The 109,961-nt window shown below is 38.3% G+C and overlaps 2 protein-coding genes and 1 long non-coding RNA gene across 4 annotated transcripts; all 3 read right to left on the reverse strand.

Annotated features, from left to right (window-relative positions):
• Positions 1 to 26,555: 26,555 nt before the first annotated feature.
• On the reverse strand, positions 26,556 to 31,772 carry LOC131990159 (uncharacterized). Its single transcript, XR_009396030.1, has 2 exons — positions 31,649 to 31,772; positions 26,556 to 27,859 (listed from the first exon to the last, which is right to left on the reverse strand). It is a non-coding gene; the product is annotated as an uncharacterized LOC131990159 (long non-coding RNA).
• Positions 31,773 to 48,628: 16,856 nt separating this feature from the next.
• Positions 48,629 to 79,023, reverse strand: LOC131989204 (protein Dok-7-like). The gene is made up of 10 exons (XM_059354402.1): positions 78,841 to 79,023; positions 78,690 to 78,735; positions 76,611 to 76,841; positions 69,686 to 69,886; positions 63,195 to 63,314; positions 53,665 to 53,763; positions 52,541 to 53,313; positions 49,060 to 49,108; positions 48,753 to 48,883; positions 48,629 to 48,661 (listed from the first exon to the last, which is right to left on the reverse strand). The coding sequence occupies exons 1-10, from the start codon at positions 78,892 to 78,894 to the stop codon at positions 48,629 to 48,631; spliced, it is 1,737 nt and encodes a 578-aa protein (XP_059210385.1). The 5' UTR covers positions 78,895 to 79,023.
• Positions 79,024 to 81,590: 2,567 nt separating this feature from the next.
• On the reverse strand, positions 81,591 to 98,264 carry LOC131989724 (hepatocyte growth factor activator). Of its 2 annotated transcripts, XM_059355028.1 has the most exons (15): positions 96,928 to 98,264; positions 96,755 to 96,818; positions 96,305 to 96,398; positions 94,084 to 94,157; positions 93,538 to 93,681; positions 92,198 to 92,329; positions 89,621 to 89,731; positions 89,119 to 89,293; positions 88,320 to 88,417; positions 86,943 to 86,978; positions 86,537 to 86,804; positions 85,202 to 85,341; positions 84,703 to 84,843; positions 83,726 to 83,868; positions 81,591 to 81,915 (listed from the first exon to the last, which is right to left on the reverse strand). In XM_059355028.1, the coding sequence occupies exons 1-15, from the start codon at positions 96,991 to 96,993 to the stop codon at positions 81,742 to 81,744; spliced, it is 1,860 nt and encodes a 619-aa protein (XP_059211011.1). In that variant the 5' UTR covers positions 96,994 to 98,264; the 3' UTR covers positions 81,591 to 81,741. The 2 variants fall into 2 exon arrangements, with proteins under 2 accessions (XP_059211011.1, XP_059211012.1); XM_059355029.1 differs by lacking the exon at positions 86,943 to 86,978.
• Positions 98,265 to 109,961: the final 11,697 nt, after the last annotated feature.

A 109,961-nucleotide genomic window follows, 5' to 3' on the forward strand; every position in this document is an offset into this window, starting at 1 on the left:
AGTCCAACCAAACACTGAACAAGACATTTTGTCATTTAGTGAGAATACAGTGAAAGGGTCAAAGTTATGAGACCAAACTGATAAACATCCTTTTTAATATTTTTATAAAGTTTTATATAACTTTATTGACACGTTGCCGTGGATACGCATTGTTCTGCTTCTCTTCTAATGACAGCTCACCTTGTCAGTGACCTGTCAATCAAAAGTAGCCCCGCCCCAAATCATACAACTCTTTATCTTCTATTTTCTTCTAAAATGGGGCCATTATTAGAACTATTAACATCAAATTGTCTTGAAGAAGAATTTTTACTAGCGATTGAGAACATCGAGTTGTCCTTTTTTATTGAAACCAATGGACAGAAACGTTTTTGCAGCCACACTTAGCGCCTCCTGTTGGAATTTTCAGTAGAATGCAGCTCAAGGCACTTCCTGGTTTTCCTCCCTGCTCAGACCAGGAGCTTGCCGCCTGTTTAGTACAAATTTCTTATGTGTTCCTTCATGGTTTTGATATCTTTAATATTAATCTACAATGTTGAATATTTTGACTGGTACTATACATACGAAAATGATTGCTCTTAAATTTGTAGATTGTGAGCCACAGGCTTATAATAACCAATATAGACGTGTGTTGTTAGGTGATGAGCTCTAGTGGCTGATGTAGCAGGAAGTCATTCAGTAAGGGGATGTCGTATAAAGACACAAACGGTCCATTAATGTCAGTCACAGTGTTTGATTCCTCTGTAAAACTAAAAGGCAATGTTATTTTACCTGAACATGTAAAATAACTTATCTTAATTAAAGTGACTTATCCGTATGTATATTTTTATTTTAACCCAAATTCTGTTCCGTTTTTTGCTAACCTTAACCAAGGAGTTCTGTTTCATAAGGTTAATGTTTTAATGAATATTTGGTACGTAAACATTGTGTTTTAAGATGTTATTTGGTGGGTTTGGCCTTTGCTAAGGTTGAGCTGCTGCCTGGCTCTTTGGATTGGTTTGAAGAGGAAAGGTATGGTCCTAGTGTCTTAGTGCATGCAGTTTCTCCTGTTTTTTTTGTTTTCGGACTTGTGGGGCTTCAATACTTTCCTTTGAAAAAGTTGGGGAGACATCAAATGTGCCTAGAGGTTGTTGCTCTGCCTCAGAGCGCCAAACTAAGTTGAAAAATATACTGTGTTTGGGATGCAGTAACTAAAATGGATATAAAACTAAATGGGATTTAGTTCTGGGTCAATATGGTAATTAACTCTTAAAAAACTCTTAAACCCCTTCACAGTCCTGCAAGCAGAGCTCTGTAATTGTTCAAGAACATTACTTTTTAACTTCTCACACCTCGTTCATCGCCAACCTGCGGACTTTAACATCACCGAAGGTTTCAGCATCAAACCGCTTCATTTCAATCCACTGGGCATGAAATGGGATCTCAAGAGAACAAGCTCATATTATCATCCTCTGATTATCTACGAGTGAAGCAAAGCAGAAAGATGGGATAGAGATGGTGCGAGTGCAGTTCAGCTTGTGGTCAGATGCTTTTCACGTGCCTCATTGGATAACATCCGTTATCTGAAAACAGCAACAGGTGAGAAAGATGGAAATACATTTCATCCAATACATGTTTAGGTGTTTGGTGGACACAGACATGTAGTTGTTGTATTTGCACCGAATCCTTGATTGTCTTTTTAATTTGAAGTATGCTATATTGTCACATTTAGCTTGAGATATGGATAAAGGATTCTTATGGTGTTTTAATGTAATTGGTATGTATAATTTACCATTTGCAAAACCCTTCCACAAACAGCTTTTTTTTTATTTTTTTCAAATACCAAAACCACTTAAACCAGCATTCTCTCCATTGGCCAGCAGGGGTCGACGCCACTGGTTGCAAAAAGAAGTCTGATTGTATGGAGGACAATGAGAAAATATATGGTGTCGATTTTGGAGGGAAGGACCATAATGTGACACATGAGAATAAAGCATTTGACATGTGTAACTAGGGGCGGGGTTCAGCTGTCAGTTAATAGAAGCAGAAATTCAACAGCTTTAGAATACATAAATAACTCGATATAGCTGTTGTAGCTATATAGTGCATGTAGTAATTAGGAAATAAGAGGAAATAGACTTACAGACAATCATTCATTTGTTGAAAAGAACTTTGCATGTCTCTTCCTGAAATGAAGCGTCTTTAATGTGATGAGGTCCAGGAGTAGATTCTGGCGCTGCAGGGCTAAAGATGAAGACAGTGACAGGACTCCGGGTTGTCCCTCAGCCCACAACATCACAGCATATACCAGGTCCAGGTTCATATTAATGCACTTGTTGCTGATGTTAACGGGCTGACTGTGCTGGCTGCTTCACTTCAGAGGATGAGTTTTGTCAGCAGTTTAAAAGTCGCCCCGTGTCCCCAAAAACAGACTTTAAAAAACACAATTTCAGAAAGATGGTTAATGAATATTTTCTCAAAGTTCAAAATTCAAGGTACTTTTTCAAGTCTCCTGAAAGATAAAAGGTTTATTAAATGCATTTTTGCATAAACGTCACTTGTCACAACCTCTATATCATAGCCATCAAGTACATATTTCCATAAAATACATTTAGATTAGAAGAATCCCAACAAAAGAACTGTAGAGAAATGTCACAATGGTTTTAAATGACACTTGTGTTTCAATACTGCTGTCCCATTCAAGCAACATCCTTTGTAAGAATTATGTCTTTATCAAAGCATTAAATGTAATTATTCTCTCCTTCAAAGCTACTGTTGGAATCATGTTTTCCTGAGAAGAAACAAGATGATTTCCATAATATAATGAAAGATTTGGGGCAGGGCGGAGCGGTCAGTGTGCTAGCCTGACATTATTCTCCCACTGTGGGCAGAAACAGAAGCTAAAGCAAACAAGGGTGACTGCAGCGCCACTTATCAGTTCATTGAGCTGTGAGCGGCTCAGCAATGCCACACATCAGTGGATCAGCTGAACATCTGTGCAAATAATGTGTGACGCTGCGTGAAAAATGAAATAATGAATCACTGCGATCCCTCTGATGTCTCAACAACTCTATCTGTTCTCTTGCAGTAAGCCGATGGCTCGAATCACTTCAGCAAGCAGAGAAAAGAGCGCGGACGTGCTCTCCATCGCCATTCCTGAAAGGCGTCAGCATCGCTCCACAAATTGAATTCCACTTACAACAATAGCTCATTCTGATAACAATAAAACACCCAGAAAGTGAAGGTTAATAGATCTCTGACTCCGTTGCCTGGCGCCTGCTCATTGCAGCAGCCTTGAGCTAAATTACAGTTTGATTGCTGTTGCGTCACTGAAAATTTACCACAGTATATTGGGTTTAAAGGTCTCTTAATTGATTTCAAGAGGCAAATAAATTTATGATTAGGGCCGTTGAGACCTCTCATGAATCATATTTATTAATAATCACATCAACAACCATTAAGGGATGAGATACATCACCTCATTCTGCCCTTTGGATTAAACTTAGTAATGTAAAGCAAGGAATTATTTTGTTTGGTCAAAGTTTTCTTATCAGATACTTTCCTGAGTCATGGTGTCATGCCCAACAAATGAAAGAGAAAAAGCACAAAGTCTGATGACCTGGATGTAGATGACATTTGATTGGTCTACCCAATGGAACTGGCAGGAATATACAGAATTTCGAATTTAATAAAATTAAAACTCTGTGTGTAATGAACAAAAACTTTGCTCTGAGCTGCTCTGACTTTCACCAAACACACAAAGACAATGCTTTTATTTTTCGGCAGGTCGAATATTTACCACTCAGATTGGGAATATGTCCCAATCTGAGTTTAGCGTGTTAGCATATTCCATTCATCTTCATCCATCCACAAACATTTTTCTAATGAGTTCATGGTCTCCATCAGTAGTTTCAAGTCTTCTTAGATACAGCTTGATGTCCATCCGTTCATCCATCCATCCATCCATTTTTATCCGCTTATCCCTTCCTGGGGGACCCAGGGCGTTGCAAGGCCAGACGAGATACATAATCTCTGCTGCATGTTCTGGGTTTACCCCGGGGCCTCTTATCAGTTGGACGTGTGCAGTAAACCTCTAACGGGAGGCATCTCGATCAGATGTGGGAACCAGCTGGCCACTTCTGATGCAAAGGATCAGCGGCTCCACCACTCCCTCTGAATGTCTGAGACCCTCACCATATCTCAGGGCTGAGCTCAGCCATCCTTCAGAGGAAATTCATTTTGGCCGCTTGTCCGTGATCTGATCTTTTCAGTCACTATCTGAAGCTGACGACCATAGGTAAGAGCTGCAATGTACTGTAGATGGACTGGTAAATACAGAGTTTTACCTTCCAGCTCATCTCCATTACTGATGCTACACCAAAGCCACCTGTCCATCTCACGCTACATTTTACCCCAAGCCATGACCAAAACCCAGAGCTACTAGGGGCTGTTAGCATGCTAACACCAGCTAATTAGAACTGGACCATAGACTGTAAAAAAAACAGTGGACGTAGTCACCATGACATCACCCATTGGTTTGTGAACTCTGGTGCTTAAGCCTTGTTAATGGTCATTGCCAAATTGTTTTTTTTGCAACTGATACATGTGCAAAAAGGATCAGGACCAAGAGATATGTCATCTGCTAACAATAGCTTGATCAGCAAGGGGCTATCATTCAAAATGAACAGCCGACTCCTTAGAGTTTTGTCTGTCATAAGTTAACCACGCCTTAAAGCATACGGTCTTATCATCTATATACTCTAAATGGGACCATAATTTACAAAATGAACATCATGTTGAAGACTTGACAGTAGCAATTGTGACCATAAACCCATTATGACAATGTTTACTGGAGTAATGAATCAAATGAAATGGCATTTTTCTCAAAGATTTCTGTAGAAACAGACTCCTTTTTTTCAACCAGTAGAGTCTCCCCCTGCTGGCCATTAGAAAGAATGCAGTTTTAAGGCATTTCCACCTTGGACTTCACTTTTCAGGCCCGGAGATTACTGCATATACTAGATTCAAAGTAAAGCTGACACTTCTGGGAATGTCATTAGTTTTGCAAGAATCTGAACAGTTGCCCCAGAAAAAGCCCCAATAATAATGTATCCTAAGTAGGACATGCAGGCCTGTACCAAATTATGTCTATATCTGTCTATGTTACGTCCCAAATTGAGGTTCGGGAGTAACCATTGATGTGATATTTTAAAAAAAAACAAGGGAAAACCCAAACACAACACACCTCCAACCGTAACAGTCTAGTATATGTCGAGATATTTCACAAGATAAGTAAAAACTTTGACCTCATCATGGTGCAAGAGAAAACATCAGGTGGTCACTCAAGTCAGTAGGGTTCATCTTCTGGGGAGCATAAATATCTTTACCAAATATAATGTCAATCAATCCAATAGTTGTTGAGATATTTCCATCTGGAACAAAGTGGAGCCACCAACAGTCGCCGAGCTGTATTTTAGATGGTTCCCTCTGTGTACTGGAGCCACATGATTATGTGGGCATATTTATCATTATATGTGTTCATGTTCATTGGATGAAAAGTTAATTGTGTTAGTGGGTACAGTCTGTTCTAACCATGTTGGTGAACATCATCCTCTATTATTAGACCGATACTTAATCCAGAAGTACTTTTGAGGGCGCTGACCTTTTTGGTGTTTGACATTTTAGATAAAGCAGCATTTACCTTCACAGCCAAATATTAAATATTCTGAATTGACATAGAAGAAAATAACCTACAATAGCATTAATAAGGCTGGACGTGAGACTGTTTTAAAACTTCTCCCGACTTTCAGTGGTTTTGTGTTAAGATATGAGAAATATGCTCATTTCTTTTCTAACTCCATCTTGTCGGGAAAACTCCTTGATATCAAATTTATTCCACATGCCTCGGGCCTGATAAGAGAGACACACTCAGTTGATTATTAGTTGATTAGGCCTGTTATGAATCATAGGGCACATTGTGCACAGAATGCATTTCCTCTTCTCTGGATTTAATTAAAACAGAACATTGCAGTGATGATGAGCCTGAAAAGTTTGAAGATGAAATTCTCTTTACATTATTTTCTGTTCAAACAACTTTGTGTGAGTCCACGTCTCTGCCTGATTTGCCCAAACAACATGTAATTGTGTGCTGAGGCTCTTTCATGCGGCCAGAAATGCCATGAATTCTAAATGTGTCTCCTTTGTGAGCGCACCAAGATGCTTGAAAGCCTTGGAGCATTTTACAGGCAGCCCTAAGGCCAGAGTCCTTAATTGAAAGAGACAAGGAGGACAAGGGATAGGTAGGGAGTGCATAAGAGGTTAGAGTACTTCCTCTCCGCTGACCAATCAACTGCCGGATAAATGTCAAGCCATGGAAAGGCCAGTCTCACAATGAGAGCTGTTGACTCCCTGAAATGTCGGCTAATATTCAGCAAATTTAGAATTACAACTGTGCATAACCTTAGCAGTTCCTCAATGGAAAACTTTCCTAAAAACATACATAATCTTAAGATCTCAGTGCATGATAAAATGGTAATTGACTCACCGCTAAGAAATGAAAAGTTTTGCTGAAGCCTGTTAGACATTAGTTAAGATGATTTCTGTAGGATCACTAGCTTTCTCCTCAGTTTCATAGAGAGATGTTCGTCTCGCTTCAGTGCCACAGCTTGTTAATAGTTATTGACTACTTTTTTTTTTTCCTCAGGCATTTTATCATATTTTTCTTGTCTAGTCGGGTCAAGTGCTCTCTGGTAGTAGATGTGCTGTGATTGCCAATGAGGATGCAAATAAAACACGAGTAAATAATTTACTACCATTTCTCACCACTTATTAACCTCTGAACATGAGCACTCCCAGCTGTTTCTCCTAACTGGCAGACAATAAATGAGTTCCCTCTTGTATTTAATGTTTTAATGTCAGTTAAAAATGGAATTTGCTGTTAACTAGTTAAAAGCATGTGCTGTCACACTGAACAGACACACTTTAGGCACTCTTTTCGACTATATTACAGTTTGCCACTTAATTTATTTAATTCAAGTAAGTGCTTACCTCCCTCGCAGTCATCATAATGTTTGTATTAAACAATGACAAAGAAGTGCAGATGGCGTACAAAATAGCTATTGTCTTGTTAAAAAAAAAAAAAAACAGAAACCTCTGTAAAATATGTTTGTGTTTCTTCTTCACAATAAAAGCCCCCTTGTGTTCCACTAGTAGAATACTTTTAATGTGAAGCAGCAGTAGGAAGATCAGTTTGATACACCAATTTATTGGTTTATTGTATAAAGGTGATTAGCCTGAAATAAGAAAAAGTTCTAGCAGTTCTGTGCAAATGTCTAATATTTATGTGGAGTTGCCTACTGATGAAGAGTTATTGTGATGGGAACAACATGAGGTTTGGACCCAGCAATTTATTTTATACAATAGAAAAATATAACAAAAACACCCAACCCTTTTCTATCAAAATCAATCAGCTTCCCAATACCTCAAAGTCTGTTTTCAGCCTCTGAGAGCTACAGTATAGATTGAGGTTCATGTGCTTTTTACCTTCACGATTCTCTCTAAACCCTCTCTGGTATAAACAGCAGTTCAACTTAAGTGCTAACCCATGTCTGAGCAAAGATCAGTCACACCACCAAGCCTGAGGATCACCACTCAAAAGATTTTTCTTTTTTTTTGCTCTCTTGTAGAAGGGACAAATGTCCATCTGCTCTTTGGTCGCCTCTTTCTTTCTTTCTTTCTTTCTTTCTTTCTTTCTCTGAAGATTAAAAACATCAGAAGTTTTTGAGCCACAATAGTTTCCAAAAACTTTTTATTACTGTAAGCTTTCTTTAAGCTGTATTTCTGGTGTAAGTTTACCAAAGCTGCATATGTCAGTTTCTCTCAATAATTAAATATTTATGTCGGGTTCAGTGTATTCCTTCAAAAATGTAAATATTAAAGTGATAGTTTGGATTTCTTTAAGTTGGGTTGGTATTGTGAATAGTCAGTATATTATCTACAGTAGATGGCGCTCAGCAGGCAGGAGTTCTAGCACAGAAAACAAAAAGTTCTACTTCTAGTTTTTGTTCTGGGGTTTGTGACTTTTATTTTGGTGGTTTGGGGTTTTGGTTTCCTCCAGAGACTCTGTGGGTGTGAAAGCCTTTATACCCCTCCTCTTCCCTCGACAAAATGCCTGATTGTCTTCATATTTCCAGCGGTATAGATCAGCCTATAAGTATCTCTCCTGAATATCACGTTTGGTCTGCTGGTTGTCTCTCGTGCTAGCTGATGGTGGTCTCACTACCCTTCACCCCCTCAAATCCCTACGCACAAAAAACCTCTTTCAATAAACCCTGTTAACTACTTCCTTTACCCAGTCTCTGTGTTTGGGTTCATTACATGTCACAGTTACAAAACTATTATTTAAAGTGTTCAGATGAACCAAAGTCACACAAACACCCAAACAGACGAACTGATGGAGGCAGCAGTTCATCAACAACTCCCATGTTCTGCACAGTAAAATTACTGTTTTTGTCAATGGAGTCTGGTAGCTTTGAGTAATGCACGGATAAAAGCTTCAATTCCAACCATAATAACTAAGACAGGTCTGTCTGACAGAAAGGTAAAACTGTGAAAGTATTAATATAGCATAGGCTACATTTAAACTGATATTGAGGGTTTTTTTTCCTGGTACATACTATAATACACTAATACACGGTCTATGTACAAGTACCGCATACAACCCCATCAATTAATCTGAACTATCCCTTTAAGTTTTGAATTCATCCATCTATAAATGTTTAGATATTCTTTTGATTTGAATACCGCAAATTGTGCAAAATACCCCCCTAAAATCAACATCTTTTTCTTCCAGCAGCACGTTGTGAATCCTAACCAGCTGCAGCATCAATAATCAGAGTCAGTGTTTCCCCTGATGCCCTTCGCCTCGCTGCTTTTATCTTTGCCTCCAGGACTGAGAGATGGGTTGGGTTAAAAGAGGGTCGGAGGTCGCTCTTTGAAGAGTTGCTGCATCTGTGCCTGTCCCCGGACGCTCCTCCAAGCTGCCACGCTGATTGTCGTCTTGAAAGCTCTCCTGCTGTTTCGCGGTTCTCCCTACCTGCTAAACAAAGGACAAGCAAAGGATGCATCCTCTGCAACCTGCACACTGAAGTACAGCTCATTTATGCTGAAAACAAGTTGTTTTTTACCTTTATCTTTCACCTTCCAGAGTAGTTTTAGTTGGATCAACTTTAACAACCAATCAGAAGTTACACATCATGCATAGTTGTTATAATACTGAAGGAAGGTGCTGACTGGATTAATTCACCCTGAATACTAAAATGAGACGTTGGTGCTGATGTTTCTGCTCTGTTGATCTGCTGCGTCTCCTTCATTGGCCTTGAGTTGTGGCTCAAAGGAGAAAAACATTTAGTATGAAATCACCATTTAATAATAGTTGTTTTTTTCTGTACTGGAACAGCAGAGCAGATAAAGACAGCAAACTTTTGACTCTAATTTAATGAGACTACATGCACATTTATTCTTCAGTAATTAACTCAATTAGAAATGAACATCACTTTGAGATAAAAGTCTGACTTGACCCAAAGTTCCAATTACTCTTAGGGAGGTATTAACAGATAATTAGTTTGAAACTTGTGTTGCCAAAAGATAAACAGCAACAAGTTCTTCAGATGATTGAACACTGACTCAGATTAACTAACTTCATCATTAAAATAGCAACTCAAGAGTTTATTTTGAAATATTTCAGTGTGCAGTACAATTGTTTTTGTCCTTATGTAATGCACAACTAATGATGACTACAAATCATCAAATCAGTGCATCCAGAGAGAAGCACTGCAATTCATTTATCTTTCTTTCTGCAAAACAATTTACCTGATGTTTCAACAAGTTCTCCAACATAAATGGCAGAAGAGGTTGTGTGTCAGAACCACAAATTACAGCACATATGTATGTATCGTGGTATAACGCTGCGTTCTAAAAATAGCAAACATGTACCGTCTGTGGTTGTAAAGAAAGGCTGCAGTTTCTGTGGATTTATGTTGTAGAACCACTGAGCTAGGTTTAGGGCAAGAAAAACTTCTGATAAGGCGTTATAAAAGACAGTTTAAACAGTAAAGAAATGAAGGTAAATGCCGGAAGTGAAGTAGTTACAAGGGTCATGTGACTACTGCAAGTTATGTAAAAAATGTGATTCGCGTTTTTAAGTTAAAAATGGTTACTTTTGTACGGGAAACCGCCCATTTAAACTTGGCTTTGCTGTCAATCACGACTACGTCAGCAAGATGGCGGCGGACGCACCAAAGCAAACGGTGAAATACGGAGACAAAGCTTGTTTTCTGCTGCCTGTACACACAAGCTATATTTAATAATATGGATCAAAAACAGAATATGGATATTTTGTTTTTGACTTAATATTTGATTGACTTGTGATGCAACTGTTTCTCCTGGATCTTGTGTTTGTATGACTTTTTGCATTTCATGGTGCACATGTACAGTATATACATATCTAGCAATGTATCTTTTTTTTCCCCATGTATATGAATGTCTATATAAACTGTCTTTCATGGACTGATGAATGAATGAATAATTCAGATTCTATATGTTTGACTCTGTAAGAGAATCATATCTTTAATAGATGCTGAGGCAACAAAACAAACAAAAAAAGGAAGAGATGAAACAAAACTGAGCAAAAAAATACAATTTCCAGCAATCCATTTCATCTATTCTAGTCTTTGGTCTCCGGTTACAAAGTAGTGCAGACTTCGATGCATCTCAACATTTTTGCAAAAATAGAAAAACAATAACAGCCCACGTGCAAGTGGCTCCTGATTGCTGCTGACAGATTGCTTTATTAGTCTGTCAGTTTCTTCATTAGTCTGTCAGCATTAGGGTTAGTGAGAGGCGGGTCATCCCTTGTAGATTAGAGAAGTATAGGCTGCTCTCTGCTGATGGTTTCCTGGCTCAGAGAGGACAGCCGCATCGATTCTGTCCCCCTTTTCAATCCATTATCAGCCTCTAGCAGGACAGCCAGGAAGCCTGCGGTTATCTCATTTCACATTTTATAAGCAGATTGAAAAAAAGCCACCAAACTTTGCAATTATTGTAGGGTGGTCTTTATGTCGGGAATTCCCTCGTGACCCCTGCAAAGCAACATAATCCCCCCCCCCCCACATACACATGCATTCATAAAGACGATACAGACACATACCTGCTGATGGTTTTGTTTGATGCAGGGCAGTAAGTGACTCCTGAACAGTCCTGCAGCCTGGTGTCTTAATTACACTGCTCACTCTGCTAATTGCTTTATAATGACTTTCCCTTTCCTTTTCTCTCCTTTGTCGTTATATTTTGTTTGACGAGGCACTTTTCATCGCTCAGTGGATTCCCCGGGAGAGCGTAACCAAACCAAAAAATCAAATCGTCTCAGTCTGACCGAGCCTCCTCATTTCCTAGAAAAGCTTTTTTATTTAATTGGACCTGCTTTATTCCCACAAGAAAGTGTATAAAAATAGGCACTTACATACGTACAGTTAAAAAATTTATTCAACATTGCTTCTTTCCAAGAGTATTATTGAAAATATTTATAAAACTCTTGTGTATGTGTGAACGATTGGCGATACCTCTCTAAAGTTCAAAAACCTGCCAACCAGAAAACACAGCACAACACAGGAAAAAATGTAGCAAAGCTAGCAAGAATGCTATCACAGAAGTATTGGGTGGGTGGACAAACTGTTGCAGACAACTCTACCTTAAACAACCACCATATATCTTTATTAAGTAGGTGTGTGTCTGGTTTGTTTATTTATTAACTTTATAAAGAGCTCAGCAAGTTTTCTAATTCCTGTCTTAAGGCGCTTTCACAACCCAAAAGTTTAGATTGTTTTAATCAAACTCTGGTGTGGTTAATTCCTTGTTACGGTTTGTTTGGTTGCTTGTTAACACTCCAATCTGACTCTGGTGTGCACCAAAACAACTGGTCCGTCTCCAAACAGACCCTAATGCGGTTCGATTGCACTGTGAACAAAATCTGACCAGAATCCAACACAATTAAAGGAAATGAACCAAAACACAGTGGATTGTGGGCAATGCGCGATGAGATGTACACAGATAATATTATAAAGATGACATTCGTTCCTTCAGTTTCACTCTGTAGGCTACCACTGAGCTAAAGCTAATTTGTCCTTGCAGAATTATCAACATATTGCTCAAAATAGCAGATCATGGTTTCTCTGATCATACAGCTGTCTGATCGCAGCACACTGTATGTGGAAATAATGGATCAACACATTAATGACGCCTCAACAGGAGCTCCTTCTATGCGTTTCTCTCCAAATTATTTTGGTCGGAACATCAAAGCAGATTACGGTCACTTAAATTAAGCATACTCAGTTTGTGATCAATTCCACGTTTCTTTGTTTATTTCTGAGTTTACATTCTTCATCGCCAACTTTTCAACCAATAAGAAATAATAGTGCAATTATATTTCCAGCCCTCCACCTCTTAAAATCTTTTTTAAAATTTGGTCCGCTTACATTTCTGCACAGCTCTAGCTGTATACTTGATGCATTGATAGTCTATGAGAATGGTATTGATCTTCCTCATGTAATTCTCAGGGAAAAAAACTCCTAGTGCCCTTTGTTAACAATGACATATATCACGGGTTAGAATAAAGAAAAAAACACATACTCACTCTCTTGTACCACAATCTATAAGCTTTGTAATGTTGCCATTACAAATCCGTCTTGGAGCTGCTATGACATAAAAATCAATACTGCTGATGTCCACTGCTGCTCATTACAGTTTCATTGCAAGAGACATATTTACTATATCTCTCATGGATCAACAGCTGGGTGATTCTGCAATGAAAGCTAATCAATGTGGAATATGCCTGTGGTTTGTCTCCTTCTTTTACTATCACCACGTCAATATGCCTACTGTAAGTGAACACCCATTATCTTTAATCAACATGCCATGTCAATATCCTTTTGTGAAACCCAGCATCAAAATATATTCATTCCAATTATTCATGAGTGTGTTCATTACAAACTGTTAAGAGGTGCCATCTCGTTGCGTAGGTCCATCATTCAAATCTGTTTGTTTGAGCTGGCATGCTGTGACAACTCCCACTCATCCTCTCTCGTGTGCAGATGAAGAGAAAATGGAGAAAAGACGAGAGAGATAAGTGGCTTTTAAAACACTGCAGTTTGAATAAAATTGTCATTGAAATAAAAGCAGCACTGCTGCAACTAGGGATGCACCGTGTTCGTCTTTAAACAGTTTGTTTTTCAGCTGAAGACACTTTGTGTTTATTTGCTCCAAGCTTCAAAGACATAAAAGAAAACAACAATTCTTTCAAAAGAAAATGTTAAATATCCACCTTCCACTCCATTAACTTGTCCATTATTTCCCACTCTGATGGGTAATGACGCACTTTCCTAATGCATCAACGTTTGAACTACAGAAATAGATCCAATGTCATACTGAAGCAACGACGAAGACACAGACTGACGAAAAGGCTTCACCTTGAGTATACAGTAGTATTCTTGTTGTTTTAATACTGTTACTAAAAGTCTGTTTGATGTCAAGGGAAAGCCATTCATCTCCTACAAGTGATCGTACAATAATAAAGCGCCGGACTTGTCAGTTTCTGCCCGTTACCTGCACAGTGGCCTTTTTTTAACGTAACTTATGCTGTTAACGTAACTTAAGTTGTTAATGTAACTTATGTTGTTAATGTAACTTATGTGGTTGATGTAACTTATGTTGTTAACGTAACTTATGTTGCTGATGTAACTTATGTTGTTGACGTAACTTATGTTGTTGACGTAACTTATGTTGTTAACGTAACTTATGTCGTTAACGCAACTTAAGTTGTTCATGTAACTTATGTTGTATATGTAACTTATGTTGTTAACGCAACTTATGTTGTTAACGTAACTTATGTTGTTAACGTAACTTAAGTTGTTAACGTAACTTAAGTTGTTAACGTAACTTATGTTGTTGATGTAACTTATGTTGTATATGTAACTTATGTTGTTAATGTAACTTATGTTGTTAACGTAACTTATGTTGTTAACGTAACTTATGTTGTTAACGTAACTTAAGTTGTTGATGTAACTTATGTTGTTGATGTAACTTATGTTGTATATGTAACTTATGTTGTTAATGTAACTTATGTTGTATATGTAACTTATGTTGTTAATGTAACTTATGTTGTTAATGTAACTTATGTTGTATATGTAACTTATGTTGTATATGTAACTTATGTTGTTAATGTAACTTATGTTGTTTACGTGGCTCACGGTGAGTCACATTTTTTATTGGTGTGAATCAAGTTTTTTACCTAACTTCTGTGGCTTACGGTGTGTAAGTCACGTTTTTTTTTAAACATATTTCATGTTGTTTACGTAACTTAAGTTGTTTACGTAATAAGTAACTTTTGTTATTTACGTGGCTCAGGATTTGTGAATCACATTTTTTACTTAACTTCCGTGGCTAACGTCACACTGGTAACTACTTCACTTACTACTTTGTACATTTATTTACTGTTTATACTGTCTCCTGTAACACCTAACCAGAAAGGGTTTTTTGCCCTAAACCTAGGTCAATGGGTTTGTAGCCTAAATTCACAGAAACTGCGAACTTTTTCACAACCACGAACCCCATGTATGTATAATTACGTGTGTGCTATTTTTAGAACACTCCACTGTTTCACAAAATGATGTGAAATGACCATGACTTCTGAACACTTGATGTTAAGAAGGCCTGGTCAGAAGAAGTCCTGTGAGATCATGTTGGGAAGAACATGACATAGAACACATCTACATACTGTAGATGATTTATATCTTAACTTAAAATAACATTGTTGACTTTTGGCTTCCCACAGAACACAAACTCTATATATCACACATGCTACAATGACTTCTACCACCAGCACATAGTGAAATGTCAGGAAGGTATGAACAAACGGATACTGCCCAACTCTGGTGGTAGCTTCATATTTACCATGCAGACATGAGATTCCTGCTGAGACAGGCAATCAATATACAGTACTGTGCAAAAGTCTTAGGCAGGTGTGAAAACATGCCTAGAAGAATGATGCTGGTTTGAAGTCACACCAAATATTGATTTGATCTGGATTTTTCTTCTGTTCACTCAGTTTTCATTTCATTAATTGATAAAATAAATAAATAAATGATTAACATTTCTAATTTTGATAGTATTCTTATTTTATAGCAGGTTTTTTGTACAGTCCTGTATGTAGCATCCCTGGCTGAATGACAACATGTCAACTCTTTAACTGATGGTTCACAAGATTTATTCACAACCGTAGCTCCAAGAAAACAAAAATAAGACATTTCTTCACCACCTTGTGAATCAACCATAATAGCTACGAGATAGGAAAACCATAGCAAACATTAGTATGAGCGATTTAGCGAATAAACACTTTTACAATAGTTAAGGCAACAAAAATAGCAACTAATATGTATGACAGCAGATAATAAACTTTAACACACCTTGTGCCCCTGTCAGCCAGCCACTATTAAAGCTTTTTTGATACTTTAAATGTATTACAAAGCACTCATTATTTACTGTTTGTTTTTCATTTAAGTTTCAATCTTTTATTTCCTACCACTACCTTTCAAAATAAAAGCACCAGTTTCTCATTGGACGGCACCTTTTCAAAATAAAAGTATCACAACATTGTAAAAGACCTTAAAAAAATATACAAACGTGAAAAACAAGCTATATAATATGAATAAACCACAAAGAACCTTGCTAAAGGTCATTTACACGGTATATGGCAAAATGTAAAGCTATTATTTTAAAATAGACATAAAAATGCTTTAGAGATTTAAAAAACAACAACTATAATGATAAAGAGCAGCACAGCAGAGGAACGAGAAAAGTAAGAGTGAATGATCTACAGTAACTTTGGGAAGTCAGTAGAGCAGCTAAATCAGAAGAGTGAACCTGTCTTGCATATTAAACAATATTAAAGCCTACCTGCTGGATTAGCGCTATCCTCGTAATGCTGTCGGATTTGTACAGGAGTATTAGAGTATCTGCACATGAGGCACTGACTACACACAGATAATCTGACCAACATTTTGCTGAGCAATGGTTATCACTTTTCACAGCCTACACTAGTGAAAGCGTGTGACTCATCTCCAAAATGCCAAGTCTTTTGGGGTGTGATGAGTGTTACAATCGATTGTGTCTTGAAGAGCTAATCGAAGGCCATGTGTTGGGATCTCCTTCAGTTTACTGAGACGGACAACAGGGACGCTGAAAATGTCAACGTGGAGAAGTCCCACGACAAAGGTAGCTGATTCTACACTCTAGAGTGGCATTAATGAAATAAATATCTTTGATGACTCTATAATGAAAAATCAACCATGGAAAGAGAAAGCTCATACCGTTGTGGGGCTTTGATGCCCTCTCGCAGCAAAACAGGAAAATACCGAAACCACATAGAGATCATTCATTTATAGCATTCCTAAAAAGTCTGTAAAAGTCTGTCCAGTGTCCCTGGACAGAGAGAAAACACTGTGTTATCACTCTACGTCACTATGTGTCAGACTTAATGTAACAGAGCAGGAGGCCTCTGCTGTGCTCCTGTCTGTTGATGCTTCATCCTGCCCTCTCTCCTCATCACGTCTCTGGATGATGACACCTATCAGGTCTGCTCATTTCAGGATGTCAGGGTGTTGCTCTGGGGGGCGCTAAGTGCTACATGCCCCACTTTGTGGCACAAAATACGTCATGCATGGGGTGAGTCTCAGGGTGCTATGTGTCACTCTTGATGTGATAAATTGGATTTCATGCCAGTAAAGGACGAACATGAATGAAGAATAATAAAGCCACCATAGAAGCTAAACAATGCAGCAACAAAACATATTATAGTCCACAGACACACAAAAAACAGTTTTAGGGTACTTTATATTTAGAAAAATCTTCCCCATTAACGTGCCATCAGACAGCCCTGTTGAAATTTACACAGGTAACTAAAGCTCTCTTCAAAGCCACCAGGCTGCATCGAAACAACAGTAATTTAACCCACAGAACACAGCAGTACCTGTTATATCCATTAATCACTTGTTCTGTTAGTTTGTTGTTGTGTGACTTTGTTGTTTTCAAGGTTAGTTTGGATTCACGAAAGACACACAGTAGAAGTACATACAAACAAGGTAAAATGTTTTTGTCAATGGAGTCTGGTGACTTTGATGCTTCACTTCCCCCTGCCTGAACTCAACATGGCTGTCTGACAGCAAGCTAAAGTGTTGAAAGTATTTTTAAAATAGCATGATTTTTCTGAGGTGTTTTAAATATATTTTGCTGCTGCTCCCAGCCTTATCACTACTTATAGTTTGCAGGTGCATGCTTCTCCAAACTGGGGTTGTGCCGACCGCCATCTACTGAAAGTAATACACTGACTACAGATAATTACCTCACACAACCCCCACAGGAAATTGACCAGAATTTCCTGTGAAAATGAATGCTGAATGTGTGGCTCAGTTTCTATGAGGAACATATACAGTGTACAAAGTCCAATTGGGAATTAGAAAAAGCAGTAAAGAGGAAAGTTGCCAAATGTTTTGCTTAGCGATCAAACTTTGAACCAAGTTTTTTAATTCCAGTATCAAAACATCTTGACATGGTTTTAATCCTGTTAAAATTACTGTTTATCCCAATGAGGGGGAAGCAACTGAAATGAAATAAAAACATCCTAGGATGGCAATCAGCTCCTTCTATTGAAAAAGCAGTAAGGCATCAGATGTCACTAAAAATCTTCATCACTTTTCCGATTTGTCGTCAGGCTCCAGCTCACATCCTTATTGAAAAAAAGTTATCACTTATTTCCCGAAAATCAGGAAGTCATTTAAAGGATCGTTTGTGTCGTGCTGAGTTGAGTCATGCTGTGTCACGCAGCTCTCACTGTGATAACTGGTCTGCATTTTAAAGCAACTTTGCTGCAAAACACAGAAAAACAGAAAGTTAACTGAGGGTAAAAGACAAAAACAACAAGGAGTTTTAATTAAAGTGAAGTGAAATACACTCATGGTGAAGCATGGACAGGTAAAAGGAGCAGTTTAGCTATCGAGTGCTCCCTTTGTCTCAACTAAGGACAACTGGGAATCGATAGATGTGCCAGATAAGACGGAGGTGAACAGAAAACTAGAGCTGTGATCAGTGCCGAGCTACTAGATGGATCATTGTTGCTGCACTTGTTCTCCGAGCCGCCACACAGTTTCTGTTCTGTAACAGTCAGCAGAGGAGCATCAAATTATCAAGCTGAAGTGTTTGTGTTTGGCTGGACATTCATTGTTGGTAGCTGCTAACATAAAAAAAAGAAAGTGGACCCCATTTGGTGCATTACATAACTCACACCCAAACAAGGCCGACTGCAGCGATAGAGCTCCCTCCATGTGTCACAGAAAGAGAAGGAGGTCAGAAAACTGTTCCCTAATGTTTAACACACAGCAGCTGTTGGTCCGTTTCACATGTCCCTCCCAGAGATATGATGCATTTTAAAAGATCAAATATGTCACTTGCCCGAGCTCGATCGATATTTAACACCACGATCATTTCTCCCAAAGCTGAAAGTGAGTGAATCATAACTGCAGATTAGGAGTGCAGCCTGCAGCAGCTCAACAGTTAATGAGAAATGAGAATGAGAAATGAGAGGGCGGTCTAGTTGGCTGCAGCGATCACATCCAACATGTCCTTTAGGTTGTGGTGTTATTCATACCAATACACAACAATTAGCTTCATCATGATACTGTCTCCATATCCACTTACACACTGTTTTTATATCATGTCCTCCGATGCACAGCATGGAGTTCAAACCGTTTGGGATTGTGCAATACAGGCCTTGTTGCTCGGGTCAGTGCAATAAAGTTGTTTTTTAACAATTATAATATATTTATGCAATATCTAAATTAAATATCTGTTTCTCTGATACTGCTACTGTGCTCCCTGGTGATGATGGTGATGATGATGATGGTGATGATGATGATGATGATGATGATGATGATATCTGAGGCTTCAACTTGTTGATGTTTTTAGTTTTTAGTTTTAGTATGCTGTATTTTATCGTCATGTGTTGTGATTGCATGTACTTCATTGTTTTTAGGAGTTGCACATATAAATCTCTTTGTACTGCTGCTATAATGAAATTAAAGATTCTATTCTATTCTAATGAATACTAATGAAATTATTTTAACATTATAATGAAACACTATACTATAACTGTTTATACTTTTGATGGTATTTTTATGGCATATGACATTTTTTGACTGTTTTATTGTGTACTGCGACATCTCTATGATATGTTATGCTATTGCATTATATTTTGTGAATTCTAGTTTTTTTCTTATTTTTGTAAACATTTTTATGGCATACTGTACTATGATATGTTTATGGCATTTTGTTTTATTGCTTTTGCAGATTATAATACATTCATGACATTTTACATAACATCTTTATAACAAACTATGCTCTTACATTTCTATAACATACTACACTAAAATTACATTCTTCTGGTATACTCTACTAGGGCATTAGGATTTTTTATTACTGATAAATTCTTATACTTAAGTATTTTTTTGTGACATTTATCATGACACAATATATCATAGTCTTGTTTCCATCAACTTATTTCTCTGCAGATTTCAAAGATTCACATGAGAAAACTTTGGTGGAAATACAAATATTTGATAAAACTTTTTAAAATGCGCATACAAGTTTATACTCTTGCTTGATATGGTTTTTGTTTTTTCCGAAAAAATAGTCAATGCACTAAACGAGAGATAGAAATGCTTTTTCCAAATAAGTAAGCGAACATCTAACTCACATGTCTGATCAGCTGTTTCTGACACAAAATAACAATTATAAGTTGCATCGTTGAATCACATTCCTGAAGACTTTCCATTTTCTCTCATTGGTGGCCAAAGTTGTCCGATTATTAGCAACCTCTTTTTTGTTGTTCTTTCTCTTTTGCTCAATCTCTTCTTCTTCTACTGTTTACTGACGGATTAGCCTACAGTAATACATTATACTGCCACCTTCTGACCAAAGTATGTTCATGCAGCTTCGTTTATTTGCGCCTAAACCAGTTCATGGAAACGTCCCTAATTTGCATTTTCTATAATGAAACATTTCAAAACTTGCTTTAATGGAAACACGACTAGTGACTTTGATATTATACTAATGCTTTTTACATGAGTTTTTTTAATGCCATAGTATACTGTAAAAAAAAAGTTTGACACAGTCTTCATTGAAATAAGGTAAAGTTGCTGCTGTGTAGCTTGGACATTTAAATTAACTTTGCCATTATCAAGATTTATAGAGCCATTACTCTTTAGGCCCATTCATATTGTTAGTACAACAGGAATCTCTGAACACTCAGTCCTCCGTGAGAAGACAAACACTCATCAGGGCATGTCAGCGGACATATTGAGAGAGTTAATGTTGCGTTGCTGATGTACGGTTAAGTGTGTGTGTGTGTGTGTGTGTGTGTGTGTGTGTGTGTGTGTGTGTGTGTGTGTGTATTCAGCAGTGTGGAGATAATGATGATGTTTGTATCCTTAGCTCTCCTTTTTACTGCCAACTTTAATGTAATTAGCAAATCATAACAGACTATTATCAGCATATGAGCACATTTGAACGTGGAAGAAAAACACAAATAAAGACACCATGAGAGCACCAGAACAGCTGCAGCCCAAAGAGAATAAAAGCTGCATCGGGGGGCAAAAAACAAGATCAAGGCGTTTCCTCTTGAGATGCCTGGAGGCACCGACTGCAAGAGGCTCTTTGTGTGTTTGTGTGAGACATTAGGGGTCCTAATCGAGTTGGGCTGAACAAGGCCAACGACCGAGGCCCAATGACCAGAGCAAAAAAGGTCAGCGGCTCCAGTTTATTGGGTTGGTTTGGAAATGCTACAAAAGCCTGCAGGCTTTGACCATTTGCAACAAATCACTTCCGACAGATAAACCGATCAGCTGCTATTTGTGGAAGCATAACATTTACTTAGAAGCCACGAGGTTGTAGGTTCAAGCTTCAGTGGGCCAGTTAAGAGATTGTTGTTCAACACTTAGTGAAGCCGGACTCAACACTTGATGTTACGTACTTGTGTTGTGACCCAGTGTAACCTTGGTTTTATTAAGATTAATATTAACATACTGTAACATACACAGTCTGCTATGACCTTTATGCTGTTTAACTCAAGGGAAGCAGAGACATTTACCCTACAAATGACTCATTTCCGTGTCCTTTATGTTCTCTGTTGCTCTGCCAGATATCACCTGAAGAACACGAGCTACTGGAATCTCATTTATTGCTCTTCACTGCACAGAATGAGATTGATTGAAACATGAGGAAAAGACTGGCATGAATAACAATATGATGTAGTGAGGACAACAAGGACGATTAACCGATCGATAGTCAGTGGGAATATGAATGGTTCTGTGTTAACATGTTGGATGAATGAATGAACCCCTTGGAGTCTCATCACAATCTCACCTACAGGTGAATCTCAATACATTAGAAGTAGTAGTTAAAAAATAGTTTATTTATGTCAGTAATTCAATTTTAAAAAAGTGGAAATAACACATTATATAGATCCATTACACACACAGAATGAAACATTTCATGTCTATGAATATGGCTTACATTTAACACCAAAGACCAAAAAGTTTAATATTACAAAAGACCAATTTTAAAAAGTCTGTTTAATATGTAAATGTTGGCCTCTGAAAGTATGTCCATCTATATGACTCAATACTTTGTTGGGGCTATTTGACTTGAACTACTGGAAATTGACTTTTCTATGATATTCCAATTTATTGAGAGTCACCTGTATTTGATCTGGTAATTACTTTTTCACTTTGACTTACTGGATCAACATTTTTAACCCAAAAGAAACAAACAAAACCAATTTAAACTAGGACTGCAAGCAGTACTGAACGGGCCCTCGCAGTACACGCGTGTCGGGGCATGCTGTCGTCGGGGTGTGTGTGTTACAGGGGCCAGTCTATACCACCCCTATGAATTTCATTGCCTTAAGTGTTAAAGTGTGGACACGGTACCAAATATGAAATTAGACTGCCACCACAGTGCCACCGAGGGGCCGATCAATAAAACCTTAAAGGGTTATCCTCAGGAGGGCATTGACAATAATTGTACCAAGTTTTGTATACTAATGCACAAACTATCCCTTTAATCCTCATACAGTGTCTGAAGGAGGACTCTTAACTGATATGTATAAGTTAGAAGAGGCAGGTAGCAATGGTGGAAAGTAACTATGTACATTTACTCAAGTACTGGACTTAAAGTACAATTTTGAGGTACTTTTATGTACATTTTATGTAACTTTATACTTCTACTCCACTACATTTTGAGGCAAATATTGTACTTTTTACTCCTCTACATTTAGCTTACAGCTTTAATTACTTTTCAGGTCAATATTTAAAATGAAAACATGATACATTTAAAATGATTACCTATTTTTATAAATTAAACCACTTAAAAGTTTATTAGGTAGTTAAAATGAGCGGAGTGGAGTCATTTCACAGTGTGGTATTAGTACTTTTACTGAAGTAAAGGATCAGAATTCTTCTTCTTCTACTTCTTTTTCTTTTTTATTGATTTTTTTTTCATAATTTTTTAAAAACATTTTATTTTATTTTATTTATTTTATTTATTTTTTCTGCGCATGCGCGGCCCCGTCGCGTTACTGCGCATGTGCGGCCCCGTTGCGCTACTGCGCATGTGCGGCCCTGTCGCGTTACTGCGCATGTGCGGCCTCGTCGCGCTACTGCGCATGTGCGGCCCCGTCGCGTTACTGCGCATGTGCGGCCTCGTCGCGCTACTGCGCATGTGCGGCCTCGTCGCGTTACTGCGCATGTGCGGCCCTGTCGCGTTACTGCGCATGTGGGGCCGCGTCGCGCTACTGCGCATGTGCGGCCTCGTCGCGTTACTGCGCATGTGCGGCCCCGTTTCGCTACTGCGCATGCGTAACAAAGCCGCACATGCGCAGTAACGCGACAGGGCCGCACATGCGCAGTAACGCGACGGGGCCGCACATGCGCAGTAGCGCGACGAGGCCGCACATGCGCAGTAACGCGACGGGGCCGCACATGCGCAGTAGCGCAACGGGGCCGCACATGCGCAGTAACGCGACGGGGCCGCGCATGCGCAGAAAAATAAATAAAATAAAATAAAATGTTTTAAAAAAATTATGAAAAAAAAATCAATAAAAAAAAGAATAAAAGAATAAAAAAAGAAAAAGAAGTAGAAGAATTCTGATCCTTTACTTCAGTAAAAGTACTAATAAAAATAATTAAATTAAATTAAATTTTAAAAAAATTATAAAAAAATAAATTAAAAAAAGAATAAAAGAATAAAAAAGTAGTTACTTTTTAATTGTTTTTATACAAGACTGACAAAGCAAATTTGACAGTTTGATTTGTAAGTACCAATTACTTATTCAGTAGATGTAATTTTCTTTTTGTGGTTGTTTTGTTGTTATTTATATCTCTTTGTAGTCATTTTGAGTCTTTTGGTGGTTACTTTGTGTCTCATTGTAGTCGTTATGTGTCTTTATGATTTGACTTGAAATGTGGAAAACTTCAAAATGTTCATACATTTAGAGTCACTTATAGTCATAGTATCATTTGATCTATTGTTATTATAACAATATTTATCATTGCAGCTATGAAAACTCTTTTAATCAAGTGCCCACTGTAAACTAAACTAATCATTTTCCCTTTGCTTCAGTTGGAGGTTATTGTTCTTATGAATTGTGCCTATAGACTCACCTGTGGCTCAGAAACATGACTCCAGGAGCTTTCCTCTATCATTCTATAGAAACCTTGTTTAGTCTAAATGAATAGGAGACTGCAGGAGTGCAGTAAATGCTCACGTTATGGTTGTTGGAAATCAGATACATCACACTAAGGCTGAAAAAACAATAATGTGCTGAATGTTCTTGCAGAATTATTAATGTACTCAAGACAGGAACCTGCCACAGAGCTGTTGCTTGAAAATAATGCTCTCTCCTGGTTCCTGCATATTTTATGAAATTTAGTCTTTATTTCTGCTGAGTCCAATAAAAGAAGCAACGGGATCGGTGATAAAGTACCAAAAAGCAGAGGGCAAAATTACCTTGCATGAATAATAAAACAGTTTGAGTTGTTTGAATTTGTTTTCTGACATATACAAGACTGACAAAGCAAATTTGACAGTTTGATTTGTAAGTACCAATTGCTTATTCAGTAGATGTAATTTTCTGAGAGGCGAAAGGCAGAAGGAGATTTCAGATAATTGAACCAGTACAAAGAACAGAACGTGTCGGGATCTTTATTCACTGCCTCTGTTGCCATTGTTCTTTGAACCCGATGTACCCGTGAAAGACTCGTACAGTTATATAATGGAAGTAGAGCAGCATTTCTATGCTTCCTGTACAGTACGTTCTTTCATAAAGTGACAGGGTAGAAGAAGAAAAGGCTGATCTCAATTCAGGAGAAATATTAAGTCCAACTCCTGTCAAGTCTCAAGTCTCAAGTCTCGTGGAAGCCACAGACTGTATAAAAGAACTTTTAGTTCAACCACACACTGAACAAGACATTGTTAGGTGATGTCAGGTTATGTTTTCAACTTTCATAAACTGAAAAAAACACTGTGAAATGGCCAAAGTTGTTAGACACAGTGCATCATGGGAGTGAAATGTAAATCACAAGGCAGCCGCACCTTAAAACATACCGATTTATGATCTATTTACAAAATGATCATACTGTAATGAGAAAGACTTTAAATTAGCGATTGAGACCTTACACTCATTAGCAAAATGTTTACTGAAGTAATAAATCAGGTGAGAAGTAGGGCAATATTCCTATTGACTGTTATGGATTTGAACTTCTTTTTGCAACCAGTGGAGTCGCCCCCTGCTGGCCGATAGATAGAATGCACATATGCATTGGCTTCACTTTGTTTTTTGACGCAGAGGTTTGGTCAAAGCAAGTCTCAAGTCAGTTAAAACACGTCCTAATCAAGTCTGAAGGCTTATCAGGCTCCCTCCCACTCTCCGGATCGGACTGTCTGTCATCACCGTCAGATACTGTCCCGGTCCACTTCCAGACTTTTCTCTGTCCTGGATCACAAATGGTGGAAGGAGCTCCCCACAGACATCAGGACCTCAGACAGCCTGGACATCTTCCACCAGGCTGAAGACCTATCTCTTCCAACAATACCTCGGCTAAGTCATGGTCACCTAACATATATTTTTTGTAAAAATGCTCTTCTTTTCCTCTTCTTCAGCATATAGCACTCCTGTAGCGATGACAGTTAGCTCTTAAAGTTATGTACTTTCTTGATTCCTGTGGTCTAAGTCTAGTACCTTCAGGTTGAATGCACTTATTGTAAGTCGCTTTGGACTAAAGCATCAGCTAAATGACATGTAATGTAATGTAATATCAAGCTATCCTATCTACCTGTATGATTTTGTTCCAGGTCAGTGTTAATGTCCACAGTCACCCATATTCAAAATATGTGCAATCTCTATTAATAATCCCTTTGTGTGAAAGCTCTTAATTTGGACCTTTTACAGGTCTGATCTGTAGCACACTGTGAAAAAAATAAATGTGTAGTGTATTTCTCTTCCAAAGCATTCACACTGCCAAGACTGGGGATACCAGATTCTTTCCTGCAGAGATGTTTCTGCTGTGGATACAAGCTGGTTCTCTGCTCCCATCAACCATCCATAGAAGCTATGCAGCTTAGAAGCTCTAAGCCAGGGGTTCTCAAAGCATTGATGACTAATAAATCATCATTTCAGTGATCCAGCATATGAATCAGGGCCTTACTATAATATGCCATTTTTAAACACATCACTTTTTTTAAAATCACACACTGTAATGACATTTTTTCATCGCATTCTATTCTATTACCATACACTACTTTTCCTTTTCTTTCACTGTTTAAGATAATTTATTATTGTGTGATTTCTTTGAAAATCATGTCGTTTCTAGGGCGTATGACAGATTTTTGACTATCTTCAAGGTACTATAATAATGGTGTTTTTTAAATATATTTTTACTTTACTATTAAAATTTGCTAGTCTAAATCATTTCTTGGCAAAATGCATCAGCAGACAATACTTTGGGCATTTCAATCATTTTTAGGCATTTTAAAATTTGACCAATTTCGACAGAAATCGACATGCTACAGCATGACTTTTAGACATCCCACAATATGGTGTTTTTCTGTCATCTCTGGTACAATTATACCATAACACGCATCAACAGACTCTAATAAGGCAATTTTATGAATTTTGGGCACTTAAAATTTTAAGACCTGTCTAGTAGACCTAGAGAACACTAAACGGGCACATCCAAACTTTATTTAATGCCATAAATAATTTACAAGAAAAATAATTATTACAAGAAGCAAAATTAGCGCCTGAGGAAACAGGCACTGTCCTTGAACACTTTCCATACATCTTTTCTGTACATACATTGTGTCTTTACATGTTTATATTATTATTACAATCCACATCACCTAAATATAAAGAAAATGTATTTACAGATATCAAAATAAAAATTCAAGGAGGGGACGATTGAAATATCTCTACAAAACACCTACCAAATATCTATTTTTTTGTTTTTTTTAATTGCAGTTTTGGGAAAATGCCTATGTGCACACACACAATTTGGAATAATAATAATAAAAAAAGATTTTAACCACTTCAGTGAGTAAAACATGAAAACTTCAAACTTGTTTTTAACATACATCATTTTCACAAATGATGGCCATGAGAGCCAGCAGTCAGTTCTGGGAGACATGTGTTGTTGCACAGTGATAAAATACATAGTTCATAGTTTCCACTTAGCTGGAGTGCTACTCATCAATCCAGATTGTTTCAGAGGAATTGTACTAGAAAGCAGTGTTGAACAGAGTACCAACTCATCCTAAAACTATCTAGAATGATAAAAAGCTCTACAGGTAACTGTGGGGGAACTCTCTAAGAAAATCCAATAATTTTCACCATCTTCTCTGCTTTGTATTATTTATGACAACTTTTGCAGAGTAAATCCTATTCCATATTAACTTTGAAGAACAGAAAAAACAATAGCAGCATTGAGATTTTGTTCATGATAAACACCGATCCATTAGTTACCCCCAGGAAAAATCATTATGCAGAAGTATTAATTATCCCGTTCTCAGTTCTCAGTGAGCGTTCTGAGTAAGACTGGATGAAAAGTTTCCCCAAATATGAATCTATTATAAAAGTGAGTTTGGTGAATCCACTGATAGAATAACTGCGTGTGAACTCCTGGTGAGAATAAAGACCGTTCCTGCTTCCCTCTCCTGCCTCATCCTTCCAAACAAGGACAAAAAGAGCATACTGCGTGTTCAGAGTGTGAGATAACTCTGCTGTGGTTTATCAGTGACTCAGCTCAGCTCTGGCACATCTTCCTCATAGTTAGCCCGGGGCTCCGGTCTGACATAATGCCATTTAATGAGATGCCCCAGTCCACAAAGATCACCAAGACTGAAATGTTGCTCCTGATCCTGTGCCAAACCTTTGTGAGACGGTTGAATCTGGATCTAAGAATGTCTTGAGTGGATCTAGTGGATCCTCAGAGGATCTTTTGGAAACAGTGTTAACTGTTTAACTTTACAGTTTGATGCAGTATGCTGGTCTTAAAACACATCCCGCTGAGATCAATAGTTCAGAGATGGAGAACTCAGTGTGGCGTCCCCTTCCTCCTCAGCTCCAGAGTGTGCAGGCCCTCCTGCCGGCCCAGGGCGTGCTGCGTCCCCACTTTGTGGGCCGTCTCTGTGGCGGTGATGTCTATCTGGGCGTACTTGGTGGAGCTTTTTCCTGTCAACATACAAAAACAGACCTTCAAGTAAGTCAGAGAAAGTGTAATCATTTGGTAGCAAATAGAGCTGAAATGATAGTGGACCTGACAGTGAAATTAAAGTTTTAAAATGAAAGCTTTTAATTTAGACCTTTCATAGCCTGCTTTGTAGCACACTGAAATTAATGTTTCTCTTCCAAAAGCTCTCAGTGCCAACTGGGCTCCCACATGCTTCCTGAAAACATGTTTTGACTGTAGATACAAAGAGAGTCTCTCTGCAGCCAAGGCCCAAAGACTGTCAGCATCACAGGGTGAAATTAAAAAAGGATTTATAATGTTTCCTAACACAATACATTTTTGTGTTCCTGTTATTATGTCCACCTCCTGCATGTATGTATGTAACATAGGAGTAAGAAAACATCTGCATCATGGTGAATATTGTCATGTGTGGCTGTGTTGGAGGTCTTTAAGGTAAACTGATATTGATTTGATTTCAGTTTTAAGTTAATGTTAAATCACGCAGCTGTTTAAGTTGAAGGAATAACAATGAGTAAAATATGAACGCTTTTAAACTAATTAAACATTTTATTAATTTTGTATCCAAAGAAATAATAATGAAGCAGCATTATTGATTGGCTAATTAAATAATTTCCAATTATTAGTTCAGTTTTGGGTTTGGATGTGATATTACTCATGTGCCTGTCTGTTAGATATGAAGCTACAGTCAGTAGCCGCTTAGCTTAGCTTAGCTTAGTTTAGCATAACGACTGAAATCTGCTAGAACACCAAAAGTTGGACAAACTTTATTTAAGATAAAAATAAAAAAAACAGTAAAGTGGACATATTTGGGATTTGGACTATTGGTCAAACAAAAAAACACTTTTCAAGACAAGGAATTTGGAACGGGCATTTTTCACTATAAAAATAATCATTAGTTGCAACAAACTAACACCTGATCCTTTATGACGACACAGCAGAAGAACATGCAGAAGATTCACATGAAGACTGTGTGCCGTCTTTCAGCATGTGGTGCCTTCCTTGTGTGAACAGATAATAATGGAGGCGTCAGGGTCTAATGGCTGAAGCAGTGATCGCCCTGCATTAGCATGAATATCATTGTCGTCTCCTGCTTCAGTTTTGTGTTTTACAGGCTCATAAATTTGAGGAAATCTCAACCAGCTCCTAACAACACGTCCATAGTCCCTGGAGGAGGATCCATTAGAGCAGTGAGTTGAATGGCCTGTGACCCTCTTTCATGGGACGCTCCTCCTCCCTGGTGACAGATTAATGATATAAACTCTACTGCTGACATCAGATATTAACCTCTCATGACGTATTCCTGAGAGCAGTGAACGCTAATAGCCGACTTGTCTGTCAATTACGGCTCACTACCGCGTCTCCGATGGCGAGGACTCAGCTGTCTGTTAGTGGGACCAGAGGAAACCAGATTCCTGTAACGCTGCTCCAGTGAAATAGAATTACAGAACAATCGTGTATGGAGAGCCACTTTTCATCCTGACATCGATCTCCTGGCTTGTTTTAAGATGGCTCTCTTATATCTGTCGGCAAGATTTGAAATATTGTTTTTCCACGAAGCTGCACCGATCAGAAACCTGAGCAGGACGAGAAAAGCCTCGTAGACTGTGAACAGTCATAAGGAGGACATTAGGGCACGACTGGGGTCATTTTACTTTAACTTTAATCAAATCAGGATGTGGATTTTTCTTTCAGACCTTTGCATTAGAAAATCTGCTTACATTTAATCTATTAAAGACGCTCATTTAGTGATTCTCATGAATCTTTCATGGTTTTCTGATGAGGATCTGAATATGCATTTAAAGGCGTTCATGATGACAGGGTGTCCATTTGGGCATTGCTCTGCCACAGATTTATGCACTTATTAACATTCATACAGGGAACCAGTGCATTAATAGCAGGATTTAATAACGCTGTCTAAAAATAGCAGTGGGGTTTAATGTCTGTATGAGTGTGTCTCATTCTGGTAGAAGAGGCTGAAGAAACGTACAGGAGAAGGTTTGACTACTTCACAAAGCATTCTCAAGTAAAAAATGCTTCTTAAGGAACACTTTTTTCTTAAACTTTGCTCTTCAGACAAAGTTTAAGAAGATTTGGTATTCATGAAGAAATTCTTATCTGTTCTTTAGTTTTTTTTCTAAGTTAGAACTTGAGAACAAATGAGATTCTTGAAAACAAAGTTGTCACATTTCTTCTCATATTTCTTCACAACTTCAGGAGAAGTCTTAAACAGCTACAGTGAAAAGGTTAGTCTTGATATGGATTTACTTGAACACATTTGACATTTATTTGATTTCTTTAATATTTAGTTTAGCCTACAACAATGTGTTAACAAAGTTTGTTCATTGAAGTTGGTCAGAGTAGTTTTTGTGTGAATGTATCACATCAAGCTTATTCTGCTTATTATTCAGCTTATTCAGTTGACATATATAATAATATAAATATAATAATGTAAATGTCTTCCAGTCTGTGTGACATGTAGGCCTGTTCCTAGATTACACTACAATGTTCTCTTAGTAAATCACTGAGGCAGTTGCTGTATTTGATACTACTTCATTCATCACTATGAACATATTATTTTAGCAGGCCGAGTTACTGAAAACCATCAAAAGTATTACTTTTAGATGGAAGTTCTTTGGGTGGCAGCTAGGGAGCAAAATGCACCAATAGGCCTCTGAGAGACAGAATCGATCACGTCTTCATTAGACAACAGAGGCTCTCTAGGCCCACAGTTGTTTTTCTGGCAAGTGATCTTAAGTGAAAAATCTAAGAACTTCCTAAGTGAGAAAACTAAGAAGTTCATTCTTATGGACAATTTTAGGAGCATCTTTTTTTTTGTTGTGTTATCTGAGGAAGACTTTAGTAAATCCGGCCCCTGGTGTTTATATGTCTTATGTATATTTTATATGTCTCTCTGTTTGTGGACAGAGTTCATCATTGGTGCAAGTTGCAGTTGCCAAACTTTACAGTTCTGTAGTTGAGATCACAATGAAGGCCAAGTCTGAAGATGGACGGGTCGGAGCTGAAGTAGGATGCTCTCACTTTAAACCACTGTGGACTTAAAACAGGGTCAAAGTGATTAAAGGAAGGGCCATGTGGGGTTTGTTCCAGCCAAGCAGGAGGACACCTGATCCAACTATTCAACTGGACCCAGTCATGGTGGAAAACTCACCCAAAAAGATCTGTTTCTGTATTGCTTTCAAATGTTTTCAACCCTGACTCTGTCAACTTGCTTGCTGAGTGAAAAGGTAAAAGCATTACCGCTTTAGAAAGAAACCGTTTGTATATCAGCACTAATTAACCTTCTGAACCCCACAGAACACCAGAGGGTTTGAAAGGCATGTTTATTGCCAAAATCACACCATTTTTAACGCTAGAAACTGTAAAAACTGAAATTACTGATGGACTTTTACATTTCCTAAAGTCCTTGAACAATTCATGTCTAATGAAAGCTTCAGTCAGGAAGTTTAAAAAATGTTTTCTCAAATGAAATTCTTCCAAAAATAAACCAGTGGCTCTAAGCAGATCCTGTAAAAACATGAAACTCTGTGTTGCTCTGCTGGGAAGCCAACAGTCACATCACAGAAAGGCTCTTTACACTGAGCTGTTTTCTATGTCATACCTATTTAAGGCATTGTAACTGTTATACTGCACAAAATATATTTTAATGTATCCCTACTTGTAGCCATGATTGTGCTGTTTCCATAGAGGTGCTGCAGTAAAAAGCGTTAAGAAGCTGCTGGGGTTCAGAGGTCATGCATCATGCTTCTTACTCTGAGAGGGCAGGTTGGGGACGGTCCCTCGGGGGCCCGGCTCCTGCAGCTCCAGCTCCATGTAGTTGAGCTGCTTCTTGGATGTGGGACTAACAGGAATATTGACGTAGGTCACACAGTCGGAGCGAGGCCTTTCTGCTGGCGTTGCCTCCGGGGGGAAGAGGAACACTGGGCCTGTCGGTCCAACAGGAACAACGTGTTAATTGAGCTCAGGAGGAGCTTTGTTCATTTCTCTCATTTGCTTCTTTTAAGAAGTGCTAACTTATTTTTATCAACAAAATCTCAGAGGAGACCGAAACTCATTCTGCTAACAAGATGTTTCTTTGTAGCCACAGCCGGAAAGCTAATACTGCCAAATAACTCATCCAAAACCATTCAGACACATAAAGAGGCCTGCGGCTGCGTCTGGATGACTGTTTCTTTATTACAATCAACACAGACACTTATTTCACAGCATTTTGAATAACCAAGTGTTTTGCTTTGGGATTGCTTTCCATCTTTCTCCACAGGCTGTGTTCATTGTAATAAAAATATGTCGCTTTATTGCCACAGAACGGCTCTTTTTATGTGTTTTAATAGTTTTTGGACAACAATGGAGTTCTCTGGCTCTGAGGAATACGCTCCAACACGCTGTGGCTGCAGAGACAATACAGAGTCAGATACATTTGTCTTTTTGTGGGATTTTTTTATAATAGTAAAAAGATAAAATAACACCAGGCACTTATTTGAAAGGAGGGGGGTTTGTTTTTCTCATTGTGACCTTAATTAAAAGATAATAATGAAGAAATCAAGGATATTATTTTACCACTTTGTCACTATAACCTTCATGTAGAAGCTGGAAGAGTTGCTCCTCCAGGGTTAGTAACTCTTGAGGTCCTTATCAACAGCTCCGTGCTAATTAAAGTGGTTCAGATAGAGATATCTGCATTAGAGTCACTGCTGGGATCAGCAGCTACACTGGCACACATAACAGTCTATTTCACTCATTTGCTCTTTCCTCCCAGAGGGTAATTGAACATAATTAACTGAAAGGCCCAAAGGATAAATTATGAGATGCATTATGGTCATTTTGTGTTATGAGGCAGTAGAACTTATTGCCCTTTTAATTCTGCCACCAGCAGATCCACATGTGAAAACATTCTGGAGCGTTTACTGACCAAAATTCATCATCCCTTAAATACAATTTATTATTTTCCAGGTAAAACCCAAAAAAGAGCACCCACAAAACTAATGCTATGCTGTAGATGAACAGCATTAATTATTTTTCAGATGCAATAAAGTATAAATACCACACCATCGAAGGGAAAACTGTCAAACTTCAGCTCCAGAGGCTCTATTCAAATGAGGCACTGAGAAATAAAATGAAGCATGCCAAATAGACAGCAAAAGAACTACGGTAAATAAATTATGTCTTGGTTGCAGCCAATATCTGGTATGAACACAATGAATCATGGAATATACAGTCATGGAAAAAATGATTAGACCACCATTGTTTTCTTCAACTTCTGTTTCATTTTAATGTCTGATACAACTAAAGATACATTTGTTTGGACAAATATAATGATAACAACAAAAATAGCTCATGAGAGTTTAATTTAAGAGCTGATAGAGACATTTTCCATGGTTTTCTTGATAATAACCAAAATCATTCATCATTCATCAATCATCATCAAGAAAACCATGGGAAATGGCTCGATATCAGCTCTAAAATTAAACTCTTAACTCTCTAAACAAAAAGCTATTTTTGTTATTAAAAAGAACAAGAAATAAATACATGGTTAATACAGCAGTATGTAGAAGCTCTTTAACTGAAATTATAGTTTTAATGCTAAAATATAATTCTTATTGTTAAGGATTAATTTTCCAATTGACTGTTTTACAAAAAGTAAAAATAGTAAAGCACATTATTTTTTCTTGATTAAGATGTCACATTATAGTTATTTATTTGCATTCCTGAACAGAAAAATTTGTTTTAGTGGTTGAATGTTCTTCTTGATTAATTTCTGCCCAGTGGGTATAAAAAGGTGAATTCAGTTTGTTATTTGCCAAATAAATAACAATAACATTTTAGTTTTAAACAAGCCTTTGAAAGATTTCTAAAATATTTATGTTTTCTCATTTTTATGACAGGTGGTCTAATACATTTGTTAAGCACTGATGACATCATGTCCAGTGATTCAATACTGTAATATTTCACCGAGAATAGTGTACCATTCACATCCTGCCGTTCTATATTATTTATAAATATTTATCTTTATTGTTATCTTAATATATTATTTTAATTATAATTATTAAATTATTATTTTACATATAAAAATGTATAAATATTAAGTTAGTCTAATTACGATTTTAATATATTATTTCAATTATAATTATTATTTTAAATATATTCATTTATAAATAATAAGTTAGTCTAATTAGGATTTTAATATATTATTTTTATTATAATTATTTATAAATGTTAAGTTAGTGTATTTACTATTTTAATATATTATCTTAAGAATTATTATTTTAATTATGATTATTTATGAATATTTATTTATACTATTAAGCATACTAAATGGCATGTTAGTATGGAATTTCAATCACAGCCTAAGATTATTAATTGATTCACATAAAAAAATATTTTCAAAATAATAACTTTGGATAAACAGATAAAGATGATTTTCCTATATATGCGTAATCACCAACACGGGTACAAATTCATTGCCAGAATTCTCTATTTAAAATGACTAAATCACTGTTAAAGAATAAGCATTTTTTTTGCAAATGCACAAAAAAAAGAGCTTTTAATAGCAACCTGACGACAGTTTGACTTTGCACAACACAACTTGTTTGGTATTTTTTCAGCTACTTCTTCAAGAACAACTGATCAAACAGAGCAGTCAGCAGAAAACAAGGTGAAGCTAACAAGACGTGTCGCCTCAACACATTTCAGCTGGATGGATTTCCTGTCAAACACACAAATCATAGCCACAGTGGTGCCTAAAGTGTGTAATCTATTGTGCCTGATGGATGGCTCTTACGTTTGCTTTTCCTGTCATAAACCTAAAAGCCAGCCGGGATAAAGAGGTGCAGAGTAAATGCTGTGTTATTGATACAGTTTCAGAACAACTACATCAAATATGTGCATATTTTAGCTCAGTGACACTGATCATCCAGTGTTTTTTGTATCTACAACACCAACAGAGATAGCTGCAACCTTCAGACACTCAAGGATATCTGGAAAATTAACATAACCTGAATACTTCTGTTCTCCCCTGTGGAGAGAGAAATACGCTATTTATCCTGAAATGTGATATTAACACTTGTTAGTGATGCTGCTTTGGTGCTTACATAACTGAAAGAAAACAAAGTCTAATTAACTGATACATTTCTTTTTATGTGTGCATTTGTGTTTTTTATTTATGTATTTATTGATTTTTTTGTGAGAGGCAGCACTGGACTACTTTAGTTATTGTATTTATCCTCATATAGACTCTGTCTTTCTTTTATTATTTCAATTACTTCATGTAACAATGTCAGGTGCCGTATACCCACCTTGTATGTAGTTTTTTCTTTTGTAAAAATAAATAAATAAAAAAAACAGTTGAAACAGTGATACACTGCTGAAATTATCTCACCTACTTCAGAACACATTGAAAATCATCATTGTTTTAAAGCAGCTCCTCCTGCTATGGACACAAATCATCATCACAACTATTTTTGGTCAAAATTTAGATTTTTAACATTTTTTTATTTGTTTTCTTGGACTTTAAAACTAATTTATAAAATAAAAAAACACATCAACTAATAAAACACATATATAAATATTAGTATATACATTTCAATAAATAATATAAAAATAATATATAAAAATTGATCAAAATAATAACATCAACTAGACTATCTCAGAGGCCAGGCCCTAGTTGACAATGCAATCAACCAATCAGGGACTTGTGTAGACATTAGTATAGATGAAACAGCCATAACTGATTTATTGCTGATATAGACGCAGTAACAAGCGTTAACCCTTAATAGGGCACTCATTGAAATACTTGCAAATTCCAAATTTCAACCCTAGAGAATATTGGAGGATATTACATACAGCCAGAATGTGTAAAAAAAAAAAAACATACGGACCCGGGGGAGGGGAGTAATATTTTGAGAAAAAAAGATACAAATTTATGAAAAAAAACCTCTGATTAATGGTAAAAAAGTTACAGATTTATGAGAAAAAAATCTCAAATTAATGGTAAAAAAGTTGACAAGATTAAAGTGGCAAATCTACGAGAAAAAAATGCGCAGATTAATGAGATTTAAAGTGGTGAATCTGCAAGAAAAAAAGTTGTTTTTTCCCACTTTTTTCTCGTAAATCTGCGACTTTTTTTCACGCAGATTTGCCACTTTAATCTACCGTAGTAACGTAGCCTGATCTTTGCCGATTAGCTGGAAGAAATCCATGTGGTTCTACGACCTCACAGAGAGACATGGGGACCCCATTGATATCCACTGAAGTTACCAAATATAGTTCTTCGCCCGATAAAGGGTTAAAGAGTTCTTCGGAGGCAGAGACGTCTTCTCAGTTCTACCAAATGGGTTTGGCAGAGCTTGAGTAATTCTAAAATGCTAACATTTATCCATGGTTTTTATTCCTAGGTGGGTGAAGGCATGGTCCACCCTGCAGTCTCCGCCTTCACCCACCTAGGAATAAAACAATCACATGTTTTGGTAAACTCATTGGCTGAAGAGGTTTTTCTGTCAAGGCAAGTACTCCGAACCAGCTCCCGCATACTGAAAGTCTTTGAACTGGGGAAAGGCCAGACTAATATGTAGAGCAAACAGAAATGTGGGTTTACCAAGACAAATATCAACTGTGTTATAATGTTAGCCACAAGCTACGGAAAAATCTTAAAATATATATTCAAGATATTGGTAAACTATGTTCAACATATTACAATCAGTAACTCAGTAAGAACAGGCCAATGCTGTAAAGGATTTATAACAAAAGACAGAACAGAGGACACGATAATAGTTTCTTGTTTATAGAACTAATAAGAAAATAAATGAAGCTCAGTTCATTGCCCAGCCAAAATAAAACCCATCAGTCAGTGTTTCACTGCCAGGCTTCAACAATTACTTGTATTATCAATTAATCTGCTTATTTCTCATACACTGTTTAGTTCAGTCTATAAAATGTTTAAAAGTTGTAGAGAAAAAAAAAAGACCAAACAAACCAAAACATATAAGCAGCTAATCCTCAAATTTGTTTTGGGCATCATTGCTTGATAAATGACTTAAACATTCTCAAAACAGTTCTCAAGTTAATTGCATGCCAATTCATTTCCTAATTAAGTGACTGGTCATTTCAGCTGAACTCAATCACTACGCTCCTTCTTGACCCATTTATGGATGTACAAACTAGAACCTTACCAATAAATCAGCCAAGATGAAACAGAGAAATAATATCTTCTTTTAAACCTTTTTATTCATATGTAATTCAAGCACTGCAAATCAGCTAAAACTATTCCACATTAACCAATAAACTTAGATTCTCCCCTCTAGCACCACTACTTTTTTGCAAAACATGTCCGTTATGTTTGAAGATTAAAGAGAATATCTAGATCACAGAAAACGGATCCTTTAACTCCATTTAAAATAATCCCATCAGCAGCCGGAGAACAACAGCAGAACATTTACTACTAAAAATAATATGCAGGTGTCCAAACTTTTGAGTGGTACTTTATATCATGTCGTTGAACTATAATCTGCTGCATCAGATACAGTGACCCAGTGGTTTAATATGCATCAGCTGTGGTGATTACACCATCATGTGGATACAGTGCAGTGAATTTTAATACGCAACATTAGTGGATAAAAAGATTCCACCTGCTATCGAGTGTCTAAATGGCAGCAGGCTGCCACCATTAGCAGCTGAGAGGCCCCGGCCCCCAGGGGCCCCTCACACAATCAGTCAGGAGCCATTAGACGCCAGCAGAGTGTCGGTGGGGGCCGCCTGCAGCAACGTCTAGCAGGCCTGGTCCTGATCGATCAGACACCAGAGCAGCCTGCTGCTGATAATGGCTGCCACCACAACAGAGGGTCGCCTCAGCTGGGAGGCTGAGGGACTCTCCAGTAGACTCTCTGCTGAGCCTCCAGGGGAGCTAGAGGCAACACCTGACTGAGCTCACTGACCCAAACTCTCAGAGTCAACTGCTGCTGAGGGAAACACGCTGCTGATGACAGCCTGTCCTCAGGGTGAGAGGGACAGGGCAGAGGACACAAAGCTAAACATGCACTGCTGTGAAAGCGGCTGCACCAAAACATAATCTTGCACCTAAAAATCAACCTGGTCTCACAGGAATCCATGGAATAGCCACGGAATCACTCAAATTTCCGTGAAGCTGACACGGATTTGGCTACAATGCAAGTTAATGACAGTCATATCCCGTGGCTATTCCAACATACAAAGTGATTATGTACATTCACTGAGTGGATATTTAGAAAATAAAACATATATTTCTCGCTAGAAATGTCAAAATATTGATTTTTTCACTAAAAATGAGAGAACTGTCCGCCATGTTTTTTGTTCTGACCGCCGGGACCTTGAAAGTCACGTGACTTGGAACAAACCAATAGGAAAAAATATCCATGGAATAGCCTATAGAGAACAGACTGTCAATAGATAGATAGATAGATAGATAAATAGATAGATTACTTTATTCATCCCCGAAGGGAAATTCGGTTGTCACAGCAGTCCGGTATTCAAGTACAATAAAATACAATAGAATAAAATACTGAGGTAGCATAAATAAAAACAACAATAGAAAAAAACACAGAATAGAACAAGGACACTTAAGAAGTTAAAGAAAGAACATCAGTTGGTAGGATGGTTGGCAAGATGATGGTAATAATTAAACTGGTGATATGATGGCAACAATGCTATAGTGACTAGGCGGTATATAATAATAATAATAGTACAGTATATAATATATATAATATATAATAATAGTAGTAGTAATAATACTAATAATAAATAAGGCCGGTATAATAATAGTATATTACAGTATATAGTAATAATAGTAATGGCAGCAACAGTATATATAATAATAATAATAATAGTAATAATATTAACATAGGAAAGTGTCGTGTGTATATTTAGTGCATAGATTTAGTGCAATAACTTGCATTGTAGCGAAATCCGTGTCAGTTTCACGGAAATTTGAGTGATTCCTGTGAGACCAGGTTCTAAAAATGTGTTTGAGTATAATATTTCCTCCCCATTACCTTCTACAACATCAAACAGCCCTTTGTGACAGGGAACTTAAGCTGTTTTCTCTGCTCTCTTCAAAGCTGCCAGACTCCACGAACAAAGAGGAAACATTTTAACCTTGCACCATACTAATACAATAATACTAATACACTGACAATGCATTCCTCATACAACCACACTTCAAAAAAACAGAATTATCCCTGTAAAGGTGAAAACATGTTGGACCGAACCAAAAGGACGTGAGACATTTCCAAGATTCCGTATAAAACCCCAAAACTTCTTTGTCATGAGTCGTGTTTCCATCAATTCATTTCTATGTGCATTTTGAAGATTTGCTTTAAAAAAGCTTGATGGAAACACCCAAATCTTATTGTACATAAAAGTTTTTATGCTCGCTTTTTTGTCTTTTTCGAAAAATAGTTAATGCGCTAAATGGGAGAACTAGAAGAAGAAACTCTTTCTCTGAATAAGTTCTGATGTAGAGAACAAAGAACTCACATGACTGATCAGCTGCTTCCGCTTTGCTGGTCGAGGTGAGATAACTTGAAAGTACAATTAGAAATTGCCCAATTTAATTTATTTAATTGTCAGATTAGCAACCTCTTTTTTTGTTTTTTTCTCTCTTTCTCAATCTCTTCTTCTACCGTTTCCTGGCGGATTACATTACTCCGCCATCTTCTGGCCAAAGTTCATTTATGCAGCTTTGTTTATTCACTCTAAACCAGTTGATGGAAACGTCTCAAATTAACATTTTCTTTAATGCGATTTCAAAATTTTGCTTAAAAAGTTGCTTCGACTTTAATGGAAATATGGCTATTGATACAGAGTGAACAAAATGGCCACAAACTTGAACAAACAGCACTCTAAAACAGTTTTTTTTTAAACTAAACATTATAACCTGAATTAGAAACACATCAAAACTGATTGTGTACACAAAATGGGACCAATTAAATCTAGATCACACACTATCAATGTCAAAGTGACATACAGTAGTTCCTGCAGAACTGTTGTTATTTCACAGTGAACAGTGGTCCAAGTGTAGCAGCAGCACAGGAGAAAGTCTCATCAAAAGTCTCAATGCCATTGGATGAAGAATGACCTCCCCATGATCACTCAGTGGTTACAGAAAGTAAAACATGTCTACATGATGGAATATATGACTGCCCAATTACAGCTAAAAGACCTGTTTTTATGAGAAGGTGGGCCCCAGTTACAGACTATATTGCTTAAGACTCGTATACACTATTATTATGTAATTATTTTTATTTTTTTGGAATACAGAACCAGATGAAATATGTGTAATACCCTCTACAGTGCCATTTGTGTGACAGATGAGACCCAATCTCAAGATGTTTTGATTTGTTTTCCTTTGTGATGTTAATTGTCTGTAAATGTGCATAAAGGAAATAACGTTAAAAAAATAATAACCTCAATGCCAAAATATGTCAATAAAAAATGATCTGGGCGGCTGCTAACTGCACCGTTTCATTTCAAATGTTAACACTGCAGCATCACAAAGCGATCTGTTACTCGTCCTCACATGAACCGAGGCCCCTGCATGTCCCCGTCCATTAAGTGCTCTCTGAGGCAGGTGATGGAGGGATGACATGGGAGCCCAGCCGTGTGTGTGCAGGTACGTGAACATGACTGATGGCCTCGGTGCCTCAGTGTGACAGCTGCTGGGACTCCTACAGCAGCACAGCATTAGACTGAGGGCTGGTTGGTCGGCGTGGGAGGTCTAAGTGGCTCAACGTCCCCTGACAATGTCCTCTCACCTCAGCATCAGGCCAGGTATCCAGTCATGCTCTCTGTTTGCTCTGACAATCTGTTGCTTTTCTCTTGACACGATCCGTTCTTATGTAACTCCAGTTTGTGGCGATTATATAAAACGCATAAATAAAAGTTAACGCCGCACTGAGCCCTCCACTACACAATGGAGAGGAGAGGCCACTGAACCAAGTCCTTTATTAGAAATTACATAAATGGCGTCACAAATTATGTGTGTGACTCATACCTCAAATCACAAACATTTACACAATTTAAACTGACGGCCAGTTTGTCTCTCTGATGTACTATCATTAGAGATGGATGGATGGATGGATGGATGGATGGATGGATGGATGGATGGATGGATGGATAGATTACTTTATTCATCCCCGAAGGAAAATTCGGTTGTCACAGCAGTCTGGTATTCAAGTACAATAAAATACAATAGAATAAAATACTATATAATATTAGATCATTAGATCAGAGTCACAGACCGAAGATTTACTATTTCTATTGACATTTAACTTTTCATGTAATCACATACAGGCCAGTGTTTCACTGCAGATGCCATGTAAATATGAAAAAAGAAAATCAATCCATTACAACAAGAAAGATTACAAGCCCAGAAACTATGGGAATGTACATTTTCAATGAGTCAATTACTTCCTGATCATTTTTTAATCATTCCTTGAAAGTATCCAGAAAAGAGCCATACAGTGCTGCAATTAGTAATTCATTTCATTATTAATTAATCTGCGGAATATTTTCTGCATTAACTGATCATGTCATCAGGTCTATAAGATGTCAGAAAATACTGAAAAAAATGTCCATCTCAGTGTTTTTTGTCCAAGGTGACGTGTTTAAATATTTTGTGTTATCAGTGCTGAACACGAAAATATTCTATAGATATTTAATATGATCTAAAACACAGAAAAGTGGGAAATCTCTATATTTAGGAGGCTCAGCATTTTCTCAGGAAAAATGAGTTTAACAATGCATTGTCGATAGATCGATAGAATAGGCTATTGATCGTTGCAGCACCAATACATTTTCTATGATCATTATTTCATCACTGGAAACTGTAGGTTTAAGTGGAATTAATAAAACAGAAATGTCTCAATTTTAACCTTAATTAGTGCCAAATACACATTGTTTTAGAAATTAATTATTATGGACTATAAAATTAAGTGATACTAAGAATAAGGGTTTTAATTTTTTGAAACATTGCCAGGTATTTTTTTTGATAATTTTGATATTTCCAGATAAGATTTTTCTGCCCAATGGGATCAAAAAAAATTCAGCTGAAGATTATTTTGTCAAACTTCCATTTTCAAGATCAATTATCAACTTTCACACTCATTCTTTAACCTTGTTGTGACTTCAGCAGCTGAGAGTGATATGTCTCCTTGCTTATTCATATGTACTGTAAAACATTTTAAATGTATTTTACAGGAAGTATTTCAATGACGTCTTGCATCATAGAAGTCAAGCTAAGCAGCTGAGTCACTTTTAGCGAGCTACAGTCCAATCTGGTAACGCCGTTTTTTCATCCAGACTCTCAAATTAAACAGCCGTGTGGTTTTAAAGACTGCCAGGATTTTTGTTAAGTATTACTTAATATAAATTAATTATGTGGCACCATAAACAATTTTTAATCCTGACAAAGATTATTTAGTCCAAATTCTGTTTTTAAGATCAGTAATCAACTTAAACATTAATTCTTTAACCTCGTTCTTGAATCATAATAAATGAGCTAAGCAGAGCAAAGAAAGCTCAGAAAAATATTACATTGCTTTACACGGTTCAATATGTGTGTTCTTTGTGAAAGTGCTCCGACAAAAACAACAGTTTGAATCTGCTTTCATTTATTACCGTTAAATCTCCACTTATACTTTGATCAGTTTGAGCTTGTGAAGGTGAAGGTAGCTCGGTCTGTTTACACTGCACACTGCACGCCATGTGATGAAAACAACTTCCTGTCAATGTCAGAGTCCATTAGCCTGAATAAAGTCATGTCAACAACATGTGTTTCTAACGTCATGTTGCATACATGTCTGCTATTTTTAGAAACTAAATTAGCCTCATATTGTTGATTTATTCATTCAAACTAAGCGACAGGTGATGACAGCCTTGTTCTTTCAGGTGCAGGACTCATGAATTTAATTCACTTTTTGTAAATGGGTCCTGGGTAATGCATGGCTGAAAACGTTCAGGCCATTCTATTTACTCCAGAACCAACCAGCTGCATGTGTTTGAGCAGCTTGTTAGAGAAAAACAACGTGGTTATGTTCACTCACCTTCCGTCTCCTGCAGGAACCTCTGCTGACCACAGCTGCCCATCAGCTCGTACTTGCTTTTTTCTTCTGTTGCCTGCTGGACACACAAACAGTAAGCACCGAACCCACCAGGTTATTACATAAGAAGTGTGACGATGACTCTCTCCTCAACAGCTCTGTGGACACTTGAGGAGTATTTATAGAGCGAGGCCGATATTCAGATTTAGTGAGAGCTCAGGGCTACGTCTTAAATGTGAAAACACTGTGCTGCAGAGTCTCATCATTATGGATGGATAGCCATGCCTTTTAAATTGCAGCCATGTAATCTCTTACTCCAGGCAGCCAGTGTGCACACAGCTATTGTGGTGTGCAAATTGGTGGTGGAGTGCAGCCATATTGCTTTCAGTCCGAGTGAGAGAGACATTCCTTGATGGGACCATCGTCATGCTGAGAATGAACGACATGAGGGGAAATCTGTAATTGGCGTCAGCGGATTGCTTCATAATGGTTCATTTTCTAGCACATGACAATTCGAGCTTTATTTCAATATCTATGTTCCATATCAGGATGCTGCAGGGGTTTGAAATGATCTGTATTCCACATAATGTCGTTATTCTTTTGGAAAAATACATTTATTCACTTTCTTCCCAGAAGTTAGATAAGGACACTGACGCCAGTGCTATGTCAGTTCATTTAGTGCTGATTAGCTTAGCTTAGCTTAGCATAAAGACTGGGAGGAAACTACAAACATGGCTACCAAATTTAAACCTCACCTCTAATTAAGGTTTGATTTTGTTTGTTTAATGCGTACGCAAACAGCAAAAGCAACTATTTTAATGGTTTAGAGGAAGTTATGTGCATGAGAATGGTATCAATCTTCTTCTCGAACTCTTGGAAACAAATGGAAAATTATATACAGGGGGCTGCAAAAGTATGTATACAGTAAGGATTATTTTAGCGTTACCAGAATTATAATCGTGGTGCTAGGACGTGTGAATGCTGGGGGTAAACAGTTTGAACATTTGAGGGATTAATATGTCTCAATATTGACATGTTTGCATAATCAATAAAATACATTTTGTTTTTCATTACTGTATACCTATTTTTGCAGCCCCCTGTGTGTGTCTGTATATATATATATATATATATATATATATATATATATATATATATATATGAATAATTCTACTTCCAGTTTATGTTTTGACAATTTTTTATTGCATTTAAAAATTTGAAGTTTTATTCCAGTTAATTTGAAGATCTTTTTACAGAGTTGCTGTTGCATGATTTATTATGTTATTAATAAACAAGTATTTATCTATAATTTATAATCTCTGTATTTATTTGCGACATTATGTTTTAAAAAGTCAAGCCTGATGTTGCTGATGATCATCACTTCCACACATTGAGGCATACAGCTTAATAATTAAACATTGCTAACGGATCAGTTCTCTGTATCAGGACTAAACAGTGAATCCTACCTTCACCATCAAGTTGACCAACAGAAAAGGGCAACTGACAGAGGTTTGCAAACTAAACCTTCACCAATAAGACAAAAAGAAACCCTGAAATTCTCCAAGTACCTGGAAAGGGGGAACACACCCCTAACTGTGGTGCACATGTGCAATTTACACATATTTAAATTGGTTAATGTGAATGCATTTTGCACAACAGTGGCCCCTTTCTTTGCAAATGAGCCACATTGCAAAAAACAGTCTAATTCACAAAGACCGGCGCGAATAGGCACAAACAGTTGAAGTGAAATTCTTAGCGTCTTCAGAGAGTTTGTAGAAACTGCAGCATACTAACAGAACTTATAGATTCAGAATTCGAACATCCAAATACAATTTATCTCCATCATATTTAAATTCCTTCTGAGGAATGCCTCCTCCCCTCGTCTGTCACGATCTGTAACTCGCGCTCAGAAAATGTTGTTTATCTCTTTCTCTAAATAGCAACATTTACACTTCAGACGGACAAAAAGGCAAACTGCACTGACCATGTTTATTCATTAGGTTAGCATCTTTAAATATAGTGCAAGTGATGCAGAATTCATGCTGCAGCCCATTGTTTGTGAATTTGCTCATGAAAGTAATTGTGAGGTCAGATTTCATCCAACCCTATTCTACTGCCGTTTGACTTTTATTACTTTTGGCTGAATGAAAATAATGCGTCTCATCACACTCACACTGAAGTCCAAAGCTTATGCATAAGAGCCTGCACATACATGAAGTAGAGTTCTTTAATGCTGCGACTTCAGCTCATCGTCATCACTGAGACAGCTGCTTATTCTAATCCACATATGAGATAACTGCTCCAGAGGTTTAAAACTACAAACAATCTAATTTAACATATGTTTTCATGTCCAATTTCAGATTTTACTCAAGCCTCTTTTAGAAAAACAAAAGGTATTCCCGTGATATCAGCAATTGCCCCAAAATGTTGAGCTGAACTCGGCACAATGAGCCACACAGTGAAAATGTGTAAGTGTTTGATAGCATAAAGCGGATTAGAGAGTTCTGGATTGGCCTACCTCGGAGTTCCTCTCCATGATCTCATAAGCAGGATCAGCTCTGCGTCTCTCCTCTTTTTCTTTATTAAGCCTTTTGTCTGTTAGGAGAGAGAAATATAATGTTTTAAATATAAGAAATTAAACTGCAATTTCTTGGGCCAAGAGCAAGAGTGTAAAAATAATCCCACATTTTTTTTTAAATCCGCTTTGTGAGTCGGATCAGAAAGACAAGGTGCTCTCTGGGCATAAATGCATGAACTCATCCAGATCCAGTGTGTGGAAACAAATAACATCATTCATATTTTCACAATATTACCAAAGCATTCCATGTGGGGAAATAAAAGCTGTGTTGAAAACGTGATCATGTGAAAGAGACAAAGAGGTTCAACATGCAGCAGGCAGTTTAGTGTCATTTCTGTTATCACCCACACTTTCAGTGTTAAAATGTAGAAAGCCTTTATATTAGAGCCTGAATGATAACATTAGTATTGACTATATCTGACAACTCAGCTTATTACAGATACAAACCTATTACCTATCTACTAATAGTACCTACTCATCTTCTAAAACCAGAATGCAATTAAATTCAGTACAAAGACAAAATATGTGATGTTCAAACTCAGCTGTTTGTGTATTGGGTGCATGTTATTGCAGTTTGTCCACCAGAGGGTGCTGACAAGTTTATTTTCTCACAATTCTCTGATAACCAGAGTTGAAGGTTCAGTGTGTAGGATTAGTGGTAACTCGAGGTGAGGCTGTAGATTCTAACCAACGACAGGTACATCTCAAAAAATTGAATATCAGGAAAAGTTCAATATTTCAGAAAGTGAAACTCATACATTATATGAAATCATCACGCATAGAGCAAAATATTTAAAGCCTGTTTTTCTTGTAATTTTGATGATTCTGGCTTAGAGATAATGAAAACCCAAAACTCAGAGTCTCAGAAAATGAGAATACTGTGAAAGGGTTCAATATGTGAGTCACTTGTCAGTCAGTGGTGGTTTGGGTCCATGTCCTCTGCTGCTGTTGGCTGCCTTGACTGTGGCTTCGAAGAACACAGAGGACCATCTAGCAGGACATTTTAGAGCTCTTCATGCTTCCACAAGCTCTTTGGAGATGCTGATTTCATTTTCCAGCAGGACTTGGCACCTGCCCACACTGGCAAAGGTACCAAAACTGGTTCAGTGACCATGGTGTTACTGGGCTGGACTGGCAAAACTACTAGGCTGACCTGAACCCCATAGGAGTCTATGGGCTGTTGTCAAGAGGAAGGTGACAAACACCAGACGACCTGAAGGCTGCTATAAAAGCAACATGGTGCCGTAGGCTGATCTCCTCCATGCCACCAAGTATTAATGCACTAATTCATGCAAAAGGAGCCCAACCAAGTATTGAGTGTATATAAATGAAGATACTTTTTTACATTTGTGTTTAAATATCTTTTTTCTTTATTGATCTTATGTAATATTCTACTTTTCTGAGACACTGAGGTTTGTGTTTCATTATCTCTAAACCAGTATCATCAAAATTACAAGAACAACAGGATTGAAATATTTCACTCTATGTGTAATGAATCTATATAATGTATGAGTTTCACTTTCTGAAATAACTGACAAAAAATATTGAACTTTTTCACACTATTCGAATATTTTGAGATGTAGCTGTAGTATCTTTCACAGCTTGTCAGGGAGCTCCGACGGCCTTCAGCTAACATCTAAAAGGCAATAAGCCCTCTTTAGAGCCAGTGTTTGACTTCTTTCTGCGCTGCTGTAGAAACATGGCGGTGCAACACAGTGGACTTTGTGGGAAAAGCTAAGTTTGTAGATAGGAAGGACTTATTTTAAGCTATAAAGCACTGAATGGTTTAGGGCCGAAATACATTTCTGATCTTCTGCTTAGCTAAGAACCATCCAGAAGTCTCAGATCATCAGGGACTGGTCTGCTCTGTTCCCAGAGTCACGACTAAACATGGAGAGGCAGCGTTCAGTTTTTATGCACCAGAAACTCCCTGACACCTGCAGGTCTGCTGCAACTCTCAACTCTTTTAAATCAAGACTGAAGACTTTTTTGTTTGTCACTGCCTTTACTGCACTCCTTTCATATTTGATTTTTCTAAAAATGGTGCTATACAAAAACATGATTCTTCGTTTCTGGAGATTTTACATTAATAAAAGCAAACTCTGCCATTAGAGCCCCCTAAATCATACACATGGCTCCTTTAATACATTTTTGCTTACCTACTGCTTTTGGTAGCACTTTACAATGAGGCACCCCACGATGTAACTGATGTCTTTTTAGTGGCTAATCATTTATTTACGCATGATTTATAACATTAATTAGGTGTTTTAGGTTCCATTGGCTTGTGTTCTTTTGTACTTAGTGTAAAGGTTGTTGGCTAATGTAGTCGATAAATAAATACTTAATAAGTTGTTAATTAAAGCCTTTTGTCAAACCATAGCAGTCATAAGGCAAAGAGGTTTTTTAAAACTTTTTAACCTACAGGTTGGCTTTAAACTAATTTAGAAGGAAACAGTGAACAATTTATGAATGAAGAGAACTTATAAACCCTTTATAAGAGGGAAAGATAGTGTGACTGATTTTTTCCTACTTTTCACAGCCCTAAACTCACAACAAAAGGAAACAGAGAGAGATGTACAGAGAGAAAAACAAGCAAGTGGATTAAAGAAAAAAGGAGCCAGGAGGAAAAATGTTTTTGAAGATAACCAGAACAAGAGGACGGAGAGATCCATTCCAAAGGACTGAGGAGGAAAAGGACACCGAAGGAGTGGCAGGAGGAAGAAGGAGCAGCTTGGCAGAGAGTGGAGGAGGCCTCTTACCTTCACTGGTCCCTGTCCAAGCATTCATCTCTCCATAGTGGCCGCCCTGGCTCTGTGCTGCCTCACCGGGAGCCTGATGGAGCAGCTCCTCTTCATGTTCTGGGCTGTTCTTCAGGGGCAGCGTGGTTGTTAAGGACTGTAAGGTGGAGGCGTTCCTGTAGCGGTGTCCTGCAGCAGCTAGGACCCGAGGAGGAGGGTGGCAGTGCTCTGCCTGACACTTTAAACACTTCTCATAAATGACTGCTTTGTTGTCTTGCTGTGACTGTAGTGATGGTGCACAGGTGCCAGATTGGAGCTCAGTCCCAAAGCTTGGGCTCATTGACTCATACAGGTTCAGTCTGTTCGTCTTTGCCTCGGGCTGCCTGTCTGCACTTGGAAAGCCTAACAGATCAGCTAAGAGGCTGGCTAATTTCTCTCTTCCTTTTCTTGGCAGTGGAGAATCCTCGCTCCTCCTCACTGTTGGCTCCTCCGAGCTGTGGATGCTGGCAGAGCCAGGAGACGCACAAGGCTTCTCCACATTCCTCTTCACTGAGATACTGTACTCTGAGGCAGAGCAGGGTCTGCATGCTGATTTGTCAACACTTTGATCTGCTGGATTGAAAATATGATGTTGTGGAGGCAACAAAGAAGAACCTTCCACACACTTTGATTTCTGTCCTGGATTAAATGGTGAAGCCGAGGCTGCAAAAGCAAATGATAAAACATGCAACAACTGTGTTCATGCATACAGGAGTCAGTGCATGCAGCGTGCTGATGACACTTACCTGGGATGGCAGGGATCGCTGGGCCACTTGCAGGGTTGTACGGAGTCCCCTGAGAGATTAAATGGAAAAAAGCAAAGTGTATTAATTATATGAATAAGCAACAGTGTGCAAACATTTTACCCTGGTGTTTAATTATGGTGACAAATTGTCAACAACGTCCCAGAAGTGAACAGACTCATATATTTACATATTGTTGGATCACTGCCAGTGTTTGTTTTGTTTATTCTCATTCCTGAATAAAACTTGTTTTTAAAACAAAATATAAATTATTTCATTTTTCCTCGTTTATTTGCTGCTTAATTTGTCTTAACTGGGCATTACTTTATATGTTGTCATTGGGATGTACCTGTCCTAAAAGACAAAAAAAACAGACAGTCTTAAAGATATGAGGGATTTTCAATGAAGGCTGGCTATGATAATATTTTCAATCCTATGAAAAGACAAACACCAACAGTGCACTAATCCGTCTCTAAATACTTTCTGACTTCCACAAACTGTCTCTGCTTTTCAGCCAGAAGCAGACTGGAGATGTAAATAAGGGAAAAAAGGTCACAATGCATTATACTTTATTTCTTCTTTTGTTAAGACTAAAAAATTTGATTTAATTCCAGCTAAAAACAAATGACTATATCAGCCACCATATTGGTTACCGATTAATTTTCTCCCTCTTAAATTAGTTTCAGCATCGTTCTCAAAACTCCCATATTGCTTCTGCTCTAAAACTAACAAAAAAGATCAATAAATTGTCTTTTTATTGGATTTGTTAACAAAAATATATAATATCACCAGCCTTACCATTTAAAACCTCGCCACAGTGGACTGTTAAGTGTCTACAACTGCAATAAATGCACTGTTTGTTTGTTTTGTTGGTTGTAAATGCTTTGACTGTCCACAGCTGTCAGGTGCCATTTTTAAGTCTGTTGACAAGTGTGACTGCAGTTACAGTGAAATAAATTATGATAAAATGATGTTAATGCATTCATGAACATCCTCTAAAATGTAAAATGGCACATATTGACTAAGATTTGAGGTTTTCCTTTAACTGTGAGCCAGTGAACAGTACAGGGTGGATTGTGATGGATCCTGTCTGATCCATCAGCCTCATGTTTAATTTAGTTCAATGAGAAAAGACTGCAGGGAAGCAAAGAGAAGGAGAACCTTTTGTTTAGGTATTCAAATGCAATTTGCTTTCTGAACTAAATGCACTGCCAGCAGGTGGAGCTACATGTTAGGAGTGCTGAATAAGCAGGAGGGGAAAAAAAGCTTTTGATGACTTTACACCTGGATGTTTAAATGATAGGGCTCTCCAAATAAATGTAATTATAGCTCAAGCATAGCTGTAAAGAGTGCAAGATGTACTGCAGGTTTCTACTGAGAATCGTCACAGATATGAAGAGAAAATTAGTATAAAGCTGGTATGAATTATGTCATTTTGAAATCAGGGTAAAAACTGTTTTCTGCTAAAAATCAGACATGTCTTTCTTCACTTACAGCTAAAAATAAACACTAGAGAAAACAAGGTATTGCAGAATTATTCATTTTATATTTATTGTGATAAAATAGAAACACCATCTGTTAAGGTGCTTATAAATCCAATGTATCATTAATATTTGTATTATTATTTTAATAGAAGTCTGAAATCATTTTTAAACAAAAATGTGAATATTAGCTTATTTTCTTAGACATTTGGAATGTTCGCTGTCAAAACAAGCAATTTGAATATGTTTAATTGTTAAATTGGGCTTGTAAGTAATTTCTGACAAACAATTTAGAAAATGAGAGGTTGTTTTGTCCCAACAACCAGAGAATGCCAATAAATTAGCACAGGTGTGTGTGTGTGTGTGCGTGTGTGTGTGTGTGTGTGTGTGTGTGTGTGCGCAGCTTCAATTCAGTCTTCAGAGGCAGACCATTAAATGATCCAAATAAAATGAATCAGCCAGAAGAACAACTAGTGGTGGTCTGCCAGCCGATTTATTCACAATGGCCCAACACTATTTTCTGTAATTCTGCCGACAAAGAGTCATACAAGCAGGTAAACCGAATCATTAACATAACCTTACTGGGTCAGGTAATAATCCCCAGACTGATGAGACTGAGGGTTGCGAAAATCCAGGGATTTTCAAAGTTGGAAACTTTCCATGGGAATTAACAGGAATTGATGGGAATAAACTGTGTATTTACAAAATTGAAGTTTGGCCCTTAACAGGAACTTAAATATAGTTGGGGAAATTATGTTTAGTCTAATCTTAACTAAAACAACCAGATTTCATGAAAGTACACTTGAATATCTGCTATTCCTCAATCACATTAACACAGCACACTGCTTCCTGCAGGCCACGCCCCCTACACAGCACACTGCGAATCTCCATCGCATGTTCAACTCATTTTCATTTTGAATGGGATTTTTTGGGTAATTTTACTTCATTTTTGAATGGGTGGGGTCGGAGGGATGAGTAATATTTAACTCAACATTCATATTTTTGTTGTTAATAATAAAACTTACTAAAGTTCTACTTATAAATAAATCTGTAGAAATATTTTTAATCGTATTATTTTGCATGGATGTCTGCTTATGTCAAAACAATTGTATTTATTCATGTTTGGAAATGATACAGTTCATTTAAAGTTACCCCCAATTTCCAGTTAATTCCCATAAATTATCATTAATTCTCATAATTCCCATGGAAAGTTTTCGATTTGGAATATTTCCAAAATTCTCCAGCTTAACGTCCAATGGAAAATTTCTGGAAATTTACTGTAAAATTTCCACCCCTTTGCAATCCTAATTGATAACAATAATAATTATCAGCTGCCCTTGAACAAAGAAGTCTGAAGAATAAATCCCCACTGTGATCACCCAGCCAAGAAGAAAAGCACTCTCACCTACTGAGGAGATGACTAAACTTCATATTCAGAAGTCATTACTAGAAGTTTATTTATGTTTTGGTTATAAAAGCTAAACTTTAATTAGGATGAAATTCGGTTTGGAGTTTGTACATCTGGTAAAGAAAAATGGGCATAACTCTCTTAAATGTTCAGCACCGTTAAGTTCAGCAGTCAACAGAAGGTAGAGGTGCAAAAAGAAAGAAAACTGCAAGTCACTACCAAGGTCTCAACCTGCTGGATACAATGAAGCGTTTCAGCAGCCACTGAGGTTGACTCTAACTGGTCAGACAGATGGACTAGGGACTGTTAGCTGTTGTGACAGCGATGCAGAGCGGCTTCACCGTCAGCCTCCACCACACTCACAAAGGTCATATTGACAGCCAGCTAGAGAACAGATGATACAGTGATGATAAGGCCTGCTTACACAAGCTGTTACTGTATGACATGGAATTATACAACACACCATTTCAACGTGGAGAATGCCTTTTTTTTGTAAAGATTTGAGGCAAACAGAAGGCCGAAGAGAATAGTACTACACTTGTATCTGAGCCAGCAGAAGTATGTATAAAACAAACAGAAAGATCTCCGTGCTGACCTTAAATCCACCGCACACGGAGCAGATCGTCACGATGGTTTTGCCGACGGATGTGACCGAGCTGCAGAGGTCACAGGAGTCTGGGTGGTCACTAGAGGGCGCCGCTTTGGTTTTCTTACTCCCCTCGGAGGAGCTTTGGAAGTGTTCACTGACTGTTTCTGAGTGAGCCTCAGAGGTCACGCTGCTGCTTTTATCTCCTTCTGCTGAGTCCGTCGTGAGGCCTGAAGAGGCAGGAGGGTCCTTAGTTGGCGTGGAGGGTTCACTCCCCTCCTGTAACAGGCTCCTGGGGCTGTCATACAGGTACCGCAGTGATGTCGGTACTTGGTATTCATGTCCAGCCACGGAGGAGCAAGAACAAGGGCTCAGGTCTTGAGCCAGGTGGGGAGGCAGGCTGAAGACAGAGCCAAAGTCCTCCCCGGGGGTGATGTCCAGGCTGCCTGTGTAGGAGGAGAAACTCCCAGAGTAGGAGGAGTGGCTGCCGGTGGCGATGCCGCTGTCCGACGAGCTCTGGCGGCCGATCTCCTGCAGCTGGCGGGGGGGCTTGGCGGCGGGCCGGCCTCCACCTCCCTGGGTGACGGAGAGCTTCTCCACGCTCTGCAGAGCCGCTTTAGCTCCGACGTGGCTGGCGGTTTCAGACGGGTTGGAGGCCGGCTCGGTCCAGATGGCCATCCGGCTGCTGATGCTGCAGTCTGATTGGCTGGTGTCTGACGCGTCGGAGGAACCGGATATGCTGCGGTCGTCTCCCCCGGCCGACGGGCAGTACGAGGATGAGACTGACGAGAAAAGAGACATTGAAAAAACTTTAGCAGCTTTAAAAAAATACTGAAATTAAAGAAATCAATAAAGGATATTAAAGCATCATTATGCCTATTTTCCTCCCTGGTAATCACCACATAACGGGCCAATAAATCACCTGTGTGAGTCAAATATGTTAACTTCATTGTGTGTGCAGCATTATTAAAAGCCAGTGTCTCAGTTAGAGACTCGCTGCAGGAACAGAATGACTCTAGGGTAACTTCAAAAACAGACACATTCAGAGCAGTAAGATTTATAAAATGCACATGAACTTTTAGCTGCAGTTTCACCTGTTTTCTACTCTGAGTTGGAGCAGAGAGTGAGTGTACCTGTGCTGCTCCGGTGAGAGAGCATGCTCAGCCGTTTCTCCAGCTCCTGAGCCTCATGGTTCAACTTCTCCTCCGAACTCGTCTGACTGACGCTGGGGTCTGTTAGAGAGAGCAGACACACACAAAGGCTCAGTTTATATCAATATACAGATACAAACAGCCAGAGTTATTGTGCTACACTGTTGTTATACCTTTACGAATAGCAGTCAAATTCAAACAACAACATAATGACATATAAAAGTAAAGTACAAGTAAAAGTACAAATTGAGTGCTGGAGAATTCAGTTATGACAGCAACAACAAAATAGATAACATTTGGTAAAGTAAATGTGTGAGAAGCTTTTGTTTTATATTCCATAAAAGAACACACTTAAGTGCAAAATAAATAAATAAATAAATAAAAGGGGCAAAGATTAAGAATTGAGTAATGTTAGTCTTTCATTTTACATGTTTTTAAATATTGTTTGTTGCTTCTTCTGACTGGAGAATTGTAATAGAGGTTAATATCCATGAGAAATAAAGCAAAGTTTGGTTATATTGGTCCATTTCATGTTTATGGAAGTTAAAAATATAAACAGTTGGATTAAAAAGGTACGTTTGTCCAGTGAGTTACAAACCCGATTCCAAAAGTTAAGGTAAATAAAAAAAGAAGGCATCAAATTCAGAGTGTATTTACAAAAACAAAAGTTTGAGTTTTAACATGATATATATTAGCTTTGTACAGTTATTAATAGAATATATGTGACAAAGGCTTAGACAATGATCACCTTCTATTTTAATTATGTTTTCATGTCAATTCTTTAAGAATCAAGGTTGCATTTTCAAAAGTACTTTTAAATATCACTTCCATAAAACATGACCATTTGATCCACTTAACCCTTGTGTTTTATCTTTCCCTATCCACAAACTGTCCTTCGCTAAACCCTTAAATAAAGCAGCTTGATTGAATTTTAAAACCCAAATCTATTTTGCATGTAGAAACAAGCTGCCATTTATCACAAACTGTGTGATTATGGAGGTTTTCCCTCTTTACAGTGCAGAAAAACTGGATTTAATCAGTGGAATCCACTTGTTTTTATTACAACACACCTGTTTTACTAAAGTAGGGGTTTATTTTTAGTGCAAAGGTGTAAACAGAATTTAGCATGGTACATGGTTTTTATGGTATGAAATTTATTTTAGAGCCGATTTATAGATTTGTACCCCATTGGTGTACAACTTTTATGGAAATATGAACAAAGGCAACGTGTCACTTTTTCTCATGTTGGGGTCATTCTCGGAAAAGTCAACAAATTTCAAGTTGAAAAAGGATCATTAAGGGGGTTTCCCATGCTGTTAAACGTAGTGGCGGGTCATTTCTGACTCCTAATGCTACCTATACACCAGAAGACTTTCAAAAGATTTGGAAAAGACTCCCGGAAAACTATCAGGTCACAGCTGCTCACATCTAAAGACAAGTGTTTAGAGTTTTTAGTCCCAGACTGAGGTTTTAGACAGACTGTGAATCTTGCAGGGAAACTATTTACAAGACTACAACTAGATTCTTTTAGCAGTTTTTCCCACCATGCAAATTTTTCTCCATCATGCTCTTAGTAAAAACTTACAAAATGGAGGTGAAGCAGCTTTTGGCTCCAGCTGCTCTAGTGTGTGTTTCAGTGGTTTGTGTTGAAAACAACAACAAAACGAAGAGGAGAAGACGCCACAAAATGCTATTTGACTATTTTAGAGTAAAAACAGATATAAGGAAGAATAAAGGAAAGGAACATTTAGAAAGTAATTCATGATATACATTTATGTCCTATTTAATAATATTTCTTTAATTGAATAATTATATTTATCAGCTCTTTCAACTTTCATTTAGTCAATCATACATTAATCATCAATTATTTATTACTTGTTTATGTATACATTTATTGATACATTTTAACTGGGTCTCCTTACTGTTCTCTTTACTAAGAAACAGTGCCCCAAAAAGAATCTAAATATATGACATCACTTTATTTTTATTTAGGACTGAGCTTATAGCACTAGCATTATTGTGATGTTTCTTTTTCCTGTGGAAGTGGTTTTACTGGCCGGTCTGGAACCAGTCTGAACCAGTCTGAACCAGTCTGAACCAGGGACCTTTCCCCGCTCATCTATTGGTTGGTGATAGTGTTACCTCTCTACGACTTGAGATAATATCAAACATGTTTGATATGATCCAAACCCAAGACTAGGAAAAGACTGATATGAAACAGGGCAGATTACTACCTTAACCCATTTAAGGCTGGAAAGCATTACCACATTTCTACCATTAAAACCTTTTGGGCGCTGTTGTGTTATTCTATGATTAAAGCTGGGAAAGAGGATACGTCGTTTTGTAGTGTTTGTATTTGTAGTTCTATCTGCTACAGAGGCTGAAAAATCGATTATTTAGTAAGAAGAGTTGACACTTCTGTTGAATTTACAGAAAAACTTCAGGTTTTAGGGGTTTATTTTAAAATCGCCCAGAGGTTTTACAGACGTTTTAGGCCTAAATGGGTTAAACTTAAAGATGGAGATGACGGGAGCGCGCCTGACTCCAGTAAAACTCCTAGATTTATTATGGATATTATAGTCATCTAACTAGTGACGATACGGTATGATCTGCCAGTGTCCTGCTACCGTCACTGAGACGTGGGATCAGAGCTGAAGTTTGTGCACTGCGGGGACACAGCTGTGAAAACACACACAACAAGTGCAGAGAAACAAGAAGGGACACTTTAAACCACGGGGGTCCCACTAATGAAAGCTGTGGCATCAGAAAATAAAATACCAGCCACAAGGTGTCTGTGAAAAGAATGACTAACAAGCTGTTTGACAGGAGCGTTGTGTCCTGTTATAGAGTGAAGCTCAGAAAGGGTCACACAGGGGAACACCTTGCAGTATTTGTGGTTTATTAATAGTGCGTCCACGTGGCTCTGTTGGTACGTCTGCTGCTGATGACTGTCGCTGCTCTTCAACGGTCTTATTTTCCTCCGACCACCAAGGTCAGCGCCAACACGGGATCCATTTTTTGTTTCCGAGCCTGCTGCAGTAATGTGCTAAACTGACCTGATCTCATGCTGCATGTGAATGATGGATTGACAGAACACAACAGTATCCTCACACTGAAACATAATCGGCTGGGACAAACTGGAAGATGACTTCATATATATATATATATGCTTGATTATGGCAAAAATGGTAATGGTAAATGGACCTGCACTTATATAGCGCTTTTCTAGTCGCTTTGCGACCACTCAAAGCTCTTTACACTACAGACTGACTCATTCACCCTTTCACCCACACATTCATACTGGTGGCAGAGGCTACCCTAAACAGTGCCACCTGCCACCATTGGGAATTCATTCACACACCGATGAACACAGCATCAGGAGCAATTTGGGGTTCAGTATCTTGCTCAAGGATACTTGGACATGTAGGCTGCGACGGTCAGGGATCGAACCACCAACCCTCCGGTTGGGGGGCAACCAACTCTACCAACTGAGCCACAGCCGCTGATTATTTCGTTCAATATTGAGATCAAATTAAAACCATTACTCATTCATTTTTTTTTGCATCACATGCACAAACTGAACTTTAAAAATAAATAAATAATCTCCATACAGTGTATTTTCTTGAACTTTAAATATAATTCAACTGAAAAACAGCTAAAACATTTAAAAAAAAATAGATAAATTAACTTCATAATTATACAAATATTTAATTAAATATAAATAAATTAATAATAAATAATAATAACATTAACTATATTACGACTAACACTTGTCTACTTCTACCACTTATTGGAAAAAACGACACAACAATTTAATATATAATCATTAAAAAATAAATTGGAGCAAACATGAATAATAAATAAATAATAACACTTGAATAATAAATAAACTATATGCAACACATTCCAGTCAGTAATTCTAAGCACACAGCTGTAAAGGAACAGGTGCGCTGGATTTATAACACAAGAGAAACAAGACTTTTATTGTGAAATGGAATGCTGCACAATAATTGTTTTTCTGTTTTCATAATCGTTGGAAGCAAAAATGTGATTAATTGCCCAGCACTGTCATATAGTTACATGTTGATTATATGAATCTCACTTCTTTTTTTTTTAAATCTTTGAAATCAAAGAGCTGAATTCTCCTGGTGTTCACCAAGATACACATTAAACTGAAACCCTAAGAAACTCTTAAAGGAACGTATTTGAGCACCTCAGCAGTCTGATGCAGACAGAGAACAAGAAGAGTTTACACTAACAACATTTAGTCAAACAAATAAAAGTATATGATGATAATGAACTTCTTCTCATCCCTTTTAAACCTCGATGACTAAAGTTTGCCAAGAAGCACATCACCAAAACATCAGCAGGAACAGATTCTCTGCTGAAAAACATTATGTGCAACAATACATCTCAACGATCCAAAGAGAAGCAGGTGGCCCTGAGAAAACCTTCCTCACTGTAATGGATTCACACAAAGACTTCAGATGTTTGTCCAAACGCTGAAAAATAAATACCTCACATTCGTAATGATCACACTTCATCAAATCCAGCCACAACGTTCTCATTAAAAATAACTGTTTTCTCATTATATCTTGCTGATTTTTACATTGTCAAAACACATTGTTAAAAACGTGAGAATGTTTTTTAATGATTCTTCTGTCCTGGTGGTGTCTAGAACAGACGGCTCTGTGTGTGGAAAGTACAAAGTGTACCAGCATCGTCAACTAATAGACATTTCTCACATTGCTTGTCATCTAAATGTGAAAAAGGGATCATTCTGCTTCTGCAAACATCTAAAGAGTAAAGTTTACAGCAGCATGGCCACTACCTGCTGCTGTTTGATTATCAGCTGATCAACATGCTGTCTGAAACAACCTGTCTGCCTGTCACTGCTGCTCTGTAACAAGCAGAACAGCAGCATGAAGGATGGAGCTCAGCCACAGATCAGGAGAAAACAGGTTAATATCACCTGACAGACTGGCAGGTGTCGCAGCAACTCACACGCTGGATTTTTTGGGGTTTGCTCACCCAGCTAAGCTCCACTAACCCCTCAAACAAATTAAGTGGCAAAGAACTACATTAATCTCATGTCTGTGTCAAAACTAAAACTGACAATAACAGGAGTTTCTTATCATAAAGTCTTAGCTATCACACATAAGCAGTGCTGTTAAAAAAAAATCTTTGTCCAGATGAAAATGCAGAAAACTAAATGTTGGCTGATCAGAAGCCTGAAAAGTTTGTTTGTTATGCAAGTTTTTATTACTGTCTTCAGAGATTGGTAGTCAATACTCTTATCTTTGAAGACAGTTATTTATGCCATTAAATGAGTCCAATCTATTAAAAAAAAAAAAAAACAGCACGAGCCCAGCCCGAGTACGTGTCCGTGAATGCTCACAACCCACACTGTAACCTCTAGTGCATTTATACTCAGCTTCAGAACTTCATAAGAATCTTTTGTGAACTGGACCTAATGATGGGGCGGATAGGGGTCAATGGCCACAATCCATTCTTTGTGAATTCGCCCCTCAGTTTCCTAAAATCTTCACTCTGGAATTTTATAAACGCTCAGTTTTCAATGATCTAAAATGCAGTTTGAAAAAGGCAAAACACACAGAAAAAGCTATGTTTTAAAAAAAACAAAAAAAAAACAACAATATGGGTAGACTTGGTCTTTGTTTATAAAGTAAAAAGATTCACTTTTACAGGAATATTTTGACATTTAATTAAATAAGATATGCATCTATCTGCAGGCATCATTGAAGTTGCATAATTTTATTTTTAAACGTATTGTGCCCCTTTTTCATTTTCCACTTTCTCTTAAAGCAGCCAGTCATCTCTACTGTCATTAAGTGGGCCGCTTGATTGCTTGTTATTCTACTTTCTTAGATTAACCCATTGAAGGCGGGAAAGCATTACCGCATTTCTACCATTGAAACCGGGAGCGCTGTTGCGTCACTCTACCATTAAGGCCGGGACAGCGGATGTGTCATTTTGTAGTATTTGTATTTTTTTCCACTTATTTTCGGTCTCTTGACCAATGAAATGCATCAGAATCATGATCAGAATACATGCGGGTTTGTCGCAATGCAACATGGGACTTTTCCAGAACTTTGAAATCATGGAGGAAGACGACTTGATGAAAACAGCGGCGATGATTTAATTGCTGATCCGGACTCTGAACCCTCGGAACCAATCGACCAGATTTATGGATGAGGAATATGTTTTTAGACGACATATTTTCACTGAAGAACAGACAGATTTGTGGCCATCTGGAGATAAAAATACTATTATTAATACTAATATATTATTATTAATAATAATAATAATAATTGATTGTGATGATGATATAAGAAATCATGACTGTTTATGTCTTATATTACTTTATGCGTCGTTGAGTACCCTGAAAAGTGCAATATATAAAATGTATTATTATTATTTATTATTATTATTATTATTAATTCATTCATTCATTCATTACCATTAACCGCTTATCCGCAATCGGGTCGCGGGGGCTGGAGCCTATCCCAGCTGTCATTGGGCGAGAGGCTGGGTACACCCTGGACAGGACGCCAGACTATCGCAGGGCTGACACATAGAGACAGACAATCACACTCTCATTCACACCTATGGGCAATTTAGAGTCACCAATTAAACCTAAGTGCATGTTTTTTGGACTGTGGGAGGAAGCCGGAGTACCCGGTGAGAACCCACGCTGACACGGGGAGAACATGCAAACTCCACACAGAAGAGCCGCAGGCGGGAGGCGAACCGGCGACCCTCTAGCTGTGAGGCGAGAGCGCTAACCACTACACCACCGTGTAGCCCATTATTATTATTATGATAATTATTTTTATTTTTTATTACAGTAGGCTAATGAGAACTATGTCTATTTCTTCCAATGTTTGCATCTTGCTAATGGGCATGTATTAGTATTATGCATAGGATTTTTATTCAGTCAAATGTAACATTTTTGTTGATTTTTTAAAAAACTTTATTGAAGGTTTGGACAAATAAACTCAACTTCTCATGAAAACCACGGGTATAAGCTCTACAGAGGCTGAAAAATCTTCTGTTGAATTTCCAGAAAAACTTCAGGTTTTAGGGGGTTCTTTCAAAATCGCCCAGAGGTTTTACAGGCGTTTCTTCCAGGCGTTTTAGGCCTTAATGGGTTAAGCAATGCACGTTTAAAATAGTCCCCATGGGAATAAAGTTTGTATCCTGGAGACTAAACAGAGTAGGACAGCAACAGGCAGAGAGGTGGAACAGAACAGCATGCAAGGTGACAAACAGGAACATAACAGCAATGAATGAAAACAGGCAGAGAGTAGGACAGAGACAAGGACTGAGAGGTGAACCACGAGTGAGAAGGAGAATGAAAGGCTGCAGAGAGGAACCAGAGTATAAATGAGAGAGGAGAGAGTGAGAGAGTATGAAGTGAAGGGGGGAGGCAGCAGGAATCCTGAGGATGAGGTTACAGACATGCTGGGAGTGATTAGGAGGCTTTGGCTGCTCTGCTTGTGTGAACTGTGACTTTGACCCCTCCAACATCCTCCCTGCTATTTATTCTACTACGCACCACAATAATAGATAGAGTATGAGCTCAACCTGTGATTGGGCGGCGAGATGTGTGAAAACCAGAATATCCACAGGACCCCACAGCTGCCCGCTCCACATTTCCTGCTAAGTTGCACACTGGGTGAGACATTTCTTTTTAAACTGCTAGTGTGGAAAATGGAAGGTGTTAAAGTGGACAGCAGGAGAGCAGATAATGTTTAGCAGCTTTAGTAATATTAGATCTAGTATGCAAACGTGTTGAGAAAATAACAGAAATAGGAGAAGTGGCATAGATAAGGTAGAAGGATGAGAGGTGTTTTTCTTCTATGATTCTTTGCATCAGAGAGTTTCTACTTGTTTGGACAGTATTATGGTTGATAGAGAGACAGGAAACATTTAAAGATACTAAAACTAAAAAAAAGACAGCTCCAACGACTTATACTTGATGAGGAACATGTTTTCTTTCTGTTATCAATTTGATTTAACTGTCTGATGAATTAGTCAGTATTTAAACTAGAGCACGATCAATATGGGGTTTTTGAGACCGATGCAGGGAAACATTCAACAATAACCGATATGGTGGCTGATAATAATATTTTAGAGCTGGAATGAAAATTAACAATGATGACAGAGAAAATAAAGAGTAAATAGGAATAAAATAAATGGCTTAATAAACATCATTATTGTTCAGTTTTAGTCAATCGCTGACTATTTAAAAAAATAATGAATAAAAAAATGAATAGCTAACACCATCTATATTAAACATCATGCAACATTTTCTGCATTATATCTTGTGTAAAGAACGTTTTCATATCAGACAGCCCACCGATACGATACACCTTTGATAATATCTGGCTACCGATATATCTGTCGGGCTCTAATATAAATCAGGAAAGTGTGATAAATGCCAAACATTATTTCGGAGAGCAACATGTCTTATTGCTGGTTTGGTCTGGTCAACATTAAAAATCCAAAAGATATAAAGTTTCTTATCACATTAAAGGAAGCAAAGCAGCAAATTCTCTCCACAGAGACACTGGAGCCAAAAGCCATTTCTGCTTGAGAATTTCCGAATGATTAACTGATTATCAGAAATAGTGGAGATTAATTTTCTTCTGCTGATGTTATCTTCCGAAGGCAAAATGTGCTTTTTTTGCTAATGAAACTTTTCAGCCTTTGGCAGAAGAACAGGAGTGCAGGAGTGCAGAGAGCTCGGGGCTCATTGTACAGAGAAATATCACAGTTTTATTAAAATATTCAAGCCTATTCAGTCTTCGGACAACTTATTATACTTTCAAATATTCCCAAATGGAGATCATGATGTCAGGTCTAACGTTTAACCAGTGTTTGACAAATTGAAATGCTGAGTTAAAAAAAAACTGAAAGCTATTTGGAACTCGGCCCTCCAGTAGCACTGCAACCCCAACTATACATAGACTACAATTGAATTTGCTGCCATAATCACAGTTAGTACAGTAGTTATCCCCTTACTGATGTTTAAGGTGACCCGCAGCTTTACATTCACCACAGTACACTTAAGTCAGGGGTTAGGGCCTTTGACTAAAATTATAAATTGCTTCAGAGGATTACCCAATTACATAAAAAACAGCTGTCAGTCATAATTTAGTCACATCAAAGGCAGCCAGTCGGTCCACGGAGGAATCCTCTGACTCATTCTGCCAAAAATGGTCGGATCCCAGGAAGGCACACACCTACCAGCTCTGATAATCCCTGGAGGCACAGGAGGGAGCCATGCATGGGTCGCTACAATTTAAAGTGTTGACTTAAGTGTTTGCTGGTACTCCTTGGCAACAGGGAGGTGATTAATTATCCAAATAAGCATCAAATACAGATCCACCTTCTTTTTTTGTCCTTACAGCCAACTTTTCCCTGCTGTGGCTCTGTAGCGCAGCAGGTTTTCCAGCTCAGCGGCTTTAAACACCTCTGGTACTGACCTGGCAAAACTGGCCGCAGTCCAAAAGGGCCTCTGGTGGGGGAGATGCCTCGGACGATGCAGTCGAACAGAAAGCTGATCTGCTCGCTGTCAGCAGATGCCAGCAAAAAAACTCCGGCCCCTGTAGAAAGCAGACTTTATTAGTGTCAAGCAGTGAAATGTCCACCATCAGACCCAGCATGCTGTAAAGAATGAGTTAGATAGCACAGGATTTTAAAGGTTTCATTTGAAGATCTTTAACTGTAGCAACGATAATTGTAAATATGGCAACTAGGGCTGCAAATACCAATTATTGCCATTATCAATTATTTTTTTGGTCTATAAATGCATAAAAAAAGTCCATCACAATTTCCTAAATCGCAAGCCTTTACATTGTTTGTTATGTGTGCAACAGTCAAAGAAAAGCAGCAAATCCTCACAGCTGAGAGTCTTAATCAAGAGTTTACAGCTCTGTCTTAAACAGAGCTCTGTCTAAAACAGCCCCCTTATCTGTAGTGTCATCCATCAATGTTTGACTTTATTTTACTCTCTACCTGAACTACACCTGCCAACCATATCACAGCGCAGAAGCAGTTCATTAGAAAGAAAAAAGTTCTACATTAAACAGCTCACAGCTCATTCTCGGATGGTCGTGATTTATGAAGGAGATTTGCATGAGGAAAGCTTGGTGGAAACACCAAAATTCGATCAACTTTCAAAAATGCGCATATACGTTTGTACTCTTGTTGTGATTGTTGTTGTCTTTGTTTTTCGGACGTAGCGAACATTTGACCCACATGACTGATCAACTGATTCCAAGCTGACATTAAAGGCAAATTATAAATTGCCCAATTTAATTTAATTCCCAAAGACATATTTTCTCTCATGAGTGGCCAAAGTTGTCCGATGAGCAAATTTTTTTTGTTGTTGTTGTTTTTTCTAACGTGCAATCTCTTCTTCTACTGTTTACTGATGGATTAGCGTGCAGCAACACATTACACTACCATCTTCTGACCCAAGTCCATTCATGCAGCTTTGTTTATTCCCTCTAAACCAGCTGATGAAAACGTCCCTAATTCACATTTCCTTTAATGAAACATTTCAAAATTTCGCTTCAAAATTCGATTCCACCTGAATGGAAACACGGCTCTTGTTGTTGAGTTTTTAAATTTGTTTTTAGTGCACCAGAAGCAAAGTATCTAGTTCCATTATATTCAAGAGAAGGCTGACATCTCTAACAACTCACACCAAACGTTAGACAGGCAGCACTACAGGTAAGAGGGAAAATATGGATTTGTGATTTTGGGGTAAACGTTACCTTTAAGACGTAACTGCAATGAATACACCAGCATGCTAACATGCTCACAATCACTGATTTCCTGATGTTTAATGAAGTACAGCTGGGGTTAATGGGAGTTACATTAGTTTTACCAAAGTATTGGAAAATTATAATTTTGACTTGATGATGGGGCTCAATTAAAAAAAGTCAAGAGGATAACCAAAGTTCATCCTGAGGGGAGATTAACGTCTGGACTAAATTTCGTGGAAATCTATCCATTTATATATTTAAAAAAAAAAATTAAACATGGTAGTGCTCAAGTTAAGATCAGAGGAATCAATCAACTGGGCATTGCAGATATTTGAACAAGGTTTGAAATCATTCAATAGTTGTACTACTTCACATTTACCTAAAAATAGTTGCCAAAAACTTTTTTTTTTTCAAGCGACATAGACATTAAATCAACGTGTCGTTCGTTCCATAGCAAAATAATCTTTTCATGGTACCTTTTCTTGAGAATCATAGCCATTTTGTTCCTTTAACATTTAAAAAAAGAAGCCACTTAGGCCCAGTTGAACAAGAACTTTGCTTAAATAAGATATAGTATACATGGTATATATATATATATATATATATATATATATATATATAGTATACATGGTACTTGACAGCGTTTGTGTCTGTTTGATACTCAGTCCTCGTCCTTTATACATTTCACATCAAGTCACAAAGAAAAATAAATAAATATACTCTTCATGGCTCCCAGTTTGTCTTTCTCATCAATTTCAAATGTCATCAAGATGATATAAGAATGCAAAGGTTAAAGGTCATGCCTCTGACAATACAACTGGCTGTCTATTCCAAGGCTCTGTCCCTGAGACCACCCATATCACACCAGGCCTCAATCACATTCACAACACTCCCTCACAGCCAAAGGGGTCAAGGGTCGGCAATAAAGTCTGCAGCAATGAAACCTGGAGATATATTGCCTGCTGATGTGGATGATTTAAATCTAATCAAGTCAAAGTAATTCATTTCATCTTGTATTATACATTCCTCTGGTACAGGAAGTGCTTCACTTGGACTCCGAGGCTGAATTTAATCCCTATAAATCTATAAAAACAACATCTAGGCATGTCATGCTTTTGTTAGCAGGTGACTGAACATCAGGTGTGCTGCCAACAGCTAGAGAACAAAAACAAACACAAAGCAAAAGAAAGGACAGGTGGCAGAGCTGCTTTAGTTTACAACCAACACTCTGTGTAGGAACAAAAACTCCCAGGTGGCCCCTTCTGGTTCTCCTCTACGGAGTGATTAAACCCCGCGTCATTACAAAGTAACACACACTAAAAGCTAAACTGTGTTCGCTAAGTGGGAAGTGTAAAACTTGCTTTACTCTTGACAAGAGCAAGGGCTGCCCTTTCTGTTTTCACAGCAGCAAAGTCATACAAGTGAGATCACTTTAAACGGACTTTAAACTTTATCATTTCCTTCCATTCTTTTCCATTCTTAAACTTTTTCCACACACATTTTAACAGTCTTGTTTTTAAAAACTGACGTCACAGAGAAAGCAGACCTCTTCAACGCTAATAGCAGATTCACATGCGCCGTGCTCCCATTTTTTCCCCATTCTGGGAAGCTGTTCCTTTGGCTTGGCTTCAGCTTTAAGTCTTAATGTGACACTACAGAGAACAGGTGTATTCTAATACACAAGAGTGTTAAAATAACACATTTATAGCAGCAACGAAGAAACAGATCAGGTGAGCCATGATATATGATCAGGAACTCATATTTCTGACTGCACTGTTAACAAAAGTGAACTATCATGAGCCTTTTGGTCTCCAACAACTACAGAGAGAAAGATCTGTCTCTTCAGCTGATGGGAATCCGTGAGAATGAACCAAAATAGGAAGGTTGAGAACCAGCAAAAACAAAACAATGATCTAAAAAAAATCTCAATAAAAGAAACTGGGTTATAAATCTCTGTTGTCTGTTGTCTGTTGTCGATTTATTTCAGTTCCTTTTAGCCCTTATATCAAATGTAACAAGTGTTTTATACACATAGCACGAGAAAAGGGCCATAAACTCTTCTCCTCACCATCACTCTTTGGCTACTTGGCTCACATATCTCACTGAAAAACTAGAATCTTTGAGGATAAACTATCAAGCATTTACATTTACATTTAGTCATTTAGCAGACGCTTTTATACAAAGTGACTTACAGGAAGAATAAAAGCAAACAATTAAGGTATAGTGCAATAAGAGCCTTTAGTGCAGGGGTGTCAAACTCAAATATACAAAGGGCCAAAATTTAAAACTTGAATAAAATTGCGGGCCAACATTCAACAAATAAACCTTTTAATATATACCAAACATGTTTTGCTTTAATATTAAATATGGAACCAGCAACGCTTATAAACATACAATATATAACTAAATAGTGCAGACATGCACAATCAAATTTCAAATAAAAAACACATCAATGTCATTAATTCATTAAATAAAAAATAAATAAAAATCGTATGCCTCTTTTCTATCTGCATCCTTCTGATTTAAATATCAAAATAAACTTTCTCAACAGGTTAATGAATTCTGCCTTTCTTTTCGCCATTTTTGGGAAGGGGTAGCTGGGAGACAGCTCTAGCTTGAGGTTGCTATGACGACTGTCACAGAGGAGCGCATTTCTGGGTCCTGTCCTGATTGACGCGCCAAAACAACAGCAGGGCATTGTGGGATTTGTAGTATAAGCTGTAAATGCGCCATATAATACCGGCGGATCAGCTTTTATAGTACAATAATAAGATAATAATTTGGTATTGCCTGGCCAGAGTTTGACACCCCTGCTTTAGTGCATCAATAAGTGCTAGTGAGGATTCTTTGAGGAGTAGAATTATGGTGTGGTGCTAGGAGAGAAGATGCTCTCTGAAGGTCTTCAGGAGGTTTTAAAGGTAGAGAGGGACGGCCCTGCTCTGGTAGGAACTGGTAGTGTGTTCCACCAGCGGGGAATAAGAAATGCAAAGAGTCTGGATTGTCTTGGACCAACGGGGGGCAGAGCCAGGCGCCGTTCATTGGAAGAGCGCAACGGTGGTGAGGTAGCATATGTCTGAATCAGGGCGTTCAGGTAGGTAGGAGCAGGAAGTGGACAAAGGTCAGACGAATGCAGCTTCAACCACCAGAGAGATGTTCAACGCTGTGACACCTCCCCCTCCTCCTCTCTCTGCTGAGGATAAACTGTGCTGAGGGATTACATGTCACAGGCAGCATGGCCTTCAACGCTCACAACATTTCAATGCACTTGACGTGCGTTTTTGCTCGTTTGCTGGACATGACAGTGTACGACTGTCTTCATATGATCTCAGATCCACTGCTGAAGATTTAATGGAGCTAAATAAATCACACGTTGCATACTGAAGTGTCATGTTTCCGGCGAGGTCATCGTGTGTCTGTAACTATCTGAAGTCTCTGAAGTCTCCTCGTGTCTGTCTCTGTCCCTCCAGGTGTTGACATACACTCATCTCCGCTTTAATGGTTTCGTGTCTGTTCCAAGATGTAAACTGCGTTCACCTTATCGCGGGGACACGTACAGCGAGGGCTGCTATCGCTGAGCTGAGGGGTAACTGCTGTTTCTGTGACGCATGTTGACTTTTGGGCACAGCGGGGTGAATATGGGCAGACTGAATTAATGCCCCAGCAGGTTTCTTGTTGTCGTGAAGCAGCTGTTTTTGTCACGCTCATGAATCCACCGTGTCAGAGACGACCAAACACTAATGAGAACAAAAATATTTTTACAGCCATTTGTATCATGTGCTCGCCATTACTAATCTAGGTCAATTAAATTACCAATAACAGCCCGCTATATCACATTAGACACCAATATTATACCCATATGTGAGCACGAATCTGCTGCTACAGGCTTTTTAACAACCAGCAATGTGGTCCCATTCAGACACATCAACATGATAAAGTTGTCTGATGGTCTTCGTTAACGGTCATGATTTGTGACTCGGTGATTTTGGTAATATTTACCTCTTCAGCTGAGAGCAATGGTTTATTCACTGGAATCTCCAAATCAAGCATTCAAAGGTTGCAACTAATTCAAGAAATATCAACACATCACACCCGTTCTTAAATCTTTGCACTGGTTACCCGTTAGAATAAGAATCGATTTCAAAATACTGCTCCTGGTTTATAAAGCACTACTCGGCCTTGCACCTCAGTACATCACAGATATGCTCATCACTTACACCCCTGCAAGAACACTTCGGTCAACAGGCAGTGGCAACTTACTCATCCCTCACACCAGATCCAAAGAAGGAGAAGCAGCTTTTAGTATTTATGCCCCGCGAAAGTGGAACACCCTGCCTGACACAGTTAAACATGCCACATCAGTAGCCATTTTTAAAAACAGATTAAAAACCTATCTTTTCTCTACAGCATTCGGTTGAACTGTGTGCATGTGTGGTTGTGGGAGTGGGTGCACATGTGTGAGTAAGTAAGTGTATATGTGGTGAATATGGAATAGCTTGTCTATCTGCACTCAATTAATTTGTAATTGATTTTTGTTTTTTTCTGTGGGGTTTTTTTTTTTTTTACTGTAATTATGTGTATACATTGTGAAGCACATTGAGTCTGCCTTGTGCATGAAATGCGCTCTTTAAATAAAGTTGAATTTAATTTAATTTAATTTAATTATTGTAGTGGAAAGGAGCCTCTCTTTACAGACACTGTTGAATGAAAGCTACAAATAAATCATCCCGAATCACAGCCGGTGATTATTTGGTCTGTTTGATGGAGACAGGGCTCAGATACTTACTTAATGTACTTAATGAGCTATTAGCCACTAATGATGAGACCCATTCTACTCAACAGACTTTATTTTCATGATATGATGAAGATAGCCTGATGTGATTTTTTGTGCTCTTACTTTATCTGGACCTTGCTTTAATTTACTGTCTTCAGCTTGCAGTTGATGTTTCTAACTCTCCCATTTTGTCAACAACTCACTGTTATTTGGGGTCTTGAATTAAAGTTATAACTGCCTTTATAGTTTCTTGAGTTCCCCTGCTGCTTCACGAAAAATGTGTGCTGATTGAGCTCAATAACAAATTAATTTGATGTCTTAAAGAACCATCTGCCGAACACAAAATACCAGTTTATGGAGTCATATAATAGCTTAATGGCCAATTTGCCTAAACTAAACACAACAGCACCAACATAAAGAGCAGTGAACTCACAGTAGCCACATCTTGTTCCTCCCTCGAACACGAAGCCGTTGGGTACAGGCCCATATCTGCGCAGGTCTGGGAGGTTCCAGTGTCCGATAATAACAGGAGGGATGTCCCGGGCCAGAGCCAGCAGGTTGTTGCACAGATGGAGCGTTGCAGGTCCGCTCTCCAACTTGGTCCCTGGTAAAACTCCAACACTGAATCTGTGAACTAAGAACAGAGGAAACAAGTAGAAAAACTTCAAGCATCATCTTTAAACTCTCAATTCCTTTTGAACACTAATTTGCCTTTTTGTGGCAAATGTACACGTTACAGTACATTTCATAACAGGCCCGGGCAATTATATGATCGCGATTATATGATTGCAAATATATGATTGTGATTAGTGATCACAAACAATTTCAGGTCGATTACGCTTATCAGCTGTGAGCATTTTTACTCGATCAAACATGTCGGACAACAGCCAATCAGAGTCACCCTCTTCCTGCTCCACTACCGTTTGTAAGTTGAACAGAAAGACCAAACGTGGAGCTGTGGTGCATTCAATAGCATCGGAAACGCTGATGCGTTCAAGAGCGTGGGACATATGAAAAGTTACAGAGAAACAAGTTATTAGTTAACAAAACATGAACATTGTGGGCTTTCTAACAACAACATATTTGTTTCATCATTTGAAGAAGCCAAGTGATGAGGCAGAAAGCATGAGAATGTGAGCAGAGCCTGCCACTGCTGCAGCACACATAGCATTAGCAGTTCAGCCACTGCTAGCGGTGCAGACACCAGACCAAAGCAGCAATCAGTCGCATCATCTTTTATGCACCATAAAAGCAAGATTCCAATAGGAGAAATTAGGCTCACAACTTGTTTATTTTAGGTCTTGCATACCTGCAAAAACTGTTAAGACTGTTAAGTAGTTCACTGTGTTATTTTATATTTTTTTCTACAGCACTGTTGCTTTCCTATTTTTATATGTTCATGTTATTTAATTTACTGTTATTTACTTCATATGTTAAGAAAATATTGAACTCATCTCTTGTTTCTTTAGTTTTAAGAACAGAGGCTTTAAAACTGTCAGTTTATAAAAATTGTGATAATAATAGAGATCGGACGATATGAAAAATATATCGTGATCTTTTTTTTTTGCCATGTCGCCTAGCCCTATTTCATAATAAGGTAATGTGTTGAATACAAAACTGAAAGAAGAGGCTACAGACAGCTGCTAAGACAATGATTGCAGTGCATTTGAAACCCCCAAACGCACTAAACGTCAGACAACGGCTTCTAACTTTTCTTGACGTTATTTATATGAAGTTGTCATCATGTGAATCTGTGGCTTGAAGGATCTTCTCCACCTGTCACAATCTGTTATTAGTGTACATGTCAAACTCTCACACAGGAGAGGAGACAACAAGGAGTTTATGTAATTACATGACTATTTTGGAACAAATATTGAGCTGCAACTTTGGGCGGATAGGCTTCTGAGATTTACTCACCGAAAGGAAAAATGTTCCCATATTAATTTATATTCATTTCAGACCCTGCAGCAGAGTCTCTGTGATAAACCATTCAATTCACATCTAGATCCACAGGTTACATTACCATTAAAAAACAATATACTTTTATTAAAAACCGATTGTCTGTCACTCACAAGTTTTATATTTTATTTATCTTCTGATTTGCCATGGAGTCAAAAATCTGTTTTATTGTTGGTATGAACACCAAAAATACCACAAACATCTTTCTACATTCATAATAATGTAAAGAAAAATGGTTTTAGAAGCTTTTTTTCTTTTCATGATCTGTTATTTACCCCATTCAGATTTATTATGGATACTAATAAAGTTTTAAAAAAAACAGAGTTTGTCTGTCAGTAAGAAACACTTGTTTCCATTCAGTCCCACCTGAGGCTGATCATTCCTGAGTGACATAATTTACCTTTTCCTTTAATCATCTAACCTAATAAAACATTGGCCGGTGTTCAGCAGACAACCGAATCATGTTCTGGGATATTAAATAATGAATTTATCATCAGGATCCAGACGCAAATAATAATAAATAATATAATATAAACTGATCAGGACACAGTTCACAGTATACAGAATGCCGGTTGTTATTCATGTCCAGCTGTTTGATAAACAGACAAAACACTTTATATTATTATTAGTGCATGTCTCCAGCTGTTAATTATTATTATTATTATTATTAGTGCATGTCTCCAGCTGTTAAAGCCGACTGACAGCTGATCCTGCTGCCGTCATTAGAAACGGACGTCGCTCCATGTGACGCTTCGGAGGGAAGGACGTCTCGTGTCTCTTAAAATGTTTATCAAGTGATGAAAGTGATAAACGCCGCAAATGAGGGAAGCGGGGATGCAAAACAAGAGACTTGGGAGAGACCAGAGAGACCGGAGAGACCCGTGGAGTTGCTTGAGAACCGTTTGGCGGCAGCTTCAGCTCTCGTTGTTATAGAGATGCTGACGTGTGAAGCCGCCAACCGATCCAAGTCTTGCGATACCAGATCCATGACTCTACAACCGATTAATCTAGGAATTCATGGCCGATTTGAATCGAGTGAGGAAGGTGCTACCGATGAAGCTCCGGTCGCATCGGTATATCGTTCACAACCCAAGAGTCTTGTCTAATTTATTTTCATTCACTCTCATGAGGTGTGAAGAAATGAAAAAAGCAGTTTACATTATATATATATATATATATATATATATATATAAATAAAAGTTACCATATATTCCTACATAATCATGCATAAAAAACATTGATATTTTTCAGGACTACAGTGGCAGATGGAATAACTCCCATTAAATAAAACCATGTGAAACCAAGGCTAATCAATTGCATTGACACAATAGTGGTAACAATCTTCTTTTTTAAGTGCATTTCTCAAAATGTCAGCATGCCCTTAGATAAAGACATGCCTGAGCAGCTCGACGGGAAACAGACTCTGGCCATAATTCACTGACATAAAGAGGAAAAGAGTCCAGGTTTAACATATTTGCAGTGAGGCTTCACAGGGGATAGAAAACAAATGGATGACTTCAGCACAGATTTGATTTCATTTAACAATAAAAGCAGAAACAGCTGCATGCAGAGGATGAGATCAGAGAGCCGAGCTCAGATCTAAAGCCCAACGCAATCAATCAAAACCTGTCATAAACATCTGGGTAATTAAATCTGTGTACTGGTGCTAATAAAAGACTGAAAAATGGATTTAAAGTAGGAACTCCATGCATGTTGGAGTGTGTCTCCCTGCGCTGAGACGACTTCACCAGGTGAGACTGATGGAGGAGACGATGAGGAAATGTCAGCAAGCTGCGTCACATCATCACTCAGGTTAAGAAAGATTCATAGTGTCACACACACACACACAACAATCGTTCTGTGCTCAGTTGGTGCCCAGCCCGCCGCCTGGCAGGTGACATTTCTGCTGGTTTGGACCAACTCCACACACACATTCAAGGACAACACACACTTTTATCTGCCTCTCTCACAGCAAGCAGACGTGTTTATTTTCACATGCACTCACGCCACATTGGGAGGAACAACTGCGATGCAATTTGTCTTCGCCACCATGTCCTCTAGCACACAGGCAGGTCCAATAACAGTGTCATTAGTGACTGCTTTAAAATTCAGCTGGACTCCAGCCGCCAGCTGGGCCGTCCAAAGCTATTATTAGCTGCTATTTGTTTCTCACTTATATAACTTGTACAATACATACACACAGGACACTGTGAGTCTCAACACTTGGCTACATGTTAGCTGTTAACCCTTTATCAGGCAAAGAACTATATTTGGTAGTTAGAGTCAGGTAATATTTCGAGAAAAAAGTTGCAAATTTACTACATTAAAGTGGCAAATCTACAAGAAAAAAAGTTACAGATTTAAGAGATTTAAAGTGGCAAATCTGTGCGAAAAAAGTTGCAGATTTACAAGAAAAAAAGTGAGAAAAAAGCAACTTTTTTCTCCCATATAATAATCATTACCATGCAATCATTCTCAAGAACTTGTAATAAGCTTGTAAAAAGTTTTAAAATGACCATCCCACACAATTAAAGGTTTGCATGATGGGATCTACTAAAAGGCCATTAGCATTAGTGCTAATCATGATGCAAGCTGATTTCTTAACATTCAGATTACTTGATTGCACATTAAATTTGCATAAAATGTGCAAATTTAAATGTAAAAAACACCATCACACACACAGTGACTCACACAACAATAGCCTTCCCTTGCTTTGGGTAGGGAAGATGACGCAGCAGCATGTAATAGGGTGATGATAAACTATCACATTAACTATTAAATCAAATAGAAAAAAAAACAGGTCAGTACTTGTGACTGTGTCCAGTCTGCATCTTCGTTGAAACTTTTCTAGAAGAGTGTAACCCCTTCATCACAAAAGCAATGGGAGTTTAATAGGAGGAAAAACAAAATGAGATGCACTCTCAACAGCTTCATTAAGACGTTTTACAACACCTCTGACCCATTAATAAACTATTCAAATATCTACAGGTGTCTGTCATTTAATACACAATTATGCATCTGTTGGTTTTTTAGTTTCTTTTCATCCCTCTTCCTCATATTTCTGTACAAATAGAGTTCTATGTTCCTAGAGGTGACAGCTGGTGTTAATGTATTGTCTGATAAATAGAAACAGTGGCTGTGTTTCCATTAAAGTCGTAATCAAGAAAATGTGAATTAAGGATGTTTCCATCAACGAGTTTAAAGCAAATTAACAAAGCTGCATTGACGTACTTTGGTCAGAGGATGGCAGTGTAATGTGCTGCTGTAGGCTAATCTGCTAGTAAACAGGAGAAGAAGAGATTGCACAAAAGAGAAAAAACGACAACAAAAAAAGAGGTTGTTAATCTGAAAACTTTGGTCACCCATGAGATAAAATGTAGAGAAGTCTTCAGGAATTAGATTAAATTCAGCAACTTATAATTGTTCTTTCATGTCAGAGGTAACAGTTGATCATTCATGCCAGTTAAATTTCGCTACGTCAGAATTTATTTGGAAAAATCGTTTCCATCTCCCGCTGAGCGCATTAACTATTGTTTTTTTAAAGATAAAAACACCTCAAGCGAGCATAAAAAACAACTAGAAAATTTCCTCTGGGGAAATTTTGAAAGGGCCACGGGGGCTACTGCCGGTGTGTGTACACTATGATGAGATTCTTCAGAGATTTCAAACTATGCCCTTTAACCTCAAAATGTGCGTGTGTGTGTGAGAAACATGTATGTGGAGGAGTGTGCGCGCATATGCGCGCATTTGTGTATGTGTGTAGCGAAAATCGCATAAAGTTACCTGTGTGTGTGTGTGTGTGTGTGTGTGTGTGTGTGTAATTAAAATCACATAAAGTTACCTGTGTGTGTGTAGCGAAAATCGCATAAAGTTACCTATGTGTGTGTGTGTGTGTGTAATTAAAATCACATAAAGTTACCTGTGTGTGTGTGTGTGTGTGTGTAATTAAAATCACATAAAGTTACCTGTGTGTGTGTGTGTAGCGAAAATCGCATAAAGTTACGTGTGTGTGTGTGTGTAATTAAAATCACAAAGTTACCTGTGTGTGCGTGTTTGAAGCATGTGCATGTGTGAGGAGTATGCGCACTTACGCGCGCGCGTGCGTGCGTGTGTGTGTATCTGTAACTGTAATCACATCAAAGATCAAAGGCAATCAGATCAAAGCAATCAACTGAATTAAGTGGCACCTGTTCCGGCATAGTGACAGCAGAGGTGGACAGACTGAAATTTCTGGCCTCGAACAGAAAGCATTTTTGGCAAAACCATTCCTGCGACTTACGTCGCGAAAAATTTGTATTCTGTAGAGAAAAGTAATAGCACACCGATCCCGATCAAACCGCACGTTTTGATATATAATTTGTCCTGCAACTCTTCAAGTTGTAGGACAAATTAGGCTTCGCCCCGAGCACTGGTCCCTACAGCTATTGCTGTATGGGACCAGTGCTCGGTGCGATTGTCCCAAGGCCCCAATTACGCACATTTCGAAGGTTTTAGGAGATTTTGGTGTTTCCATCAAGCTTTTCTCATGCGAATCTTCAAAGTGTGTACAAAAATGTGTTGATGGAAACACGACTAGTCTCTATAAACAGTGTTTCACTTTCTATTACTCATAACATAGCCCCAGATATTTTAAATATGGATAAGAATGTGTTTTTACATTTTATCTTAACAGAGAAGCCTAAACGGCCAACAGCAATTTAGAAAATCATCCATAACATTAAAAAAAACAACACATCAGCAAACAACTGCATCTTCAAAAGAATCATGAATATAATTTATTAGAAATCCCTTGCAGGTGTATCTTTCTGTCATCGTGGAAGCCGGGTGTTGCTTTTGATCAGTTTATGAATCTGTACCAGCGAAAAATTAATCATCAGTCAAGAAACTGCAGCTTTTCCAAAATCCTCTTACTGTCCGGTATTCATTTCACTTTCATTACTCATGCCCCTGTATATATGCATGAACTACAGACTCCTTTCTCCTCATGCAGGACTCTAAAGTCTTCTAAAAAGAACAGTTGCTGATTGTTGCTTCATCAAAAGATCTAACCACATGGTTTTATCTTTATTTGAAAGACTTGTTGTGCAGACACCATCACTGCAAACATACAGAAAAGGTGTAAACACACTCGACACCATAACAATCGCTTGTTTCTTTGCATAAGTTTGGTGAATTGCCGAGGACTCTTCTTTGACTGCAGTGAATTTCAAACAGTGAAAGCTGCCAGCATGATGGATGAACTAATCCGCTCGTTGAGAATTGCTTTGGTTACAGTACAGGGAGGTCAAACATGGTATTATTCGCTCAAATTCACAGTGACTCAACTTTTGTGAGAAGTTTTGAGCAGCGGAAGTATCCAGAAGCATAGAACTAAAGTAAAGCTCAGACGGTCTCCTCACCTTCTCCCAGGCTGTAGCGGAGGCGGGCGTCCCACGCCAGCAGCGCCTCCTTGCTGTCGAAGCCCAGTAGAGCTGCCTGGTTCAGGCAGAGGATGGCCAGAGTAAAGGCCACTCCTTCATACCACTGTCCCACTTCCAGCCCGCAGATCTCCTCCAAGGTGACGCTGGCCCTCTCCTTGCTGCCCTGCGCTTTGTCCGACTTGTCTTTAAAAACCAGCAACACGAGGCAATCTGCAGAAGACACAGTCGCTATGAGTCACTAAAACTGGAAAAATATTACCTCGTGTCTAAAAAAAAGACTAAAACATTATATTTTTGCTTTATTTTAGAAGTAACAGTTCCCAGAGAATACTTGAAATGTAGCCAAGCCATAATTAATTACACTTTCAAGTACCAATAGGATGTATTCTGACACACAGGAGCTGTTGTAGCGTCCTCTTGTCTTTTGGCACCTTCAAACAACCAGTGTCAACTGACAAAACAAGCCTGTGTGTGTGTGTGTGTGTGTGTGTGTGTCTCACTCCTTCACACACACACTTCTTAACCCACATAAGTGAGGCATGAGCACAGACAGCTGTGATAACAGTGACATCAAAGATATGAAGAGGAGCAGCCTAACCTGTGGAGCAGCAGATATACAGAGAAACCTTTCTGTGTAATGCAATACAGCCACTTCATCACTTTGAATCATACTTTCTTATTTATAAGATAGAAAAAGGTTAGAGGTCAGGTAGGTTTAGCCAGATGAAGCATCCCTGGTAAATAATATGTGAGTAAATAACAAGAACAAAGTCAGGCTGCATCTAAAAGGAGTATCAATTTCAACCAAATCAAAAAATACAAGTTGGGCCTTATATATGGTACTATATATATATATATATTACACTTTCAGTGATGAAAAGAAAAAATGTAGTCGTCTTGTGGCCTTAAAATCAAAAGTTTTTAGCCCTCGTACTTTGAGGATGGGCTTAAAAAAGGGTCAATAAGATTTTGAGCTTTTGGAAACAATAAAATATTTTCAAAACTGTGGTTGTTTAACGTGTGAAAACCCTGCATGAGGAATTAAAAGAAACTTGAGGGTTTTTTCTGTGCACAGATTATATCACCACCGAGGTTAGACAAAAAAACAAGGATAGACTAAAACGGTGAAAATGTTTCCTAAAAAAGGAGTAAAATAATCTTATAAAATAATCAGATGTTTGTTTGTTTGTTTGTTTGTTTGAAGCTATTTTTTATGCATTATTGTGTTCATCAGTTTAATGTTGCTGCTGGTCAAGGTGGAGCTTCTGTTTTACTGCTGAGTAACCTGACAAGTGACCAACAAGTCAATAAAGTCTTATCGTTATTTCGTAAAATTTAACCTTAATTCAATTTATCTGAATCTGCAAAGTAAAGCTTATCAAATACATTTAGTAGAGTACAGTATTTCCATTGGTAGTGGAGTGGAAGTATAAAAGGAATTACTTAAGTAAAGTACAGCTACCTCAAAATTATACTACCGTAAGTGCAGTACTTCAGTAAATGTAGCTTAATTTCCACGCATATTTAAAATGCCATTTACACATATTAACACTGCTTATAGCCGGATTCAGTGCAAGCATTTGCACTTTAAATGTACTTGTTTAAAATGTACTGGTACCCTCTGCTGTGAGACAGTCCTTAGATCTTCATTAAAACAGCTGTTTGGTCTGAGAGATTTGGTGTAAAATCGCTGTTTTTGCCACAAATGTTACCTAGCGTTTCTCTTACAAAAACAAACTTTTCTACTACTTTTCTATCGTTTTCTCACAAGTTCACAAAGGGATGAAACACACCAACAGGTTTTGTATCTCTTTCTAAATCTTTTTCTACACTTATCTGAGTTGACAGTGAAGGCCCAAGTCCTGAATGTCATCAACACAGGAACTGGACAACACATGCTAGAAAACACCTGATATGTTGGGCTGGTTGCTCCGCTGCTGCGCAGCTAACATGCGCATTTATTTGTTTACCCGCTGCGCCAAAAGTTTTACTTCTTAGTCATACCAAGAGACTAATGGGAAATATGCAAAACTGCCCGCTAGTACACGGTGTTTTTACCTGCTACAGGCGAAGGCTTGCGAAGAACGAGCCACCTAGTTTTCCACTGTGGAAGGAAACAAAAGTAGAGAGAAACTTGTTTTAAGCACAGGTGAAAGAGCGGTGAATTACTTCAGCCATATCCGTCAGAAAATGTAGTCACGCTAAACACCTTTTTTCCATCTCTGAGTCTGGCATATCCCTCCACGACAACAGAATCCGTCATCTTCAGTCATGGTTCCTGACAGCTGCAGCTCGCTGTCTGAATGAGGATCACTTTCAAAATAGCTGCTGCTCTCCCTGCTGGAGGGGCACACTCCCCCCAGCACCAGCAAGCACATGGGAAATGGCATGACCACTATCTGTGTGTGTGTGTGTGTGTGTGTGTGTGTGCAGCCAGCCGGCCATGCTGCAGCCACCTGGGCCGCTTCACACCACCTGCTACTACTGGAGGAAACAATTACATGATTCTCATACCACAAATATCACTTTTCATAACGTCACCCTGTTAAAATAATTTCCTAACTCATTTTTTCAAGTTTTGCAGGAAACACAAAAAACTTCACCAAAAGTGTAACATATGACATTTATTGATCATTTCACTCAAAAAGGATGTAACAACGGATGGCTATTGGCGTAGTAATAACACTGTGTGTAAATTATGTAACTTAAGATAAATAAATGACTTAGGCAATTGTTTGAACATGCCTTTGTGATGTTAGAGATTAATAAAATTAGCAATGGCCTGCATTATGGACTTTAGTAAAATGCTGCTTAGGGGTGTATCTGGCGGGGCATGGAACACACATTTATATGCCAGGCACAGCACACAGGAATAAGAAGTATCAACAGAAAGGACATACTGATAACACTTTGCACATCACCACATATTTGAGGGCAAGCAGATAAAAAACTGAAGCACTCTTTGTGCTCCAATTCAAGGCCACAGGCCCAGGTGGAGATAGGCACTGACCAACACTAGACAAGGTAACGGGCCCAGGTGGAGACAGGCACTGACTAACACTAGACAAGATAACGGGCCCAGGTGGAGATAGGCACCGACCAACACTAGACAAGATACAGTAGTGTGCTGTTAGCTTTTTTCCTTCCACAGGGCGCTGATCTGAAACTGAAGCACCAAGAGGCTAGGACTAGCCTGCAGCCAACGTAATGGGCGGGCCGAGTCTAAACCAGGTGCTGCCTAACAGTTTGGACCAATCAGATAGTCGCACATTCATATTATAAAACTCTGTGTAAAAGTAAGTTAGGCATCCTTTTCTGGGAGGTGGTTTCAGCTAACTGCTTAGCAGCCTGTGATTTCTGAACAGAGAAGGTCCATGTACATGCTCACTCTTTCATTATTGTCTTTAATAAATAGTCAAAAGGATTTTACTCTCCTCTCATCTGTTCTGCAAAAAACAAACTAACAGTGACTGAAGCAAGATATGGTAACACTTTATTTTGAAGGTGTCTACATAAGAGTCACACAAGCCTGTCAGAAACATGACATGACAAGTACCATGAGCATTAATGTTACTTCAAAGTGTCATTAATGTTCATGACACATCCCATGTCATGTTTATGACACGCTCATGTCACTCTTATATAGACACCTTAGAGTAAAGTGTTACCAATATTAGTGTCAACAATAAAACACTGATAAACTAAAGTGATAACTAAACAATCTCCCTCTAGCTCTTCTTTGCTGGGTTCATATCTGATGCCTATGAATGTGGCAAATTGCCAAAGAAGTGATTATCTTAAAGGGGTAAAATCACATGATCTGATCAACTGAGGATGTAGGAGATTTTACCATTTTACCGGCATCATGAGATGATTTAGGCAAAAAAAAAAAAAAATTGACAAAAAATGACTTGGGCGATTATTTTAACAGTGTGACGATATGATTCTATACCAAAAATATCACTTTTCATAAGCAGACGTGAAAGAAACGAACACTTCCACAAACTCTGGTTTAACAAATATACACAGAAACAGTGTTATCTCATAAAATTCAGTTTTAATTATTAACTTAACTTCTAACTTAAATTATAACACAAAATATTCCAGGAAGTGGCCCATCAAATGTGGTCTCACATTCACTCAAGTACAAATTTGAGACTCTTTTCTTGAGTATTTTGTCTCTTTATTGCTACTTCACAATATTTTATAGGCAAGTATTGCACCTTTTACTTCACTGCCCTATCAGACCTTTATTTTAAAGCTTTAGATAATTTGCAGATTCAGGTTAACACAAAATATAAATCAACTGATAAATGATGATGTAATATTATAGGTTACATTTCCCAGGAATATAAAAAATAATTAAAATTAGCTCAATATTCACTGGCTGCAACATTTAAATGACATGAATGCATCATTAGGTTTAATAATAATGTACATTATTATGTAATAGTGTTACTTTTGATCATTTTAATGCTAATACTGTTGTACCACTATTTGAATACAGGCCTTTCACTAATAAATGATTATTTCTACAGTGGTGGTACTTCTTTAACTTAATTAAAAGATCAAACTATTTTTCACACTACTTGTAATTGTATGCATGTTTTTGAAATTTGTACTACAGACGTTTATATCCATAACTAGAAAAAAGGCCACATTCTCTGTTGAAAAACTAAATGTGCTTGCCACCAAAAATTTTTAAATCTTTATATCTTAATATCAAACTTATAAATAGTTAAATCTTTGAAGTAGTTGAAATACTGAAAGAAGTTTAAAAAGTTAAGATAGGAGATAAAGTTTGGGGTGTCAATACAGCGCTGAGTGAAGTTGAGCTTCAGGCACTGAAAGAATACATTTACGTCTATTATGCAAGTTTTTTTGTTAAAATTATGTTAAAGTATATGGGAAAATGTTTAACTGTGTTAAGTGTATTACTTGTATCACGACACTCAAAGCTTTATCAAGTCAGTAAAGGTTTATTCAGTCTCAAAATGTTTCACAGTTAAAAAAAATAACCTATAAACTTCCACAAGAATTACACATAAAAACAGATTACAGTATGGTACAATATCTCATATATTAAAGCTAATGTGCGGGTAATGTCCATTCATGAAGCCTTGGGTTTGCGTCTGATGACTGAATTGATCCAGTCGATATAGTTCACCACTTTAGTGTAAACACCGGGTTTTCCAGAGCGGCCGCAGCCTTCTCCCCAGCTGATGATCCCATACAGGAAGCTGACATCAGCCCTCGCACAAGCCAGCGGGCCCCCGGAGTCGCCCTGGGGGGACACACATAAACATACATGCACAGATCAAAGCAGAGTCACATAAACAGCTGAGTCACATACTTGAAACCTAATATATTAGTAAAATTGCGCTCTACCCACGAGGTAAACAGATAACCATGACATTTAATTTAAGAGGAAGGAGCTTACATATTTTACACCGCAGGTTGAGGCGGTCATCTCTGCAGTTCACTCAGGGGATCCCTGATGCCATCTTAACCCTTTATCAGGCAAATAACTATATTTGGTAACTTTAGGTATTCTTTCGAGAAAAAAGTTGCAAATTTACTAGATTAAAGTGGCAAATCTACAAGAAAAAAGTTGCAGATTTAAGAGATTTAAAGTGGCAAATCTACGAGAATTTTTTTTGCAGATTTATGAGATTTAAAGTGGTGAATCTGGGAGAGAAAAGTTGCTTTTTTACCACTTTTTCTCATAAATCTGTGACTTTTTTCGTGCAGATTTGCCACTTTAAATCTCTTAAATCTGCAACTTTTTTTCTTATAGATTTGCCACTTTAATCTAGTAAATTTGCAACTTTTTTCTCGAAATATTACCTGAAGTTACCAAATATAGTTCTTTGCCTGATTAAGGGTTAAGGGCTGCTCCATTACTGTGATACCTCGAGTCAACTTTCTGATATCAGAGCAGAGGGAATCAACATTCATGTGGACTCCAGGAGTCTGTTTTACACTTTGAGATCAGCCTTAATTTCCAGTTGTTTTTTTTTAGCAATGAGACAAAAAATAGGAGCTGATTGCACCAGCTCTTTGTAAATTTAGATTCAAATTTGGTTTGCATGGGAAAAGTATTCAGATCCTTTACTTAAGTAAAAATACTAATAACACACTGCAAGTAAAAGTCCTGCATTCAAAACTTACTTAAGTAAAAGTATAAAAGTATCAGCATCAAAATGTAATCCAATATCAAAAAGTACTCATTATGCAGAACGGACCCACTCAAATTGTTTAATGTATTCAAAATATATTTTTAGATTATTTGTATTGATGGATTGATGTAAGCAGTATTTTAATCGTCCCAAGATGGGGCTCATTGTAACTACTTAATATACTGTTATTCTATTTTTACAGTTTTATATTTTATATTTATACTTTATTTATGGCATGCTAGAGTACAATCACTGTGAGCCAATGCAACAGAATTTCATTCAATGTGCCTATTTTATGTACTATAACTGAATGACACTCAAGTCTGTCTAAATCTGTAATTTAAAAATAATGTTAAATTGATCATGTCTTTTATGCTTAATCTTGACCTGAAACGGTACTAAAACTGTCAGCTAAATGTAGTGAAGTTAGAAGTATAAAGCTACATAAAATGGAAAAACTCAACAACAAGTACATCAGATAGTACCTAAGCCCAGTACTTGAGTAAATATACTTCGTTACATTCCACCACTGGGTAACACGTATCATGGAAACATGTCTTAAACTTGGAAACCGTAGAAAAGTGGTGCACATTGTTTACAGAATGATACAGTTCACTTGCTTTCCATTTGTAGAAAAGCAGTATTGATCCATCATGTTTGAGCAGGTTTTGGTAACTGCAGGTAAACAAGTATTGTGGAAAGCAAAGTGGCAGAACATATTTGCTGAAATGAAAACTCAGTCAGAACCCATCGGCTCTTTTCTAGCATTACTGACATAACTTTGAAGTTATGTCAGTAATGTCAGACTATATGAGACATTTAAAATGCTTTTATTTGCTTTTCCTACTAGGACATAGCATCCACTTGGCAGTCTGGGATCTAATAATCACTGTCTGTCTCAAAATGTGTTCCTACCTGGCAGGCGTCTGCACAGCCGTTGAGCCCCGCGCAGATCATGTCAGAAGTGACGTGGTTGCTGTAAACATCTGGCTTCCTACAAGCTTCGTGAGAAATCAGCCTCACTCCAGCCTCCTGCAGACTGGAGTACACCTTTGACTCTGTCAAATAAAGCACAATCACTCATTACAGGACAAGACAACAAACAGGAGAGTTGTTGACCATTATTTGGATTTCTCAGTGAGTTGTCCAGTTATATTTTCAACACATATTTAAGCGCCCTACACTGCACCCACACTGGTATTTTCCACTCATGCTGCCTGATTAGACCTCTCATCAGAACTGTGTGTGGGGTGTAACTGACTCTCCCCCACTCTGCTGCTTTCTGTCATCAATCAATCAATGTTAGTAACACAATAAATATACTTGGAGATGAGATCGAGTCTATGGGCCACGGATTAAAGCTTTTACATATGCAGATTCATCAGCTTTATTTTTGTGGTGACATTCTTGGAAAAAATCCCAAGTGGTGAGCAGTTAGTTTTTCTAACACCCAGCAATGGTTGGTCAGCCAGAAAGAGTAAACAAAGTTACTTTAAACAAGTAAACTCTTCCAAAAAAGGAGATAACTTCAGTTTCTTAATGGTAACTAAAGTCTTGAAACTCTTGATTAGCTGCCACCACTGATGTTTTTACTCATTACTAAAGACCTTTCTGTGCCCTCAGATTTTAAAGTCACTTTATTTATTTAACTTGTTTAAAACAAGCTAGGAGTTTCTAAGAACATTGGAAGAATTTTATGCATAAGCATAGTTTCTAATACTTACGGTAGAGACAAAACTTTAGTCAAACAAAGCTAAAGTCTAACACTGGCTCTATTCTTACAATTTTCTATTGCTGTTGCACAACCCACACAAAATAAACTGTCTGTTCCAGTGTGTGAATGAAGATAAGTGTTAACATGGTGACACTGCCTTGATTTCCTCATCACTCACTCTCATGCATGTGTCCCCAGCCGCTAATAGAGCAGCAGTAGCCATCAGGGAACGTCATGCTCTTGTCTGGCAGACAGATGGGTCTGATGAACGGGGTTCTCCTCACACACCGCCCCTCCTGCTTCGCCAGTTTGATCAGAACTAACAAACACAAACACAACGTTATCAAAGAGACAACAAGAAGTGGTCATAGTTAAAATGATGACAAATGGTAGACTTGGAGACTCCTCCGCCCAATGAAAACACCACACCCAACAGGCAGAATGTGTGTGTGTGTGTGTGTGTGTGTGTGTGTGTGTGTGTGTGTGTGTGAGTGTGTTGATGCGGGGGAGCACAGGGACACAGCTGCTCAGTGACGCACAGCTGTGCACGCAGAGTGGGGTCTTAAGTGAGTTTGTGTGTTTTTGAATCGGGACAGGAGGTCTTCCAGTTTATGTGAGTCACAGACATGCGTGTGTGTGTGTGTGTGTGTGTGTGTGTGTGTGCATCTGATGCTTACCAATGTCATGTAGTGTTGGATTAAACACTGAAAACTGTTTGGGAAAGATATACTCCTCCACTCCGAAGGTCTTGGTGTTGGGACCGCTGTAGTTGAAGTGCTGCTGGCCGAGCACCACTCGGATCTGAGACCTCAGGGGGCTGCAGGGGACACACACTGTTAGCATTACTGTTAGCATCACTGTTAGCATCACTGTTAGCATCACTGTTAGCATTACTGTCAATGGTGCTGCAGAGTAGGCCGTTATAACACTTGAGTCCATGTGTCTAACATGTGCAACATTGCAGTCCAGAGCCAAATTTGCAATGGACGCCACAACCTTTCTTTTCATTAAAATCTAACGTGCGTTTATGCTCCCCAGAGGATGAACCCTTCACATTTTGACCTAATTTAATGATCTCTTGACACTTTTAGTCCCACTGCTGGAAAGTTTCTAATAATAACTATGTTTTTCATCATGTTTAACACTCTTGTAAGACTGTACCAAATTGTAGGAAGTTTAAAGATTAATTTATAATGTTTGAATTATAAATCAACTTTCGAATGGTGCACAGTTTGATTATTTGCATATACTATGTCGGCACAGTTGCAGAAAAAGATTGGGCTACACTAATATTATTAGTATTATACTATTCTTAGGATTAGATTTGGCTGCAAAGGATTGTTTCAGACTCCTGTGACCTAAACATTTCCAATGACTCCATGGCGTTGTAAAGTAGCAGCTTTCTGAAGATAAAATAGTCACGGTGTGCATTTCCATTCACTGTTGGTGTCTAATCCAATGATGTAATGCTTTAGCTCAAGATCTTTGAACTTGAACAGAGTCAACAGATGCATGTTTGCTGACATCAAAAGGGGAATGTATGCACTTGCATGTAAACAGCATCTGTGCATGAGACGTTTTTAGGTTTTCCTCGAACTGGCTGTCTAAATTTAGTGCCTTCATAAAGCTGTGATGCTGAGGAGCCAAAGTCCTTGGATGACGTGCCTTTAGAGTTGTGACCTCTGGTTCGGCTGCAACAGTGGGAAAACACAAACACAAACTAATGCTCCCCTCTGATCTATGATTGTTTTCTGAGGGATTATGTTTCTTACATTGTTGACTCAAACTGAGCTCTTCTACAGACAGCCTGCAAAGGGCTCCGAGGACAGAAAACCTCCTTTTACTCCCAAAGTTTCAGAGGCACTTAGTGAAAGTTAAACACATTTTCACACTTTGTTGAAAAAAAAAAAACATATGTATGGCGTGCAACTCCAAAGGGTGTGAAAACCTTCTGCAGTGACATGAATACAAACATCAGCATCCATTGCAGCTGAAGTGCATTTTTGACATACTTGCGAAAGAAGCAGTGAGCCGCAGAGACGACCCAGCAGGAGGACACCAGGGTGCCGGCGCAGAAGTCTAACTCTCCGATGTAAATGGCTGCCATCCAGGGGTGAGTACCTGGCAGGGCTGAGTTTCCGCCCATTATCCGCCCCCTGGCAACCGTTAACCTTTTCTTGTGTCTTTTCCCACATACTTGCTTCTTCTCGGGCTTGGAGGGCTTCGGTCTTTTAACGGCGGGCAGGACGTTGAATGGAATGATTCTCCTTGAAGAAGAAGCTGCATGAGGAAAAAAAGTTAAAGCAATTATAGCAAACTTAGTGGTTATATTCGCTAATATAAACTACAAGAACTACAACAATCTAAACCACTACAACTCGTCTAAGAGCTAGAATAGTTGGCTGACACGCTAAATACCTCGTCTGAATACTTTTGTTGCTGGCTGGTTCTCCCCTGCAAGAAGCAAAAAAGCTCTTCTATAGGGTGAGAATGTTACAGCAACAGGCTGAAAATCATATGCTGAGGAGGGCACAGTGGATGGGAAAGCTTGGATTCTCTGCATCACCTGGCATCCTGACAGACGGCCAACTGAGCCAAACCCACTCACCACATAAACATTCAGCTGCACCTGACATGACATGTTGATTCAGGGTGAGTCATGCCTTGTTCCCCCTTTATCTCACCTAGCCCACGTTATTTATTTTTTTTAAAAGCTCCGCTAAAACCAGCCAACTCGGCTGAATTTTACTTTTCGGAGCAGCGTGACTCAACAGAGATTAGCTGCTTTCTGTTTTTATCACAAACACTGGATTTCTAATTAAAAGTGGAGGCATTTAATAAGAGGCAGACTGTGTCATATTATCAAGGCAAGAGTCCTTCATGAACAGCCTGAGCTTTTAATGCTTTATAATGATGAGTTTGAATATGTGTTTTTAATAAGAGCGGCTAAATGAATATGCCATCCTTGATTAGGTACACGAGGACAAAAAATCACATTATGCTTAATGTGGCCTTGTATTTCACTGCAAGATATTAAAGCTACACCTCTATGGAAACAGCACAACCATGGCTAGAAGTAGGGAGAACTCAACAGTGTCTTTTGTGCGGTTAATAATTTTAAACCTTTTTTCAAGTGCTCACAAGTGTTACCAATATTGGAAAAAAATGGCGGCTCAACATGCTCCATATATTGAGTTATTTACATTAAACCTCTACTTGTTTCACCTAATTCTTTACATGTAACTGTTTTCTTGAACGAGCCACTTGTGGCTTCACAGGTGTGTGGAGGAGCGCATAATTTAGTTATTTCTTCGGGATTTGGTTAGGGTAAATGGTTTCTTTTTTGGCAAAGATTTTAAATTATACATAAAAAATAAGGTGGTTTTGATGAAATATCACAATTTTAAGCCTAGATTAGTTTTTTTCCCTCTTGATTCCCTGAGGATCGCCGTAAATGTAAAATAATTGCTGTTTTTTCCTCTTCTGGCGAGTATAAATGGTGTTATTTTGTCTTTTTTTTGTTTTGTTAATGGGCTTTTAAACGTGACAGCAAGTACATGGGTTCAGAGGATTAACAGTGATGTAAATGATGAAAGCAAAATCAAGCTGTTAACTAACAGAGATGTCAAAACACCCATTGATGATGAACAAACTACATTACAGATGCAATTAGCTTCTTTTACGCCTTATGATTTCTAATCTGGCCTGACAAAATGTTCCCACAACACAAGATAAATAGTCCCATGGACAAAAAAAGGACTAAAAACACTCCTTTCCTGTGGCCCGTTTACTCACAGACAGCCATGACACAGGAGGGGACGTCACAGTACTCCCAGGAGATGGCGCCGTCATTTAGTGTGTAGCACCACGGCCTCTTGTCCTTATCTGGGTTTCTGAAACACAGCGGACAGAGTGTGTGTAGGTGCGGCTCCATTGTTTACAACACCACGCATTACTCAGGACCATACAGGAGCTAAATGGCTTACAGGGGCTCCGTCACTTTTGAGTGTGGAGGCTGAAAAATGATTTCAGTTTCTTGCTTTAACAAACATTGTATTAATAAGGAGGAATAATGTTTCACTGAGCTGCAATATGCAACTTTTCCAGCAATTAACTAACATCTGAGTCTGAGGCAAGGCTTTTCTTTGATGTTTGGGGCATTTTAGGGCACATGCCATTCGCTGTGGAGATGCCATATGGCTGCTGGGTAGCCATAGCAACAGTGGTGAGTGAGGAAAGCAGTGAGAAATGGAAGACTACCAAATGTGGAGGAGATAAGTTTCTGTATATACACAGGCTGAAGCCACCATGTGCCTCCTTAATGCCCATAATGGAAGCCTCTGAGTTGAGTCTGTGTGAGGGCTCAGCCACATCAGTGTTGGCACATGAACTTGACAGATAAGGGGCAGGACCGGCAGGCAGCTAAAGTTGGATATTGCAGCTTAAAAGCAGAATTTGTGGGAGAATTAGAAGGAAATCTGGCTGTGCAGATAAGCAAGATGTAGCACCACAATATTAACTCCACATCAAAGTAAAACTAGAAGTTTCTTTTGTCACGTTGCTACCGGAATAAGCACCATGTCTCAACACACACCTGCAGTAGGCGTGGCCCCCGAGGCCCCTGAGTGGGGAGGCGACCACCGTGCCCACATGGAGCTCGTCGTACAGCAGGTCAGAGTCCCACGCCACGCAGCGGGCGCCGGACACCGTGGTGCCCACCACCCCTCTGTAAGCTGTGCCCCGCCCGTTATAGCACTCTGTCTCCGGCGCTGACACACACACACACACACACACACACAAAACGTCTCTATCATGATTGCGCAGGTATGTAAACAACAATGAGACAATTTCTGCACGTGTGATGACAGATCTCTTTCTTTCACACTCTTATCAGTCAGGACATGTCCTAAAAAAAAACTCTGTACACAGTTACAACAACTCAGCTTGCCTATGTCCTCACCTGCCTCATTAATCAAACCATTATAACACACACACACCTGCACCAACACGTGTGCATTGTATAGATAGGCCGACATGGCAGGAGGCGGCACATTTAGAATATCACTTCTTGTTACTGCAGTCCTGCTTTGACTCACCAAAGCTGCAGTCAGGTCCGCTGAAGCCTCGTCTGCAGTTACACACTTCTTTGCCGGTGGATGTGATCATTCGACACGTTCCGTCATTTTGGCACGGGTTTGAACGGCACACTGGACACATAAAGGCAAACCAGATCACATCTTGATACCATACATGCTTTATATTTCCACAATAAGATATATCATTTAATGTGTCTGTTTTAAAAATCGTTTAAATCTATAGTTGTTTATTTTTTTGTCCGTTTGGGGGCAGCTGAAACAAGTTATGAACACAACATTGACATATATGCAGCTTATTTACACATTTAGATGTTACAAGTTTTGATTAATCAGAAGGTTTTTTTCTGGTGAATGTCCAATATTCACACGCTTTCAGCTGCTTTTGGTCTCTATCAACTCCTGAGGGAAATATCTGTCTCTTTACTCATACTGCTCTCATAGAGCTGTTTTCACACAGCTGCTAAAAAAAACAAAAAAACTCAGATAAGCTGAATGGATACCACCTGCCCAGCACCAAACAGCAGACGGACACAGTTAGCAACTTGCTGGTAAACACAGCAAAATAAATCATGATAATGATTTTGGTTATTATCAAGAAAACCATGGAAAAGTGCTAGATATCAGCTCTTAAATTAAACTCTTTTGAGGTATTTTTGTTGTTATCATCATATTTGTCCAAACAAATGTACTTTAGTTGCACCAGACATTAAAATGAACAAGAAAGTGAAGAAAAATGGTCTAATATTTTTTTCCATGACTGTATGTGTGTCTTATTTACACATTTAGCAGTCAAAAATTATGATTAATCTGAAGTTGCTTTTCTGGCCCAATATTCACACGCTTTTGGTCTCTATCAACTCCTGAGGGAAATATCTGTCTCTTTACTCATACTGCTCTCATAGAGGTTGTTTTTTTTAGGACAGCTGTTAACAAACAGAAAAGTTTTGATAAGCTGAATGGATTCCACCTGCTCAGCAACAAACACCAGCCAGACAGTTAGCAACTAGAGTTTGCCTGTTTGTTGTGCTAATTTACTTTAAAACGGTGATAATTCTGTATGTCAATGTTATATCATCAGCATGGTGTGCTGCCCTCAAGTGGCAAGAAAATCAATGAATGCAAGTTAAGCAAAATAAATGTCATCAGTAAAACACACCTGCATGTAAATGCATGAAATGTAGAGCACAAACTCACGAATGATCTAATGTACAAATGGTAAATCTGAGCCTGAGTATGCCTTTAAGCTTTATTGCAACATCTGTAAAATATGCCAGAGAATAATGACGCCACATCTGCTTTGGCCTCTGTGCTAAACCACGAGTGTTTTACAAATTGATTTGGTCCCACTGAGAAAATTTTAGTTTCACATAAGCCAAAAGATAAAATTGATCTCAGTTCAATAAGAAAATATAGAAAAAAGTCATTTAAAAGCCATGCCAATGGACATTTAGTTGCATTTTTCTTTAAGGACTACCAGAAGCTAAACAAAGTACTGCTGTGGACAGCAGCAAAATGTATTAAGCCACATTAAAAAAACCTATATAAGTTTAAGAGGATGCTATATTAGAAAGATAAATCTCAACTAACCCTTACAAACACCAAAGTCGCTCATTAAAGCAAATAAACTAAGTGAAGCATGCAGCGGTAGAGGAGCAACTCCTGTGATCTGCAATGTAAAAAGCTTCCTGTTATAAAGGGCTGTCTGATGGCAAGGTGAGGCTGGGAAATTATTATAAACATAGCAAACATAAAGTTTTATTGATTTGTTTTTAGGTGGCTAGAAGACATTTTGCTGCTGCCCCGTCCACAGCAGTGCATGGCTTAGCTAGCAGTACTCCTGCCTGTTCTTCAGACTGGGTCCACCTACAGCAGGTAACACACACACACTATGGGTAAGTACCTTATACAGCTCCACTTTAAGAAATCTGAGCCATCCCTTTAAAGGATAGATGTTTTCCCACTGTAAGATAAGCCTGCACCATCATGACAAAAACAGTTTCAGCTGAGGGAGCGTGAAACCACCTCCGTGCCTCCCTCTTTTATGCCAGTGAATCTGTTAAATGTCCATGAACATGCCCCCCATTGAGATGAAAGCACCTTATGGACCCGTGGGGTGTGTCCTAAACACCATTCCTGAGTCACAGTGAGTCATATAATCTGTCTTTTCTTGCATGGCGAGGTTAGTCTTGTAACTATGGAGCTGTGATCAAAGAGAAGAAAGCATGTCTCCGGGCTGGGAGGAGACCTGACACTTGTATCTTTTCAGGCTTGATTAACGGAAAAAAAAACCATGTGAAATCAAAAAACCTAAGATGTTGTTGCCTTAGAGCGCACTCATCTCCATATTTAGTCAGAATATCAGGTGTACATAATGTAAAGTGTTTAATATTTATAACTATATGTAAAGAAAGTTGACTGAACTGACAATTAGTTGAACAGTTTGTGGAAGTGCATATTGTTGAAGGTATTGTAGAAACATCCCATATTGGGTTTCACTCTCATCATCTCAACAAAAGCAGACCACAGAGCAAAGAAAGAGACAGTTGAAGCAAAACAGCAGCTGAAAGCACGTCTTACTTGTGTAGCGAACTCTTTCACACTTGATTTCCCCTGCCACACATGAGCACTGTTCCACGTTGCGGAGGTGAATTCGTCCCCAAGACTCTCCGATGTCATAGTAGCGCAGGTGTAGGGTTTCATAGCACTTCTCTGAAAAGGCGACATGACACATAAAAAGGTTGAAACGTGAGAGGAGAGTGAAGAGCTCAATGGAGCGTGCACAGTAACATCTGATGGCTGAGCTGTGCAAAGATGCATTCGGAGTGAGTCAGTGTTTCTGTGCCTTTTTGTTAGATTGTGAGTAGTTTTACTTTGAAAGTGAAGTGAAACCTCTTTGCAAATGGCTCATAACAGAAAAGTCTAAGGTAAGAGATAAGAGAGGGAAGAAGTGGTGCATGAAATTCATTCCTGATCTTAGAAACAATACATTTCAAGCCGTAATTGAAATATTGCCTTTGTACACTTCACTATTTTGCAAAAAATGTCAAAAGAAATATTTTTTAGAGAGCACAGAAAGGCCTCCTCATATTTTTTTGGACATAATAATCTCACTCAATAGAGCTGGTTCAGGGCTGCACCGTATGAGGAAAATATGCAAAATGCAATTATGTCGTTAAATATCGTGATTACAATATTGCTTGTGAAAAATAAACTAAAAAAATATCTGCAACACTCTTTTATGCAGGAAACTGAGCACTGAACTGGGCACAAAAGGCACCAATAAAAAAAGAACCAAAGCAGCATTTTAAAGTGTATTTTTCTGCTGATAATCTGCTTTTACTTACTCAAAAAATCCCTAATGCCTAAATGCCTATCTGAGTGAAACATCACAGTTTTTCTCAATGTGTTTATTTAGCCATTTGACATAGCTATAATGCTAAAAAAAAACAATATATTGCAACCCTAAAGTACTTGTGCAACACATGCTAACAACATATATTGTCTTTTTTCCTGATGTTGACTCAACTGAATTGAAACAACCTAACTCCAGGCACTGATGAGGACCATGAGATGTGTGTGAAAGCTCTGGGGAAAGGCAGTAATTAGACATTGAGTAAAGAGTACTTTGTCAAACTGCTTTCCAGGAAGAGAGTTCAAGAATTAACTTCAAGGTTAATTTTTCATCAAGTCTAGAGATAAAGTTAACAGAGTGAAATCATATCCCTGTTAGCATATGTTTCCTTTAAACACCAAGGCTTAAGCTGACATGTTTTCAAGGAGCTGTTTCCTGGAGGAGACGTGTGTTTCCTTCTGGCTGTCAGATGATTGGCAGTAATAGCCTGATGTGTACACTGAAATAAAAACAGTAAACTCAGGCACAGTGAAAGGATGATAAACTTGTTATAAAGTGCACCTACTGTGCTCACAGAGTGTCCCAGTGAAGCTCTCAGGACAGGAGCACTCAGGCCAGTGTGTGTGTGGGGTCGTAGTGCAGGAGCCTCCGTTCTGACACGGATTCATCTGACACGGATCTGTGATTCTGCGTGACGTGTGGACAACAACTGGAACACAAACAAGGAAAAACACAGTTAGAGACAGCGAGTGACACACAGCTGTTGTTTGTTTTGTTTTTGTTTTTATTTTTATTTTTTCTTCTTCTTTGCTGGGACAGTTAGATTGTATGAATGATAGACTGATTGTAATTCAATGATTGTAAATATTGCTTTCTTTTATTGTTATTAGTTTTTCTTTTCTTTTAAAATGAATAATAGAATTATAATAATTTATTGTAAATATTGCTTTCCTTAACTGTTATCTTTTTTTTCCTGACGCTTGCTTTGGCCGTATGTACAGTGTTACGTCATGCCAATAAAGCCAATTGAATTGAATTGAATTGAAAAAATGAATTGAACTGGATAAACAGCATTGTGATAAAATATGATAATATGTGATGAAACACTCACCATCTGGCTGAGCTGTCTCTGGAGCACAGTAGCCCCACTGCAGATCCCGATCAAAGTTATGTGTGAGGGAGCACCTAGAACAGGACAGACAGAGATATTATACAGCCATCAGCCTAGATTACAAGGAGAGACATATTTGCAATTAAAATTAGGTTTGGTTGACATTCACATTCCACTCCACACTATAAATTAAACCACATAAAAGTATATTAAGTCGTTAAAAAGAGCCCCATCTTGACCACAGTAAAACGATGCTTACAAAAGTGCATCAAAAATAATTATCCAACAATATACACTACCAGCCAAAGGTTTGGAGACACCTTCTCATTCAATCTTTTATTTTGACTATATTTTATACATTGTAGATTAATACTAAAGTCATCTGAACTATGATGGAACACATATGGAATTATGTAGTAAAGAGAAAAATTCTACAAAGTCTCAGATAAACTCTTGACAAACTGAAAACCATCCAGACAATAAGCAAAATTAGGCTACTTTGAAGAGACTAAAATTTAAAACATATTCTGGTTTGTTTAACGCTTATCTTTTTACTACATAATTCCATATGTGTTATTTCATAGTTTAAATGTCTTCATTACTATTCTACAATGTTAAAAAATCAATAAAAACCATTGCATGAGAAGGTGTGTATACTGGTATTGTATATAGAATATATATGACAATCTAAGTGAAGTCATTCTGCATAATAATGCTTTTACTTTTGTTACTTTAAGTATTTTGTTGCTGGTACTTTTGTACTTTAACTTGAGTTTTGAATGCAATGATTTGACGTCACTATGTCAAGAAGTAGAAATGTTGCCATTATTGCAATATGCATTTTTTTTAATCATATAAAAAATATACTGGTATTATCATGAATAATATCATATGGCACACCCCTATTATGAACCAAAAAGGAAAAGAGGCTATTTACATTTAGTCTTAGTCTTGTTATGAGACTTTTGCAGCCAAAAACTGATGGTGCAATTTTTGGGAAAAACGTAGTATGATGATAATGTGACATAAAACTAAGGAGTATTTGATCCAACCTTAAATAACATATTTCAAACCTACAAGTACTAACAAGCTTCTGCTCTAACGAGCTCTATGTGAAGGAAATGCTGCCCTTTTCCAGGCCAGTTAGACTGAGAGTAAAAAAAAAGATAATCTCTCTAAAGAATAACCGAACAAATCTCATTAACTCTGTCAATCATCCACAACGTTAATCAAAGTAACATCAGCTTACGTCTGCAGCGCTCACACAATCTGCAGTATACAATGACAAACCATCCTGACACTGAGCTCATGAGCACATCACCTAAACACGCAGGTCATATTGCACTAACTTTATGTGTAGGTGGACGTGAGATGTTGGCCCATATATAATTACATTCATGTTGCTCCAACTTGCTGGCACCCACCCTTCTTGCCTCAATTCCAGGGAATGATGCCTGGAAAGCCCTTCGGCAAGTTTTCCTTTCTTTCCTTTTCAAAATAAAAATCTAATAAAAAGAAGATTTGGTTGCTATGTCACAATATGAAGCAATAAAAATACACCATGATGGTTTTACTGAGACAGCTGTTTATTCACCCTGAGGATAAACTGCAGGAAATAGAAAATATGTTATAAACTACAGCTATAGTCACGGTTTAAGAGATTTCTATATCATATCATATGTCACCTTCAGAAACTGCTGGTTATCATTACACCACATTATGATATTCTAGTTGGGGGAACACAAATCATCACAAAGCCCACCAACGATTCAGCAATGAGAATTTTACTGGAGCAATTAGCTCATTACCTCATTAAAAATTGCATTATGTTCGCTGATGACACAAATAAAGCCCTCATTACTGTGAGCTATAATTGGCTGTGACTACCCAACCCAAGTCCTCACTGAATCAGTGTCTCTTCAGCAAATTACCACCATTATTGCATAGTATGATGGAAAATACCACTTTATTTGTTTATTCTAAGGTCATGCCAACTCGTGCACAAGTCATACAAACAGTGTGACGTAGAGCCTGTGGTCTGTGTGCTAGTGATGGAGACAAGGTGTGTGGCTCATGAGTGAGTGTCTGAACAAAACCACATATGACGAGGCAGCACTTCAACCTGTCACGTCTCTGTCTAATGAGAGTGTGTGGTAACTTTGTGTGATTGTTTGTGTAACCAAAACAGTAGATCCAGACGGGCTGGCTAATTAATACTCACCATGGTTTTGGGGCTAGGATGGTGAGGCAGTGATGATGAAGCCTTCCACCCTGACGAAATGGGAATTTACATTCTTCGCCTGATGTAGTAAGAACTGGCAACAGAGCAAAACACAGCTTGTTAGTGATTTCCAGTGGACACAGATGGGGAAAAGCACAACAGAGTGAAATCAGAAACTGTCTGAAAACACTTGTGCGGTTTCCCCCTGCACCTCACATGCACAAAGCCTCTGCTGACTGAGTTGTTAGTTCAGTAAATCCATGATCCTCTCCTCTGTGAGCTACATCATAGTGTTAAAAGACAAGTTACAGATCTACTCTGGCACACTAGCTCCAACATGCTACAACTTTCTCTGATGCAGCTGAAACAAATATCACAATCCTTGCCAGTTCATGCACCCCCTCCCTCTTTTCTCCTCTAAATCAAACACAGGACTAAGGTAAAACCTACCTTTCCGGCTCTCCTTGTGTGGCTCTTTGAAGATGACTGTTTCATACCCAGGGACTAATACGCGCTAAAATCAGGAAAGAGAAGTTATTGCACTTTTTTTTTTTTTGCTTTTTACGCACGCAAATTGGATGGAAAAAGACGCACAGAGGTGAGGTAGGATGGTTAAAACTTACCGAGCGTGTGCTGAAAACACAAGGTAGAAAAAGTAACAGAAGGAATGTCATCATGAAAGTTTGCATCTCTTGGTGTCCGGAGAAGCTCGTTTCCAGAAGTCGGACCAGGGTCTGTGTTGCCTGTCACGTTATATCTGTCAGTTCCCGAGTCCTCAGCCTGCTTTTGCTCATAGGAAACGTGGGAAACCCTGCAAGTATTATCCTGTCCCTCACAATTTCAAGCTGTATTGAGTAAACCCGTTGCGTCATTAGGCTTGTCTATCTCTGAGGCATCCTATATCCCGGCTGCTGTTCACCTCTTCTGCAGACGCCCACGGTTTATCATGTTAGTTATCCGCTGAGAGGACAGACCCAGAGTGTCCAGGGCAGGGCAGGGGGCGCCGGGCCGGGGATGCTGCTGATAAATCCCTCCTGTCCAGCCCGGTTTGACAACCGTTAATGTTAACGCGTTACCCCGGTGTGACGTTACACTTTGGGTCGCATAATATAAACTTTTAGATTTGTTTAAACCTATATGTCTGGTTATTGTAAACTAGTTTTGTTAATAAAGACGTCTGTATAAATAACAACTACTTTTGGCTGGTCTTGATGGTTAAATTGCATTAACGGTCAGTTTACGTTAACTAGTGGGGCTAAAGCAAAATGCTAGCAGTTAGCAAGCCAACTGCATTAACGGTCAGTTTACATTAACTAGTGGGGCTAACAGTTAGCAAGCCAACTGCATTAACGGTCAGTTTACTTAATTAGTGGGGCTAACGCAAAATGCTAACAGTTAGCAAGCCAACTGCATTAACGGTCAGTTTACGTTAACTAGTGGGGCTAACAGTTAGCAAGCCAACTGCATTAACGTTAATACAAACGGTAGGAAAAAAATAAAGTTACTGTAACATTTAACGCTGGCTAATTCAACAAAGCGTTTGAGGTATTATAACAGAAACATTAACGCCACATTTACACAACACTTAACTATATAGCTACATTAGAGCATGGCCGAGGACTCTCAAATCCTTTGCAACCTCCATCAATTGAATATAGTATAAAACTTTAGTTTTTTTGTCCATATACAGGTGCACCTCAATACATTAGAATATGATGGAACAGTCCATTTCCTGTAGTTCGAGTAAAATAGCCTCAACCAAGTGTAGATGGACATACTTTTAAGAGGCCGACATTTCCATATTAAACATACTTTTTAAAATTGGTCTTTTGTAATATTCAAAGTTTTTTGAGACACTGAATTTTAGGTCTTCATTAAATGTAAGCCATGATCATTATAATGAGAAAAAAATAAATAAATTAAGACATGAAATGTTTCATTCTGTATGTAATGGATCTATATAATGTGTTATTTCCACTTTTTTTAATTGAATTACTGACATAATTAAACTTTTCTATGATATTCTAATTTATTGAGATGCACCTGTACACACTCATTCTGAATTTGATGCATCCTGTTTCTCATAAAGTGTTGCACAGTGTCCCAACTCTTTTGGAATCAGGGTTATATTTATCATCTCATAACCCAACATCTTGGCAAAGATATACCTCTTAAGTTATTGTAACATTTAACGCTGGCTAATTCAACAAAGCGTTTGAAGTATTATAACAGAAACATTAACGCCACATTTACATAACACTTAACTATATAGCTACATTAGAGCATGGCCGAGGATTATTCTCACATAAAGTATCTTAACGGTTATAATTCTGAAATCTCAGTTAACTTAAGCTAGTGTTTTTAGCCTAACGTTTACTTCAGCTAATGCTAGTAACCTACTGAAATGCTAAAAAACTTCTCAACCTCTACCCTCATCATAACTTAACCCAGCGGTTCCCAAACTTTTTTAGCTGCGCACCTCCTTCTATGTCCCAACCGGGTTAACGCAATCCCCCACACCTAAATGTGTGTTAAAGTAAATGTTTAATTATGCTCAAATGACCAAAACACACATCTAATAAAATAATCACAATCACAACAATGCGCTCTTGCATTTGAATTCATCTACAGTTTCAATATCCACTTTTAAGAGCAAAGAGGATGATGACAGGCTCAGGATCAGAGGCAGAAAGCACATAAGTTGAGGAAAATGTTATAATATTTTGAGCCGTGTTGAACAAAAATTGCAGCAAGTTTAAATGAGCGTGGAGCTAAACATCCCGTCATCATAACACGAGTTGGAAAAATGGAAGAAGATAACGTCTTCTACGCTTCATTTTAAGATGAAGTGCATTTTGAATAGCCTGCATTTATTAATTAATTGATATTACAGTTTTTGATTTTACATTTTACAAAGGAAATGTTTATTTACACGTCTTTATTGTGTGGGGGGGCAGGGGTCCACACACCACACTTTGAGAACCCCTGACTTAACCAATGCTTAATTCTACAGAGGCCAGTGTACTGTCTTGTGACATTTCTAATTAACCCTCTAACAGCAAGGCATTTTAGCATAATTTAGCAATTAGCTTAAATTATGATACGCTAACGTTACCGAACTTGTTTCTTAGCGAACTTGTTCGTTAGCAAGCTAGCGAACAGAAATTTTAACTGAGTTACTGTGAGAAACTGCCAAAATCTATTTTTTTGTATTACTATGTGACTGTATCATCAGTTTTGGATCAAATATTTTTACTTAAAATCCACATTTAAGTGGCGTCCCCACGGTTTCACTCAGTGGTACACTCCACCTCCCTCTATGAAAGTTTTTAGGATCTAAAGCAAGTCACATTATCAACGGGATGTACCATCAATTCAATATCCATAGGGAGCTCAATTATTTTACTATTTTCTCTTTGATCATATTGTATTGTACATGCAATCTGAACCAATGGACAGCCATGTTAACCTGAATTATTTTGTAGATGTTATGTTTTTTAGCAAAGATGTCATGTTGCTGCACTTTGTGTATTTTGCTATTATGCTGTTTCCTGTTACTTATATAAACCACCTTTCATTTACAAAACCATGCAAAAGAGGAATCAAATTCCCTTAAATATAATATTACACAAGTCCAATAGTTAAGTGCTGAAATAGATAGAGAATTGCTTAGTTAATAGTTTCAACATGCAAATGGCACACATTTGGCATGCCGAACCTGCCAATATGTGAACTGACTGGCAGAGAAGCAGTCTAGACATGAAAACATCTACAGGTGGGTCATTGACTTATATCTCAAGCTTTGAAGATAAATCCAATTTAGTGCTGTATCAGAGATCCGGAAGGAACTACTGCTCTGTTAAAGAATTCAATCATGGCAGTACCATTGAGAAAAAAAGGTATGAAAGTGAAGAGGCCAACCAGCCACTTACAGGCCTCATGAGCTGTCAGCATTCCAGCAGTGACATGCTGCGTCAAGACAAACTCCCCAGTCCCATCATCTAACCTCTAATTTTCCCCAGCTGTAATAATCTCTCCAGATGCTGGGCTAAAAATACAAAGAGGAGGCTGGACAACTAAACGGCACGTCCACATTGTCGACAAATCCCCAGGTGACTGTGGTGTGTTTCCAAAGAGGAAATTGTTCAACCATACAGTTAATTATTGACACTTCTGACTAACTTAGCAAACATATTTAGCTGACCAAGAAGGAGAATCCAGAGCCATGAATGTCTTACGCAAGACTTGGGGTTATAAACTACAACAGAGGAGCATTTCACGTTTTTTTATGGGATATTGAGAGATTCCCTGCTGCTTGAAATTAATCATATATGTATGCAAAGGGAAAAAACTGTCACTTTTGTTGGAATTTCAGCTATCAAAGCTTTTTAATCATTCAACATGTTGACAACCAAAACCACAGAAGTACAGGCAACAAAGGTACCGTCATGTATTATCTGTAACATAAGAAGAAGATATACACAGGAAATAGATAAATAAGCAAGAAAAGTGTGATTTCCCTCCCTTTTGATCCTAAAAAACAGAGTCCTGTCTAATATATTGTCCCAAAATATGGGTACCACTTTCTAGTATGGCAACAGTAGTTTGACAAAAAAGAAATCAAACTCAAAGGTCACTTACTGTTTTTTTTTCTTTAGCTTTCAACTGCATCTCATAGACTTCCTCAGCAGAAGACAAGATGGAAAAGCCAGTAACTAGCCTTTAAGTTAAGATTTTTATGTCAAAATGTATAAAGTCTTTGTACTGTAATTTGTAATTAATAGCTACATTAATAGTGAATCCCTTTTTGTTTGCTAAACCCATTAATTACAACTTATAAACTGCCAAAAAAGAAACTGGTACCCAAATGTTCATTTCAAGCTACTTCCTGGTTGTCCTTGGTCTAACATGGCTCATAATAGAATTGCTTTGCACTTCATTATTAAACTAAACCATAACAAAAACATATCACTGTCCAAAAATTACAACCAATACTAAAAATCAACAAGAAGACGCCAGAAATCGTAACAAATATACAATATCTATCACAATAATATAGATTTTTTTGTTGTTTTTGGAGTGTACATGCAGTCCATCATTTGATTCATTCCCTTTCCAAAGACAGTGCCTCAGGCTTAAAAAGTGCAGCAGTGGGGGTTCCCTTTAGACGATCGTGGCCTTGTAAAGGTCCGTCTGGCAGTCCTTGCCCTCCGGTGGGTTTCGGCCGTTCTGGGGCAGCTGAGCGTTCCTCAGCTTGCTCTGGCAGTGCCGCAGCTCCGCCACGTAGCCCTGGAAGCTCAGGCTGAGCTCAGAGTCCTCTCCCTGGGACGTTTCCAGGGTCCCCTCCTCCAGATGAACCCCCTCCACGTCCATCACCTCCTGAGCCGTCTGTGCAGCGTCGGCTCTGTCGGCGGGGGGTTTGGTGTCAGAGCTGGGCTCTGTTCTTCCCTCTGAGAGGAAAAGAAAGATTTAACATGAGTTGAAGCATTATGGTAGCCTGGGTATACCCACACTGCCTAGTTTTCTTACGGATCCAACATGGCTGCAGCAGACGCGAAACGCTCTTTAGCTGTAGATGGTGTTTTTAATAGTTTAGAGCCAAAGTTGATTTTAAAAGAAGAACAACGTTTGACTTTACACTCCTGTTTCACCACCAAAAAGGATGTTTTAGCCTTGCTTCCGACAGGATTTGGCAAAAGTCTAATCAACTAATCTACCAACTAGCGACGCTACTAGCCCTGCTTTTATCGCCGCTACTAGCGCCGCTACTAGCCCCGCTACCGTAACGCCGGTGCTCTCGCTACGAGCCGGGGGACAGCAGAGCCCCCAGAGAACCCCAGCAGCTTGTTTATTGCCCATAAAATCAGTGGATGTGTGTGGCTGAATGACATGAGGGGGAATAAAGCGTGAAAATAAATAATCTTGCAGAAAGCGAAAACTGGAGAAGCAAAGCAGCAAGCAACACTCTCTCACAGACACACACACAACAAACATCCATTTCTGTCGCTCTACATACGTCATCTGGTATAACTGATCTGATTGGCTAAGAGCTACCTACAGACGCTTTGATAGACATTCGTTTCGTTAGTTTCCAGACTAATCTCATTTGTGATTAGTCTGGTGTTAGCCAGGCTAGCATTATGGATGTAGGCCAAGATGTCCATTTGGATGTTCATGAGGGTGCATTCATTGATTGTTTTGGCCGTTTCGGGGAGCAAAAAAAGAAAACATACAAGGGGATGTTGTAGAAAAACATAATGAAAACAGAATTCAATGATTTGCAAATCCTTTGCAACCTACATCAAGTATAAGTTTTTTGTCCATATACAGGTGCACCTCAATACATTAGAATATGATGGAACAGTCCATTTCCAGTAGTTCGAGTAAAATAGCCTCAACCAAGAGTAGATGGACATACTTTTCAGAGGCCGACATTTCCATATTAAACATACTTTTTAAAATTGGTGTTTTGTAATATTCAAAGTTTTTTGAGACACTGAATTTTAGGTCTTCATTAAATGTAAGCCATAATCATTATAATGAGAAAAAATAAAATAAATCAAGATTTCATTCTGTGTGTAATGGATCTATATAATGTGTTATTTCCACTTTTTTTAATTGAATTACTGACATAAATAAACTTTTCTATGATATTCTAATTCATTGAGAAGCATCTGTACAGACTCATTCTGAATTTGATGCATCCTGTTTCTCATAAAGTGTTGTACAGCGTCCCAACTCTTTTGGAATCAGGGTTATATTTATCATCTTATAACCCAACATCTTGGCAAAAATATACCTCTTAACATATCACTTGGAGTCATGATTTTGTCTACCTAAGAAATCTAACAAGTCTAATATTCACTCAACTATATTTGTACTTGATTTTTTTTTTAGCCGCTAGATGTTACATCATGCTCACAGGTCCAAAATTAACTTTGGTCTATTTGTCAATGGCCGGTAAACTGGAGAAAATTGTATGTCGAATTATTTTTCATAAAACTGCATACAATTTGATGTCATTAAAAACAGGGTTTGAAAGACAGGAGAGCTACAGGGTGCTATGGTCCACGAGACACATTTTAGAAATTTAAGCTAGGTCTTAATTATCCCAAGTTTACGTCACTTTTTTGTATACATTTGTATTTTACTGTAAACGTGTTTCAAACATCCTTTAGTCGAATTCAGCAACCCCCCCAATGGCAGCTAAGCTCATTTATTTTATATACCAATATAGATTTTTACTCACATTTGGAGAGTTTGATTGTGGAGCCGGTGTTGATCACTGACCTGCCAGCCAGTTTGTGTTCAACAAGTTGCCCAAAGACGTTTTGAATCAAACTGCTGAGGCAGAAATTTTTAGGCTTAAGAAAACTAAAATTTGAGTTAAAAATGGAGCTGGAAACTGGAAAAATGCGGAATCACAAGATAGCTCTCAAGGTTCATGAGGTGATTATCATCGAAAATTAGTTTATAATTGCAACTTACTGTGAAATAGTGGATAGTTTTGCCTCTTAGGCCTACAAAATGTATTTTTTTTATAATGATGTGACAATAAAAATCACTTTCTGCCTTAGCTGCTCATAACTCAACAAGTTGTCACAAGTTTCCTTTTTTAACTTTCCTTTTAGTCTTTGTCATGTCTTATCTTGTCCAACCAACTGTCCATAAAAACCCAGAGATAATCAATTTTCCATTTAAAAATAACTTTGATTATTATCAAAGGGTTGACTGAGAATTCTGTGTCAACAGACTAATATATTATTACACAATGTTTGAGCTCTGTGATGAGTCAAAAAGGTCTTGGAACCAATATAAATGTATATCAAAGCCTTTTTTAATCAAACAGCTGAGGCAGAAGTTTGTGGGCAAAAAACCTAAAATTTGTGTTAAAAATGGAAACTAGAAAAAATCACACGAGTTGGGAGATATGTTCTGTGCGTTTGTCACTACAAGGAATGCATTTCATATTTTACATGTCATTTGTTACATGTCACACGTTACTTTGTCCGTTGTTTCGACTGAAATATTGATGACTGCAGCTGTAAAGGTCCTCTAAACAGGATTGCTTCCACATGGCTCTCATTCTCTCATCACGTAGACCCCGTGGTGTCTGTTCCAACAGACAGACAGCCCTATAGGGACTCAAAAGCACTAACATGCACACAGGGCCGGCCATGCTGCCACAACTAAAAAAGACAAGTTTGGACCTCAACTGCACGACTTCTTTCTCTGGTCAGGACACCGAAAATGTCTTTATATCACAAATATTTATATACTACTATGTTAATGTTCTTAATGTCATGTACAGCAGCTAATTACAACAGGCAAGCAATCTTTTTTCACATTGTCGTCAAAAATATAGTTTTATATAACAATGACTAAACAGAAAAAGCATCTCTGTGTGTCTTTGACTCATGTGGACCTTCGGGTGACTGAGCATTACATTCTCATTACTGCATGACCAGATGCTGTATGACTGACTGAGAATCTAAGAAATGGAAACTTTGTCACCCATGGCATGAGCACACACGCATTATAACTCTACGTCGCTCAAATGAACACATCATCTTAACATCCAACAATTGTATAGTTGTGTAATGTGGACAGCTGTTGTCAGGACCGACGGGATGACATAACTGCTGCAGCTCAAACTGGCTGAACTCGCTTACCAAATCATGGGAAAGAAGTGAAGAAAGTTGCAACAGGATTAAATGTTTTAATTCACCGACTTGTTGTCACATGTGGTATATTTCAATGTTGTGTTTCTTTTTAAACAGTTCAGATCTGCATGAGCTCATTAGAAAGCCCTGAACACAGGTTAATGGAACATTAAAATCAGATTAAAAGAGGGTGTGTTTTCCTCATGTAAAAGCACTTGTGGGGGCTAAAAAGCGATAAACTCTCCACTTCTCATGTGAACCCTGTGGCCCCACGGACTCTAAACACCAGAGGCCTGCGTGACTCAAACACAGCACTTCAACACATATACTCTCTTAGTGATTCACTGCTGTTCAGATGTAAACAGCCTGTGAGCTGCAGCAGCTGACCTTACACATGTACACTCTCAGCTAAACACATAGGAACACCAAACATCTCCAAGGACTGCAACAGCTGTCAAGGTCTTCTCTCAAGTTCAAGGATGTAGAGAGAATGTTAATTTATTAGAATGCAATATAAATATAAATAATGATTTATCAAGACAAATCTCCATCACAGGGTTTTCCACAGGATGTGATGTATTGATGATGGTATGCAGCGTGCCCCCTCTACTCCCAACACCAAGGAGTCACAAATACATCTCCAGGGTCATGGGGTGATTGTCATCTAAAATTAGTTTAAAATTGCAATTTTCCTGTGAAATAGTGGATAGTTTTGCCTCTTACGCTAACAGAATGTACTTTTTTAAAACGATAAAAAGTAAAAATCTCTTCTTGCCTCAGCTGCTCATAACTCGTAAAAGTATTTAACCTTTGACGGGGTGTCACAAGTTAACTATCCTTTTTTAACTTTGTCCTTTTTGTCTTCATCATGTCTTATCTTGTCCAACCAACTGTCCATAAACCTCCGGAGATAATCAGTTTTCCATAAAAAATAGCTTTGATTCATTTTCTAAAGCGTTAACCATGAATTCTGTTTCAATAGACTAATGCACGGTCGCCCATAAAGTTGGAATAAAATATTTTTTACCTCTTTCCATGAAATGATTGTGACAATGTGATTTATACTTGACAGATACAGTTTATCTTCTCAAAACGTGATTAATCAATCTCTTTCAAACACATTCCAATGCAAATGAAACTACAATTAAAAAAATAATAACTTCAACTTTATGGGCGACCGGGTCAGTCAAGCAGTTGCAGGCTTCCTGCATTCTCTCTAACTGCCAGCAGGGGGCGACTTCACTGGTTTAAAAAAAAAAAAATCGAATTATATAGAAGTCTATGCTAAAATGACCCTACTTCTAGCTTACTACAGCTAGCTATTTAGCACTAGCATTATCTGGTTATTAGTGTAACCTCCCCATGTTGTTATGAATCCCACTGCAGTCCAGAACCAGTTCAGAACCAGTCCCGCCCTGCGGCGCTAGGACTGGTCACAGCAGCGCCTTACGTCTCGCGTCACATCGTGTCATGTCGCCACATTTGGGTGTTCTTGTCATCTTTGGAAAAAGCTAGCAAAACACAACCGTATCACGTAAAAAGTTGTTTATTAATTGCGATTAAACCTACATAGGACCTTGCGTAATTATAAGTTAACCCCTAAAGCTATCGTCTCCCGTTAGACGTTAGTTTAACTTACCAACCTTTACAATCTCCCACCAAACCACACTAAGACATAGGTTTACCCTCCACAGTGTCCCAGCTTTGATCGTCTCATGACTTCCAGCCTGAGCTAAGCAGCCAGTTGCTGCTTTTTAATGTTAATGTTAAGCCAGAAGGACGTAAGGCGAGGGCCTGACCAATCAAAGCGTTGCATGCTGGGTCTTGTTTGGAAATGCAGTGGGATCCATAATTACACAAACCTTCTCAAAAAACACTTAAATAAGTTGGAAAATCCCAAACGAGAAGCTACAAACCAATGGGTGAACTCATGGTCAGCGCTGACATCACATCCACTTCCCTTATACAGTCTATGGGGTCAGTCTGTCACGGGACAAATCTAAAATGTTGTTACTGAGAGGAGACAGTCTTACTGGAACCACTGAGCTACAAGGACACCAGTTCTTCTACAAGATACCAACCTCCCCTTGTTGAGCTACCTTAAGTTTGCTTGCTAATGCTTCCTCATATGTCCTTGAAAGGAGGGAAACCCTCAATGCAGTCTTGTATTTTAAACTCTATGGCTCAGTCTGAACATCTTTCCTGCTCTATAATCCAGCTCCTCACTAGAATAAGTGCCTTTTCCTTCATTATTGGCCCATACACCTTTCACTGTTTAATCTCGCTGACTCTGCTCTGACGTGTAAACATGATGTCCTGACAGCTGTTGAACACAGCCATGCCTCCTGGTGAGCCTCGTCCACAGACATGGCAGCAGCCGGGAGCTGAGACACCCAGCCGGTCTGGCTCGGACCCAGCAGCAGCCCTCGCTGAGGCCGACTGCCAGAGATCTGCCGAGCGTCCTCTGAGTGCCAGATGGATGATAAGGCTGGCCAGGGTCAGAGAGCTGACACAGACACGAGGAGGAGGAGAGTGAACGGGCCTGAAGGAGAACTGAGCCATGTGGTCCCTCAGGTGTACTGCTGAGTCATTACAGAGCACTTTTTGTAGATAGCCTGGCCACGGGGTGAATGTCCCATTGACTCCCAGGAATCCTTTAATCTTCTCTGTATGAGCTCAACCTTTCATCTGAAATAAAACATTCAGCCACTAACTTCTGACCCTGATTGCAGAGAGGGAAAAGAGAACTTGCTGAATTAATCATTTCTACAATTACTTACTGATTAACTTTATTCCCGACTTAACTAAAAACTCCATGCACTGAGTTTAAATGAATCACGAATAGAGTTACACTGTGTGATGTCGCCCCCTAGTGGGCCCCCTGATCCCTACCAGCCAACCGACAGACCCAACACTGGCCAGCCAGACAGGGAGAAGTGATTACAGCCATGATGAGGAAATGATGGGGTAGTGCTGGTCTTCTGGATGCAGACCAGAGGCCTTCTGGTTTTCATTTTAACAGCCTAATCAGGGCTAATTTACACTTAATATACCAAGTAAATGCATGAAGGTCCAGAAGCACTCTTGTGGACTCTGTCTGCCTTGGAGCCTGTTTCACATGCAAATGCTGATACGGATGTTGGTTTATATTGGTGTTTAGTTCATGAAATAGTAAACTCAATCAAATTAGTCATCATGGACTATACACACAGTTTTATTTGCCCCTTTAATGCACTAATTAACTTGTATGGTTTGATTTTGTAGTAGAATCAAACAGTACATTTTTTAATTATTAGAGTTGGAGAGATTTATTTGTCACACGATTTTATGGGCTGATATCGGCCTGTCACAGGCATCATTATGAGTGTATGCAGGAAAGTTGGGATGCTGAAAAAAAATCAGAGAAACATAATGCATCAAATTTTGAATTCAGAGTGTATATTTAAATAACAAATTTTATCAATTTTTTTCAATCTAAAACTATACAAAGACAGTTTATTGTTAAATTTGTCTTTGTATAATTTAGATTGAATATATATGTCATCAAGGATTACTGAATTGTCAGTTTTTATGTACATTTTATCAACGTCCCAGATTTTTGCAGGGCATATAATGATGTTTGGGATGACTTCAAAATTATATACACACACACACATATATATATATATATATATATTCTTCATTTAAATTATCAATAATTAACTGATACTGAACATACAGTACTGAGGTTTATTTAGCTATTTTATTTTTATAGTTTTCATTTCTAGAAATGGTTGACAATTCAATACATTGTATGTATAAGTTTAAATAATAAAGTTTATTCTTAAAGTGATTTGTTTAAGACTGCCTTCTCAGTGCACAATCCACATAAAGATCTATTTTCATTCCAGCTCCAAAATTCACTATATCTGCTGCCAAATTGGTAATGTGACAATGTTTCCCTCTAAAACAGGCATTGCTAGGGTTCTGTTATTTATGGTATATTGGCAATGATGTGTGAGGAAAGTGTTGCTCTAACAGTAATTATTTATACCCAGAGAAACAGCAGAGGGCGTCAGTTTAACAGTAACGCAGACTGGAGAGGGACGTCTGTAATCAAGCAGATTGACAGAGTAAAAGAGCATAATTGCTACTGAACCATTGTTAACTTGTTTGGACTGATGGCCTCTGACTTGTTCGGTGGGCGTTTGTCTCTTGAACACGTTATTAAGCCTGTGAGCGTGACTTTCCAGCAGAATTTAAAAGTAACAACTTCATAAAGTCTGTAAAAAGCGGAGGCGTGTTGTTAACTTTCTGCCTCTCTGTGTTTGCAGATGCCTCACAGACTCAAGCTCCCCGAGGTGGCAGAGTTAGAAATATGGGTATACTGATTCATAGCTGTGTTTCTATTTCAGCTGGTGGGAGAAAGACAGAGACAGAGAGGAATAGGCTGGGAGACGGATGAAAACCAGCAGTGACAGTTTCTATCTGTAGCTCAGTCAACTGGTGGATAAGGTTACCATGGTGCCCAGTGGTGGGAAGAATCAAGCTGATGCACTTAGCAACAAGAAGAAAGCAGCGAGTGTGTGGAGGAGCTCCCATTCCTTCCTCATCATCGTGTGTACATATCAGCTAACATTATTAATATAAGGTCAGGCTTGGTGAACATGTGCGTGCACCTGCAGTAAAGTGCTTTGAAGTGCGAGATACGCATCAGCTTTGTTGCAGGGAAACAAGCGTGATTATCTCCTCTTTCTGCAGAGTTCACAGGGTTTCAAAGAAGGTTTCCAGGGATTTTCTTTAAAGCCAGGAAGCAAAACATGTTGCCTCTAATTGGATATCTGAACACAGAAAGCGTTGGCTTTATATTTCTGACAACTCTGAAAATGTCTCCTGTAGAAAATACCCACCACCATTACAATTTCACCAATTGATTGTTTAACTTAGAACACAGTGGAGGGGAGGGAAGTAGGATGTAAAACAGAAAATAAAGATCTCATACTCAACGCACCATG

Source organism: Centropristis striata, chromosome 17 (genome assembly GCF_030273125.1).
Source record: "Centropristis striata isolate RG_2023a ecotype Rhode Island chromosome 17, C.striata_1.0, whole genome shotgun sequence".
Classification (NCBI taxonomy): Eukaryota; Metazoa; Chordata; class Actinopteri; order Perciformes; family Serranidae; genus Centropristis; species Centropristis striata.

What these genes read in the sequence shown, in the direction of transcription:
- LOC131989204 (XM_059354402.1), bottom strand. Translation starts at nt 78,894, where the DNA reads ATGACGGATTCTGTTGTCGTGGAGGGATATGCCAGACTCAGAGATGGA. An exon ending in GACTCAGAGATGGAAAAAAG is followed by an intron (nt 78,736 to 78,840) that starts GTGTTTAGCGTG and finishes TTCCTTCCACAG; the next exon opens with TGGAAAACTAGGTGGCTCGT. An exon ending in AGGAACAAGATGTGGCTACT is followed by an intron (nt 63,315 to 69,685) that starts GTGAGTTCACTG and finishes TGCTTTCTACAG; the next exon opens with GGGCCGGAGTTTTTTTGCTG.
- LOC131989724 (XM_059355028.1), bottom strand. Translation starts at nt 96,993, where the DNA reads ATGCAAACTTTCATGATGACATTCCTTCTGTTACTTTTTCTACCTTGT. An exon ending in TGAAAGAGTTCGCTACACAA is followed by an intron (nt 89,732 to 92,197) that starts GTAAGACGTGCT and finishes TTATGTGTCCAG; the next exon opens with TGTGCCGTTCAAACCCGTGC. An exon ending in CTGGGGACACATGCATGAGA is followed by an intron (nt 83,869 to 84,702) that starts GTGAGTGATGAG and finishes TTTATTTGACAG; the next exon opens with AGTCAAAGGTGTACTCCAGT.